Source organism: Nelumbo nucifera, chromosome 4 (genome assembly GCF_055504915.1).
Source record: "Nelumbo nucifera cultivar China Antique chromosome 4, China Antique-T2T, whole genome shotgun sequence".
NCBI lineage: Eukaryota > Viridiplantae > Streptophyta > Magnoliopsida > Proteales > Nelumbonaceae > Nelumbo > Nelumbo nucifera.
Genome location: NC_142652.1, coordinates 94,549,255 through 94,693,433, shown reverse-complemented (window position 1 = coordinate 94,693,433; position 144,179 = coordinate 94,549,255). Strand labels below are relative to the sequence as shown.

The 144,179-nt window shown below is 38.3% G+C and overlaps 5 protein-coding genes across 7 annotated transcripts; 2 read left to right on the top strand and 3 right to left on the bottom strand.

Moving 5' to 3' along the window:
- Nucleotides 1-4,065: 4,065 nt before the first annotated feature.
- LOC104610106 (polyadenylate-binding protein-interacting protein 9-like) lies at nucleotides 4,066-23,929 on the bottom strand. 2 transcript variants are annotated; one of them, XR_737376.2, is made up of 11 exons: nucleotides 23,253-23,928; nucleotides 22,799-22,909; nucleotides 22,600-22,644; nucleotides 13,382-13,454; nucleotides 13,138-13,250; nucleotides 12,937-12,996; nucleotides 12,220-12,267; nucleotides 12,069-12,137; nucleotides 5,145-5,212; nucleotides 4,552-4,613; nucleotides 4,066-4,452 (listed from the first exon to the last, which is right to left on the bottom strand). XR_737376.2 is itself a non-coding variant. In XM_010276580.3 (10 exons), the coding sequence occupies exons 1-10, from the start codon at nucleotides 23,520-23,522 to the stop codon at nucleotides 4,395-4,397; spliced, it is 909 nt and encodes a 302-aa protein (XP_010274882.1). In that variant the 5' UTR covers nucleotides 23,523-23,929; the 3' UTR covers nucleotides 4,066-4,394. The 2 variants fall into 2 exon arrangements, 1 of the variants encoding a protein (XP_010274882.1); XM_010276580.3 differs by lacking the exon at nucleotides 5,145-5,212 and having other exon boundaries at nucleotides 23,253-23,929.
- A 24,649-nt stretch (nucleotides 23,930-48,578) lies between these two features.
- LOC104610128 (D-glycerate 3-kinase, chloroplastic-like) lies at nucleotides 48,579-55,808 on the top strand. Its single transcript, XM_088902731.1, is given in 13 exon segments — nucleotides 48,579-48,807; nucleotides 49,863-50,052; nucleotides 50,054-50,234; nucleotides 50,342-50,421; nucleotides 50,523-50,574; nucleotides 50,655-50,696; nucleotides 50,880-50,893; nucleotides 51,130-51,161; nucleotides 51,254-51,322; nucleotides 51,622-51,695; nucleotides 51,928-52,292; nucleotides 55,392-55,466; nucleotides 55,567-55,808. Coding segments are annotated over 8 exon segments (528 nt in total). The 5' UTR covers nucleotides 48,579-48,807; nucleotides 49,863-49,948; the 3' UTR covers nucleotides 51,277-51,322; nucleotides 51,622-51,695; nucleotides 51,928-52,292; nucleotides 55,392-55,466; nucleotides 55,567-55,808.
- A 14,653-nt stretch (nucleotides 55,809-70,461) lies between these two features.
- LOC104610146 (cullin-4-like) lies at nucleotides 70,462-108,719 on the top strand. Its single transcript, XM_010276637.3, has 17 exons — nucleotides 70,462-71,052; nucleotides 81,088-81,203; nucleotides 81,312-81,658; nucleotides 84,159-84,339; nucleotides 84,528-84,650; nucleotides 84,773-85,060; nucleotides 95,133-95,258; nucleotides 95,460-95,561; nucleotides 95,650-95,703; nucleotides 105,413-105,519; nucleotides 105,646-105,706; nucleotides 105,797-105,928; nucleotides 107,570-107,707; nucleotides 107,790-107,870; nucleotides 107,969-108,049; nucleotides 108,165-108,245; nucleotides 108,337-108,719. The coding sequence occupies exons 1-17, from the start codon at nucleotides 70,671-70,673 to the stop codon at nucleotides 108,448-108,450; spliced, it is 2,514 nt and encodes an 837-aa protein (XP_010274939.1). The 5' UTR covers nucleotides 70,462-70,670; the 3' UTR covers nucleotides 108,451-108,719.
- A 2,884-nt stretch (nucleotides 108,720-111,603) lies between these two features.
- On the bottom strand, nucleotides 111,604-128,119 carry LOC104610150 (uncharacterized). Of its 2 annotated transcripts, XR_016085874.1 has the most exons (4): nucleotides 127,271-128,119; nucleotides 126,454-126,648; nucleotides 119,227-119,625; nucleotides 111,604-112,055 (listed from the first exon to the last, which is right to left on the bottom strand). XR_016085874.1 is itself a non-coding variant. In XM_010276649.3 (3 exons), the coding sequence occupies exons 1-3, from the start codon at nucleotides 127,778-127,780 to the stop codon at nucleotides 119,335-119,337; spliced, it is 996 nt and encodes a 331-aa protein (XP_010274951.1). In that variant the 5' UTR covers nucleotides 127,781-128,118; the 3' UTR covers nucleotides 118,809-119,334. The 2 variants fall into 2 exon arrangements, 1 of the variants encoding a protein (XP_010274951.1); XM_010276649.3 differs by lacking the exon at nucleotides 111,604-112,055 and having other exon boundaries at nucleotides 118,809-119,625; nucleotides 127,271-128,118.
- A 1,540-nt stretch (nucleotides 128,120-129,659) lies between these two features.
- LOC104610159 (potassium channel KAT3-like) lies at nucleotides 129,660-135,791 on the bottom strand. The gene is made up of 11 exons (XM_010276655.3): nucleotides 135,138-135,791; nucleotides 134,816-135,031; nucleotides 134,518-134,673; nucleotides 134,363-134,420; nucleotides 133,949-134,266; nucleotides 133,184-133,423; nucleotides 132,798-132,896; nucleotides 132,639-132,671; nucleotides 132,367-132,552; nucleotides 131,440-132,190; nucleotides 129,660-131,194 (listed from the first exon to the last, which is right to left on the bottom strand). Exons 1-11 carry the CDS (start codon nucleotides 135,311-135,313, stop codon nucleotides 131,058-131,060), a joined length of 2,370 nt encoding a protein of 789 aa, XP_010274957.1. The 5' UTR covers nucleotides 135,314-135,791; the 3' UTR covers nucleotides 129,660-131,057.
- Nucleotides 135,792-144,179: the final 8,388 nt, after the last annotated feature.

Here is a 144,179-nt window from a genome sequence, read left to right as displayed (position 1 = left end):
TGGTCCGACTATTTAGAGGTGTAAATCAGGCCATGTTGGGTCGGCACAGCATGACCCGCATGCCGAGTCGGGCCACTCTTCCCTCCCTTGGGATACTTTGGGGGGTCGGCCCAGCACAACCACAGTTGCAGCCCATGCGGGCTCGTGCCGTGTCGTGGACTAGGCTGGTCCACAAGCCAATCGAGCCTTGGGCTAGGCCATGCCAAACCATGTTTTTTAAAAATTTTGAAAAAAAAAATAATGTAAATTTTAACATACATAAATAAAAAAAGGATCTTAAAATTTTATTTTATATGAATTTTGATGTATACAATTGTTTATATATGCAATAATAAAATGAAATAATATAATAAAATTTATATATAAATATATTATATACATATTATATATTTTATATTATATAATGTATAAATATATAATGGTCGTGCTGACACGTGGGCTGCAGGCAGCATGACCCGCTCAGTCATGGTAGCCCATGGACCTAAAACCCTAGGCCCAACATGGCCCATAGTCCATTGTGTTGGGCCGGCTCAAAATCATGTTGGGTCACTGTCAGGCATGAAACAGCCCGATTTACACCTCTACGATTGTCCAGTCCAACCTTGGGTTGGATGGTTTTTGGACCTAAAACCAGACCTATGCCCATGACCAATTCCTGAGTCAACCACTCCGACCATCTAGTCCTGTCCAATTTGGAAAACCATGCTCTTGGCGGAGTCTAAGGAGCGACACATAATTCCTTCACTGCTATGAAGGGCCATTCGGTCACACTGGAATTGGCTAAATTGAACAACTTATATATGTAGATATTTGATCAGTAACAAGAAAAATTATTAATAATAAGGAACTTTAATTACAAGAGAGGGGGAGTAAACTTTCTTAACTCCCCCATTTTATCCAAAACAAAATTACAAGATTAGAAATGAGCCTAAAAGAGAGATCCCCTATTCACCCCTTGCTTGAACCCATCAGCAAGTGAGTTAGCAGTTCTCTTTACCCAACTGAATTTTACCCCAACTTCCCTAGTCAGCCACTTAATTTTTTTCTTTTCATTGCTATAGATCCAGATGCCAGTGTTATCTTCCTTTAGCCATCTCACCACCACCTCTGAGTCATCTTCAAAAACCACTTTTCTCAAGTCTAACTCTCTTACTCTTTGGGAAATTTTCAGAACTGCAAGGATCTCAGCCCTAAGAAAATCTCTTTCTCCAATAAGGCATGAGAACATGGCTATAATAAGCCCCTCTTCATTCATGAATACTCCCCCTATACCAGAGAACTTTGGGTTCCTTAAACTACTTTCATAAAAATTTAGCTTCATGAATCCGTGTGGAGGAGATGTTCAAGAGAGAGAAGAAACCGTATTAACCTGGGCCGAATTAGTTATCTCTAACCGGTTCCTCATCAAGTCAACCAAGAAAAAAACTGTGAGTAGGTTCAGAGATTTCAGCCAGTGAGAATTAAACGACTTGTATATGACCTTGCTTTTACTCAATAAGTTATCAATGTGCCCATAACCTCCTTAAATGACCGAAGTTCTTAACAACTATACCATATAAATTTAAATATCTTATCCACTAAGAAGCAACATAAATAAGTTGTTCATTGAGTCCGGATATGGTATCTAAGTAATGGGGTGTTGAGAAACATAATTGCTTTTGGTTTTTGGAAACAAAAAAAAAAGACTGTCACATCAGCAAAACAATATAAATTTGCTGATGTTTTCGTTTTCAGAAATAAAAGCAACCATGTTGTTGAACGCTCCCTATTGTCATTCATGGGGAGATGCTTGTTAAGTATAGCTGTAGTGTCTAGTGTGCCCGGGTAAGGTCCTTGTGGAATTAAGATCTCCTCCCAACAAAAGCACCATCCTAACACGTCCCATTATGTTTGTAAAGCATGGCTGTAGTGTTTTGCTGCACCCTGCATCTCCAAGTCCAATTTTGCAGATGTGAACTCCATGCATGATGGGTCCCGGTGTTATGGTGAGAGATTTGTGAACACTGATCATGTTGGAATTTGTTGGGACATTTTTTGTTGGAAGAAGATCCAGGCTCTTAGTGGGTAGCAGATCGCAGCTCCGTTCAGTTCAGCAATTTGAGCCACGTTGCTGCAATGTGGACCCATTGACAACGAACATTCTTGGACCCATATAATATAATTTTTCTGGTTAGCCAAAATACAAGTAGACCCCTTACATAATGAATGCACGAGTGGCAATGCTCCCCTTCATTTGATTTGGTTTGGACCCATATAATCTCAAAAATGGACCCCCCCCCCAAAAAAAAAAAAAAAAGTGCTGTCATTTTCTAGCATAATTGTTAAAGGCCACATGCTGCAATGTGGCCCAAATTGCTAATTGCAGTTCAAATCAAAGCAAGCAGCATTAGCTTTGGCCTAGACGGCTCTATGAAGCAATTGGTCCCAGCTCTCATTCATTGGGTAAAACGGCCTTCTTCTAAACGAGAAATAGACATGCCAAATTAAGATCTCACGTAGCTATCCCCAGTGTTTGTCAGGGTTGTACCTTTCAGACTAAGACTCTTTTTGGGATGGCTTGGCTTTTTATTAGCTCAGCTTTGGTTCAGCTTCCTGCTTTGAAGATGCTAGTTGTACCAATGATCAACGATTCTATTGTTTTTGGGGTTTTTACTGTCCAGTTCATTCCAACAAATGTTTTAGCTCCACCATACAGTTGGGTAGGTGTCAGCTCAAATATGATGCCAAGCGGGTATTGGTGTTATAATGGAATTATTTGAAACTTTGAAATGTTGTAGGTCTTCAGTGGAATTCAGAATTTTGAGGTGGGGTACAGTCTACTTATCCCTTGTTTTTATCAAACGTTGCACTCAGGGATGTCAATGGGTCATCACTTCAACCTGACCCACTGACCCCACTAGTTTGAATTGTGGATGTCAACCAGTCATCACTCAGGGATGTCAACCAGCCTCTCATTTCAATGTCATTATGTCAACAGATCAGAGCAGACATTGGGCTAACCCAATCAAAATCTGGTCCGAAACCCGATTAAAAATTTGAATCAAATCCGAGGTCAAATCCACACAGTTTACCACATAACCCGACCCACTGACATCCCTAATTATCCCTAACTCAGATTATGGCTATATAACTGACTGTGGATCCAATGATGACACCCCATGTCAAGTCATAAAATACATGGGGCCTATAACCATCAATCTCTCACTGGGGGCCCTGTAATTCATGACCGGCATTGGATGCTATTATTGGTTCCACAGACCACCACAGCCAGGTTCAAGGTTCAAAAGGTTCTAAATATCGACACGGGCTGATATGTTAGTAGGGCATATCGGCCTGTGTCGGTGCTTCTTTTATATGTTTTACTTTTTTTTTTCAAAATTGGTTCAAAGGGGTCAGTTTAAGGCCCGATTACCCTCTGAACCAGTGGCTGACCCAATACAACCCATGTAGGGGCAGGAAGCCACCAGCACGATACATATAGGCCGATACAATACTTCAAACCTTACCGTTCAAAGTATCAGATACATATCAGTGTGTGTCAAGTTTTTAAACCCAGCTATAGGCCTAATACTAGGAGTTAAGGCATTTGAACACTTTTGAAAGTAATACCCTTCCTAGAGACGTCTTAGCAATTCTTTAATTTAAGAGTATCGCCCCCTTTAATTTAAGAGCATGAGCCCTTTGAACCTTGATTGAGTTCAGTCCAGCGTTGGTCAAAAAACATCAGCTCACGTTTTTTCTGTATATAGAACTTTAGAATTTACAATTAATAAAATCATTAGTTTTATATCTATATGAATTGATTGTGTATAAGTTCAAAATATGTGGTCAATTTTTTATTTTTTATATTGTTTTAGTTTTTTCTTTATTTTAATAATCGTGAATCAGACTCTAATTCGAAAAACCGAAAAAAAAAAAAAAGCAATAGGATTTAGAATTTAACCCACACCCCGTAGATCCAATTGGTTTTTAGATTGAATTCAGACTGGTAGAGGTTTTAGATGATCGGATCGAAGTTGGGAGTGGTTGGTTCCAATCCAAATCAGACCCAATTACAGACCTATATATGATAGCAAGATTGTTCTCTTGCAAACATTGCCTCTTCTATTAACTGAATCAAGCACTCCAAAAGTCAATTAGAGACGTGAAAAAAAAAAAACAAAAGAAAAAACAATATGAACATTGAAAGCTAGAACAAGCCAACTCTGTTACAACTTGAAAGCTTGAAGGTTTGGATGCAGGAAATGTTGCCACGAAAAGATGGTTATATACTGAAAAAATGAAGTTTCACCACCCCTTCAACACAACATACCATCTCTCTCTCTCTCTCTCTCTCTCTCTCTCCAGGGAACACAACAATTTACGCATAAATCTTGATCCCACCTTGTCATTTGTTAGTGCATTGTTGCCCGAGGAACTCGAGGCCTCACTGGTGTTTTTGAAGGACTAACTCTACATAAACCAACACACTCAAGAAAGTCAGTGGCATAGACAACCCAAGTATCCAACACATATTGAAAGAAATCATAGCTAGCTGCTCAGACACCATACCTAATAGGGAGGGATCCCAAAAGCAACCCACTGCAATTTAGTGCAACAATAGCGCTTTCTGCCTGTATCATGAAGAGGAAAATTTAGTCCAGGTGAACAAGGAAAGAAGTTCCAGTATATAAACAAAACAATTCTTTTACTGGATTCGGATTAGCTGAACGTATTAGCTGTGTAGCCAGCTGTGGAACCAATGACAATGCTCCACACCGGACATAAATTCCAAGAAAGAGTGACTGGCATGGGGTGTTGTCAACTTGTCATTGGTTCCACAGCCTGCTAAACAGCCATTACATTCAGCTAATCCGACCTTGTTTTCACCCTTGTTACTCAGGCCATTTGATAAGCAAAAGATTTCAGAAGAGAAAAAGATCAACAGCATAGAGAAGTGCCCAACATACTAATACAGCATAGCAGACTACAACACAACGAGCAGATTATTTTCCTCCAAAAACAACTAAGTTACAGCTCAGGAACCTTACCTATCTTGATTAACAACCCTAATCATAAAATGTTTTGAATCTTTGAAAACACTATTAAGAAAATGTTTTCACCCAATAGTCAGATAATTTTAGCCACCTTACTAAACGACGTACCTTTAAATAAACTCTGGATAAAAGATATGTCCCACCTTACTGCATGAATTTTGTTTTCCTCCTGCCAACTACAACCAAAGGAAATCTCTTTAAATCTTCTCACTCATTTCTGCAATCTTTAATGAAACATGGAAGAGTGACAATAGGTATGATTCACCCCGTCCTTTGGTTCTTTTCTGCTTCTTTATATCTCTATATTTTTACATAAATCCCCTTATCTATACTCATTCCTTCCTCATCTCTACCAATCAACTATACACGAGTCCCCTCACACCCACCCCAAGGGGATGAGTTCTACATTTCATCTATTCCCCAACCATCAATCTTGTAATTTCCCTTCAACCTTGTAATCTTGGAACCACCAAGATGTTTATGGGCAATACGTCCTTAAATTATTTTTTTAGGAGATTGATTGCAAAAATTGACTTCCCAAAGAAGAGAAGAAATTTGCTGGTGTGGAAAAATCTTCCAAAGAGGGTCACACCACCAAAATCCTAAAAGGAGAAGCCATTAAGGGGTACCTGTTACGGGAACAGGTAATCCATTAGTGGCGAGTGACTACTGCCTAAAAGGAGAACAAGGATGAGGAGGGAACTGCTGATGGGGAAAATAAGTAACGGTAGTAGTTTGGCAACAAGCATAAAGTCCATTATGTGAGATGCGAGGGAAAAAAACTATTTTCCCTAACCCTCATCCCTTCAAGTTGTATAAAAAATATAGCTTTCATCAGTAACAATAATGGTGTAAGACATGAAAAAGTCTCTCTTCTAGTTTCTGGCCATACTCTTGTTAGGGCTGCAACTTGAGCAGCTCAGGTTGAGCATTTGTAAAAATTTGAATGCTTGTATAAACTCCTCTAACCATGTACCCAATTTGTACTCTTAATTCTTATCTTATTGCATTGAAAATAGATCCAACTTCGTCCATCTTTATTTGATTTCCAAAATACATGGCTGATTTTTGGTTTTGAAAAATCAAAGCTGACAGCAGAACATGAATCTAACTAGGAGAATTAAAAGGATAAGCTATTTTCTTTAACCAAAAGTAGCAAGCAGAAAACAATCATACTGTTCAAGGCATCTTTGCACATAGAGAGCTTTGAAAATCAAAATAAGCTTTAGAGATTTGAAATAGAGGATTAAGCCATTTTCTTTAACCAAAAGTAGCAAGAAGAAGATAATCATTCTGGCCAAGAGCATGCTTCAATGCATCTCATAAAGAACTTGGAGAAGCAAAATGCTCTAGAATATGCTAAAGATGTTTCTTGGGAAAAAGTTATTTGTCTTTAGGGGAAAGGATTACATTGATAAGAACCACATTGGCCAATTTGCCCATGTACTTTATGTATATTTTTAAGATGCCGGTGAGTGTCAGCATAAAACTGGAAAACTTGATGAGGGATTTTTTATAGGAACCGGTAAGTGACAGCAGAATTTGGACACTTCCTTCAGGGTCCTTCACTTGTGCTTCCTTCTTTAAAACCCTAACTCAACCGGCTGTTCCTCTTGGATTGTAATTACCTGTTAAAGAAGTTTGGTGTCAACCTATCCCACTAAAGTTTAGGAGCTTTTGTTGGGAAGCTTTCCTAGAAAGAGTCAACAAAGGAGATTTGCTTCAAAGAAAGATACCCAATAGATGTTCATCTCCTCACTGCTGTGTTCTTTGTAAAGCTGATGGAGAGTCTGTTTACTACTTACTAGTATCCTTTTAATTTGAAAAATCTATTTGGGAATGGTTTACTTCTTTGTTTGGGTGCAGTTGGAATCCACCACTGAATGTGCAAAGCTTGTTTACTTCCTCTTCCTTCAATTAGCCAACAAAAAGATGAAAGGTTATGCGGAGATGTGTTTGGTCTGCTATTTGCTGGACTATATGGGAAGAAAGAAGTCAAGGATCTTTTCGGATAAGGAGATAAGTCTAGGAGTTGTAATACAAGTGATTCACATAAGGGTGATACATTGGCTGAAATCATTTGACTTGTTCACAAATTTTTCAGTGGATGATTTACTAAGAAAACGGAAAGAAATTGCTAGTTTAAGTCTCAGCTAAGAAGACCTTAAGCCCTTGGAATTCTCCACCTTAGGGTTATATTAAGCTGAATTTTGATGGTATAGTATGGGAAACCCAGGGCCTTCTGGTACTGGGAGAGTTCTAAGAAATGAAAAAGGGAATATAATAGCAATGTTCTCTGGCCCAATCGGAGTGGGAGATTCTCTGAGGGCCAAGGTACTAGCAGCCTTGGAAGGGGTACAAAGAGTTAAAGACCTGAATATTAATAAGCTGGTTATAGAAGGAGACTCTGAGACTGTAGTGAGATGGTTAAAGGAATACAACTCTAGGCTCCGGAACTACAGCAGCAGAAAGAGACAATTTAAGTGGCTGACCAAGGACATTGAAGTTAAATGCACATGGGTAAAGAGAAGTGCAAATTCTTTCGCAGATGGGTTAGCTAAGCAAGGGGTGAATAGGGTTTTATGTTTTATGGGCTCAGATGTAACTGTTTTTTCTTCTTTTTTGGGTGTTTGTTGACATCTTTGGGGAGTTAAAATAGTTTAGCTCCCCTCCTCTATAAGTTAAGATTTCTCCCTAAATGAAATTTCCTGTTATTGATCAAAAACAAATGAGGAACCAGGGAGGATAAAAAGGGCCATAGGGTGAATTGGGAAATGGTAAGTAGAAGCAAGAAGTTTGGTGGGTTAGGATTAGGCAATTTACAAAAGAGGAATGTAGCTTTACTGGGGAAGTGGCTTTGGAGATTACCTAGGGATAAGCATTGGGCAGCTAAGATAGTGGTCAGCATTCATGGGCTTGCAATTGATGGTTGAGATGTTGGATTATTGACCATGGCTACCAAAGCTTCCCCTTGGAATGCCATCCATGCTATCCTCCCCTCTTTCCTGCCATTTGTCAAGCATGCCTTTGTTCTAGCAATCCTATAAAATTTTGGGAACAGTTTGGGTGAGTAACCTCTCCTTGAAAGATAAATTCCCCTCTATTTTTGTCTTACAAAGATATAAAAATAAATGTGTCTTCTTTCTTGGATTCTCCAAATTCAAGAATTGACTTTGATTGGGATCTGAGATTGAAGGGGTGTCAGACATTTGGAACTGAATGATATATTGGACTTACTTCATATCCTTGACGGGGTCTATTTGGATTCCTCCAAACCTGATAGGACCCTTTCTTCATCTAGTGCCCATTCCTATGCTTCTTTTTTCAAGGCTCTTACTCAACTTTTTGATTCACTAGAGCCAAGGTTTAAAATGTTGATGTCAATGGAAATGTTGGTTACCCAAATATAGGACGTATGTCGGAAATGTCAGAAATGTTGAATAAAAATATTGTAAAAAGTACAGACATTGTGCAAATATTGTGAAATTTGTGGAAATATGCAATGATATTTTGTAAAATGATAAAAGAAGCATTAATACACCTTTCTAGAAGGTTATCCTACCTTTGTTTAAGTTTAATTTTGATTTATTATAAATTTTAATCAATAATAAGAATTAAGTCATATATTCATAATCATATCTATCATTTAATATTTTTATTATTATGCAGAAATAATTTATATTTGCACATCTTTTTATTCTAATAGGTAATTAGTTTGTTCTTTTGCTTTTATTTTTATTTAATTCCTTTTATGAATATTTTATTTCAAATATTAATATTTTTTTTGTGAAGAAATATTTTATGTAAATGCATATCTTTGTATTCTAAAAATTAATTTATTCCTTTTTTTGTTTTTAATTCTTTTCTTGAATATTATATTTCATATATTAATTTTATATTACTAGGAACTTATACAAGTAACTTATATAAATATATTATGCATTAATATTTTTAATACATATTTATTTATTTGTAGTACATTAATATAATATAGTAATATATTATATATTAATGTTTGATTGGCATTTCAGCGAAGGTCTAGAATATTACTATAGACCCTCATGTATTATAACATATTCAATTATTCTATTAAAGATTCATTTTAAGTGTTTTTTGTTGTGATGGTATATGGGTTTTTCATAGATCATAATGTATCATAGCAATACCTTTATTAAGTTACAACATATAACTTAAGTGTTAAGACAAAAAATCACTTTTCGTTTTTGAACGTAAAGGGTTCTATTCAAACACTCGACTCTGGAGTCTGAAACTTGAAGCACAAGAGGAGTGCATCTGATCGATTGAGCAAAGGAGAAAAAGAAATCTCCGTTTTGTTCCTCCTCTTTCATTCTTTTTTTCTTTTTTTTTTTTCTTCCCTTATTTTTCATTATGGAAGTGGGTTGGTGGGCACTACATACCTGAATGGAGATGAATCGAGATGAGAGCTTGAAGCTTCAATTTTTGGAGGCATAGTGTCTTGGTTTTTGCTCCAAAAAAAAAAAAAGTGTTTCAGTGCTCTAATGACAATAGAGCTGCCTGATTCGAACCCTAAATTTGCATTTTCACACCTCAAGCTTCCAGGTATGGAAACAGGAAACCGTTATTCTTTTTTCCCCTCCATAATCTCATCTCTTGATGCATGATTCCTTTCTTTATTTTGAGCTTGTCTTTTTAATTTTTCTTCATTTACTCTGTTTTTATATGAAACAAGAGCAGTGTCATCTGTGTTTAGAAATATTTTGACATGTCATTCAAAATATTAGGAAACAACTTTTTTTTTGTTTAGAAAGACTTAGTTGACGTTTGTCCAAAATATCGGAAATGTCAACTGAACTGACATAAGGTATTTTTCTCATTCATCTTAAAGTTTCTTTCAATGGGTCTCAACCATTTTCGAGATTTTGCGACATTTTAAACCATGATTGGGGCCACCTTTTCTGATAAAGGAGGTTTGGATCAATCCCATCCATCCAAGAGTTAGAGGTTTTTGCTGCAAAATCTTTCTAGAAAGAATTAATACCTATGATTTACTCCAAAGGAAAAGAACTAATTGGTGTTTATCCCCTTACTAGTGTGTTATATGTAAGGACAATGGAGAAACTTGCTTTCGCTTATTAATCTCTTGCCCCTTTGTAACTTTTATTTGTTTGCTTCTACTTTTTTGAGGTGGCCAAAGAAAAGGGGATGAATGTTATGGAGATGTGAAAGGGCTACAGTGAGCTGGACCATTTGGGAAGAGAAGAATGCAAGACTGTCTTCAGGCAAGGAAAGAACTAGAGAGGTTGTCATAGAAACAATCACAATGAGAGTGATACATTGGGTAAAGTCTATGGAGTTGTTTAATGCATTCTCAACAGGTAATATTATGAAAAATGGAAGGAAGTGGCCAGTTCTGACTGTCATAAGTCCAATACAAGCCCCATTTGGTCTCCACCAATGATTGACTACATCCAGCTAAACTTTGATGGGAGTAGTGCAGGTAACCTGGGTCTCTCTGGTATTTGAAGGGTGTTTGGAGATAGTGAAGGCATTGTTAGCCTATTTTTCAGACCCAATTCGACCAAGTGAGTCATTATGGGGTGAGGTTATGGCTGTCATGAAGGGACTCCAAAAAGCAAAGGACATGAATGTAAGGAAGCTGATTATAGAAGGTTTTGAAAGCTGGTAATGGAGTGGTTGCAAAGGGAAGAAAAAGGATTTCGGTTTTTTTTAACAATGAAAGAAGAGATTCCAGTGGCTGACACAAAATATGGATGTGAAATTCAGTTGGGTTAAAAGAACTGCAAATGGATTTGCTGATGCATTAGAAAAACAAGGGGTTGAAAGGAATCAATTGTTTTGGGCTCAATTGTAATAGCAAAATTCTTCTGTGGAGAGTTAAAAAGCAATGGTAAGGAGCAAGTCATTGACTCCAATAGTTGTTAGGGTAATACATTGGCTGAAAGCAACTGATATGCCCACAAATTTCTCAGCTGAGGGTATCCTAAGCGGATGGTCAATAGTGGCAAACTCTTCAGCTGCACAAAGTGTGGTTCAAGCCCTTTGGACACCTACAGCACAACAAAGAGTAAAATTGAACTTCGATGGAAGCCATTGGGCAACCCGGGGCCCTCTGGAGTTGGGGGAGTTTTTAGGGATGGGGAGGGCAGGATGCAAGCACCTTATTCCGGCCCAATAGGTGTGGGAGATTCCTTAAGGGCTGAAGATTGGCCAAGCAATGGGGATATCAAAACCTTGAGGTAGAGGGAGACTCTAAACTTCTAATAGGATGGCTGCAGACAAAAAGCTTGGGTGTATGGACCCTTAGACAACTTTTTTTTTTGGTATTTGGTGCTATGCACCATTAATAACTTCCCCCTGACCCCCTTATTTTCCCAAAGTTCTGGTTGCGGGATTTGATTCCGCGTCAATGCTGGAACAAACCAGCTAACACACCAACGAGCTAGCAAGGGATGTGGGAGTAATCTTCAAATGGTTAAGGAGATCGGCCAATTCTGTGGCTCACAATTTGGCAAAGCAGGGGACCTCAGGGAAAATTTGTTTTGGGCTGTATTGTAAGATTTGAGATTTGTATGGGGTCAACACTCATGCTCTAAGTGGTTGACATTCTTATATTTAACTGTCATGTTAATCAAAGTTGCCATTTCCAATCCAAAAAAGAATGTTTGTCCCTCCTAATCATTTTATAATTCTAACGAAATTCTGTTATTGACCAAAAAATACGCTAATCCTGTTCTGAAATTCTAATCAAAGTTACCATTTCCAATAAAAAAAGAATGTTTATCCCTCCTAATCATTTTCCATGGTTATAGGAACATCAAAGTGCAAAGCAAAAGGAGGATTTATTGACTAATCCTGTACCGAAAAGCATGATTAAGGCATACAAAATCTCCCTTGTTTACTTTTATTTACATTTAATGAACACAACCAACCATATATAGTGACATGGAGTCATTGAGCATCCTAACATAAAATGAAAATAATATCTGCCAACCATGATGAGCAGTGGAAACACAGACTGCAAAAGCTTACCACAGCAAACTCAACAAATGCTATGCGTGTTGAATGAACATTATCCCCCAAAAGCCTCAGGCGAGAAACCTATACATAAAAAATATACCATTTAAGAAAGCTTTCTTTACAGCTAACCAAGAAAATACCAGTTTTAGGGCATTGTGCTGACCTCACCACAAATTGATTCAAAGAAGTTCTTTACATCAGTTTGAGAAACCTGCGACCCATATACAGTTAAGTGATCAATGTATGCAAAAGCACAAGATCATAATGACCAAACAAAGTTGCATATTAAAGATTTTCAACTTGAAATGAAGTAGGGATGGCAATCTGACCCACCACCGTCGGGGCCTGCCCTGCCCTGCCCCAGCCGAGGTGGATTTTCTGAATATTGACCGGGGTCGGGATGGGTTTTAGGCAAACCCAAAATTATTCTGACCGATGATGGGACGGGGATAGTATTTATCCACCTTGCCCCGATCCTTGGCCCAATATACATATATATCAAAAGCTACTTGATAACTGATAAATCAAACCATTGGCATACCCTTTAAAAATTAAAACATAAAGATATTGAACTTTTGGAAGAATTTACCAAAAAAAAATCAAATTGGACAAGAGAAAAGTTCAAGTCCAACCTAAATGTGAATGAAACCATACTGCCCAGCAATGATTGGGGTGGGGTGGGGCAAATTCGGGGATCCCCGTTCCCCATGGAGACGGGGATGCAACTGGGATTTCCAGCCCGACTAGGGTACGGGATGGGTATGGGGTGGGGTATATGTGTTTGGGGCTGGGGACAGGATATGTAAAACCCGGCCCCACCCTGCCCCATTGCCATTCCTAAAAGCAAAAGCCATACTTAAATGTAAAAGTAGGAAAATACCTTCTTGTCAATATTTGTACAATAGACTGTCCGGGCGCACATTTCCCGTTCATCTTCTGACTGTATTCAATCACAATCATGAAAATAATCCATAAAAAAATGAACCTCCAAAGCTATATGTTTAACTATGTCAAATAAAAAAGAACCTGACCATCATGAAAGATAATAACTAAAAACATCAAAAATTTATTGAAGGTGTACCCTGGGAAGGAATGTAGGATTCACAGGCAGGATAGCAGTTTTTGAAGGTAAAACCCTGACAGGATAGTATCCTAGCATTGTCCCAGCAAGGTTCAGAGCTGCCCTTGCACCTTCTGCCAACAGATTCCACATTTAGGATGTGCAAAATCAGAAAGCAGGTTCCCAGCATAGACCAAACAAGAAAGATAAAATATTTATAGACCAAACAAGAAAGATAAAATATTTTCCTAGATAACTAACTTACGCTCATCAGCAAACTCTATAAATGCAAAGCGAAGAACCGAATGGGGATCGCCACAAACACGGCAATCAACTACCTGCAAAATAATCATTTCAAAAGTTGCACTCATTAGATTTATCATCCACCAGTGTAACATAGTGTATGGGTCTCGAAGCAACCATTTCATTTCTTCATTTTCTATTATAACTTAAGTATTCCCCTCTAAATAGAAAAATATATCCAAGAAAAAGGAACAAATAAAAAATAGTCTCAGCAATGATAATACCATATGGAATTTTATAAAAAATTTAATTAAAAGTTCAAGAGAGAGAAGCCAACTGACAGTAAAGGAGAGCATATATGTCATAAAGCCCCAGCTTGTTACAAATATATCCATCCTTAATTGACCTAAGCTTTTGGTGAAGATATCTGCTACTTGGTCTTTTGACTTAATATAAGGTGTTATAATATCCCCACTTGTCACTTCCTTTCTCACTAAGTGGCAATCAACTTCAATATGTTTAATTAATTCATGAAACACTGAGTTGGAGGCAATATGTGTAGCAAATTGGCTGTCACAAAACAGTTTAATAGGCTGACTAACTAGGATGTTTACTTCCTGAAGGAAATGTTTCAGCCAAAACAGCTCACAGGTAGCATGAGCCATTGCCCTGTATTCAGCCTCAGCACTACTCCTAGCAACCACACTTTGCTTTTTGCTCTTCCAAGTAATAAAGTTTCCACACAAAAAGGTATAGTAGCTTGTAGTAGATTTTTTGTCCATTGAGGACCCTGCCCCATCTGCATATAAATACCTTTCTAGGGACAAGTCTCCCCCTTTCTTATACAACAACCCTCGGGCTGGAGCACGCTTTGAATACCTTAACACTCTCATAACACCATCCCAATGAATAGTTGCAAGGTTTTGCACAAACTAGCTTAGCACTCCAACACTAAAGGAGATGTTAGGCCTACTGATAGTTAGGTAGATCCAATGTTTTAAAATGCGGAGGTGTGACGCAAGGAGTGAGGTGTAGATTGGAATGTAAGAGGCGTAAGCCTCCTTAAGAGGTAGGGGGTGAGGAGGAAGGGGAGGAGGAAGAAGAGGGAGGATGAAATGTGCAAAAGGCACACGAGGCATACGCCTCTAGCACGCTTCATGAAAAAGGCATATGAGGCATACGCCTCTTGCACCTGAGGTGTATGACCAGCACCTCTTGCACCTGAGGTGTATGCCTCAAAGGTACCAGCACCTTTGGCATACGTCTCAGGGCGTTTTGGGGGTGCCTTGCCTAGAAGCATGCCTCCAAGCGTACGCCTCGCACACCTTTTAAAACACTGAGTAGATCAGCTTGCCCACTAATTTCTTGTACCTTGTAGAATTTCCCAATAGCGCCCCTAACTGCTAGTCATCTTCACATTGGGATCCAAGTATCCATTGGCTTGGATCCCAACAACCTAGTTTCCTATAGTACATCCAAAACATACTTTCTTTGTGAAAGAGAGATTCCCCACTTCGACCAGGCAACCTCAATACCCAAAAAATACTTCAAGATCCCTAGGTCTTTGGTTTGAAAATGTTGTTGTAGGAATTGCTTCAGATCACTGATCCCATGTGCACCACTACCAATACGAACAATATAATCAACATAAAAAAGGCAACATGATATTCGCAAAAGAAGTATCCCTGTCAAGCACGAAGTAATCAGGACTACACTGTTTCAAACCAAAATCTTGCACCACACTATTGAATCTACCAAACCATGCCCATGGGGACTGCTTATCTAATTCCCCCCTAAGCAACATACCCAGGAGGTTGCTCCATAAACACTTCTTGAAAGTCACTATGGAGACAAGCATTTTTTATATCAAGCTGAAACAAGAACCAATCAAAATGACCAACTAAAGAGATGAGTACCCATATAGTGCCTATTTTAGCCACCAGTTAGGTCTGAATAATCCACCCCATAGGTTTGTGTATATCCCTTAGCAACAAAACAGGTTTTAAATCATTCAATGCTAGCATCTTGGTGGTGTTTAACTATATAGACCCATTGACAACCAACTACCTACTTCCCAAGGGACAAGGACATAAGATCCCAAGTATGGTTGGATTGAAGAGCATGAAATTCTTCATCCATCATCGTCTTCTAATCACGAGAGGAGAGGCTTCCTAGACAGAACATGGAAAAAACACAAAGGACAAAAGGGAAACAAACCATTAATATGAAAGAGATAAGTGAGCAAAGGAAACATGGCAAAAAATAGGATGATTTGTGCAAGCACGCATACCCTTACGGAGAGCAATAAGGAGATCAAGGTCGGATGGAGTGGGATCTATCTACGGTGAAGACATAGGTGGAGGGGTCAGATGTTGGAGTCAAAGTAAGTTAAGCAACTACTAATGATAATTCTAATTGTCAATCATGTCTTAAGTACACCTTGTAAACCGATGGCCGAAGAGACTCCTCAATAGTGGGTAAGGTAATAAATACATCACCAGAATCAAAAGGAAGAGGAATAGAAGGAAATGGTTCACACCCGGGAAATATGGTAAGTGCTCAAAGAAGATAATATCCAGAGCAATAAAGGCCTTAAGAAGAATAGAATAACGACATTTGCATCCTTTCTGAGTACAAGAGTAACCAAGGAAACGCATCTAATAGCTTTAGAGTCAAGTTTGTCATAGCTCGAACCTAGTTTATGAATAAAGCACATATAACCAAATACCCAAGGAGGAAGGGAAGAAGGAGAAATAAAAGTAAACAATAAAGAGAAATGAGACTCACCATTAAGAACTAAGGAAGGCATATGGTTTATGAGGAAGTAGGAGGTGAGAACTACATCACTCCAATAGGCTTTAGGAACAAACATTCGGATCAACAAAGCACAAGAAGTTTCAATCACATGACGAATCTATCGCTCTACCACTTCATTTTTCTAAGGGGTCTATAAATAGAAGGACTATATATTATACTGTGAGAATAAAAAAAAAAGAAAAAAAAAACTGAAATTGACTATGAAAATACTCCTTAGCATTGTCAAAACGGAACACCTTGATGCATACACCAAATTGATTTCTTATCATAGGATAAAAAGATAGAAAGTTAAAGAACAGTTATGAACATTCCTTCATTAAGTAAATCCATGTCATTCTTGAATGATCATCAATAAATGTTACAAAATATTTGAACCCAAACATCAGTATGAACCAAAGCAAAAGGAATTGAAACTTTCTTGTCTTCTCTAGGAAGAAAAGATACTCTATGATGCTTACTAAGTTGACACGACTCATACTCCAACTAAGTTACAAACTCTAAGGTGGGAACCAATGACTTCAAAACACACAATGAAGGATGGCCAAGACAACAATGCCACTAATGTGGGGTAAGAAAGGAATGGAGAGCCTTCTGTGGACCATGGTCATCCAAATAGTACAGTCCCCCTACTTCACAACCACCACCAATCGTCTTCCCATCTTGAGATCCTGAAACACATAGTAAGAAGGATTGAAGGTTATGGAACAATGAAGATATTGAGTAAGTTTACTCACAAAATAAGACCTAAAGGGAAACATAGGTACATAAAAACAGAATGTAAATTAAGGTTAGAACTGAGAGACACATAAGCAATATCAATAATGGAGGAAGAAGAAACATCAACTAAAGTGACAATCCAAGACGTTGAGGGAGGAGACATAGACATAAACATCTCTAAGGATCCAATCATATCGTTTGAGGCTCCATAATTAATTACCCAAGGTGAGGGTTTGGAACTAAAAGCAAGACAAGTTGTACTTGATTTCAGAAGTGGAGTAGTAGTAGTACCAAAAGAGATAGATTGGCTAAGCCTCTCATACTCCTCAAGTGTAATGGAGATTGTCTCTTTATCCTTGCCAACACTTAAAACAAACAAATCCTCAGTGATACCACAGCTAACAAGATCATCTCCCACCATAGCATGGCTAGCCCAAAAGGATGAAGGGCCATACAGGTCATAGTAAAAATTAACTGTGTGACCCTCTTTTCCACAATATTAAGCCACACCCACCACCACCCCTTACACCTCCTACTTCTCTCCCCACACCAATAGCCACCCCTAGGCCCATGGTCGAAACCTCTTGCAACACCTCCACCTCTTCCCCATACTCCTCAACCTCTGAAACCTCCTTTTGTCCAGAATAAAGTTGCTTGGCATGACCCCAATCTCCTTAGTAGTGTCTAGGAACATGAGATTCACACTTATATGGTTCTCCATGCCATTCCATAAGATAAGGAAATCATGATTTGAGTATTCTCTTGTGCCCATTTATTATATCCTTCTAATCCACTCTTCAATGGGCCCTCCTTAATGTACTTCAACTTACCTCTTCCAATGAGAGACACCTCAACCGACTTGGCCCATGGTGTATAGTTGGTACCATTGAGTTTTACTATAATTTATCTGTGAATTCATTAAGTCTGATTATACAACTATAACGGGTTTAGAGCTACCACTTCATGAGGCCATGAGTAAAAGGTAAGTTACTGATTTACTACTTCAATTTATCAAACAAGTATTGTACACCTAGTGTAGCACTAGTTACAGCTCAAGAAAAACACCAAAAAAATGTCACCACACTTCTGCTTAAATACAAAGGGAGCTTCACACACTTACCAATAATCCACCAACACACTACAAACCACAAGACATTCACCATATTGGAGGCTAATCACAACTGCAGTCAAGACATTCACGAAATTGCCCTTCTTCAAACTGCCAAATAGAGGGAGATTAGAAAACCATCACCGCACAAATAGCCACAACCCGAGGCATTAAAACCTCTTTTCCTAAGGGGTGATCAGTTCTTTTATGTCCTTTTTTGCTTTCTACAACGAGAGAATGTTCTCTATGTCTAGGGCACAAAAAAGTAGAGGCATGAAGTACCAGTCAATTTTTATTGCTTTGATGCCATGTGCCGAGGGAAGATGGAGAGAAAGAGAGAAGGGAGAACAGCCAAGAGAAGTCAAGACAAGAGAACTCTCTTAACAGTCAACCCGGGATTAATTTTCATTCATTGACACGGTCAAATTACAACTATGCCTCCAGTTAAATAAGTTATACATAGGAGAGAAAAAATAACAGGAGAAAGACAAATCTGCCCCTTCTGACTAACTTTAACGTTTGCAGCTAAATAAATCCTAAGCCATTTCCTATGGTAAATTATAACTTTTATAAAAGTTAATAATCTTTAGCTGTTCATTTTGGTGATGAATCATGAAACCAGATAGTTTTCTGTGGTAGTTGAGAACTACATAAAAGAATGGTATTGTAATTTGTAATTGCAAGTAACTGACACCAACATGCCACACCCAGTATAGGAATAGAAACATGAGTCAAAATACCATAATGCAAAGGAGCATAACTTGTCAAAGTGTGAAAAAATAACAAAGATTACAGTGACTCGTGGAGAATAAAGAAAAGGTGTTTAGTTATGATCATTAAGTGGTTGGGTATATCATGAATTTTGAATTTTTACTATTCTTTACCTAAAGAAACTTCTACAGATAAATGTAAAAGCTTATAATAGGCTGCCTAGGAAGGTTTGATAAAAAAGATGGAGTTTGTAACATATTTTAGATGTGTGATCATCTCAAATAAGCAAGGAGTGAAACATGCCCAACATACTTCCATCCAGGAAAGCCCATGCAACAATGGGTTGTCACGCTTTGGAATCTCACAACTGCTCCTACTCTCTTATGCCAACATGATACATTGAAACTTCAATATCTTTGTTTTTACTGTTTGTCATAGTAAATAAAAAGAAAAATCACTAAAACAGAAAAAAAGATAGATTCTCAGGAGATAAGGCATCACTAAGACCTGCAAACAAATACCCCCCACTCCACATCCCTATCAAGATACCAACACATGAAGCAAAGACAGCCAACAAGGCCTTCCCAACCATCTACCTAATCCCCCTGGAAAACAAGCAACCAAACCAAATCCAAGAAGCAAAAATCAATTCATGTTTCCTTACCACAACCTAACCAACCTCCAAAACAAAGAAAGACCCTCCCTCCAAGGTCTTTTTTCTAAAAGCATTACTATTAAGATGAATAAAACATACAGATTACTAAACATCGTACTCTCACCACCCTCCTCCAAACAAAAATTCATCCTACCAACCATTAAACACTACTTGCTGGATTCTACAAACGGATTTAAGGCTTTTCATTCCCTCTTCTATTTCCATGAAGACTTTCCTGGTATGGTACTCTCCTTCTATGAAAACAGCTCATTTTTTCCCAGTCTCTACTTCTTTGTCAACCACTTTCCTAGGATGCATTTGCTGGTCTACCTTAATAGTTTGATGAAAAGTTCCAGAAAAAACTCCAACCTCCTCCTTCACAGACTCTGACACCATATTATCCACATCTCCTAGGAAATTCTAAACAAAACATCATAGAAATCATAAGCTAGATAAGTTTTCTATTTCAGCATTTGAGATCCAAACTCTATTGGTGGTGTGGGGATTCACCACCACCTCATTTAAGACAGCAGACAAAATATTTGTGGCAGTTTCATGTTTGTTACAAGTCCTAGCACCACAATGATAATATGATATTATATTAATAGATAAAAAATTCTACATTAAGTTTTCGAGGTTTGGCTGCTTTAGAACCTATGTTCTTATAAAATCCACACCACCTTCTGCTGCAGTATCATGCAATTAGGGATGGATAACCTCTCTTAAGCTCATTATTCCGATTCCTATTCTTTCTCTTCTGCTTTATCCTACAACTCAGCCATCACCCAATTCCGGTCCCAGCTATCTGAGGTCTTGGCAGGGGTAGACTAGATATGGACCTACTTTGGCCCTTTTTTGCACAAAGTAGTCACTCTCTACAAATTCAGTCCAAGAACCAAACTGCAGTTCATTTTCAGAAGTTATAGAAAAGACTAAGCTAAAGAATGAATCAACAAGATGAGTAGAAAGGTGGGTTCAGAGAATGGCTTCAATCGATCCTCTTCCCTTGGAATATCTTCCTAAAATGGAATTAACAAATAGAATTCCCAATGACTGAAATTCATCACAAAGAAAATAGGAAATTATACCGCAAATGATATTAAGCGTAAATTAAATTAAAAACTGGCAAGTAATCGCAGGTATTCCTGTAAATTTTCCATAGGATAGATATTCCCTTTAATAAATTGACAAGTCACCTTAACTTTTCATTTTTAACATTAAAAAATAATAATTGATGGTCCTATGCACTTATTTGGTTTGAATATTACTAAGAATACAGGAGCAACAGCCTCAATGTCCTTGCCAATTTTCTTATACATAACATGAATTAATGGCCCTGCTCCACATTGGATCTCATAATAACAAATTAGTCCTTTCTATTCCAAGTGACCGGGTTATGTAATAAAATTGTAAACCAGAAAGTAGATCCAATATCTGGAAGCCTAGAGCATAAAACTATTACCTTATCCCCTTCACAGCCCAGGTGAATGCTAAACTGTTTAAACCCTCAAATCAATCCTATTCTTTAAAAATAAAATAAAATAACCATCTTAGATGGTCAAATTATCAAGTCATCCAACAGGGCTTTAGGATTTAAGTCTGTGGGTGCATGCAAAAATCTGGTCATTGCTGCTTAAAACCTTTACCAATAAATTCTGAATTCTAGCAATATGAATAACTCTGAAATTGAAAATTGATTTGGCAAGAACAAAATGCAGCATTCATCAACTTTTCAAGGAGTAGTAAGGTGGTTTCTACAGATCCCCCATCAAGATAATATTAAATCAAAGAACATCAGATTAGATCTTATGCCATAAAAAGGAACTGACATTATAATAGGCAATATCAGTGAAATCAAAAGCAAACCCTAAAGGGAACCAAATAACATCATCAACAGATATACAAAACAAAACAAGAATTGGCTATTCAGCTGATCTATTAATTCCCTACCAGACTTTTTTTTGACAAGAAGAATGAAATTTTATTAAATAAAAAAATAAAAGATACAGTCCAGTAGGTGACAAGGTGACACCTATCTTGCAAAACAAAACAGCTCTGACCTAAACAGCATGTACTGATACAAAACTGAGACAAATTACAATGACTGAATTTCAAGTACATTCCGAAATTCTCCCCCAAATTTGATCTACTAACTTGATCAAATTCTGGAAGCACCCAGACCTAATCTGCTACTAGATTCCCCACTAGAGCCACCAGAGTTAGAATTTTTTTGATTTATCTTCAAAAGTCCTTTTATTTCTTTCATTCCACAGAGTCCAGCATACGGCAAAGAGAATGCAGCTCCAAACTATCCTTGCTTTCCTGCTTCCCCCAAGTCTTGGCCAAGAAGAGAAAATTTCTGCTGTTGAAATTGGCTGACACACTCCTTGCCCAAAGAGGGATGAATAGAATTTCCAAATGATGTTTACTGTCTTACAAGAGAAGAATAGATGTCAAGCAGACTCTTCCCCCGAGCAGCACATAACATAGATGTTTGCTCGGCAGAATCCTCTATTTTTTAAGTGATCAACTGTTAGTATACTATCCAAGGCAACCAAGGCCACGACTTCACTACAATGTATAACCGAGGCCAAGAGAAGTATTACAGCAGAAGGTGTTACTAACTGCCTCAACTCAAGGTATTCATAGAAACTCTAAGACCTTAAAGAACAACGGGGTTCTCATCCTTGCTGGAGTCTGATTCCACTAGACCCAAATGTATATATTACTTATACCCCCATGATTCCTAATGAATAAAGATAAGCAAGAAATCCAAATGGACAAGTATTCTGAAATAATCCTTAAACAAGTTAAGCTTCCATTCCAAAGGAGGAAAATGGAAGCCAGAAAATACAGGGAACTGATGTTCACCAAGCCATTACAGAACCCGAAAAGAAATCTGATCAGTTAATCCATTATGATGCAATATTTAATAGGAGAGGACCAAACAAAAGACAAAGCAACACAAGAAATATCAGAAATCCTACAGCAGAATAAGCACATTCTCAAATGGCAAACCCCGCAGCAAAGCAACACAAGTGGAAAATTTTGCACTCACAGTTGGCGTTCTTTTGGGTAATAAAGCAACCCAAACATGTGAAGCAAATACAAACATTCAGCCTAGAACAGAATTTATCATTTTAGGAGAAAAAAAAAATCAGTCAGCAAGTAATAAACCATGCTTTAAGCGATTCATATAATTAGGTCTCCATTCAATAAGCAACAAATTTACCTGTCCACAAGTAGTAAACAATGCCGCAAGTCGTTCTTCGGTGACCTAATGTATCAGATTAAAGAAATCCCATTGATGCAAGCAATATATAAAAAATTAGAAAGGAAACGAAGTAAAAAAAGTAAAGGAAAAGGGGGGGGTGAATTTAAGGCTCAATTAAAAGAAGAGAGATTAAAATTTCTAATAAATATTTACTTACGTGCTGATCAATATCAGAAACATATACAGTTCGCCTAATGCTATCTTCTCTCTGAGCTCTAAGCGTCCTCCCATTCAACCTCCTCTTACCCTGACTGTAGTCGTTCTTTTTCTGGCAAATCCAGACCCAAAAAAAAATCAGAAAAGCAATCCACCTTCTTCAGAAATCGAGTTCAACATCAAATGAATAAAAGAATAGAAAACAAAATAAACGGAATGGACTAGTCGAATACTCTAAAAAGGTTAAAAAATAGAAATGGTTAAAACCCAAAAACTCCATAATTTCAACACTACAACACATTATCATGACTTTTCAAAGTAAAACTAGAAATTAACCAAAAAGAAATCTTCTTTACATAAATCTAATCCCCACCCTACCCCAAAAAAATAAAACTAAACAAAAAATTAACATGAAAAAAAAAGCAGGTTAACTCAAAGACCAAAGCTGAAAGTACCCTCCGGTAATTAGAATTCCCATCATCACTAAAATCCTTAATCACCCCAGATAAATTATTGGGCGGCGATTGAGAATGTGACAGACGATCGGGCGAGTAAGAAGACGGGAAGAATTCTTTGGCCGACGGGTTCAATTTCGAGAGCAAATCAACGAGCTGCCGAACGTCTCGTTGAAACTCAGACGCCGGAGCAGCAGCAGCAGTCGAGGAAGCGCGATGATGGATGAACTGATCATCCGAACCAATCGCATTCTCCGCAACAGCAGCCATGGTAATCAAACCAAAAATAAATGAAAAAAAAATAAACAAACTAAACGAAACCCAAATCTCCCTATATGCTATATCTCTCTACCTAACTTCTCTATCTCTGCACGCAAAATTAGGTTTTTTTGGATTTTCTAGGAGAATTGAAATGGAAAGGAAATGGATATGTGGATATCTTCTTATTTATTCCTTTCTCGTCTGCAATCTATAAATTGACTTTCATCAGGGAGAGTCAAAGAAATGAAAGGAAAAAAAAGGAAAGAAAAATGGAATTTGGGTTTGTCTTCGAGATTTTAATTCTACAAAGACAACTGGTTTACTGTTCTTCTTCTTCGCAACAAATGGCTTTAGCTTTGGTTCTGGTTTTGGCTCTGGCTTTGGCTTTGTCCTCTCTCTCTCTGAAACAAGAGTTGAAAGTCTACGAGCGTGGCGAATTAAATTAGCAAGGAAAGCGAACGGAAGCTAACGTACGCAGTGGTGGTTGTTACTTTCGTAACAAGGGAAATGTCACGTGTAACTACTGGAAAGGATTTGTTGGGATTATGATTTTTGTTGTTACTTCTCTGAGATCTCTCGGGTCTCGACGGACCAGTGGGCCACCCCTAAACCTACTCTGGTCTGGACGACCCATCGTTCTACAGCAAGTGGACCCATCATCGATGAATTGGCCAATCTTGGCCGTCCATCATATACATGGGTATATCATACGATCAAAATCTCGATACACGCATGTCTGATTCTTTGCCGACAAGGGAGAATGGCTGAACTGAATGATTTATTATTTTATCTTAACAGAAATAATATATCTAACAAATAATCCATCAGTTTCACCAACAAGTTGTTTGGGACATCACAGATGCGCATTGAGAATAATTCATGATTCATGGGGAGATGTTCCAATACATGGTAGAGGTGTATTATAGGTAACGATGTGAGGATAATTTGTGTTTAATGGGTCGGACCGGGTTGGGTTAAAATAATAACACTCCACACTAATCATAAAATAAAACACATGGGTATCACAATCATTCAACCTTGACTTTGGCCCCATAGATTTTATTATTGTTGTGGAGCATTGTTATTGGTTCCACACCCTGCTACACATAGAGGTATAAATCGAGTTGGCTCCTATTGAGTCAAGTCGTGCTTCCTACACTTTGGGGGTTGGCTCGATACAGTCACGGCAGCTTGTGTAGGCCCATGTCATGCTGCAGGTTGAATCTTGGGTCAAGTCATGTTTTCTAAAAATTTTGAAAAAAAAAAAGAAAAATTTAACACAAATTTTAAAATAGACAAAAAATTAAAAAAAAAACATCTTAAAACTTTATTTTATATGGATTTTGATGCATACAATTATTTATATGTGTGGTAATAAAATGAAAAATATATAATAAACTTGAAAATAAAATTATATATTAACATATTATATGGGTTGTGTCGACACGCAAGTCGTGGGCAGCACGACCTACTCGGTCATGCCGTGTCGTGCCAGCCCATGGACCTAAAACCCTAAGCCCAACATGGCTCGCAGCCTTATCATATTGGGTTATGCCAAGTCGCAAGCAGCACAACCCATTTTACACCTCTAGCTACAGCTACAACGTTCAATTACTCTGCATTCACCACTAAGGAGCTTACAACCTCTTTGACAACATATTCACTAAGGGCTTATTCTTTTGTCTACTTGAAAAGGATGTGGCTCATCTCAAAACACACCATACTAATGCCCCATTCGCTTTTTGGTAAGTCACTCAGATAATTTATTCGAATAAGTGTTTCCCATGAAGGACTTATCCAAGTAAGTGCATTTATCCATGTTATTTTATTTCCCATGTAAATAAGTCAATGACCATCTTAGCCATAAAAGTTCTATTATTAAAAGGGGCAATTTTGTCCCATCCAAGTATTACCAACTTTCTCCTAGATGGGAAAGTTAATTTACCCACCTAGGAGATGGGTATCACTTACCCGGGTATGTAATACCTAGGAAAATAAACGTTCATTGGTCCCCACATAAATCTGAAAAATGAACATGGGTTTCTTGGTCAATAGGAATCAAAATCCCATTGACCAACTTTCCCCCTCTCAAAATCTAAAAAAATAACACCCCCTGAGATGTTGTGTTCCAAAACCATGGCTCTAGTATACGTAGTGTGTTGTGTTCTAGGTTTAGACACAACAAATGATAAGTTTTACACTATGGTGTGTTTTTAATAGAATGTGTTAATGTGTTATAAATGTAAAATATAAATTGATACCAATGTCATTGATAAATTATCAATACATATATTTTCAAAATATCTGTTATACGTTAGTCACATTTTACAATTAATCAAAAGAAAATTTAAAACTAATTTATACAAATAAAGCATCATAAAAAATAATGCAAGTAAAAGTAATAAAAACAATTATTAAAAATTATTAAAGGTAATAAAAATAATTTATATAAATCAAATAAAAATCAATTGAACATAGTACAATATAATTTAATAATCAATTGAGCATAATAAAAATAATGATTAATTACTAAAAATCAAATATTAGAGCTAAAAGAGTCACAAATCTCTAAAAAAAAGAGAGAGATGATGGAAGCAATGGACCAATGGTCGACTGGTGAAAGCTGGGTTGAGAAGCATGGAATCAAATAGAAAATTGAGCATGGGTAGGGTTCGTTCCAAAACACGAGAAAATAGTAGTGTGGCTAGAAATGACATGATATTTTGTGTTCTTGAACGATCATAGCTCGTTTTGGAACTTGTCACATGCTTAAACAAATGTCATTTTGTGTATTATGTTTTAGAACGGATTGGGATGAGCATTTGCCATAGTACCTCCCAAATGGGTTCTAATAGGTAAGGATGTTAATGGGCTGGATTAAACGGTAAATCTGGCTTGACCCGATTGGGTTAGGGTTAGATATAGATATTCAGCTTTAAGATTGGGTTAGGGTTTTGATTCTTTAACCCAAGTTGGATTCATTTCAAATTCGGGTTTTGGCTAAATAGCCCTGCTCATTCATAATACCCCTAAATGTTATACATAGTATTCTTGTAACTTTTTGACCTCTAACTCAATAACCTTAAAGCTTATAACTTTTTTATACATTGTTTTTGGTTTTCTTCTCTTTTTTTTAAATAGAAAATGTGACACCTTAAGATCTATAAAACAAATTCCTAACTTAAATTAATGGCCTTTTAGGTTTTCAAAACGTGTTAGAAAATATAATTGAAATGTTAGAGGTCGGGTCGAAAAAGGGTCATGCTAGGGTTGAGGCAAACCTGTGCCAAGCCTGACCCATTGACATCTTACTAAGAGGTCTGGAGCACATCGATTTATGGTTTTCTGAGATGGTCTCCACATAGATAGCCTATTAGTTAGTCACTTGAAGAGTTGTCCAGTTCAATCTCTTTAAATAACTTGTTCAAAGTGCTTCAAGGTAATTAACTAACTTTGATAAATCTTCAATTGGGTCCTCCAAAACGACCCCTAAATAAAAGGCCACCTGAATTGGCCATGGGGGTATCAATCAACCGGTTTTGGATTAGATCCAATTTGATCCAAACCTTATCAAATCAGATTTGAACGGTCCATTATAATTATTGGATTGGGCCAATCTAAAATAAATTGGTCGATATTCTTATTAGTTTTGAATTGGACCTAAACTGAATTTCCAATAATCCGATCATGAGGCCAAACTTCTGTCCAATTTGAAATCGATCAAAACTAAATCTGACATAAAACCACTTTTATGAAAGTACTTTTACAAAAGCACTTTCGCGAAAACACTTTTATAAAAGTACTTACATGAAAGCACTTTTATAAAAGAATTTTTACGGAAGTACTTTTATAAAAGCATTTTTACAAAAGAGCTTTTATAAAATCGCTTCTACGAAAGTACTTTTACAAATCAAAAGCACTTACACGAAAGTACTGTTATAAAAGCACTTCTATGGAAGTACTTTTACGAATGCACTTTTAGTAAGTATTTTCATTAAAGTGTTTTTGTAAAAGCACTTTAATGAAAGTACTTTTGTGAAAGCACTTCTACGGAAGTGCTTTTTCAATGCCAAAAGGGTGTTTTTTGTAATTTTCAGATTTTCTTCATTTTAATATTTTTTGCAATTTTTATATGTTCTACTATTTTATAAATTTTTTGATATTTCATTCGGTTTGGATTGGATCTAATCCAGTCCATTTACATTTTAATGGATTGGATTGATTTAATTTGTATTGGATTGGGTCCAATCCATTTGTAAGTGGACTCACATTGGGCTAGATCAGGTTGGACCAAATCCAGTCCAATTGACACCTCTAATTTGGCCAGCCACATTGGAATTCACTTGTTTACTCAATAAGTTAGTGTACCACATGAAAGGCATCCATTTGGCAAAAAATTGTGGCATAAAGCAATGGTAAGATAAGTTGCCACTTGTATGATTCTCTCTATATATTTTCTTTAATTTATAACTTACCTACATTAAAGAAGGGGTTTTATTGATTCCTTATACACACATATAGTATAATAATATTTTGACTTTTAGGCTCAGTTTGAAAAGAGTACAAATATTTATATGTACAGTATAAATACAAGGTTTTGCACTCTACATATTTGTATTTGTATTCCTTCAAAATTGATCCTTTTGTGTACAATGAATTTGACTTGCTAGTTTAGTATACTGTATTAGATATTTAATTGGATAAAGAAGGAAACATTAAGAGTTGTGATTGATTGGAGCAGTTGAAAGTTCTGGTCTTTTTAAGTAGTCTTTTTTTTTGTAGAACCCAAGAAGTCATTTTCTTTTCTTTCCTCCTTGCCTTCCTATATTACACCACCTTAGGCTCAGTTTGGAAGGAGTACAAATGTAAATTTGTAGTGTAAAACCTTATATTTTGTATTATTTTGCATGTATTTATATTGTACATATTTACATTTGTACTCTTTCCAAACTGAGCCTTAGTTGAAAAAAATAAGGTTGCGTTTGATTGCAATGCAATTTTATTTGCACTAATACAAATGCATGAGAGTGCAAATGAAAAAAATGCAAATTCTCATTTAATTTTATCTAGGGTTTTATTTTATTCTGGTTTATGTCTTAATTCACTTCATTTGTACTGCAACCAAACAAAATAAGCTAAAATTTGAAACAAAAATAAGTCCTAATTTACACTCAAATCATTTGCACTGCCATGATTTTACATTAATACAAATTTGTTTGCATTGCAACCAAACACAGCCTAGGGGTTTAATGTGGACAATATGTAAATTTGACCATATTTATCATCAAGAGCTGATTTTAGGGCTGTAATTGGATCGAATTCAACAGCATCCAAAGTCTGATCCAATTGATGAACATTAAAAGCCAAATCCTATCCCAAACTCAATCGAATATGGGGATCTCGGATTGAATTTGAATCCTATTCGACTTGGGATCGAATTCAGATTTAATCCAAGTATGCTTTGTGGTTTTAAAATAAAGAAAGAAATTAAACAAAACTAATTATTTTTTAACTCATATATAATAAGCTCATAAAAACATGAAATACTGAATTTATTATATAAATGAAGATTTATATATAGTATACCATATAAATAACATATTTAAATATTTATATATAACTATATAAATTTTATATACTAAGTATTCTGAATCAATACATATTATAAAATAATTTGGCCTTTATTTTAATCTGATTGGATATTGTTACACCCACATTATATCCAATTATTGATTGGAGTCAGATTTTAAATCTCAAATGCAATTTGATTATATTAAAGGAACATCTGAACCCAAGATTAATAGTTCATATGTCAAATTGGTTTCAAACTTTTGTGGTCCATTATTAGCAGCCCTAATGATTATTGTGTAATTACCTATTTAACTATGTTATTATCCAGTAATGATTATTTTATTATTTATTCAATTATTTAATAACGGCTATTTTAATTATTTAATATTAATTAATTAACAGTTTTTAATTATTAATAATGTTTTTAATTAATAATATTAACTAGTTATTAATAATTATTTGTTATGTTAATTAGTGGTTATTATTAATAATTGTTAATGATTATAAGAATGATAAACAATAATAATTATTAATTATTAATTATTTGTTAGTTAATTAATAACAATGTAATTATTTATTTTAAATACTTATTAACGAATTAATGCTCAATTCTCATATTTAATAATTTATATTTTTTATCAATTGTACTATTTATTAATAATCACGTATCCATTTAATTAATTGTTAGTTATTTTGTTAAATAATTAAAAAAAGATCATATCCAAGGTAAAAATGGTTATTTGTCTAGTCCAAACAAATCAGTCCATGATGTTTTGGAAAAAAATAAAAAGGGAAAATTCCTTATCAGTACCCTGTAGTTTGGTTCGAGTGACAATTTGGTTCCCAAACTTTAAAATGCGACAATTCAATACTCAAACATTCGAAATGTGACAATCCAGTACCCAAACTTTCAAAATGTGACAATCCATTACATGCATTAACCAGTCTGTTAATCAATCGTTAAGCGATATTTGAAAAGTCAAAATGCCATAAGAATGCCATCCAATTCTCTTTATCAACCATCCAAACATTGACAATAAAATGAATAGTCCCAAATTAGAGTTTCTTCTAAGCAGTCACCAACTTTTTAGAATAGAAGATGATAGGATTTGAGACTATTCATTTTTTTTGTCAACGTTTGGATGGTTGATAATGAGATTTAGATGGCATTCGAAGGGCATTTTTTATTTTTCAAATGTCACTTAACGATTGATTAACAAATTGGTTAACGATAAGTATTGGATTGTCACATTTTGAAAGTTTGGGTATTGGATTATCACATTTTAAAAGTGTAGGAACCAAATTGTCACCGAGCCAAAGTACAGGGTACTGATCTGGAATTTTCCCAATTAAAAAAATTAAAATAAAAATGTCCTGAAAACCATTCATTAGGTTGAACAGTTTAGTGGTTCAATCATCCAAGTCAACAGTTTTCCAACCGTCTTTTTTTTTTCGGAAATTTGAGGGTCAAGTATAAAATCAAATTAGACAATTGAACAGTTTCTGGGTCAATGACAATTTTAAAACCATGCAATTAAGTGAATTTACTGATTGATTAAGTAAATTAAGGTAAGTAAATAGAGAAATTAAAGAAATTAAAGTAATTAAACTAAATCTATATAAATATATCAAGCTGAAATGTGTACAAAGGAAAGTGTGAGAATGCAATAAATGGAATATAATAGTAACTTTTGCCTTTTTTTCCTTATAAATTACAAGAATAGCACATAAAGACAAACCCCCTTATATGATTGGCTTGTAATTGCTCCTATGTTATTAAAAAATTACATGACTACTACATATAAGACAAACTTTCAAACTTGCAATTGCCTCTATGGTAAACGACAATTTAATTAAGTGAATTTACTAATTGATTAAGTAATAAATTAATGTAAGTAAACAGAGAAACTAAAGAAATTAAGATAATTAAACTAAATAAGTAAATTAAGTCAACAATGAATTAACTATTTGATTAAGTAAACTAAGCTATGTAATTAAATAATCAAAGTTAATTAAGATAAATAAGTTTACTATTGATTAAGTTAATAAAGTAAGTAAAGTAGTTAAGCTAATTAAATTAGTGTTTAAGCAATAATTTACTCTTAATTATTATTAATTTAATGGCTCTAATTTGATAAAATCTTTGACAAAAATCCATTTTTAACTAATAGATTTTTTAACACTTAAAGTGAGATTTTCAAACTTGAAGGTCTAAAGTTGCTTTTCAAACTTAAGCATTGTCATATAAGCATGCATTATTATTTTATTCATCATCTAAGAGATATGTCAATGACATCTCTAACATAGTCTGTCTTTACCTTAAAGAAGCTTTTGCATGAGGTGAAAATGGCTTTAAATTCTTTAGGGTCTAAAATAGTTTTGGCAAAGTTCAAGGGTTGTTATCAGAGAGAAAAATCCAATAGAAAAATGATATGATACTGAAAATGGAAAACCAAGTATAGGAGATAAAAAAAACTGCCACAAAATAGAATAGAGAAGAAAAATTAAGAAATTATGAGATATATCAGATTAATAATTAGTTCTAAAATTCTGGAAGCATTTATATCCTTTTTGTTCCTTTCCTTTCATATTTCAACCCTTTGCTTGTAAGTTTTTGGTAGATAGAATGAATAATCACAAGGCTGGTGGACCATAATCCCGGTTTGGGTCAAACTAACCTGTTATGTTACAAACTGATCCGGATGGTCCAACCATTGACCCAACTGACCCATTTAGTGGATAACCCATTTCATGTGATTTTTTTTTTATATTAATATGTCACATTGACCTAAATGTAGGAATGGCAATGGGTAGGGTACCCGTGCAAATTGCCCTACCCATTCCCAAACCCACCTATATATCCCTGATTCCAAAGTCGTTTAACTTTTCCTCTCAATTTTCCAAGCCCGTCCCATCCCAAACCCTTTAAAACCCCATGACCAAAAGTTTTATACTAAAAAAAACTCTTAATGCTTATAGTGTGACTTGAACCTAGATCAATTAATGATAACACCAAATCTCTTAACACTACTTTAAGCCACTAAATCATCTCACTTTTTGTATCATTTAATGAAATAAAATAGATTTTATTAACTTTTGTGTTCATCAAAACAATCAATATATGTATATGATTAACAATTCCAACTAAAAAATAAAAGAAATAATACTTAAAATTAGCATTTTATAACTAAATGAAATAAATAATTTATCAAATCCGAATTTACATCAAATGATGATTTTAATCCCAAGAAATTTATACAAATAAAATATTAATAATAGAATAATTATCTTAGTATTTAAAATTTATAAATTTGTGCATGATATGTAATATAATAGGTTCATATTTATGCATCCCAAGCATCAGATATCAGATACCCTATAGGGTTTTGATAAACAGGTCATGTTAGAGTTGGAACGGGTCAAATACCCAAAAATTCCCGCAAAATTGCCTATCTCTACCTAACATGATTGAACGGTTGATCAGGAGAAAAACGGTTAAACCTCCCAACCAGGTTTAAAAAACCCCTCTCTGGTTTAATGTAAAATGAAAAACAAAAAACACAGACACAAATCATAATATTGAAGAATGAGGAAGAACCTAAGCTAATCTTAGTTACAACAAGAAAACAAACTGAAACTCCTGTACTTGACCTAGTTTCTATACCCCCAGGAGATATGACATGATAGAACATTTTAACAGTTAAGGGCTCTGACATTTTCAACTTATATGAGGCAGAATCTTCTCAATCCCTGTTTCTATTCTTTATGCTTTACATATAATATATTAATTTATTCAATTGCCTTTAGTTTCGTAGGCAAGTAAGGCACTTACATTATATTTAATTATTTACACCTTTTTTAAAGCAACTCCTAATAACCCTCCATTTATTTCTTTCCAAACCACTCCTTTTTGGAATCTCTGGCACAAAATTATTGTTCCTAAGCCGCCCTCAGTCAGTCTGTCTAAAGTAAGTCGTGTTTTGTCCATGGCCATTTTCAAACCAGACTGACTTATGCTCACCCATGTGCTATTGGACAGTTTAAACAACTATTAGTTTCCTATAAATGGTTGATGGGCCGGGGGTTCTATATATTGACACAGTTTAGGGGACCATCAAATAAAGTATTGGATTATTGGTGATGACTGATGAGAACTCATTAGTTTCCAAACAAACCCATTTGCTTCAAAATATATATCCGTAGCAGTTGAATGTTTCATGATGTGTATTATTTTATATAATATATTATAATAAAAGGGCGGATGAAGTGGTAGACAGGGGCACAAACAACATTATGTTGTGGCCAATAGTTCTGACTCGATCCTCTTGACTTTGAGCCTTCTTTTAATCCTTCTTTCTGACATTTTCTTTTGTTTTTTGGTACATGTAATGCGGCTTTACCCCCCCCAATAAGAGTGTCATTTGCACCCATTTACAAATAGGTTGAGTTAAAATGATGTGGTTTGCTTTTGTTTTAGATTTGACCTTGTCTTGTCTTGTTTGATTATGAAAAGTAAAAATAATATATAAAATAAAACAATGTGGCCCCACCTTATATGTAAGAAAATGGAGGCTGAACGAAGGTTACTTGTTTGGGAGTAAAATAAGAAACAAGATGATTTGGTCTCCACCTTATACAAGAGATAATTGATGTACGAAGAAGATAGTGCAAATTTAACATCAATTTTTGAGATACGAAATTTATATACTTCTAATGAATGCAAATGAGACAAAAAGTACAAAATTTGTATTATGTAGGAGTGCAAACCATTATTACAAACCAACAAGTACCAAATTTGGAAAAGGACCCAATTATAAGGAAAAACTGTAGATTTCTTTATTACAAAGTAGAAAAGTTTAGAGCGGGATAGAAAAATAAGCAAATCTGATAAATAAGTGTTAAATAAATGGACACCTGTAGATTTTTTTTGGTGTTGTTGATATAACTTTAACCTCACGAGGGCCACGTGTCATAGAGTAGACCTAGTCAGCGGGTTAATGGGTTAATGACAAGGTGGGCAGAAGAAAGGCCCATTAGCAAACAACATGAAGAGCCTACTGCTACTATCCGCATTTTAAACCTGTGTCCTCAGTCCTGAAAGATGACTTACAACCAATTCGACATTGCTATGTTTGGTTTGAAGGAAGATGTAGGGAAATGAAGGAAAAGTCAGGGAAACCTTTGCAAATCTTGTATTGGTTTTCCTGCCTTTCCCTTTCTTTCCTTACCTTTTCCTTCAAACCAAACATGGCTTTAGTGGATTGTCAATGACTTTAGTTGCACAAGATCTTAAACATCCAATGGGCTGGGCTGCATTTAGATGATCCACACATCAAAGGAATTCTTAGTGCAAACCATTCCAGCCAAATTTTACAAGGTAGAGAAGAAAGACCAAACCGCAATAGTATAAGAAAGCCTAGCTATGTGTAAATGATAGTGGTAGTAGCAGTAATGTTGGTCCCAACCATGTGGGGTCTTGGGAGGGGTGGGCTTTATATTAATATGAGATCATGGGTTGAGTCAAGCCCAACCTGAGCAGGTTTTCTAGGGTAGTAAGGCCATGTTTGGGAGTGCTTAAAAATAAGTGCTTATTTGGGCCATTAAGCAATTATTGGTATCTACGAAATAAGTCCAAAATAAGTGCTTATTTTAAAAATAAAGACTTCTTTTTTAAGTCTAAATTTTCAGCTTTTTTTAGATGCTTATACAATAAGCACTTATTCAATTTTTTTCTTCCAAAATTATCCCTAATTGATTTTTAAAATACCACTTATAATATTATCCCTAGTTGAAACTTTTACGAAAGCACTTTTACAAAAATACTTTTAGGAAATCATTTTTATGAAAGTACTTTTACAAAAAACACTTTTATGAAAGCACTTTATAAAAATAAATTAAAAGTGCTTTCCTAAGGGTACTTTTATAAATGTGCTTTCGTAAAAATATTTTTGTAAAAGTACTTTCATAAAAAGTGTTTACCACTTATAATATTATCCCTAGTTGAATTTTATAAAAGCACTTTTATAAAAATACTTTTAGGAAATCATTTTTATGAAAGTACTTTCACAAAAAACACTTTTATGAAAGCACTTTATACAAATAAATTAAAAGTGCTTTCATAAGGGTACTTTCTCAAAAGTGCTTTCGTAAAAATATTTTTATAAAAGTACTTTCATAAAAAGTGTTTTTTTAAAAGTAATTTGATAAAAGTGCTTTCAAAGGTATATTTTGAAAATTTGAAAGAAAATAAGTGCTTATTTTAAAAAATAAGCAATTGAAAAAGTTGGGTGCCAAATGCAAATAAGTGCTGTTTCGAATAAGCACTTATTCAATAAACATTTATTTTTAATTTAAGCACTCCCAAACATGGCCTAAGAGTATTTTGAGCCATCTAAGCCTAGCGTAGTCCGCATCTCAAGCATGATAGTATATGGCCATATTAGATCAGGTATCCAGACTTGCCCACATGAATTAATAAAAACTACTTTTTTTAAAATAAAAAGTATTAAAATTTGAATAAGTTTATAAAATATATATATATATATATGATATTTTATGATATATATTATAAATATTATATATGTATTAAATTTCCATGCCTAAGATTACAAAGTCCCACCAGCACTTTGTGCAGGCTTGGTGCGGGCCTAGACTCCACCAAGCCTGACTTGAAAGAACGCCACCCAGATCTGAACCAGGCAATGCAAGATTGGGCAGCACGCTACCTACACCTACCCACAAGACATTACAACCAAACATCTTATATATTTATCGCACTTGTATGTTGTTATTCATGAGGAGATTTTTCAGATTATGATTTGAGTAGTACATCAAGCAATGGCCCCTTAATATTAGCAATAATAGTAGTATTGTAGTAAAATCCCAAAACCCATCTCCACCCCAAAATCCATTTTTCAAACAAAAAACCCTCCCCATGGGGATGGATATGTGCCGAGTATGATAGAAATTGTCATCCTGAACTATAATGAATGAATATATAACAAGTCTAATTATCAGGATACAAACATGAGAGTTGTTATTACAAATATTGAATAAGAAACTTGTTTATGCATACCTATCAAAACTGTAGGTGGTGTTCAGGCTGGCTCTATGTATATATGGATAAGGAATACTACTAGATTTGTTGTTGTACACAAAGAAAAGATATAACAACCTAGTTATCTACATTCATTGAGAATGACCAAATCTTTGATCACTAGATCAATTTTTAACTTTCTTATAAAAACATTATTATTAACCAAAAAATGAATATTCATTCAGTCATCTCATTAGGAGTATCTAAGGTGAATAACAACACATGGACATTGGAGGAAGCCTTGACAGACATTATGAGAATATACTACTATAGTCACCATATTTATTTCCTTCAAAAGCCCATAAAGTGAGTTTTCTACAAAAAAAAAAACCTCCTTATGCGACGTTTAATTTAAACGTCGTCGAAGTTCTTTCTCCGCGACGTCGCAAATAATAGTTTTTCACAACGGTTCCCAATAACAGTTGCTAAATTTCGCTTTGTCGCAACGTTTAATTTCTGCTTCGACGACGTCCACTGTAAACGTCATTAAAAATCATTTGGCGCCAAATATTTTTATGAAACGTCGTAAAAACCTTACCTTTTAATGACATTTAGTTTATATTTTGGTGACATTTATGCTAAAGGTCACCAAATGTAAATTGAATCCCTTTCTCCACAATTATTTAGTATATATACAATTATTATTATTGTTATTATATTACTATTATTATTTATTATATTTAACTTTAAAGCTTTTATCAATTAGTTATGAAATGACTTAATTATAAAGTTAAGTTATAGCTAATTTGAAAATAATTATAAAAAATACTTATATAAAGGAATATTTTAAATGTTTAAATATTTAAATTGTTTTTATTATTAAGCAAAAATTTAATTATTAGTATTTCGTTTTAATTTTATTAATGGTTTTTCAAATAATCAATTATATTCTTGTTTTTAATTAAAATTTGAATATTCAAATAAACTTATCTATTTTATAATTATAATATTAATTATACTTATAATATATATTATTTTAGAGTATAAAATATATATTTTTATATATAGTATACACTATATAATATAAAAATATATTCTTCTTTTTTGTGCTATTGAGTCAAACTTAAGGCCATAGAATATTTAACAAACGAATCTCGAATTAAAAAATAAATTTTGAATCAAACTCAAGCCCATGAGTATTTATTTCAATTGAACTGAGTCGACGCATGTTGAGGTTGGACTTGACTTATCTTGACTACACTCCTAATTAAATAGTTGATTAATTAATATTAATAAATTATATATTTAATTATTATTTATTGATTATTGATTATTGCATTATTACGTAATTATCTAATTAATTGGTTATTTAACCAATCCCAAACCAATTATTAACTGGGACAGTCGAGACAAAATCACAAGCCTAAAACCAACTTGATTAATAATTTGGACAAAATTATAATCTTTAACTATCTCGATCAATAACCCAAAACTGACCCGATTATTTACACAAATAACAATTTTACTTTTATCAAAAATGAAAAAAAAATGAAAACTATAACTAAAACCAATATTTTTTGAACCATCGTTGACTTAGATGGTCAGACCATTCGATTTGAGATCTATCTAAGCATCTAGTTATGCTTTCCACCCTAACTTGTTTTTTGGCCCAAAACTATTGACTTGGCAATCCATTGCTGACTCGGGCGGTCAAACCGTCGACTCGTTGGACCCAAACAATGTTTTTTGGATGATTTTTATTTTTAATCATTTTTTAATTTTGAATGGGTCATCTATTCGAATGGGATAGTTGAACCATTGACCCAAAAATCGATGGCCAAAACGGTTATGGATAATGGATTGTTTAGGTGTCTGGTTCCCGAGTCAAACAAATATCCCCTCAATTTTGGCATATCCAAACCTATCAAACCACATCATTAAACTCTAGATACATCAAAACATCTATCCATAAAGTTTAACCCTAAATTCCCCCTTTTGTCTTTCCATTAAACCAAGATTCCATTATGTAATGCCCTATTTAGGGGGGCTAATAGATCATATCAAATTCAGGTCAGGGTATATTCGAATACAATAGGAATTGATTTTTTGCAATGTGATAGGAATTGATTTTTTGCGATGTTACTTTTGCGACATTTAAATAAAACGTTGCAAAAGTTTGAATTTTAGTGATGTTAATTATAGTATAATATTTTAGAATATTTGATTGAATATTTAATCAATTATATTCTTTTTTTTTAATTATTTTTTTTGTTATTGAGCCAAACTCAAACTCATCGAATATTTAATCGAATCAAGCTCAAAACAAAAAATAAAGTTCGAATCAAATTCGAACTCAAACTCAAACCCCATGAGTATTTTAATTGAGCCAAGCCAACACATGCTTAAGTTTGGCTTAACTTAGCTTGACTACACTCCTAATTAAATAGTTGATTGATTTATATTAATAAATTAGTTATTTAATTATTATTTATTGAATATTAATTATTGTTTTATTATTTAGTTGTCTAATTATGTAATTGGTTATTTGATTTACTTACATACTTAGTTCACTAGTGATGGAGGAAGATTTGGCCCGGGCCACCCAACACGTGGAAGCAACCGAGGGTGACCTGGCAGGAGCGACAGCTTGGCACGGCAGTGCGCTCAAGGCGTGAGCTCCGAGAGGAGGAACCAGCGGTCCGAGCTCCCCAAAAGGAGCCCGAACTCTCCCTTTGACCCCGAACCTTACGAGGAGCGCAATGAGCAACAACCCGAACTGGCCCACCCCAAGGCAGTTCGGGCCACATTTCTATCCGAACTCAAGACTTCACCTCGCACACCACTCCGACACTTCGTCGCCAAGCCGCCGAACTGAATAACCGCACCTGACACCAAAGGAGTCTGTATCCTGAGGCGGCGCACCTGACTGACTTAGGATCTGACGCATGACAGCCGCACTTCAACGGCCACCTGCCACCGCCACCTCCAGTTACAGAGACGGCTCCGATAAAGAGAGTAGTGGCGGTTGTCTGCCCCAGCAGAGGTGATGACACCCAAACTGGCAGAAGCGCAGAGGTAATGATACCCGACCTGACAGGAGCTTGGGAGTGAGTGCGCGAAGTGGTTATAAAAGGTCATCTTCGCCCCAAGAATGGAGGTACGTGATAACCGGGAACCCGATCCATCAAGTTAGCATCACCTCGGCGCTCTCAGGATGGGCCCCTGCACACCGAAAATCGGTTCAACGCATTAGCCGCAGACTACCTCCAGCAGTCCAGGCCCATCGAGCTCGGGAACACCGAGGCAAGCAGTGCCAACGTCGGGCCTTCCAAGCACCAGAGGCACCGCCGGCGAAGCCGCCGAACTGCAACCCGCGTCCTGCTTGAGCTCCGAGGTGAAGAAGCGAGCTCGAAAGAGGTACAGGCTGCCCCTATCCTCTCAGTCCCTTCCCCCTTATCATCAGAACTCCTTGCAGTTCCTATGCCCAGAGATTTCAAATTCCCCCCACTCGACAAGTATGATGGGTCATTTGACCCCAGCGACCATGTCGATGCCTTTCCAGTCCCAAATGCACCTAGCTAGGGCTAGCGAGTCCTGTATGTGCGTAGCCTTCACTACCACCTTCAGAGGAGTGGCTCGCACCTGGTACAGGAACCTGACCCCCGGGTCAATAAGGAGTTGGGCCCAGTTCATGCAGGTTTTCACCGCGCACTTCGTCACCAGCAAGCGGTGCCCCCGAACCGAGGAGAGCCTCCTCGGCATGGTCCAGAAGGAAGGGGAGCCCATCCGTGGCTACATCAAGCGGTTTAACGACGCATGCCTACAGATCCCACACCTAGACCCCGTAGTTCTACTTGCGGCAGCCAATATGGGGGTGACACACAAGGAGTTCAAGTGGCATATAGTGGCCAACCAGCCAGCGACCATTGCTGAGTTCCTTAAGCTCACGGACAAGTTCATGCGAACGGAGGAGGACATCAACCAAACGATTGGGGGCGGGTTTGAAAAAAGAAAGAGAGAAGAACTCCCCAATTAAGGAGATAGGTGGAAGGATCCAGCTCGAGCACCGAAACCAAGTCAGTCGTTCCGAGCTCCCATGGCAGGTCGGACAGACTACACGCCCTTGAACACGAAGTGAGCTGAGATCTTGATGACGATCAAAGACGCCCCGTACGTAAAGTGGCCACCTCGCCTAAAAGGGAACCCAAACGAGAGGAACAAAAACTTGTACTGCAGTTTCCATAGAGACCACAGTCATGGTACCGAACATTGTAATAATCTCCGCGACGAGATAAAGGGACTCATCCGTTGCAGGTATTTAATAAATTTTGTACAGCATAATAATAATAATAATAATAATAATAAGACAGGTCGGCAAGGGGAGCACGGTAAGGATGCTCCCGAATCCAGCAGCAGGCCGGTCGAACAGTCGCAAAGACAGCCTCCGGAAGAGTTGCCAGTTCGGGGAACCATCCACGTGATAGTGGGAGGTTCGGTAGTAGCGGGTTGTACTTCGGCAGCGGCCCGGGCGTCAGTTCGCGAAGCTGCCCGAGAAGAGTAGAACCTTCCGAAGAGGCCGAAGACGGAGGAACCGATTTTCTTTACGGAAGACGATGTGCGAGGGTTCCACTACCCCCACGATGATGCGCTTGTCATAAAATTGAGGATCAATGACTTCGAAGTCAGGCGCGTGCTTGTTGATTCAGGCAGCTCGGCGTACATTCTTTTCAAGTCAACGTTTGACCAGCTTCAGTTGCGGAGAAGCGAGTTGAAGCCCGCAAACACTCCTCTGGTGGGCTTCAGCGGAGAGGAAGTCAAGCCCCTCGGGAAAGTGACAGTACTTGTGGAAGTCGGCACATGGCCCTGTGCGGTCAGATTCAACCATGATTTCCTGGTGGTCGCGACACCCTCCTCTTACAATGCCATAATAGGAAGGCCAATCACTCATGTCCTATGAGCAGTGGTCTCCACCTACTACTTGGCAATGAAGTTTCCTACAGACTTCGGTATGGCAGTAGCGTGGGGCGACCAGCTCGAGTCTCGCAAGTGCTATGTTGCCGCCCTGAAGGGAAAAACCAAGGTAGTCAACGACCTCGAACTGGAGCGGCCCACGGAGCATGGCGAAGAACGAGCTATGCCCACAGAAGAAACAGTCGCAATCCCAACTTCAGCTGCGGACCCAGCTCGGACGCTACAGATTGGTGCTTCCGTCTAGGAACCTCTACGATCTGAACTGGTAAGTTACTTCAAAATTTAGATATTTTTGCATGGTCCGCGGCCGATATGCCCGGTATTGACCCCAGCCTTATAACTCACAAACTTAATACCGATCCTGAAGTTAGGCCCGTTAGACAAAAGAAACGCAACCTATCCCTAGAGCGATGGAAAGCAGTCGACGAGGAGGTCGCAAAGCTTCTCGCAACCGACTTCGTGAGAGAAGTCCATTACCCAAGCTGGGTAGCCAACCCCGTTCTGGTAAAAAAGGCCAAACAGCAAATGGTGCATGTGCATCAACTACACCGACCTGAATTGGGCCTGCCCAAAAGACTGCTTCTCACTGCCCATAATCGACCGCTTGGTAGACGCGACATCGGGGCACGAGTTGCTGAACTTCTTAGATGCCTATTTGGGCAACAACCAAATCATAATGGATTCGGCCAATGAGGAAAAGACCTCGTTCATCACAGAGTTCGGCCTATACTGTTACAAGGTTATGCCCTTCGGATTAAAAAATTATGGGGCAACCTTTTAAAGGCTTGTGAATAAGCTGTTTCAATCCTTAATTGGCACAAAGATAGAGTGCTATGTAGACGACATGGTCGTCAAGACACAGTTCTCACACGAATTAATACACGATTTGTGTTCTGTATTTCAAATCCTGAGACAATTCAACATGAGACTAAATCCGAACAAATGTATCTTCGGTGTCACCTCGGGCAAGTTCTTAGGGCACATCGTTAACTGGCGCGGCATTGAGGCCAACCCGAACAAGATTAAGGCAATCGTAGACATGAGACCGCCCCGGAAATTGAAGGAGGTCCAAAGGTTAAATGGCCGCATAGCCGCCCTGGGCCGCTTTATGTCCAAGTCGACAGACCGCTGCGTGCCTTTCTTTAAGGCAATTAAAGGCAAAGGGTTCGAATGGACCCGAGACTGCCAGCTCGCGTTCGACGAGCTAAAGAAATACCTCGCTAGTGTATCGGTCTTAACCAGGCCCGAGGAGGGCGATGTCTTAGAACTGTACCTCTCAGCAAGCGACGAGGTGGTCAGTTTGGTACTAATAAAAGAAGTAGATCGGGTCCAACGACCCATCTATTATGTTTGTAAAATTTTGCAAGGAGCAGAGACGAGATACCCGCAGATAGAAAAGTTGGCATATGCACTAATAATTGCAGCTCGGAAACTCCGCCCATATTTCCAGGCTCACACTGTAATCGTCTTGATTGACAAACCTGAGGCAAGTCTTACTCAAGCCCGAGGTTTTCGGTCGGCTGACGAAGTGGGCCATCGAGCTCAATGAGTACGACCTCCAGTATAAGCCACGAACTGCTATTAAAGACCAAGCCTTAACAGATTTCATCGCCGAGTGCACGTTCAGCTCCGAAGTCCCCAGGCCGGTTGAGCCCGAGATCCCCAGTTTGGGTGAGCCCGGAGCTCCCAAGCCAATAGAGTCCGAACCCCATGAGGTAGCAACCAAGGTGACATCTCTCCTAGTTAGGCCGAACGCAAACTGGGATGAGGAGCCCTGGATCCTTCACGTAGATGGCTTCTCGAACCAACAGGGCAGCGGGGCTGGAATAGTCCTACGCGGCCCGGGTGGCACGAAATTGGAATACACGCTACGCTTTAAGTTCGCGGCATCCATCAACAAGGCGGAGTATGAGGCATTGATAGCCGGGCTGGCCCTAGCGCAAGAGGTAAGAGCGAAACACATAGTTATCTGCAGCGATTCCCAACTTGTGGTCAACCAGGTTACGGGCGAATACAAAGCACATGAGCTAACTATGACCGCCTACTTGGCAAAGGTAAAGGAGGCTCTGCTCAACTTTCAGTCACACTTCATCAAGCAAATCCCGAGGTTAGAGAACACTGAGGCCGATGCCCTGTCCCGGTTAGCCAACACCAGTCACAACGCCATGAGAACCGTGTACATAAAGGACTTACCTCAGCCTAGCATTCTCGGGGGGGCAGAGGAGGTCGCTCCCGTCCTTGAAGCAGTACCGAGCTGGATCGACCCACTCGCGAGCTTCTTGCTAGACGGGACCCTCCCTGCAGATCGCAATGCAGCTAGAAGGGTGCAGCGCCAGGCAGCCAAATATGTCATAATAGACGAACAGTTGTACCGACAATCATACACGCTCCCCTACCTGCGTTGCTTGCGACCTGTTGAAGCCGAGCTCGTACTCCGCGATACTCATGAAGGTCTGTGCGGCGGACACTTGGGGGCAGGGCCCTCGCACAGAAGGCATTTCGGCAAGGGTACTACTGGCCAACGATGAAGGCAGAGGCCATCGAGCTCGTTAGAAAATGCGACAAGTGTCAGAAGCATGCCAATATCCACCATCAGCCTACCGCCGACCTCAAGTATCTCACTAGCCCATGGCCCTTTGCGCAATGGGGCATCGACCTCCTGGGGCCATTCCCGCCTGCAACAGGTGGGAGGAAGTTCCTAGTGGTGGCTGTAGATTATTTCACAAAGTGGGTAGAAGCTGAACCTCTCGCAACAGTCACAGCTCGAAATGTATAGAACTTCTTTTGGAAGAACATAGTATGTCGTTTCGGGTTACCTCGGGTATTGATCTTTGACAATGGCAAGCAGTTCAAGGACATCAAATTTCAGGAATGGTGCCAAGATTTGGGGATTCGGCAGAACTTCACATCGGTCGCGCACCCACAGGCAAACGGTCAAACAGAAGTTCTGAACAGAGATATTTTCCGCGGGCTGAAAGCGCGACTAGACCGAGCTAAAGGGTTGTGGGCAAACGAGCTACCAAGTGTTTTATGGGCTCACCGAACTACGAAAAAAACAGCCACGGGAGATACCCCATTTAACCTCACCTACGACACTGAAGCGGTAATCCCGACGGAGATCGAAGTACCTACACTGCGACTAGAAGCATACGACGATCAGACAAACGGAGATGAGCTACGTACCAACCTCGATCTACTCGACGAGGTAAGAGACCTCGCGTACATCCGGACCGCAGCTTACCAGCAAAGAGTAGCTCGGTACTACAATGCCAGAGTAAAAAAGTGAAACTTCCGCGTCGGTGACCTGGTTCTCCGTAAGATCATGGCACCCAAGCCCGGCGTGGGCAAACTTGGACCGAATTGGGAAGGGCCCTACCGAGTAAAGAGAGTGCTCGGGGGAGCATACGAGCTCGAAACCTTAGAGGGCAAACAAGTACCCCGAGCATGGAATGTCGTTAACTTGAGACGATACTACCTATAAATCACCAAGCGAGGTGGACTAAGTCGCTACCAATGACCTTGGCGTGGGCAAGCAAAGGCAAAATGCTAGCACCAAGCTAACGAGGCAAAGCGCTAACAGCGAGCTGATAAGGACCTCGGTATCTCATCATCGGGGGAGTATGGTTCTCGGCAGAACAATATAATCAGTTCGGCAAAGAAGGAGGATGACGACACTTAACCAAAACATTTCATTACAAAATACTCTGTTTACATTCCAAAAAAAAACAAACAACAGAAGCGAGCTCACAAGCCCGGAGGTATAGGTACATCTTCCTCACCTTCGGAAGGCACTTCAACGATACCCGAGGGTCCTGCCTCATCCTTAGAATCCGTTTCACCGTCAGCCGCGTTGGCCATCCCTTGAGTAATGCGCGAAGTTGTTATGGCGCTGATGTCGAGCTCGGGGTACATGTTCCTGATCATCCACCGGCTCAGTTTAAAACCCCTCCTGTACGAGTTCACCATCAGGTCATCAAAGCACGACGAGGCGATATAGTCATCGATGATCTTCTTCTTGGCATCCTCGATGCCCTGAGAAAAGATCTCAGTCCTCTCCCTAATATCCTCCTGAAGGTATTCGACCTGATGTTGCAAGTCCAGCCTCAGGTCTGCCATGTGCTTCACCACCACTTCCATGGCATCAGTGTCTCTCTGAGACCTCGCCAGCCTGGCCTGTGCAGTGCGAGAAGCCGCTTCGGCAACTCGGGAAGCCTCTTCGGCAGCTCGTGCCCGCCACGAGCTCCTTTCCGCTGGGGCCGCTAAAGCATGGATGGAGGAGTTCACCTACCAAAAGGAAAAATAACGACAATGTTAAAAGAGTAATAGCGAGAAAGGTAATGACAAGGAACTCGACAAGAAGTCACTGACTTTCTACCTTGGCATAAGAGGCAACACGACCGGCTACGTGGTTCAAAGGAAGCTCGGCCCACGCCGCAACCTCCTCAGGGTAAACGACCTCCCTACTTTTTTTAAGAGCATGGTTCGGCGACAGCATGCTCCTGAACTCGCCTTGGCCTCCCGAGCCTGAAGGCCCAGCCCGGGTATAACCAGCCTCGGCATAAGGGACCCTGCCGCTTCTTGTACTGGAGGGGCCATCTCGAGCTCCCTGGGCGGATCCATTGGCGGAGAGCTCGGTACTTCGGGCTCCGCATCTCGGGGTGGTTCGGCACAAGTCCATTTGGCAACTCGCTTCCTCATCTTCATGGCATGAAACAGCTTCCCACCGCGTCTTTTCTACGTCCATCACACCTGCAAAAAGAGCTCGACATCAGGAAAACGAAAGAATGGAAAGCAAGACAAAGGCAAGCCTCTGAGCAAGGAACGTACCCGAGCTCAGTCCTGGATGAGCTTGGCCTCCATCAGATAATAGTGGCATTTTAGCCCGAGCCGGGCCTAGTCCCGAAGGCCCTTCGCCGGGGTCAGGGGCAGCCAACCCCCACCCTGTTTGGAACGGCCATCCCGTTGCACTTCGTACCCCGAAGTAGTCCCGTTTCCACGCCGGGACCTTGTTGGGAAGATCGTGTAAAAGCTTGAACCCCGGGTAAGGAGACAGGTAATACGTTCGCCTACGCCCGGGAAGGGGACCCGCTTGCTTCTTAAGCATGAGAATAGAAGAGAAGATCTTTAGGTCTAAAGGCAGAATGTGTTCGCAAAAGAGGGAGATAGTCCCAACCAAATTGCGGATAGAGTTAGGGTGGAGCTGACCGACGATGACACCAAAGTGGTTCGTAACCTCGACAATAAGAGGGTGGAAAGGTAGGCACAGCCCGACGATGAGCTGCTCCCGGAATATCACGATCTCGTCCGGACCGTGTTCCCAAGGGAAGTCGCCCGAGGGTATAAAGTAAGTATACTCCCCGGGCAGGTTGAATTGGGTGATAAGGGAGTAAAGCCCCTCAGGCGTCATGGTTGAGGGCCCAAACTTGTCTAACGTCCGACATCGACGGGAGGAGGACGCCAAACTACCAGAGGCGACTCGGCCTACGGGTTCGAACTCTTCCTCGAGCTCTACCTCGGGCTCACTAAGGCTGTCGGGGGCTGCAGCTTGGTTCGTGGAACCTACATCTGACCCCCTCAAGAAGCTGTCTAAGCTGTCTGAGCTAGACATCGGGAGGAAAGGAAAACCAGGAAGAAAGTACTGACTCACCCGGAAAAAGCCAACGGACTACGGAAGGTTGACGTGAGCTAAAACTTGGACGCGAGCTCAAGAAGCGAACGCAGGAGAATGGCGATGGAAAGCGACTGGGGGTCCCCCACTATTTATACGCACAGTGATTGAAAACCGACGGCTCTGATCAAGGCAAATCCAATGGCTCACGATCAAGCTGACTGCACGCCTCCTAAGACCGATACGTGACTGGCCGCACATCTTTGGAAACCAAAGCGGCGCCGGCGCATGTCTCCCAGCATTGAAGGCAACAGTGGCATGTGTTTTTGAATTTGAAATAACACCCGCTGTCACGTCTCCCAGCATTTAAAGACGGATTAACGCGTTTTCTGACTTTTTGGCGCTCGAGGAATCCGAAAATCTCCTGACGTACGCACATTTCACGCCATTAGTCAATCAGTTTGAAGTACGGGTCAAATCCACCCGTCACCTCGCGAACTCCCCGCACTAGGGCAAGACCCTTAGCGCGAGGAGTGGGGGGCAATTGATGGAGGAAGATTTGGCCCGACCTCTTGGCCACCCAACACATGGAAGCAACCGAGGGTGACCTGGTAGGAGCAACAGTTCGGCACGGCAGTGCGCTCAAGGCGCGAGCTCCGAGAGGAGGGACCAGCGGTCCAAGCTCCCCAAAAGGAGCTCGAACTCTCCCTTTGACCCCGAGCCTTACGAGGAGCGCAAAGGGCAACAATCCGAACTGGCCCACCCCCGGGCAGTTCGGGTCACACTTCTATCCAAACTCAAGACTTCATTTCGCACACCACTCCGGTACTTCGTCTCCAGGGCGCCGAACTGAACAACTGTACCTGACACCAAAGGAGTCCATATCCTGTGGCGGCGCGCTTGACTGACTTAGGATCTGACGCTTGACAGCCGCACTTCAACGACCACCTGCCACTGCCACCTCCAGTTACAGAGACGGCTCCGACAAAGAGAGCAGTGGCGGTTGTCTGCCCCGGCAGAGGTGATGACCCCCGAACTGGCAGAACCACAGAGGTAATGATACCCGACCTGACTGGAGCTTGGGAGTGAGTGCGCGAAGTGGTTATAAAAGGCCCTCTTCGCCCCAAGAATGGAGGTACGTGATAACTTTGCGCCATCTGGTTTTTTATCTTGGTGTTGAGAAAATACTAACTTAAGTTTCAGAGCACTCTCACCGGGTTCCTCCCCGGAGACTACTCGCTTTCTTCCCCGTTTCAGGCACCTTTTGCTTCAGTCAGAGGCAAGATCGTTGACAGATAGGACCGACTGGATTGCGCTCCATCAACTAGTAATTAGTAATTATTATTTGTTAATATTTTTTTATTAATACTTATTAATAGTTGAGTAGCAATTTCCATTGAACTCACCTAGGGTTGTTAATGGATCAAGTCTAGGTCGGGATACATTATCCTTTATCTTAGGGTGATTGTTAGTAGAATTGTTTGGGTTGGGCCTTGTCTTTGTATTAATAGAATATATTTAGGCCCGACATGATCAATTGGCCTAGGTCTTGAGCCTGGTTGAACTATCAACCCGTCAATTCCTTTAATCATTTTGGACGTTTTTTATTTTTAATTGTTTTTTAATTTTTGTTTTTATAATGAGCCGTTCATTCGAATCAGACGCTTGAATCGTCACCTAGAAACTGATGGTTATAATGGTTCCATTTCTAGATCGTTTTTTAAAACAATGGTTGAACACTGACCAAAAACCGGTGGAGAAAACAGTTATGCTTCGGGTCAGTTTTTAAAACATTGATTAAACTTCAATTCATTTATAAAAAAATAAATCTTATTTTTTAATATAAAAAGGAAAAACCTAAAACTCTAAACCCGCCCAAACCCATACACTAAAATTTCATTCTACTTCCCGCGTTGTGCTTTCTGCTTCTCCCTCTCTCGCTCACTCTTCTTCTCTCTTTCCCTCCTACTTCACCCGCGTCGTTCTTTCTTCTCTCTTTCCCAAAATGCTGTAAATCATTTTGGGGCTGCTTCAAACCCACTCCTCCTCCCCTGTAAGTCATTTTGGGGCTGCTTCAACCTCATTTTCTAATTACGATTCGAGTCCAGGTATTTTTTATTTATTTTTTTATATTTCCTCTTTGTTTTGCATGGAAAATATTCTATTGGAAATATTCATCAAACCTAGAAATTTCTACTGATTATCTATTGGAAAATCTTCTAGTGGAAAATCTTTTATTTTTTTATTTTTCCTCTGTTTTTATTTCTGCTGATTCATCAAACCTAGAAATTAGTGGTGTGCATATGTACATTTATGTTTCTGCGTATTTTTTTGGGAGCTTCTCTTTTTTGCTTGTGGGAGAATGTTGCTTTAGGAAGCATTGCTCTTGGTAAGGGAGCTTCTCTTTTTGCTTAATTGATGCTGCAGTCGATCTTGGAGTAGAAGACTGTTTACCTTGCGGGAGTGGAATGCAAAATGAATTTTGTTTCTCCTCGATTCCCAGAGATAAGAAAATAGAAACATTAACTCTATATAGCGGCCTTTCACAAATAGGTCTCCTGCCCAAACCCACAAGTCCATAGCCCCATGAAGGAAACTCGAAGACAGAAAAGTAAAAAAAAAATTATAATAGATTATCAGTTCTGAAGGAAACTAAAAGTTCTATAGATTTTATTGATAGGTCAGTTGCTTTAATCTAAGAGGGTCTTTTAACTGATCATTTTAACTAATTCCTTTGCATCTCTCTAATCCATTCATTCATTTAAATTTTAAATGTTTTCTTCCATCCACTCTGCCTTTTTTTGGTTGTTTTCTATTTTTCTTTATTGGGGTTCATGGAAATGGATTAGTTTGGTAACTTCTCCAAGTATTGTAACTTAATTACTTTGTATTTTTGAACTATGAGAAATAAATTACACTATGCATGAGAGCAGACATATTCCAGGAAGAGTTCGAGTGGTTATAATATATGCATTGCCAAATTTCTTTTTGTAGTACCCAAAAGAAAACTGTACTAAACTACTAATACGTTCTGAAGTTTTTTGCTGGTATCTGTTGTGCCTTTGTTTTATCTTACTTTGTAATACATGGAGTGTTTTGAGCTGAAGATTTTTTTTTTTCTTTAAACTCATTCTCTTTTCTGCTGTTTTTGTTTTTTTTCTAGCCCAAGGATGTTCACCGATGCAGGACAATTCCATATTTTTTGACACCATCATCAACAGCAGCCGGAGGCAGAGCTAATTAAATTCAATGTCTCATGCAACACCAACGGTTGTTTCCTCTGTGCAGGAACTTTATGAGTTTGCATGCTCAGGTCCTCTTGTAGAGAAACTGGGTCTGACCCCAAAAATAATTGCAGTGGTTAAAATGTGGGCTTTACCTCTGCAAATTATTTCAATTCAATGAACTTAACCTATCAATCCCTCAGAAAGCCAGATTTTATCACTTTTATATACTGGTGTTCTTCTGGTGTGAAGATCAAATTTTCCATCACAGGTCAATGTTCAAGGATGCAGAAGATATCCCTCCTTTAGTGGTATAGATATCCTTTTGGGCATATCGTTTTCCTTATTTCCTGATCACTGTCCATAAGTATGTCAATGCATAAGCAGCTCATATAGATAATTTCTGTTTGTGGTACAGATTGGTTTCGCTGCTCCACAAGGAAGTGGGAAGACTACACTTATTTCTACTCTAGATTATCTTTTATGATGCACTGGAAGGTTGGCTGCAAACTAGTGCAATATTTTATATAAAATTTCCTTTTTAGAGTGAAGACTATATGAAAAATATGGAGTTTCTGAGAGCTATAATTAAATCTTAGGAAATCTGCAACAATATCAATAGATGATTTCTATTTGACAGTTGAGGATCAGGTAATGATCATTTGTAGTTCATTTAAGTATTTTCCCCCTCTTCAACTCAAACTTTTGTTTCTGGTTTGATTTTATTGTAGGCTGAACTGCAAGAAGAAAATTCTGGAAATGCACTTTTAGAGGTAGCAACTGAAATTAATGCCTTCCGTTTGATATTTTAATTATTCTTCTCCTTAACTTGTTAAAAGTAGATATAAGGGACTTGTTCTTTCAATTTTTGTCAATTTCTGCCTTCATTACCTCCGGGGGAATGCTGGAAGCCATGACCTTCATCTCTCTGTTGAAACACTGATGGACCTATGCAGATTGACAAAAGAAGGTATGTATGTCTCAACAGTCTGCGTTACTGCCTTTGATGATTTTTAAGGCTCGGTTGGAAAGAGTGCAAATACAAATATATACTGTACAGTGCAAAATTGACACTGTACATATTTGTATTTGCACCCTTCCCAAACTAAGAAAGCACTGATTTATTCATGTTTCAAATAATGGAGTTTTCCTTTCTTCATAAAAACATGGTATCCTGTCTGTAACAATGGGTTGTAAACCATCCAGGTATGAAGATGAAGCTTTCACGTTACAACAAAGTAAGCAGAAAATTATCATTAGCCCTTTTTTTTTTTGAAGATTCTTTATGAGTTTAAGATTGTATATTGATAGGATATACATCTCTGTATAGTCTGCGTTTGGTGGAAGAGGTGACAGATCTGATCCTTCAACATGGCCAGAGGTTGAAGGGCCACTAGCAGTAAGATAGTGATTTTCAGTTTTTTGATTATTAAAGGTTATGTTTGGATAAGCTTCACATTTGAGTTTTGGGCTGTGGGAAACAAAAATGTGACAAAAAGTGTTTTAAGTGTTCGGTAAGTATGCCTTTAAAAAAAATAATCTAAACTAAAGTCCCAAAACACTTTTAAGCCCCAAAACACAAACCTTAGAATTGGGGCTTTAAAAAACACAACTCCTGAAGCTTATCCAATAGCAAGCTTACTGAATTAATAATTTTCCATTCTGTCTCATTATTGTTTTGCCCTTTGGATGGTTCAGCCTATTTTGTTTGAAGGTTGGTGCTTAGTTTTAAACCCCTTGAAATGGAAGTAATCAAGGCCATCGATCCACAGGTTTGGACTGGTCAATTTGTTTGTTTCAATTAAGGCCGAGTTTGGAGGAGTACAAATACAAATATATAGAGCGCAAAACCTTGTATTTTGTATTATTTTGTATGTATTTGCACTGCATATATTTGCATTTGTACTCCTTCCAAACTCAGCCTAATGTTTTATTTCTAAGGCTTTCTCATTTTGTATATAAGTTTGAAGATTTTGGATCTAAGATGGTTTTAGTTGTGTGCAGCTAGTGGTTGTTAACAAAAACCTTGAGGCTTATTATGATGCATGGGACAAGTTTGTTGAGTCATGGATGGTAATCAAGGTCAAGGATCCAAGTTGTGCCTATGAGTGGTGACTGCAAGTATATGTGTTATCCATGAAAATTAATACTGCAAGGTCTGAAAGCACCTCTCAAAGTTCAACTGCCACCACATACACGACACAGTTGGAGCAAGAGAACCAGCAATTTCGGGCAAAGGTGGACAATCTTCAATCAAACTTGCTGAACCTGAATTCACACGTGCTACATTTGCAATCCTTCATGGAGCGGATGGCACAATAATATGGCATGCCTATGCCTGATCCATTCCCACACTCAACACAGTTCAGGTATGGCTATCACAAAAAACTATAGACATTTCCTAGAAATTTATCTTGTTTCTTGTGGACCTAAGAAAACATTGAATTGTACAAACTACCAATTACATGCTAGAGAAGAGATTACTACTACTACTACTACTTAGAGGAGAATGAATGAAGCCTTTTAATGGAGCTCATGGGAAGAATTTTTTTTTCTTTTTATTTCTGTGAATGACTGCTTATAACCATATTATACTGCAAAATAAATAGACTATTATAAGGTAGAAGTTGAATCAAACATAAATCAGAATTTGCACTTAAATCAATTAATGCACTCCCATGCTTTTGTACCAATGCAAATGGAACCAAGCGAACATGATTTATCCAGATGGGGTGAGGAGAAAAACCAATAGAAATCCAGCATGAGATAACTAGGAAATTTTCCTAGGATTATCTATGTAAATAATTACGATGTGTTTTTGTTTTGATAAATAACATCAGTTCCATTAAAATAATGAATAGATACAAGAAGATCCCCTTAGAGGCGCGGGGAGCAGCCTCTCCAAACAGCAAATACACAAACTACAACAGAGAAAACATGAATGTTGAAATTAAAACAATAGTTACAACTGTGCCAGAACAATGTTTCCTTATTTATCCCTTGTTTTGCCAAGACATCAGCAAAAGCATTAGCTGATCTCCCAACCCATTGTACTGTTATAGACATATTTCTTGTCAGCCATTTGAATTTCTTTAACTCATTTTTGTTGCCCCAAGTTACATCCTCCGGATTATTTAACCAGTCCACCACTGTCTTAGAGTCTCCTTCAATCAGAAGCTGCTCCACGTCCACTTCTTTTGCAAGAAGTATTCTTTGTATTGCAGCTAGCAGTTCTGCCCGGATAGAGTTCTCAACTCCTAAAGGGCCAGAGTAGATTAAGACAACCTCTCCAGCCTCATTCCTCAGTACACCTCCCATCCCAGAGGGACCCAGGTTACCCTGGCTACTCCCATCAAAATTCAGCTTCAAAGAACCAAGAGGAGGGGGGACCCAGCTAGTCACTGCCCTTCCCTTGTAGGAGGAACAGCTTGCTACCAACTTCCAATCCTTCCAACAATCAGCAAAAGTAAAATGGTTAAATAATTCTAGAGTCTGTAACCAATGTAAAGACCTGGACAAAATGCAGTCCTTTAAGGTTTGACTGGTTCTTCCTTTTTCGTGGAAGATTCTAGCATTCCTTTCTTCCCATACTGTCCATAACAATGCTGCTCGTGAGCATCTCCACATTTTCCTTTTTTATGGGGCCAAGAGAAGAAAGAAGGGTTAAAGATTGTGCTTACTTCTGCTGGCATATCCCAACTAGACCCAAACAAAGATAGAAGCCAAGCCCAGACCTCTGCAGTGACACTACAACAAGATAAAAATAGATGATTACAATCCTCACCATGAGATCTGCAAAGAATGCACCAGTTTGGTGAAATAGATGATTACGATGTGTTTTTCTATATGCCATTATAATTTCAGAAAAGTACGGACAGGCCCAATGCAGATTTCTGATTTCCACGGCAGAGCTATAAACATTCAAAATGTCAAAAACCTTGGGCTGAACTGTCATTCTCCCTTATAATTTTCTTTGCTACTCTCTCTTTTATTTATTTGGTTTACAAATTGTCTCCTGTATTTCGGTTTTCTTCCTTTCTGTATTCATCATTTTGTGGCTGGATTCAAATAGTTTGGTAGGATTATCATATTTGTTTTTATTTTTCAAAAGTTCTATCACAGCTTTAGATTCAAATCTTATTTGCTATGAAGGTTTCTTTCTATCTAGCAGACCTCAAGTGAGCTAAGTAGTTTTCTAATAGTTATAGGCTTGTATCTAGCTCATTTCATAGTAAGAAGGTTGTTTTTCTTTTATATTTTTTTATTATTTTCCTCTTTTAAGAGAAAACTATTTCCTCGATATTCCCTTTTTTAATTATTTTATTACTGTTGTTTTATAGAGGCTTCAGCTGCATGCTAGATAGTGCCATGCATAAACAGTCAAACAACTCATCATATATTTTCCCTTACTCATGCTAGCTAGCAGGCGTATCCCTGCAGCCAAACACACCCTCACATTGACAATCTTGCTTAACTGTTTATATCTGTATACGGCGTCAAGTCAAGCCTTTCAGGTGGGTGGAGGACCAAGGTAGTCCCGGCCCCACTTATGTCTTAATCTCTGCCCTCTAATGGGGTCCTCCACCCAACAAATATATCTAAGAGAGAGAGAAAGAGAGAAAAGTCCACGCCACATTTCTACAAAAATCCCATAGTGTTTTTCCAGCTGCTTCTCATAATCTCATCTCACCTATCCAACCAAGAAAATACTACAAAAGAGACAAATTTGGGGAGGAATTTGAATATCTTCCGCCATTAACTGTCCCACTCAAGGAATTTGAATTTCCTTTTGTATTAAACAGTTTACATCAAACCAGTCTCACTCACAAAGCACCCTCGTTCAATAAACCAGTCCTAGGAAAACAAATACCCACCCTTCCCTTTCTTTCTCCAACATTCTTGGCCCACTTCTCCTCCCAAAATCTGTTCCAGATTCAGTTGGGGACTTGGGATGGATGGAAATGGGTCGGGTCAGGTCTCATTACCACAGTAATAGTGAACAAGCTTCACAACCCTACAAAGCATCAGTACCACAAGACATGTTTCTGTACGGGAATATTATGGTACCCAATATCATGAATTAAGTTGGATTGAGCTGTAAATTTTGCATTTCATGTTTTAGTGGAAGTGAGAACAACATTGATCCAGCAATTCAGAAAACCACTAGTTTCAGTGTTGGGATGCAACATCACTTCCAGCTTTGTATAGAATCTCACAGTTCTATGGTAGTTCACCAATCTGGGACCTAAAATCACAGTTTTGTCAATTGTGGAAATGCTCGCAGTTCTATGGTAGTTCACCAATCTGCTATTCTTGCTTTTTATCTGTGAATCATTATTTGGAGCAAAAAAACAGCATGATTTAATTGATGATCTCAACTATCTATTCTTACCCTCTTTATTTGAACCCTATGTTCATAATATTTAATTGATAATAATGTTTGAATACACAATGCTTTTTTTGTGTAGAGCCATGGGTCGGAAAACATTCCTTTTCCACTTAGAGATTTTGATTCCCTTCATGCAGGTCCATCATCAAACCTAGTAAGATAAGCCAAATTTAATTTCATATCAACCAAGAAAAATTATGTTTATACTTTCACATCTTTTAGCGAAAATATAATATAATTGTTGTCTTTTGCAGGAGATTGAACTAGCATCTGGTAGAGGGTCCTCTTGTGCATATGTAATAAGTAGGGAGGATAATGCTAATGCAAAGGGGAAGTCCCTTCATTTTGGATGTTATTTTATCTTTTTTGTATATATATATATATATATATATATATATTTTGTTTAAACATAAATGCTTAATTGTAAGTATTAAAGTTTTTTATAATATTTTAATATATGTTTATATTGTCAAATAGGAGGTTATATGGATAAATGTGATTAATCAGGTGTAAAGCAGGTGATTTAAAGTAATTCGAATAACTTCAAAAATGAGGACGTTTACAAATGTCGCTAAACGTCGCCAAAGGTGTGATCTTTCATGACGTTTGCAAACATCACTGAAAATCACTACAAACGTTGTGGAAGCTTTTCCAGATTTGTATAGGTGCGACGATTGCGCAAATGTTTTGAGAAAGATATTGTGACGTTTATAGCAGTTTTGACGACGTTTGTCTAACGTCACCAAAACCCATATTTTTTTTGTAGTGTAGTGTGCCCTTGCGTTGCAGGGGCTATTGATAGAGGTGAGCAAGGAAAAAAAAAACAGAATCAAACTGAAGAAAGCGTATGAAACTAAACAAAAAATCTAGTTAATTGAATTTATCGGTTTGATATTTTTAAAAAATCGAAGGTATCAGTTTGGTTTTGATTAACCAACATAGAAAATCAACGGTTAATTGAACCGATAGGTATACATATTTATTTATATTTTATGTATATTATATATATATAATATATTTTCTATATATTATAAATTTATAATTATGCATTAAATATATTTATAATATATTATTTTATATATATTTATAGTTTTTATTATATTTATATTATTATTTTTATAATATATATTGTAAATATAAAAACTAATAGCCAACAAACCGAACCGGTTAACCAATTAGCCGATTAGTTTATATTATATTAACAATATAATATAATCATACCTATTAGCTATACCAGTACAATAAGATCAGTATATTCAAGGTAAAGCTATAAACAAATAAACAAAATAACAAAATAACAAAAGCAGGTTAGTGGGTTGAGAATATAAAATAAATGAATGAATACATTTGGCATGCATCATTCGATTAGTTTTAAATGGAATAGGAGGGAAGTTCACTAAGCAAAGATAAAATCAAAATAATAAAAAAGAAATAAATGTACTAAATTAAAGATAAAATCAGAATAACATAAATGAAATATATGTTAGCAACAACATAAAAACACTAACAGTAGAAGAGGAAAAGAATAGCAATAGAGAGATTTCACCCCAAGTACATAATGGCATCAACCGCATAGCATCTATCTATCATCTTCACTCTGCAACGCCAATATCTCAAATCTCAACTTTCAAGGCTTTTTGTTTTTTTCCTTTAATGGCCAGGCATCTTGGGTTTCTCTGGTTTTTTATTTTTTTATTTTCTTGTGGAACATGGTTTTGTTCCCAGTTTGACGAGATCTTCTATGGTGGATCTAGCTAGTGGAGTTGGCATCAACATAAATTTGAATGGAGTTGCCCATATCTGGAACGATGGGATTCCTCGATTAACAAACAAGACGAGTCATTTTGTGGGTCACGCCTTCTACCCATCTCCTCTCCGGTTCAAAAACTCCATTGATGGCACAGCTTTCTCTTTATCTACTTCTTTCGCATTTGCCATCGTCCCCAAGTATCTGAAGCTTGGTGGGCATGGCCTCGCTTTCATGATTTCTCTAATGAAAGAGCTCAAAGGAGAACTTCCGAGTCAGCACCTCAGAACCAAATCGAACGAATGAGATCAAAGGATCGGAACTCAAATCCGACGAAAGAGTTCAATGTTAGCATGCCAGGAACTTCTCCAACCATGTTTTCACTATGGAATTTAACACAGTTTGATCAAGACTTCGAGTTCGACATCAACGACAATCATGTCAAGATCAACATCAATGACTTGAAGTCGAATGCGTCTGTTACCGTCGCTTATTATACCGATACCTCATCAAAGGAAGATCTCAATCTCAAAGGTGGCAAGATGATTCGGGTGTAGGTAGATTATGATTCAGTTAGTTTACGTTCCTTTTCTTTTGCTCTGAAAAAGGACTATAACAAGGCCTAAAAGTGTTGTTGCTCGAGTGTGGGCAATTCCAATATTTTAAGATATTTTTAATGACGCGCTGACGATTAGTTAGGGGCAACTTTGTAATTTACAGATTTTCTGTCTACTTCAGTAACGGAAGGGGAGGATTTTGTTGAGTTATTTAAAGGTTTAGGGGAGGTTTTTGTTAAAACGAAACTAAAGGGGAGGTTTTATGATTGTCAGAAACTTCAAGGGAGGTTTTTGTATTTTACCCTAAAAATAATGTAATTATTTTAATTAATTACTGTTAATTACAGTTTAAAAATAATTTGATTGCAGCTTAAAAATAAATAACGTGAATTATAATACTGTTAATTAATACTATCTTAAAAAAATATTATGTTAATTAATTAATACTGTTCTTTTTTAAAAATACTGTAATTATGAAAAATACTATTAATTAATAATACTGTTAATTACAGTTTAAAAATAATTTCATTACATCTTAAAAATAAATACTGTGAATTATAATTACTGTTAATTAGTATCATCTTAAATTATTATGTTAATTAATTAATACTGTTATTTTGTAAAAATACTGTAATTATGAAAAATACTATTAGTTAATAATACTGTTTTTCAATAAATACTGTAATTATTATATTACTTTTTTTATTTAAAATACATTGATTTCTGTAATTTATATTGTTAATTTCTTGGCTGAAACTAATTCAATATAATTTTCTGATAGTTATGTGTAATTTTATGCTATTTATAGCTTAAATTATAATTACTGTTAATTACAGTTTTTTGATAATTATTTAATTAAACATAAATACTGTGAATTATATTATATTACTGTTAATTAACACTATCTTACATTTTTATGTTATTCAACAAATACTGTAATTATTAATTTCTAGTAATAATTACGTGGACATTTCCATTGATGTTTTTTACTTTTCTTCTTAGAAATGCTTTTTTCGTGGAAGAGGAACGATCTCTTTCTTAGTAGTATTAATTAACAGTAATTAATGTATTTTGGAAATCCAGACGACTACCACTTTTGATGTAGGATTAAATGGCACGGAAGACTTTTGGGAAGTCCAAACGACTACCACTTTTGATTGGTGACAGCTGCATATTATCTAGATTTGAAAAAAACGAAAATTCAAAAATTTGAGAAATTAGAAAAGAGGTGGGGGAGAACAGAGAGATGTGCTGACATGGCACATCCAATATATATATAGATAGATAGATAACAAAGTGCCCGTGCATTGCAGGGGCTAACAATCAGATATTAATTCGAGATCATAAAGTCACCGATGTTTGTGTCTTTCAAAAGCCTACTGGTTCAAAGTAATATTAGTAGAAAGTAAATAACCAAAAGCAATTAAAAATGCATTCTCCTTGTTCAGCTCTTCCATTTTTGCAAGTTTGTTCCCCAATTTTGAGTTCTGTTTAATTGATAATTCCAACTGACTTATAAGCAACGCATCCTTCTTTCACTCACTATCAATAGATGACTTAGCCTTCGCATTCAACCTCTGAATTCAATAACTCCAAACTCTTTTGAAGCTTTGAAATTTCAATTGAGTGGGCTTCTTCATTAAATACCTGTCTCCCAAAAAGCTTCGATTAATAGGCTTTTTGTAGAATACATATTAAGGTACCAGCAAATGAGACAAATAACATAGAGAAAAAAGGAAAATGGGAAATTAGTATCCCATTAATTCATTGTTCTATTAGCAGTAGACCTCTTCGTGGGCCGGGCCGGGCTCGGTCTGAGCTTTTATTCTTCATTAATTGAAATACGTTAGGCCCGAGCCCGAGCCTGGCCCGACCAATGGGCCTATAACATGGGCCCGAGCCCGGCCCTGATAAAAAGCCCGAAGCCCGACCTAATAAAAAAAATTAGAAATTTTCCCTGTTCCGGCCATCTATTACTGTTCATGGTGCTATCAAGCGTTTCACTTACATTCTCATTCTGGTTTTCACTGTTATCGTGGAGGTTTGGGGCCACCAGCTCTTCAGTGAAAGAGCTCTTTAGTTCTCTTCCCGTAAACTTCCTCAAGGCTTCCATTAATGCAGCATCTCGAGCTTCAATCCAAGCTCGCTCCTTAGCCCAGAACTTCTGTTCTCTATCCAACCGGGCTGCCTCCTGCCTCCTCCATTCTTCCTCCCTGGACATCCTCTCTTGTTCCTTATGTTCTAAGGTCTTCAGCATTTTCTCCAGCCAGGCCTCTTGCGTCTCCATTAACTTCCTCATTTGCGAGTCCACGAACTCTCTAATCTTCGACTTCTAGCTCCGCCGACCCCTCTTAAATCCTTGGCAGTCTTTCGACATCATCATCATCATCATCATCATCTTCTTCTTCTCCTTCCAGTCGTTTCCCGTGTAGGCAATGACATTGAGATCATTGCCGTTGTCTTCCGACGACGAAGAATCCAATTAAGAGGAATTCGATAGGCTGAGGCTCTCACTGAACTTTTGAGCTTGCAAAGCTTCCTCGGTACTGTTATTTGTGGTTCGAAATCGAGGACTGGTTTCAACAACTTGGGTTTTGACAGTAATCACTGATCAGTTCGCGTTAGAGAGAGAGAGAGAGAGAACTCACTGTCGCCACCTCACTGTGGAGTGTGAAGGATGTGGAGAATCTAGAGATTGGAGAAGAAGGGAAAAAGGCAAAGAGGTAAAAAAAAGAGGGGGGTATTCGACTAGGGTTTTAGGTCAGGCCGGGCTGAGCTATTTTGGCAAATCCCGAGCCCGACTCAAATTTATTACGGGCTGGGCTTTTTGGCCCAAGGTTAAGCCCGCGGGCCCATATACCTGTTCAAGCCTGTCCAGGGGCCGGGCCAGGCCGGGCCACCCGACCCATTTACAGGTCTAATTAGCAGTGGCGATCACTAGTTCGATAGTTGAACAATTGGATTTGTTGTTTTTTTTTTGTAAATTTTTTAGACTACCCTTGTATTTTAGCTAATTGATTAAGTGTAATTTTACTATTTGAAAATTGACTAACACTACTCTTACTATTTCTTACAATTGACCAATACTTTCTTTATCCTTAACTAACTGTTATAACTTTAAAAGCATCCAATTTACCCTTTTTATAACCCTGTTCGAACTCTATTCGAACCCAATTTATCGGAAAACAGTACTTCTCTGGCATTTGGAACCCTATTCGAACCCAATTTACCGGAAAACATCCTGGCATTTGGAACCCAATTCGAACCCAATTTACCGGAAAACAGTAATTGGCATTTGGAGCTGTAGCGGCAATTACAGATATCCTCCCACGCTCGGAAGATCTTCGTCTTATAGAGGTTGTTCCCCGATGACGAGAGCCAGAATCTGGCCCCGAGCTCGTATGTCCACTCGGCACCGAACCGACCAGAATCCCGCCCATCACTAGCACATCTCTTCAACTTTATCCGGCGTGGCGAAGACCGGCAGCGACCTTGACGGCGGGGTCTTCAGGTGCCATCTAAACAGTGTTTTTTTCCTTTTTTTTCTCTCCACCACCATCCTGAAAGGCTCGTTCGTACATGGGGAAAGGAGAGGTAACAGCCATTCTTCCCACGCTTGGCAGATCTCCGTCTTAAAGAGGTTGTTCCCCGATGACGAGGAGTCAGAATTTAGCCCGACCTCGTACGTCCACCCGGCACTGAACCGATCAGAATCTCCAGATGCCATTTCAATAGTGTTTTTTTACCTGTTTTTTCTCTCCACGACCATCCCTGAGAGGCCTGTTCGTACATGGAGAAAGGAGAGGTAGCAGCCATTTCTCCGGCGACGATTAGTCGGGTCTGATTTACTGCAGTCGTTTCTTCCATTCTCCCACATAGCCTGAATCTCCACCCCCCACACAAACACCACCGATGATTTTGAAAGATCAAGGTCGTTCGGTTGTTTCTTCCATTCCTAGAGGCAGACTTAGTTTTCCGGTGGCCAATTTTACATGGAAGCTCCAGTTGTTTCTTCCACGATGCTCATCGGCCAGTTGCCAACATTTATGTTGGTTGTCCACCGGGATGGAGAACAGAGGACAGAGGATCTGATATTACATCGGACCCTGAAACCCCTGCAACAACCAAACACAGGTCCTCTGTCCTCAGTTTTCCATTGCCGGGGGGGGGGGGGTGGCTTGTATTGCACTTGTTAGATTCAGCGTTGCGTCCGATAGAGTGAAACAATGTAGGTTGCATCCAGACCTCCGCATGTCACTGGTGCTGTCTGAGGTGTCTGAAGTGAATAACTTAGCCTTTTCAAGCATGCAGTTCAGCGGCTCCGTGATGGACTGATAGGCCATAACAATCTCCATTATCTGTTGTGTTAGAAGATTGACTGTAACTTCTGGTCCCCTGTTTTCCGGGAATCCTAGAAATTCCCAATCCCCTCGATGTTGACTCCGCACTGATCTGATACTCCCGTGCCCCAGATGCATTCCTTTCCCCCTTCTCCAACGTTTATTGATTCCACCAAGTTTCACCCGCTGGTAGCGATGAAAACCCCTTCGGCCTTGGTTGTTGGTTGTGGGAAACAACATTTCCACGAAAACACATTCTTTCTAGAATTTTGCACTCAACAAACCATAGTACATAATGTTGCACGCCTGCAATATCAAGTGCAACTCAAAGTCAAACACGCACCATTTTGCAAGTGCAACTCAAAATCAGATTTAGAATTTGCAATTGCTTAGTTACGAAGGGAACGATTCAACAAGCAGTGGTAACACATTTTTATAAAGCAACTGAAGGGGTAGTGCGCTTGTACAAGACAGAGAAGAGATATGGCCCCTTGGATGAAACTAGGTAAATCAATTACAGGTAGGTCAAAAACATGTACTTCTAATTTAGATCATACATTGCTATATAGAAGTTGATAGCAATATCCAAGGAGAAAGATCATACTCATATGTTACCAAGGGATATCATCTGTAGATAAGAGAGGTAGTCGAGCTCCTTTATATACGATAGGCTATTCTACCTACCGAGCTAGGAACTAGGAAAGAGTAAGATAACCATTAGACTCATTCTTTATCAAAGATATCCAACGCCGGGAAATCAACCGATTCAATAAATGATAGAGAGATTTGAGGACAATTTCCCTCGTGCGAAAAGTAATGAAACCTGCGATGGCTACTAAATAACCTCATTTGACTTTCTCAATAATAAAGCCTATGACCTTTGTATTCGTTCGCCAAATCTTCTTCAGTTCCATCCAAGCTCGGTTTTGTCTAAATCTTCGTGGAACAAGAAGACTCGGTTTACCAGCCACTACATCTGTGGATACCACCAAATCATTAAACCTTGCGACTGCTCGCTCTTTGATCAGTTCACCGGCCACTAGATCGACGAAGAATCTCTCCAAAGTCTGCTTTTTGATCAGTGATTCACCAGCCTCTACATCCAGGGATCCCACTTTATTCTCAAACCAGGTGGCTCGGTTGATTGGTGAAAAATTTTGTGGAAATTGTTGTGATTTTATTATGCAAGGTACATCCTATATATACAAGTAGGAGATTCAGTTTCAGTAGGAATCGATTTTCCAAATACATCTAGGAATACCAGATACACATGCATGCAAGAAGGTTCCCAACGAAGGTTGCGTTTTGGTATGAAGGTTACATGGAGATTCGGTTTCCCAATACTCCCCTTCAAATTGGCGCATGTAGATTCCAAATGCCCATGCCAAGGAAATATGCGAATTTCTCTTTTCCCAGAGCATTCGTCAAGATATCAGCCAACTGTTATGTGGTTCGAACATGACAAGTAACAATGTTCCCACGTCGTAGCTCATCGCGAACAAAATGATAGTCGATCTCAATATGCTTTGTCCACTCGTGGAACATTGGATTCGCAGCTATGTGCAAAGTTGCCTGATTGTCACAATACAATCGTGCAGGTTCATCATGCGCCACCCCAAAGGACAAAAGAAGTTTCTTCATCCACTTCAGCTCATAGTTTGTCGCAGCCATCGAACGATATTCGGCTTCTGCAGAGGAGTGCGACACAGTATGTTGTTTTTTCGTTTTCCAAGAAACCGGTGACTGCCCTACCATAACAAAATAGCTAGTCAATGGGCAGTTTGCCCAATCAGAGTTGCAATAGGCATATAGACGTAGATCGCTATCAGAACGGAACAATAGACCTTGTCCTGGATATCCTTTCATATAACGCACTATGCGCAGAGCTGCATCCTAATGTTCTTGTCGTAGACTTTGCTTGAATTGAGATAGGATATGAACATAATAACACAGCTCAGGTCGTGTAATGGTCAAGTAGATCAACCGTCCCACTAATTGTCGATACCGATTCGGATTCTCCATAAGAGTGCCCTTTGCCAGCGCAAGATGATGATTCTATTCAATGGGCATAGATGTTGGTTTGGCTCCCAAGAGTCCACATTCCGAGATGATGTTTAGGGCATACTTTCGTTGCAACAAAAATATTCCCTCAGGGCCACGAGCTACTTCAATCCCTAGGAAATATTTGAGTGGGCCCAGGTCTTTCATATGGAAGCACCGATGGAGATACTTTTTGAAATTTACAATGGTCGCAGTATCATTTCCCTCAATAATCAGGTCATCAACATATATCAGCACGTGCAAACGAACATTGTGTTTGCAATAGGTGAACAAAGAGTAGTCAGGATACGATTGAACAAACCCAAACTGTATCAAGGCCGTTGTTAACTTCGAGAACCAACATTTGGGAGCTTGACGCAGTCCATAGAGAGATTTCTTCAGTTTGCACACTTTTGTTCAATCCTTAGATGTAAATCCTGGCGGCAACTGCATGTAGACTTCCTCATTCAAATCCCCATGTAAGAAAGCATTATGTACATCCATTTGATGCAACTCCTAGTTCCTAGCGGCTGCCACGGCTAAGAAGGTTCGGACTGTCGTCAGTTTGGCCACAGGAGCAAAAGTCTCATTGTGATCTAATCCTTCAACCTATCTATTCCCGAGGATAACTAGACGTGCCTTATACCGTTCAATCGTCCCATCTGAATTATATTTGATCTTATAAACCCATTTACTCCCTATGGCCTTTTTCTCGGGAGGTAGAGATTTCAATGTCCATGTACCATTATCCTCCAAAGCCTGGATTTTCTTCCTTATAGCTTCTCTCCATTTCTCACTTTTTACTGCCTTTGAAAAACTGGTAGGCTCGGCTCCCACAGTAATTGCAGCTAAGAAAGCTTGATGTCTAGCAGAGAAGTTAGTACATGTCACATAATTTGCTATGGGATAGGGAGTCGTACCTGAGGACTTTGATTTAGAGTTGGCTTGAGTGTGAATGGGGTCTTTCAGACATCGAGTAGTGTAGGTTACATAGGGCTTTAACAAAACAGACAGCGTGCGATGTCGATGTCCCCTGCCAAGTTGCTCTTCTGGTGCTGTTTGTGGTGCTGGATCCACACTAATTCTATCATCACCGCCATTAGCTTCCACTTCCTGCACATCCCCTCCATTGCCTTGCACCTCCTCTCTTCTATTAGTATTTTGAAAGTCCTCCCTATCATTTGCACAGATATCCTCTTCATCACTCCCCCTGTCTTTATTTCCTCTGTGGCTGTGAACAACATCATCATCAACTACAGCCGCAGTTGTCGGGCCAGGGTTGTCTTCAAGAGGTACTTCTAAATCACCGGCATATGGAAATGTGTTTCCATGGAAGACTATATCGCGGGAGACGAAATATTCACCGCTCTCAACATCATATATGCGCCAACCTTTCTTCCCGTAGGAATAGCCTAGAAAAACACATTTCCTACTCCTCGCTTCAAACTTATCCTTATCTCGAGGGCTCCAACAGGCATAGCAGAGACAGCCAAACACTCTTATTTGCTCGTATCGAGGTGTTGTCCCGAACAGTACCTCATACGGAGTCTTCCTGTCAAGTACGAAAGAAGGTGTCCTATTTATCAAGTATCCGGTGGTCAAGACACACTCTCCCCAAAAACGAATAGGCAAACCTGCTTGAAACCTCAATGCTCTCGCAACATTCAAAATATGCCTATGTTTTCTCTCCACTCGACCATTCTGTTGGGGCGTTCCAACACAGGAAGTTTGATGCAGAATGCCATGAATCTCAAAGTACGACTTCAAGATTTTAAACTCTATTCCATTATCATTTTGAACAGTTCTGACTTGCTTGCCAAATTGGCGTTCTGCCATGGCATAGAAATTCTCAACAATATGTGCTAGTTCACTTTTTTCAAGTAACAGGTAAACCCACACAACACGAGAATAATCATCAACAATGGTTAGAAAGTAAACGGCACCACAAGAAGCAGGTACTTTATAAGCACCCCATGTATCACAATGAATTAGAGAAAAACAATCATCAGTTTTATGTTTACTTTCAGGAAAAACTTCCCTAGTTTGTTTTGTTCTGTAACAAACATCACATGGCTTATCACTTTCAGGTCTACTGTTTAATTTATCTACCTTAGGAAGAGAAGATAATATCTATTTAGATGGATGCCCTAATCTGCGATGCCACAACTCCCATTCACTCATTCCACTTGTTCTATTTGCCCGAACCGGTGCCACTCCTCTAAATTGATAGACCCCATCACACTGCTCACCCGCTCTAATCAGAGTCATTGGGTCACGCACAGCTTGTTAGTAAAAATGACAGTACAATTTTATCTCTTGCAATAATTTAGCTACAGAAATAAGGGTGCAGTTCATTCTTGGTACGAAAAGCACATGATGTAAATAAATATTTCCACCCAAATGCAAAGTCCCTTCCTTCACTGCGGTAGTTTGCTTCCCATTAGGAAGTTCCACCGGACACGGTGTAATATTCCGAACTTCAATCAATAAATTAATTTCTCCAGTCATATGGTGCGATGCCCAGGAATCATTTATCCAATCAGTAGAATTTTCTTACCAAAAAGTTTTTCACTAGATTTATGTGAATTCATAATATTGAGAAGGGTTGTCCATTGATCTCCACTCAGCCTCGGAAACTCGCTGCGGTCATGATCATTTGTGGTTCCAACTTTTTGTCCTCCAGTCTCTCTTCCCGCTGCTTGGGCAGCGTTTGCCCAAACCACTTCGCCCGCGGCCTGCTCCTTTCCCGGTTGAGCATGGTCTATCTCCCCACCATTCTGGATATCTGATCACCTAGAAACAGTCCTTTGCTTCATGTCCGGATTTTCCACAGTGTGTATAGCTCACGCTTTTATCCTTTGTACGTGCAACAACTGCTTTTGCACCAGCATGTACTGCAAAACCCACAACATCACTTCGTTATTCTTTGCTCTTGGCTATACTTTGATGCCTTTCCTCTTGAATGACCATTGCATAAACATGGTTCAAATTCGGCAATGACTCTATGCTCAGAATATTCGAAACGCACGGTGCCATAAGTTGCGTCGTCAAGGCCCATCAAGAACTGATGTACCCTCTCTTCTTCTCGCTTCTTTTCAAGTATGGTCACAATTTTGCAGTTGTAACCGCTACAGCGACACGGAGGTATTGGATCATATTCTGCCAGCGCGTCCCACATGACCTTCAGCTTCCCGTAGTAAGCCATCACTGCTTGTCCCTGTTGTTTACAAGTAGCCAAATCAGCCTTCAATTGATGGATTCACGGTCCATTCCCGATAGAAAATCTCTGTCACAGATCCTCCCACAAGTCTTTCACACTCTCCGTCTATGATATAGTAGTTCGCAAGGTTGGTTCGATTGTATTGAAAATCCATGCAACCAGCATTGAATTCACCATCCACCAATCTTCGATATCGGTCGAATCATCTGTTGGTTTACCCAACTTTCCGTCAATGAACCCGAGCTTTCTCTTTGCTCTGAGGGCGTTCCTCATAGATCTCGCCCATTCCTCATAGTTTTCACCTTTCAATTGGACATGTGAGATGATAATTCCAGGGTTGTCAAACGGGTGCAAGTAGTATGGCGAGAAGATGGCCATGTCCTTCCCTGCACCTTTCTTGTTGTCTTCTTCTCCACCGGTCATGGTGGAAAATCTGTCGACAGAAAGCTCCTGGCTGTGATAGGCGAGTCTAGACTCGTCCAAGTCTTTGATCTCAAGAAACAGATTCCCCTGCGTCAGATGCGCGGCCACTCTCGCTCGGTTCGACTCGTTCGGTACCCAGGACTGGGTAAACTCTTCCTGTTCTCAGGTGCGGCGATGATGCTCTCGTCAAGTTCTGGGATTTCTGCAGTCGGACTCGGGAATAGCGCCAGAGAGGTAGAGGGCTTCTTCAAGATCGACTTCGATGGTTTTTGGCACCAGGGTTCTTTTGCATGCCTTGATAACCAACACCACAGTAGGCGAAGAAAATGGCAATCTTGCGCTGCTTGTACCTCCTGTGATCGCAGAACTTCTTCGCGTTGAATGAAGCCGTCACACACTTGAATCCGAAGCGTCAATATAGAACCAGCCGGGAGGGTCGATATAGAACCGACGAAGACGACCTGGCCGACGACGCCTTTATGGGTGCTGGGATGTCGCTTCAGAGACTGAACCGATTCACTTTCAAAACCACAAGGACTATGTCCGATGTGGGTTTGCTTCGCCCAGGAGGAGTGCAGTGCAAAGTTACGGGTGCAGTGCCACTGCTCTGTTTCCGCTTGCCGACAGAGGAATGACGACAGACCCTCATCTTTTTCTTCTCGAAGCACCCCGGCTTTGATACCATGAAAAACTTTGTGGAAATTGTTGTGATTTTATTATGCAAGTTACATCCTATATATACAAGTAGGAGATTCAGTTTCAGTAGGAATCGATTTTTCAAATACATCTAGGAATACCAATTACACATGCATGCAAGAAGGTTCCCAACGAAGGTTGCGTTTCGGTATGAAGGTTACGTGGAGATTCGGTTTCCCAATAATTGGCACTCCTGTATGCTCATCTTGCATACAAATTATGGGGTCCCTGGTCATGCATCCACCAAGAACATTTCTTCCCTTAAGCGTAAAACTGTAGATTGTGAGGCGTTTCCACTACATAAGAAAAAACTAGAATTAGATGGTGGAAATGATCGACTCAAATAGATGCTCATCATAAGCTTTTTTTGTATTCCTCCTCTTCCTATTGATTAGAAGCATCCAGCAGCACCATGCCAGTAGAAAGAGTTAAGCTACTAAGCAAAGCTGCTATTGGGGAACTTGATAGAAGCGATTTACCGCTTCCGCCTCTCTAGGCTTTACAAGAGCTCCTCCTATATAGAATGCAAAATTCGCCTTCTCCCCCTCCACTATAAGAAATCCGAAAGGTAGCTAAGGTTGTAATCACTGTAGCTCCCCAAAAGCTCATCTGACACGAGGTGGTACGTATCCTATAAAAACTGTCACAATCATTAATAGGAAGCTCCGAGACACCGAATGGATTCCCTAGGATTGCTATAACTTGCATGATATAGACCATGAAAAATATGAAGGTGAACCACAATGACAGAGCACAACCAAATAAGATAAAGGCTTGGTAGCGAATTTTTCCAATAAGCAACTTCCTTATTAGGACAATGATATTGAATCACTCTCAAATAGGGGTGGCGAGTGGGTACAGAAAGACTAATACAATCTTTTAATTTTCCGAGTGATAAAGACGTAGGATAGAAGGTATAGGATGGAACCGAGTTGAGCCTATGGGGGCAAAAGTGAAATATAAATAGTTTAATTTTTGGGTGAAACGTGTTAACCTTTAATATAAATAAATAATAAAAATATAAAAATGAACATAAATTTTGAGAAAGAAAAACATCCAAGCACATGTATTATATCATATATTTATCATATTAAACAAAAATTAAGTTTGACATATCATTGACTATTTTTATACACAAAATACAAAAAAAATATAGAAAAAATTGAACACATCTATAATTCCATATTTACTCTACTATTAAAAATATGAATAAGATTGTGAAACTTTATTTTGATTAAAATATTCATATTTGAATTTATTCTCTATTTAATTGTAAGGTTTAAATTGTAAATTGAACTATTATTTTTCATTTTATTCAATTCGCTCAATTTAAATCTTACATTTTTTTTGATAAATGGACACAAAAAAGATAAAACATTACAAAAAGAAGTGGCTAGCCAAGTAGATAGGCCTGTTAATGATACATGAAATTTCACAACTCTATCAGATTATCACATAATTGGATGATGTGTTTATGTAATCAGATTTAGATTTTGCAATTTGTATAATAAACAAAAAAACATAAAATTTATAGAAAATTTTGGATATATTATTGCGACCATTATCATCACCTACAATTGCCACTTGCAAAGTACATGCACACTTACTAGTGATAACAAAAGGCACAAAAATGTTAAAAATATCCATGCAATAATTATTGAGGCTAGTTTTTACAAAAACACAACAACAACAACAAACAAAGAGAACTTTAAAATCGGAAAAATAAACATTTTGGTGAAAAATAACTGTATGGGTATTTTGGACATTTTCATGTCATTAGAAGGTTTTAACAAAAGGAGTTTATTGCAACTATGTCACAAAGTTAAGGGGTGGTGATTGTAATTATCAAACTTGAGAGGAAGTTTCAACAACGGTCAGAAAATTGAGGGGAGGTTTCAGCCATTTACCCAAAAACTAAAAACCCTTTTAAAGAATTGCTTGTTAGAGTTGCAACTGTTTTACGTTACTCGGCGCTATAGACAAATGGGACCCATGAAGAGTTGCACCACTCAATACACCTTTTCATCGTCCCGTCATGTCTGTAGCTCGTAGAATTGAAAGGGTTGCATATAAACAAACAGTTTCTGACATTCAGAAAATATTAAAGGAAATTTCTGCGTCTCATCACCGTGCTCGCGTCCCTCTCTGGGTTGGGCTTGGGGCTCCCCATCCTTCCCAACCAAAAGAAACTGAGAGAAAGCAAAAAAGGAAAAATAAAAAAAATTCATCTAAATTCAGCTCAGAGATAGATAGATAGAGGGAGGGTCTCCATTTGAATCTCTAGATTGCAGTACTTTGCAGCTCTGGTTCGATCTCTCGGAGTCGCTACTCGCTAATGCGATGCGCTTCTGATTGTTTCATGTCTCACCATAACAAGCGCCCGAACTGCAACGCCAGCAACAGTAGCAGCAGCAGCGGAGGCTCTTTCTCGAGCATGAAGAAGGCTAAGTCTCAAGCTGTGGCTTGCTCTCTGGAGAAGAATGGCCTCCAGCAGCAGCAGCAGCAACAGCAGAACCATGCCCAGCACCATCTTTTTGACGACGACGATTCTTCTATGATTGTCGACGATGATATCAAGGTCGACGCCGTTGATGCAACTCCAATAGCTCTAGGCGTTGGCTCTAGCGGAACCCCTCACGGGGTTGCTGCCAATTTGTCGAGAAAGAAAGCAACGCCCCCTCAACCAGCCAAGAAGCTCGTTATCAAGTTGGTTAAAGGTATGAGTAATTTCACTTTTTTTGCTTCAATTTGGTGGTTTTGTTCGTTAGCCAATAACTTAGGTTTAGCTGTATAATTTTTTCTTCTTTCATCAATTTTCCAATCCAAATTTGCCTGCTGCTCCTCTCTGAGCCTTTTTGTTTTTTGTATTGGCATCTGTAAACCACAATTTTGTGCCAAAGAAAGAAATGATTGTGAAGTGGCATCCTTATTGAATTTTAGAAATTTGCCATTTACATGCCAATTTGGCTTTGGGTTCAGACAGTATTGAATTGTTACTGGGCAGTACACGAGACAAACGATTTTTTATTTGGGTGAAGTTGTTAATGGAACCTAAAAATTGTCAATTTTGGGAACTGAATTGTTTTATTGACGTAAGGGTTCTGATCATTCTTGTATTTCAGCTTTGTTTAGGATTATTGCCACCAAGAACATTATCATTCCATTATCATTCTTGTATTCTTCTTCTTTTAACAGTTAAGTAATTTAAGTGCTTTGTCATGGTGTCACTGGCAACTGTTGGTTCATAGCTAATTGACAAGGTGGGGGCAAATATTCCTTTTGTTCTTTTTATTTTCAATATTAATGCTTTAAGGTTTATCTTTTGTACACCTGAAAGAATTAGAGAGGTCTACTGGCTTGGAGTTTTTTTTCCTGCTCAAGTAGCTTTGTGAAAGATAACCAAAATTAGATGAAATAGTCATTTGTCAAAGCATCACACTTGAGCTGGTCAATGCGGTGGTCCTTGCAGGACCTGCTGCCTGCTTGGCATATTCATGGTTTGAGCTCTAAAGGCAGAAAAGAGCAGGGGTTGGAAGCTGTGATGTGTATAATCTGGTCAGCTTGGAATACAAGAATCTTTAAATCTAAAACAAGGATTGTGGAAAAGCTCATTAATGCATCTATTGGCAGAATTGGGTCTTGGGCCTCAGTTTCTAAGGAGTTCCCCCTGCAACCCCCTTTGGGGCCTCATTATGCTGTTGATTTAGTGATTAATTGAGATGTACTGCCCTGAGTGTGGGGCTACTTAGATGGAACTGCCTTGGAGGGTCTGTTGTATCATTTTCCTTTTTTAATAAAGTTTATCTTTCTCAAAAGGAAAATAAAAACAAATCATTGTTTGTCAAAGTTCCCCCCTGCAACCCCCTTCTAATGTATTATAATGCCTTGCAACTATGCTGTTTTCTATTAATAAAATTCTTTCAGTTATCTAATAAAAAAGGCAAAAGAAATCATGTTTAAGTTATCGACTGAGAGAAGTCCATGATGGTTTTTGATTGGAGGTTCTTTGCTTTGCTTTGGAAAGAAAGGGGTATGGAAACTGATGGAGTAAGTAGATCCAAGGTTTTAATTGGTTGGTGCATTTCTCCATCTTAGTTAATTGATATGCCAAAAATTTCTGCTAAGTTGGGAAGGTTTTAGTTGATTGTATGTGTGTGTATTGAGTTTGAGTCCCTCTCTCTCTCTCTCTCTCTCTCTATATATATATATATATATATCTAGAGTTGCAGTCTTTCTCATCTCTCCCTCTGTTTCAGATTTTCTAATCTCTCATAATTCATATGGACTTTCTTTACTCGCCACCATTCACCCAATTAGGGTTTTCTTCTTCTTATCCTACATCAGTAACAATACACGATCTATTATCATTGATAATCAGGTTTTGTGTTCCATTTTCCCAGGTCCTTCTTTGCTCCCCTATTTCTAACCTAGTGACTTTTGTATTACTGGATTAGAGTATTTGGTTTGCAATTGCTGCACCTAGTTTGATTCTTTTTATGGGAGGTAATACATACTTGTGCTACAAGAATTGTTAACAGGTTAGAAATCCCTATCTCCCCAGATCTGTATAATGTGTATAAGCTATAGGTAAAGATTAAGTTCCTATTTATTTATTACCCCATTGCTTGGTATTTATAGAACTCTTTCTATATATTGGGCTGCAACTGGGTGGTAGTCACCGTAGTTTTTCCATGAGGAGACTATTTGGTTTAATTGGGAACTTGTTATAGGTGGAGGTGTTTGGTTTGGGAGGATTGAGGGATAAAAGTGTTTCTTTATTGGGTAAATAGTTCTGAGATTATAAAGAGATACAGGGAACCTTGGCATTTAGTGATAGAAAGCATCCATGGCATTAGTAATCTTAGTTGTTAAGGTGTTGCTTAGGCACCTGCCTAAGCAATAAGGTGCCCTTAGTGAGGTGCCTAGCTTTAAAACCTTGACTTTATGTAAGAAAGGTACGTGCCTAGGTGATAAAGTCACAAGTCAGGCGCCTTATTATAATATTGTATTGTTACTATGGCTGCATCTTATTAGTTTGTACCAGAGCAGTAGTCTTCTGGTCTGTTTAAGAAGAAAAAATGGGATATGATTCTAAGAAAAGGTCCAAGTTAGAGTCATTATCATAGAAAACATCACAATGAAGGTATCTATTGGGGGGAAAACATCAAAGTCAAGGTACCCACTTGGTTAAAACAGTAGAAGTTGCTGATAACTATTTCTGATGTATACTTTGTGGAGAAAAGTGGAGGTTGCCTACACTTTGGTCTCCACTGTCCAAAAAATTTGGGCTACCATCATTCTTATCCAGAGACTTATTGACTGACCCACGTGGTGTCTCTTCATCTTCGTTCGACGTCTGTACATTTTTTTTGATGAATTCGACGTCTGTACATTATTCGAGACTTTCTGGCTCGAATGCTTTTTTCCACGTGTAACCCAACCTTCAAGGATGTTGACATCTTCTTCCTTAGAACCTTTCATCCAAAGAGTCATTTCACCTTCCAGCAGAACCCAAACCTTAAGCCAACAACCATTAATGAGGATCTCTACGCATCTAGGAATTTTTTCGAGCTTCAGACCATTGACCCTAACTCTTGCTGCATGAAGATCTTGGAGATTAAAGGCTATCAACAAACCACCTAGAACTTGAATAAATTTTACCAGAGTTTCCTCATTCTAGTAATTGAAGGGAAGCCCTACCAACTGGAGCTTGAGAGGACTTTCTGAGATGTTATTCTGGTTACAAGATGGAAACCAGTTCTCTACCCTTACTCTTCGACTGGAGTTTCCACCGACTCAGCATTTGGGGTCACTACTTCTTCACCGGCTCCATAAAACATAGCCCATCAAAAGGTCTAATTATAACATTACCTTTTAAATTAAATCTCTTCGCAACCGCCCCTGCAACATTCTCCCAATCTTGGACTCTCTTGTCTACAGTCAAAATCAAGTTCTTCTCCCATTCTCTATCCGCTACTTCTAAGAGCAGTCTTCGACTCCTAGAGTCACTGCAAACTATGGCTTGAGGTCCTTTGACGCTTTGTTCTTCATCCTTTGAATTATTTTTTGAGTTATCTCTGTAACTCTGCTTATCACTGATTTCTGAGCCACCACAAAGATTTGAGCTTTGTCTTCTATCTACACTTAGTAGATGCTCCTGCAGAGCCTCTGAGGACATTCTCCATCCTACTCTCTCTCTACCCTCTGGCACACACACCATGTGTTTTCTATTATCCCCACCAACTTCCATAATCGCTACAAACCAACTCTTAGTATTTCTTCTCAGCTCAACTTCATAACCCTTCCCAGTTGCCTTTACTTTGCTCTTCCAGCCTATTTTTTTAACAGAGAATCGCCCCATCCAAGAAACCCTTCAGTCATATGATCACTTCCTCGGCCACTAAAATGGTGGCTTTATTTATTTATTTTTGGTCAGTAAATGGTGGCTTTATTTTCTTCTCTGATCTTTAACCTTTCCTTACCCTCATATCCGCCTTTTTCGAAACGGAGCTTTTGGCTTCAACTTTCACTTCCTTTCTCCAGAATACCATCCGATCTGATTATGGAAAGCTTTCCTTTGGTTCCTTTCTTTCCAGATTGTCCAAAGTCCAAACCAAAGCTGCTCTTATTGTCCTCCACATAATCCTTCATCTTCTGTTGTCTCAAGAAGTCGGAATTGAACAAGCTTACTACATCTTGTGGTGGGACTCATCTGCAACCAAGAGATAGGAGAAAGTCATACAAATCGGCTTGATGCAAGATCAACTTCTTTGATGTCAATATGATGCAAGAGGGACTTGTAAGAAAAGAGAGAAAATAAAATAACCCAGGAATTAGCACATAGGCTCCTCTAGGAATTATCACCGATAGGAACCATTGGGAATCAACACTATAAAGAAAATTAAAATTACTCCAACAATCCAGCTAGCAGATTCACCTCTTCACTCCCTAAATTTATTCCTGCTACACAACTCTTGCCCCAATTAATTTTAAGGTTGGAGATCCTCTAAAATTTATGTACTATCCTTTTTAGGTTCATAAGTTCTGCTTTCCCCTCTCAAAACAAGATATTATCATCTGCAAACTCTAAACATATTGTTAGCATCTGCCCTTATGATCAATTCACTCAACACATCGATTACCAAAGTAAATAGGAAGGAGAAAAGGGGATCTCCTTGTCTAAGGCCCCTTTTGGCAGGGGAAAAAATCTCTTGCTACTCCATTTACCAAAATTGAGAAGTGACATGAAGAAATGCAGCCGTTCACCCATCCACACCATCTTGCTTTGAAACCCCTACGCTTGAGAATGTCCATCAAAAACTTCCAGTTCACCATGTCATAAACCTTTTCTAAATCCAACTTACAAACCAGTCCCTTTTGCTTCTCCCTTCTTCTGAACTCTACACATTCATTGGCAATGAGAATTTGATCCATTATTTTTCTCCCAAAAACAAAGGCCCCTTGATTTGGAGAAATCATTGAGGGAAGTACATTTTTTATTCTTAGGGCCAAAACCTTGGAAATGATTTTGTACATGCTTCCTATCAGACTTATGGGCCTAAAGTCCTTCGGCTGGATTATATCCACTTTCTTTGGTATCAAAAGCAATGAAAGTTGCATTTGCACCTGAGTTAAATTTGCCCCTCTCATAGAATTCATCAAAAACCTCCATCAGGTCACCCTATCTCTCGACAATCTTGATAGAATGCCATCGTAAAACCATATGGTCCTAGGGCTTAGATCTCTCCATCGAGAAGACTACATTTTTCACTTCCTGAACCTCAAATTTCTTTTCCAAGGATTCCAACAACTCTCTATTTCCAGCCCTCCATTCCGGGTCCTCTAAATCTTCTCTTGAACTCCTCGAGCCCTCGTATAGCGTTTTGCAATGGTTCACAATCCCTATCTCTTGTCAATACTTGCCCATTCCATTACAATTTCAGCACTAAGTTTTTCCTCTTTCTCCCATTTGCCAACATATGGAAAAACTGGTATTGCCATCCCCTTTCCTGAGCCATTGACATCTAGATTTTTGTCTCCAAGTATTCTTAGAATGTCTTCTAGATCCGTTTTCAACCCCCATCTCTCTTTCCTATCTTCTGAACTCAAACTTCTCTCAGCTTCCTCACCATCTAGCTCCTCTATTCTACTTTCCTGTTTTCTTTCTCCAATCTTTCCAAAATTCTCTTTATTCCAAAATCCAAACCTTAATTCTTGCTTTCAGCATCTATAGTTTCTTATAGAATCTATAACCCTTCCACCTGAGCTCCACTTGATCATCCTCCCACCACTCCTTCACCTTTGGCAAGAAATCATGGTGCAGTAGCCACATAGTCTCAGATCTGAAAGGTCAAGGGCCACCCCCACCCTCTCTTGGGCCAGACTTATTGGGCAATGGTCTGAAACAGGTCTTGGCAGTTCTGTGACTATCGCCATTCCACTTCCCAATTAGTTGTGAAAAGGAATCTGTCTAATTTACAACAAGTGGGGACCTCTTGAAAATTTGACCAAGTAGAATTCTCTCTGTGAATAGGTTAGTCCTGCAACTCAAAGGTCTCTACGAAGAGGTTAAACTTCCTCATATTCAATGTAATCCAGTGGTTTGGTGGGTTTCCACTCAAAAATCTTATGACATTAAAATCTCCCCCCAAACACTAGGGACTCTCCCATAAACCTCTCACTATTGCTAATTCCACCCAAAGTTCCTCCCTTTCCTTATAAGAGGTGGGTCCATACACATTAGTTAAAACCCATTCGCAATCATCCACCCTCCTCTTCAACTCTTTGGGCATTGAATACTTCCCAATTAACTCCTCGTACACTCCAACTCTGCATTTTTCCACGAAGTTATAACTCCCCTTAATGCTCCCCAAGATTGTGTATGCCCATCTTACGTCTCTAGCTGACCATATACTTCTCACCCGCTTCCTGATTCTTGAATCAACACAATGTCTGGTTTTTCTCTCCTCAACAGACCCCTAATCACTCCTCCTTTTTTTGAGTTTCCTAACCCTCTTACATTCCAGCCTATCAATTTCATGGACACCAAAACAAAATGCACCCTGAGCAGACGATTCCACTTACCACTTCTTCCTCTTCTTCCTTCCAACACTCCTTTATCATAACCCACCTCACACTTAACTTTTTCTTTCTTTGCTTTTTTACACCATTTCCTCTAATCCTAGGCTCCTCTAGCTTCTCCTCCCCCCCCCCCCCCCCTTTTTTTTTGTTTTCCCCTTTTCATTTTTTGAACCAGCTTCTGCTTTTATTCTTCCATCACCCTTAACTTCCTTCTCAAAACTAGGACTTGGAGTGTCACCCTCCTCATTCCTTTCATTCTGCTCAGCCATCTCTTCCTCCACCTGAATTCTAAACAGTTCCATAATCAGCTCCCATATTCTATCCCATATCTCCATGTCTACTATTTCCAAAAGCAGATCACCAATCACCTCTATTTCTTGCACGTGATCATCCTGATTGGTAGACTGCAAGGTTGGGCTAGTCTCTCCTGTAGGCACAACACACACAGGACTAGAAGAAACATTAGTAGCAACAAAAACTGGGTTCAAATGAGAATTTTGTACAAAGGGATGATTTGCTGGAGGATTTGGCGAACCCTTAATCCCAATCATTGGGCTTAATCCGGAGGTGTTACCTTCACAACCAACCTCTAGATAGTTATCTGTGGGAATGGGACAGTTTGTAGTTCTACTAAGAAGTTCTGGGTTGACTTCACAACTCCTACTGATACCCTGTACTTGGTCTTGTTTTGAACGCAGTTCTCCTCTGTTCTTTGTCTTAGATTTTACTTCCTCTGAAGTGGAGCCTAATCTTCCTACCTCTTTCCCAGGCTGGACTGAGAGCCTAGGAAGTGTGGTAGAGAGCTCGTTGTCAAACAGTAGTCTCAAACCATCTTCTGCTTCTTCCCCAAGCCGAGATTGGCACTTACTTTTAACACTGCTGAAGCTGGAACCTTCAGAGTTCTCCTCTCCTTCCATATTGTCCTCCAAGCTTATCCACCCCGAATCTATTATTTCAGCCTTGCTCTTCTTTTGATTGTACTTTGGATTTAGCTTCTCTGGACTGGAAGAGTAGGAAACCAGTCTCAGCTCCCAGGCAAGCCCCAAACTAGATGCTGTTGAGCCTGCCACTGGAGTTTTGCATTGAGAGGAAGATTTCGCCGCTGCAGCTTTAGTTTGGGACGATGATACACCCAAACAATGGTCCCCTATTTAGCTTCTCTGGACTGGAAGAGTAGGAAACCAGTCTCAGCTCCCAGGCAAGTCCCAAACTAGATCCTGCTGTTGAGCCTGCCACTGGAGTTTTGCATTGAGAGGAAGATTTCGCCGCTGCAGCTTTAGTTTGGGACGATGATACACCCAAACAATGGTCCCCTAACTCTCGATCTGTTTTAGTAGTCACATGATCACTACATGACTTCCTTTTTGGTTCTAAGTTTTTCAACTTTAATGGGCCAGGCCTATTTGACCCAACAGCACTCCCACTCTCTTCTAATGTCACGTGTCTATTTAAAGCACCTCGTGACTGGGCCAAGCCATTCGAAGGCGCACCAAGAATTAATTCTCCTTGTCTCCCATTTGTCTCCACCCTGAACATTTGTTTAAATTTGAACCTGCCATGCCTCCATCTTTTGAACACATTAATGCCTGAGTAAAGGTTTTAAACATACCCATTGAACTTCTGACTTGTTGCTTCGAATTACCAAACCGAGAGGTAACTTGATTTACACCTTTCCAATTCTCAGCCTTTTCAGTTTCCTTATTCATGAAACTTTCTAATTTTCTCCGTTCTCCTCTATCTCTAAGGCTGCCTCGAGACCAGGTTTTGGCCACGTCAGCTTCATCTTCTCCAGCCCTTCCTTCCTTCCACCATCGAGGTTCCACAGAGGTAGCTATCCAAGCTTTGAACATCTGACCATCTGGGAAAACTTCTACAGACAACTTTGCAATTCTGTTAAAACTCTCATCCGACCATAGATGATAAGGCAGCCCCAGAATTCTCATCTCAATGCAACCTGTTGGGTCTACAGTTTTCTCTTTGCAACTTGGGGACCATCTTCCTACCACTGTCATTCCTTGCTTTGTTATTGCCGACACAGCTTCAAAGTTTGGCCAGGGATTTCTACAAGAAACCACAGCCTTCTGCCCGTCAATAGGAATAATCTGCAGCATTTCTGAAACCTTCAAAACTTGTTGAATCTCTTCACCCATGGTTTTCCAATTTGTAACTTCCCTGTTCATGGAGATTACTAGTTTGTTCTCCCACTCTTTTTTGGATTTATTGATCCAGTCTCATCGACCCTAAACTTGCATCAATCTGAGCATCCTTATCCGTATTGGTTTCCCTTTTTCTGTTTCCTTCTACTCTGTTTCTTCCATCTTCTCTTTGGAGTTCTTCTGACTCTCTTCCTTTCTGAACGGAGACTCCTGCATTGCTTGTATTATTTTATCCAACCTGAGGCTTCTCTCTCTTCAAGGAAGCAAGTGAACTGTTTCAGACCCTCTCCATAGTATTTGTAGATGCCCACAAATCTTTGTTTTTTGTTCTCTTTTCTTTCAGCAGAATATCTTCTTCCCTCTTCCACAAGACTACACTTCCATTCTATTGTTCACAAGGTTCTCTTAACTCCCTACAGGAATCCCTGAAACCAGGAGACTGCTCTCTCTTCAAGAATCAGCGAAGCTTTTCTCAGCTCCACTACCTTCAGGGAAATTCCTCTTCTTGTCCAAACTTCTTCCAAAGCAAATGTTTTGGAATGTGAGAGATAGGGTGATCACGTTGTTGCATTGGACAAGTATAGGTAAATATTTAGGGATGTTATGCAGATGCGACTGTGAGAGATAGGGTGATCATGGGCAAGGCTGGGCTTAGCACAGGGTATAAGAGGTATAGGGAAAGACCAGCAAAAAAAAAAAAAGAAACCTCAGCAAATATGCAGAAGTTAATTTGTATCTGAAATTTTACCAAACAACAAATATCCTCAGAAAAATGTAAAAGCTGTTGTGGCACTTCTTTTTGTTCTTTTGGCCTCATTTGTTTGCACTTTGCAGTGCACTTTCATTAGCCCTGGTGCAAAAGTATGGGAGTGTTGGAGTGGGAATTCTGGTTTGCTTTTTTTTTAAGTTTTACTTTGTTTTGTTTGTTTGCAGTGCAGGTGAAGTAAATTAAATCCTAAAGCAAAAGCTAACCAGAACACACTCCCATTTATCTGTACTAGTGCAAATGAAATTGCAATGCAAACAAATGGAGTGTTTATTTCAGTTTTTGTATTGAAGGTATTTGTTTATAGATGCATTTTCAACTAGACAACCATGTTATGTTTAGTAATGCATTTAGCATATTAGCATAATATAATTTAAGCAGATTATTTATATAAAATCCGTTGGGGTCTAGGATTTTATGGCAGTTGTAAAGTTGTTTAGGGTTGGCTGATCCCTATCCAAGGTGTTCCCTTTGGGGAGGATCTGTTGCATTCTATCTGGTTTAATAAAATTACTTCACCTTTTCTCAATATATATATATATATATAATCCGTTAACTGTTTTATTGAAATATGCTCCACATGCAAGTAATGATGGGTAAGTAGCACACAATTTGGAGAAAAGTTTTTTGGTGAATATGTTTTCGATTTCAACATGCTTTACATTTTGGAATTATAAATGGTATATTGTTATACAATTTCTATAACAGTGTGCCTGATTATTTTTTCATTTTGTCGTTGTTTCATGAAGCTAAACCGAAGCTGCCAACAAATTTTGAGGAGGATACCTGGGCAACATTGAAGTCAGCCATTAGTGCCATATTTCTGAAGCAGCCAGACTCTTGTGACTCTGAGAAGCTTTATCAGGTAAGACTTTTCTGCAGTATTGTTGTTTTGTTTACAATGCATCTTCATTCTTAGGCATGAATATTATTGTGCATTTGGTTAGAAATAAACCACCTACCTTGTCATTAGGCTGTTTGTGATCTTTGCCTCCACAAGATGGGAGGAAATCTTTATCAACGAATTGAGAAGGAATGTGAATCACACATTTCGGCTGCACTACAATCTTTGGTTGGCCAGAGCCCAGATTTGGTGGTTTTCTTGGCTCTTGTAGAGAAATGCTGGCAGGATCTTTGTGACCAAATGTTGATGATTCGTGGTATAGCTTTATATCTTGACAGAACATATGTAAAACAAACCCCAAATGTGCGTTCATTGTGGGATATGGGGTTGCAACTGTTTCGCAAACATCTCTCTTTGTCTTCAGAAGTTGAGCACAAAACAGTCACGGGCCTTCTGAGGTTGATTGAAAAGGAAAGGTATGTTTGGTGCTTTCAAGATTTCAATTTCTAAGAAAAGGGGAAACATAATAATCTTGACTTCTAGGTATCAATACTTATGACTCATGACAGCATTGTACTACTCTTGAAAATTTATCTTTTTGCTCTCTCAGGAACATTGCAACCACTATTAGATTTTTGTGTTTAAGGCTGCGTTTGGAAATGATGCAAATTGAGTGTAAATCCCGGTTCAGGGTAAATTTGCACTCTGGTTCACTTTTGCCTGTGTTTGGCAACATTACATTTATGCATTGACAAATGGCAGAAAACACATTTTCCAATGCATATTTACATTGATAATAAGATGTAAAAGTACATCAATAAAAAAGAAGTAAATTTGCATTCAAGTGGGCTTTTGATAAAAGGCATATGCTTTATTGGAATTCGTGTTTGCATCCATTACAGCTAAAAGTCTGTTTGGTAAGAAGGTAAATTTGTCAGTGCAAAACTAACCCAACTTTGCAATTTATATGGACTGTTTTACGCTCTACATATTTGCATTCACACTTATTTGCATCGTTTCCAAATACAGCCTAACTGAATAGATTAATAAGTCACCTTTTTGTTCTGGTGTTAAATTGTTCATTGCTGAGATCTTGGTCAGTGTTAAACAAATAGAGCAATCTTAGTGCTATGATTGTTACAGTTCTGCATAAAACCTAGTTGTGAGTCCTCTTCTTATTATGTTTTGATATGGTCTAGGTTTGAATTTTTAGCTTGCAATAATGTTTCAGGACATATATTGCCTTTCAAAGATAGATTGCCTAGGAAGGAGTAATCTTATTTGATCAGTTGATAGCAATGTTATGAAAATTGTAATCGTATCATAAATTGTAAGATTTTTTTTTCTGATTTTTCTAAAAGTTGTCAAAAAACCATAAAAATACCTAAACCTCTCAAAGATAGAGAAAATTGCTTTGCACTAGCTTCCAGTACTGACCAGATTTATCATATCCTACTAAGAAAAGGATGAGACCTTATCCAGAAGTTGTTTAAAAAGAACCATAATGTTTTATATTCTCTAATTCCCTGTTCACTTGTTAGACAGACTTAGACATGCATCATGATTCATGAAAAATACTAAGATAAGAGACATGCATTGCATATGCCGTAGAGTCCATACATGCTCAATTTCATCATTCAAGAATCAAGAATAAAATAATTCAAACTTCAAGCTACAAATTGAGACATTGCAAATGATTATTATATACAATATAAGAAATTATAAACTGAGATACACAAATCTTTAAAGGCTGAACCGTATGCAGTATTACAAGGTGTTCAGATTGCAAAAGAGATCAACGAACCTGGTGATTGAAGGGGACTCCAAGGTGGTGGTAGGCTGGGTAAAAGATCCGGAGTCAGTGATTTGGTGTTATAGAGATGAAATGAAGAAGTTCCAGTGCTTAACACAGCAGATGAATTTGATTATACAATGGGTGGGGAGGGAAGCTAATGCATTGGCTGATTCTTTAGCTAAGCAAGGGGCAATTAGGGAGCAGTTGTGTTTGGAGAAATTGTAATTATTGTGCTGTTTTTTATTTAATAGTGAGGCTGCACCTTGCACCTCCCCTTGGGATGTTTGTAACAGTGCTTATCCTTATTGGTTTTAATGATCTTTTACTTGTCAAAAAAAAAAAAAAAACTGAGGTACAAAGTGAAAGGTATTCATTATATGCATGGAGAACAGTAAAGTCAAGGTCAACCAGTACCAAACCCAGGATTAACATTGAATAATAAATAATATAGTTTAATTAGGTCTTTCTCAACTTCCAAATCCATATAATAAAGGAAGAAAAAGGGGTGCCTAGAAAAAGAAGAAGAATGGAGCAGTCCCTCAATTTTGAAATCAAAGACTGAGGGGAAAGAAGAAGAATAAGAATGGGGTGGACCCCTGATTTGGCTTCAAAATCTGAGGGGGAAGAATCCCTTGTTTTTGGCATAAAAACAGCCATCAAAATCTGATTGGCTGGTTAGTGTTGGAAGAAGAAGGTACTTGGATCCTTGGGCACTTGATAAGAGAAATTAGAATTTTGGTGTCTCGTATGAATTGCTAATTCAATTGGATTCCTAGATGTGCTAAAAAGTCCAATAGATACTCTTGCTAGGGAAGGAGTGGCTAGAGGAGAATTAGTTTGGCCATTTGGGGGGTCAATCCAGGGAGGCAAGTGTAAAATTGTGTAGCAGTTTCTTAGTTTTTTTTTGATGAGTTTGCAGTTTCTTAGTATTAAGTGCTTTGAATCAGGTCAACATTCATCTGTTGCGGATTTTTTCTTAATTCCTAAATCACAACTCTTGGGAATGAATGTCTTTTCAGTTTTCACTTGTTAATATAATTCTTTTCTATTGTAGCTGATTAAAAAAATTATTGGACAAGAAGTCACCATCTTGTTCCTGTTCATAGTTAATGGTCTTTGCACTGATAGTTCTTTTTCGTTTAACACCTTCTAATGCACAATGTTTGTTTATGGTCTACCAGATTAGGTGAAGCAATTGATAGGACGCTCCTCAATCATCTTTTGAAGATGTTTACTGCTCTAGGAATTTACTCAGAAAGCTTTGAGAAGCCATTTCTTGAGTGCACATCTGAATTTTATGCTGCTGAGGGTGTGAAGTACATGCAGCAGTCAGATGTTCCAGATTATCTGAAGCACGTGGAGGTACTTTGTTGTTGATTTCTTTTCTTGCTACCTATGTCTTTTCTTTCCATTTCCCCCCTTTTTTCTGTTGCTCTACTGAGTTGTGCATTTTATGTTGCACTTATTATTTATTGAGAAGGGATCTCTACTTGCTTGAATCCAAGTTATATGTTTTTACTTTCAATTAATTGAAGCATGCATGCTTGCAGCTGAGGTTGCATGAGGAGCATGAAAGATGCTTACTCTATTTGGATGCATGTACGAGGAAGCCACTGGAAGCTACTGCAGAAAGACAACTTCTTGAGCGCCATACCTCCACAATTCTTGATAAGGTATGCTTCATGTTTAGACTTTGCAATTCTCTGTTTAATTCTCCAGTGCTTTTTTTTTTTTGTAGTTTGGAACTTCTGACATAACCTCTTTTACTTCTGTTTGTTCATTGTGGCCTTTTCAGGGATTTACATTATTGATGGATGGGAACCGTATTGAGGATCTTCGGAGGATGTATACACTATTTTCAAGGGTTTCTGCTCTTGAATCTCTAAGGCAGGCTCTTAGCTCTTACATCCGGGGTACTGGGCAGGGCATTATTATGGATGAGGAGAAGGACAGAGATTTGGTGCCTTCTCTTTTGGAGTTTAAGGCTTCTCTTGATACAATATGGGAAGAAAGCTTCTTCAGGAATGAATCCTTTTGTAACACCATAAAGGATTCATTTGAACATCTAATTAATCTTCGTCAGGTTTGTATTGTCTTAACAGACTTCTTCTCTGATCAGGAAATGCCTTATCTTGACACTTGAAAGACAGAAATTTACCTAGAGAAAGAGAATGAAGACTTGGACATAGAAAATTGATAGAAAACAGTAAAACAACACCTAGGAGCTTTCTGAGACTCTAAGTAACAGCTGAAGTGGCTAAAGAAAGGTCATTACTCAATGTTTGTCCTGGGCTCCCAGCTTCCTGGGATCTTGGGATATAGGTAGACTCAACACCGACCTAATCTTTGTTTTTTTTTTTTTTTTTTCTTAATTGTTTGCACAAGTGGGTACTCCTGGATCCAGACCTGTGATCTCATGCTTGTCAGGCCAAGGTTTTACCATTATACCAAGCTGAAGGACTAGACTTAATGAATTATTGCATTGTCCTTTTGTGGATAAGTTATTAAGGAGCCCCTTAATGGATGAATGTCATGTTGGGTAGATTACTATACCTCTAAATATTTGTTATATAATCAATTTATCCACTAAAAGACAAAGCAATAAGTTATTCAGTTCAACCACTTCCGCTATTATCCAATGTCCCTCTAGTTATGAGAATGGGTTACAACATTTTAGGCTTCAATACAATGTAAAACCAATATGGAGGGGCAGGGAGATGAATCCAGCCTATGAGGTTTGATGTTTGGCATCATGTACATAGTATTCTTTTGAGAAATTAACAAAATCCTTAGTTCATCATCATCATTGTTAACATCCAAGCCTTATCCCAACTATATGGGGTTGACTACATGGATCCTGTTTTGCCATTCTGTTCTGTTTAATCCCATATCTATTGTTAATTATGAGTGCTTAGATAATTTCTTACTACTTTGATCCATGTCCTTTTTGGTCTACCCCTAGCCCTTCTAACCCTTTCAGGCTTCAACTTGCAATAGATCACTTCTTATGGGTGCTGTCAATGGTCTTCTATGCATGTAACTAAACCATCTTAGTCTACTTTCTCTCATTTTATACCTGTTGGAGCTACTCCTAGGTTCCTTTGAATGACTTCATTTCTGATTCTATCATTTTTAGTTTTCCACTCATCCAGGGCGTACGTTTGTCCCACACTATTTTTTTTACACGTTTCTTGACTGCCCAACAATTTGCTCTATATAGCATAGCTGGCCTTACAACTGTTATATAGAATTTTCCTTTTAATCTAAGTGGTATTCATCTATCACACACCCTCCTTTTTTGTCCATCCTGCTCTAATTCTATGTGTGACTTCCTCTTCAATCTCTCACTTGTTAGGAATTATCAAACCAATGTACCAGAAAAATGCCACATTGAGTTATTTCTTGGTCTCCAATCCTGAGTGTATCCTGATTTGCACTCCTATTATTATTAAATTTGCATAGCATATATTCTGTTTTAGTCCTACTTATTTTAAAACCTCTTGTTTCTAAAGTATTTGTCCATAAACCTAATTTTGCAAACAATCTTTCATTAGTTTATCAATTAAAACAATGCCATCAGCAAACAACATGCATGATACACCATAGGCCTTCTGAATATGTTTAGTCAAATTGTCTATGAATAACACAAATAAATAAAGGATAAATTCTGAACCTTGGTGAAGACACATCAAAACTGCAAAGTCTGATGTCTTGCCCTCAATTTTTCTATAATAAAACCCTTAGTCTCAGTTTGGAAAGAGTACAAATAGAAATATGTATAGTGCAAATACAAGGTTTACAATACAATATACATGGTTTTGCACTGTACATATTTCTATTTGTACTCTTTGCAAACTGAGCCTTAGTTACAGATCCAGAAAAGAGTTACAAACCCCAGCTTTAGCCAGATCATCAGTCTTGTGGCATTAGAAAAGGCACCTTCCAGAGGCTCCACATAGAGGGTTGGTAAAAACCTTGATCTTTTCTTCATTGTTTTGGAATATCTGTCTGTAAGTTTTTTGCTCTTTAGATTTTGGTTGTTAGTTATCTGACAGAAAACAACAACTATATCATAGACAGAGTGAGCAGAAAGATAGGAAAACTACAATTTTTTTTGGTTGTTATTTCTTTGAAGCATAAGCTCTTCTAGTCTTCTGAATAAGCAACAAAAGAACTCAACAATTGAACTATATTATGTTCATTTTACATGGTTCACAGTTTGTGAATTTAGCATTGATAAAAAAAGTTTGTGAATTTATCCTATATCCACATGGATATAGAAGAAAAAAAGGTCATTACCCATATTGGTCCTACCTATCTAGGGTTTTTGGAGTGGACTGGATACAAACCTAACTCATGGCATTTTTGCACAAAATGGGTGCTCTGAGACTTGAACTTGTATTATCATGCTTATCATCCTGAGATTTTATAGCTTATTTTCCACTTGTGTGACTTGAGGTGAGTGATTCCCTAGGTCCTATAGTGATTTTAGGAACCCTAGGGAGTGATTCCTAGGCTTCTCTTCTTTCTGCTATCTTTTCATCTTCTCTCTCAGGGTTTTTGAGCTTTAGCTATCCACAGCCAAAGACCTGGGAAAAGGCAATCAGAAACCATCATTCTACATCAATTAAAGGACTGAGAATGACTGAGTTTGATCTCAGATAAGTCTCCTCAATTCTCAACATCCACAGACCTTCTCTAGAAAGAGAAACTTCTCCCTCTAAATTTTCTCTACAAACCTTGGTGAAAACCAGATCTGGTTCAGCCATCCTCCATATCTAAGGTTCCTTTTCATCCCACTAAAACAGTTAAAATACTCACTAAAAATCCTAGTTATTAAAAGTTTTTAGTTTTGATGGTGCATATCGTTTTCTGATGATATTGATTGATGAAACCAAAAAATGATCAAATGTTAAATTAGATTTATGGACAAATACATCATAAGCAGGTGGTTTTAAAATAAGTAATACCAAAATAGAAAATATGCAATGCAAATATTATAATAATAGGGGTGGAATTTATGGTACATCAAGGATTGGAGACCGAGAGTATATCTCACTGTGACCACTTCTATTACCTTGTTTGCAAATTCATAGCAAGGGAGAGATCAAAGAGAATGTTCCCCATAGAAATGGAGTGGGATGGGAAAACTGGAGGGGTGCATCTGGAGTCTTATATGATGGGAGAATACCACTTGAGCTAAAAGGAAAATTTTATAAAATGGTTATAAGGCCAGCAATGCTGTATAGAGCTGAGTGTTGGGTAATCAAGAAACAACATGTCTAAAAATGAGTATGGTAGAAATTGAATGCTGAGATGGATGAGTGGAAAAACTAGAAAGGGTAGGATCAGAAATGAACATATTCGAAAGAACCTAGGAGTAGCTCCAGTAGGTGATAATATGAGGTAATGTAGATTAGGATGGTTTGGGATGTGCAGAGAAGTCCATTAGCATTAGTAGTAAGTGATCTATTACAAGTTGAAGGGGTTAGAAGAGCTATGGGCATCCCATATAGTTGGGACCAGGCTTAGATGATCATGATGATAATTGGTCATCAAGAAGCTCTTCCCAGGTCAGTTTCTGATTATGAATCCGTTCTTTTGCTTAGAATAGGCTTTCAAAGAAGACTGTCTCCCTTTAAATTTGAACAGATTTGGTCAAGTAATGGGGTTCCAGGAGAAGTTGGATATGTGGTTGGACAACATTCCCTTTGAAGACCCTCCATGCATGCTTTATAGGCTAAACTCTAACTGATGAAAATCAAATTAAGGATCTGAGTTACTCAATTACATGGAATTGGGAAGGTAGAAGTGAGAAAAGGAAAATCTCTTTAGATCATAAGGAGGATTGGTATTCTTGAAGAAGTAATTCATATTAGTAAAGCAGATAAGGAAGCAAGAAAGAAAGTGAAGGAAGAATACTTCATGGCTAGAATGGAAGCAGCTTATTGGAGACAAATTGTGGGTTCAATGGCTGAGGAATGAGATAAGAGCACCAAGTTTTTGCATCAAATGGTAAGTTGGTTGAAGGGGAATGAGAGGTTTAGGGGTTCATAGATTGCCACTTTAAGAAGCTGTTTTCTGGGTCAGTTGGGTTTGGACCAAAGCCAGGTAATATAGTTTTCTCCCAAATATTGTATGCTGATGCAGGTTGTCTGGAAAGCCCTTTTGATGAGAAAGATTTGAAAGATTTATGTAAGGACAAGTTCTGGGCACCAATGGCTATCCCATAAGCCTTTTCATATCCTGTTGGGATTTTCTAGGATCTGATTGTGTTTAGGTGAGGGGAGCTTTTAATCTCCATGGGTCAATACTCAATACTTGAATTTGCTAAGAACATTTGCATCCAGACTTAAGAGAGTCATCTGGACCAAAATTTATGATGTGAAAGGTGCATTTATGGAAGGCTGTTAGTTGGGACTTTGTAAATTAGCTTAGATTAACTCTTACATCCATATGATGGTTATTAAGTGGAGGAAGTTGATCAGCTCATTCCATTCCTTCTTCATTACTTTTCCATCCTGATTAATAGCTCTACCAAAGGTCACTTTAAAAGGAGCTAGGTTTCTAAGGTGGGGAGACCCCATGTCCCTTTTCCTTTTATTATCATTATTATTCTGGAAGCCTTGAGCTGTTTAGTGATGAGAGCAGTGCAGACTAGTTTGGTTAAGGGCTTTGAAGTAACCCCTGAAGGTCCAAAGATCTCCCATTTGCAGTTTGCTAATGATGCAATTTTCTTTTGTGATGCTAATCATGAAATGTGAAGGTGGGCTTTGGCACAACAGTTGGGTTGCTCTATTGTGATCTGGGTGGCCAAGGTTCAAATCTTGGAAACAGCCTCTCTGTATGTACAGGGGTAAGGGCCGTAAGGCTGCATACATGTATCCCCCCCAGACCCCACATTGGCAGGAGCCTCATGCACTGGGCTACCCCATATGCTAATCATGAAATGTTGAGGTACTTGAGATGCATTCTGGTGTGTTTTGAAGTTGAAGCAAAGTTTCTTGGAGTTGAGGACATGGAAAATCTAGTTGATTTGGTAGAGGCCCTTGTCCATGCATCCGACAATCTTCCTTCATCTTGTTTCTGCCCATGGGAGCTAATTATAAATCAAAGTCAATTTGGAATCCAGTCATCAAGGGATTGTCAGGAAATTGGCTGGGTGGAAGTGTGATGTTCTTTCCAGAGGCAGTTGGGATGGTAAAATATGATGACAATAAATTTCACCTTGTGGTCTTGAGTAAAGGCTTGGGTAGAAAACCAAACTGCAAAGTAAATAAGGTGCTCTTAGGGAAGCAACTATGGAGAATTTGTCAGAACTAGACATGCTTTGGAGATGAATCATTAATGCCAAATATGGTAGTGGACATTTTGATGGAATTCATGTCAACTTGGTGATCCGAACAAGAGAGAAACACACAATTTCAGGGGTGCCAATAGAATGAATCGACCTCCACCCCCAAAGAGCCTTTTATATATTAAAATATGTACAATTACAAGAAAGGCCTTATAGGGATGAAAGAGGAAAAAATAAAAGAATAAGACACAATACATCAGGGACTTTTATAATAGGATACATCAAAACTCTCCACACTCCCCCTCAAACTGATGCGAAGTCATAAGCATTGGTTTGCTCACAAGAAAGAGATGTTTTGATCTCGTCATAGCCTTAGTAAAAATATCAACAATCTGCATATCTGAGGCCATATGAGGAAGTGAAATAGAATCTATAAGAAACATGCCTCTAATAAAGTGACAATCCACCTCACTATGTTTAATCTTCTTGTGGAAAACTGGATTTTTAAGGCGATATTGATAGCACTGGTGTTGTCAGCATAAAGAGGAATAAGGGTAGGAAGATGAGCACATCCTTAAAGAGAGATGCAAGATATCAAGATGAGTCATAGACTCGTAGTAAGATAAATGAGAGAGCCCACAAGTTGTTGAAAGAGAGTGGCATCAAGAAGTAGTGAACCTTCTGACTTTGATAACTTGACATTCAACTCTAAAGGAGTATCGACCTGCTTGTCTTCATCATCAATAAGACCAACCAACTTGACAAGATCAGAAGCATACACATAAAATATCCTTGATCACTTCTTTGGGCATCCAGTCCTAGAAAGTAGGTGAGAGCACCCAAGTCCTTCATATGAAACAAACTATGAAGCAGGGATTTAAGTTCTCTAATTCCTTCTTTATCATCCCTAGTCAACAACATATCATCAACGAACAGGAGGATCGCGATACCTTGAGGTCTTCTAGGAATAAGGAGAGAATAATTAGAACTTTGGCTATAGCCGGCAACAACAAAGAAAGAAATTGGGGTAACGAAGGAAATCATTTTTCACATCCAACTGATAAACGGACCAAGAGTGTACAACTAAGAGCCAAAAGATCACGAACCGTAGTAATCTTGGCAATTGGGGCAAATGCCTCTTCATAATTAATACCATATTCTTGCATATACCTCTGGGCAACAAGACAAGCTTTGTATTGTTCTAGGGAGCCATTGGACTTCAATTTGATACTGTAGACCCATCTACTCCTAATAATAATGGCATCTGAGTGTGTAGGCACAAGATCCTAAGTGTCATTTTCATGCAAAGCTTGATGCATGAATCTTCTTTCCAATGAAAGTTGCTACTGGCTTGCTAATAGGTACAAGGAATATTTATGGAAGATAAGACGGTAGACAAGGAGCTATGGCTTGAAGGGAAACCATAGAAGTTAGGAGGTCTAGAAATGCGAGTAGAACGACGAAGAGGAACAAAAGCAAAAGGGGTATATGAAACAAGAGTATCTGAAAATAAAGGAGTATCAATTACAGGAGTGGTTGTGGGATGATCTGAACTGGGACGAAGGGGGTAACAGGCACAAGGACTAGCACACACAACTGCTTGCGAGAGAAGAAGAGAAGATGGGCATATATGAAACAAGAGGAGTATCTGAAAATAAAGGAGTATCAATTACAAGAGCGGTTGTGGAATGATCTGAACTGGGACGAAGGGGGTAATAGGCACAAATACTAGAGCACACAATTGCAGGAGCGGTAGGCAGGTGGATCATAATATAAAAATCCCTTGTGGTTAGGATTATAGCCCACAAAGGCACACATAGCAGATTGAGTAGACAATTTAGAGCGTTCATGAGTAGGGAGATGCACAAAACATTAGCAACCAAACACATGAAGAGTAGATAAGTTTGGCGGACGACCAAACGGTTTCTAAAAAGAAGATGCATTAGCAAAAATGGAAGAAAGAATGTAATTGATCAAGAATACATTCGTACTAGCTGCTTCCACCCAAAAGGAAGATGGTGCATGCGACTCCTATAAAAGGTCCTCACAACATTGAGAACATGTCCGTTCTTATGCTCTGTCACACTATTCTGCCAAGGAGTATCTAGACAACTTCGTTGAACTTGTATCCCATTAGTCTTCAAGTAAGATAAGTTTCCATCCGTGTACTCTCCCCCTGAATCTGAGCCGAGGATACATACACAAGACTTAAACCGAACTTGTACTATGGTGTGAAATAGCTGAAATGTTGGGAAGACTTTTGATTTATGCCGAAGAAAAGAAATTCGTGTGTACCTAGTGCAATCATCAATGAATAGTACGAAATACTTGTATCCCAATAGAGAAGTAATAGATGAAGTCCAAACATTAGTATGCATAGTTTTAATGGAGAAGTAGCATGTTTAGACTTGTGAGGAAAAGGCAAAGTACAACAATTACTCAAACAAGAAACACATGTAGTGTCAAAAGTTTGCAAAGGGGGAATCTTATTTCTTATAAAACTAGAGTCCTACAAAAACTTCAATTTTTCAAAATGAGGATGACCCAAGCATTTATGCCACAAATCCCAAACATTATTTATTTGACCCAAAAAAGAACTAGATGAGGAAAAACTGAAATAAGCTTATGACTCGGCTATGTGAGACTTCTTGAACTCCAAAGCAAACAGGCGGCCTAGCCTACGTCCCTTCCCTTTCACCTTCCTAGTGCACCGGTCTTGGATCAAGAAACCATCAAAAGAAAAAGTAAGAATGTGACCATCAACAAGTTGATCTACTAAAATAAGGTTAGTAGTGAGATTGGGGACAAAGAAGGTCTTGGTAAGGGAAAAGGAAGTGGAGGGTGAAAGCTTAAGGGACAAATCATTACTACCAATGATGCTCATTTTTTCACCATTGGTAGTAACAATGTGTATATTATGGGTTTTAGTACAATTACTTGAGGGTTCTGGGTGGCTTCGGTCATATGATTAGTAACTTTAGAATCAATTATCCAAATAGGAGAAGAGGAAGAACAATAACCGGAAAACTCACCAAGCCAATAGTAGATAAAGCAGAAGAGATAGCAATGGATACTAGTTGTTGAATTTTTCCTTCATCCAAAGGTGTAGATGATTCACCTTTAATAGGTGAATCAGACTTGGTATAAGTGATGTTGGACGTCTGGCCCTCAGTCACCTGATATGATGAGGCTGGTTCTTCTTTGAACACCCTTAGCAGGTCAAATGGGGCAATCCAGAATAATGTGACCATGGTGCTTACAATAAGTACATGCATGTTTCTTCTTACAAAGAGAAGCAATATGGCTGAACCCTTTACAATCATAGCATTGAACCTTTACTTAGGTGCAAATCTCCTAAGGAACTAGTTCACCTTTCTCTTCTCAAAGTGCTTCTGAAGATACTTAATGCACTCTGAGGAGTTTGAGGGATCAATATGAACTAGTTCATATTCTGCCCACAAATCAAGAAAACTAGCATAATATTCTTGCATCTTCTTATCCCCTTGGTAATAACTAATTAGCAAAAATTTCAGACTCGATTTAGTATTGTCTTGACATGTTGGACTGATGGTAAACCTTCTTCAAGTAGGTATACATCTCATAACCTGTTTGCATCCTTCTCGTGGCTACAGCAATGTGAGAAAATCAAACTCAGAACCCAAGAAACGATTTTTCTATTGTCCAGCTTCCATTGCGAAAAGGTCTTGGTACCAGTTTCATCAGGATTAGTAACATTTCCATTCAATTAACCATCCAGGCCTTTTCCTTCAAAAAGTTAAAATGGAACTTCCACATGCTGTAATTAGTTCCATCAAACTTCACAGGAATGATATCAACTTTCTCAGCCATCTTCAAGGAGTAAACAAAATCTGGAGAGGAAAAACAACACTGAAATCAATACTAAACTGAGAAACAAGCAATTCACCACTCAAATCCGATCAAAGTCCAGTCTAAGCCTTTTGTGGAACACCTACCACTGTAGGAGAATAGGATTCTTCAAGAAGAAATCCTTAACAAGAAGTATCTATGGATGACAGTCCAAAAAAGGAAAGTTACAGGACTGTCGATCCAAAGTAGGGATTGAAAACCCTTCATAATAGATCCAAAACTCAAGCCAACGAAGAGAGATTATAAAGAACCCTAGGGTGACACCAGATCTGAAATCCTAGGCTGATTGGATCAGCTGATTGAAAGAAATCAATAAAAAACCAACCTGCTAGGTGTCCTTTCCAGGCAAAACATCAGCTTCTTGAGCCATTCGAAACAGCCTCCAGAAAGCACTCAAAGCAGAAATCGGATATAGATAAAAACTTCTTGAAGTTCCCTTCTAAACCACAGATTCAAACTTGGTGATTCGAACAAGAGAGAAACACAATTTAAGGGGTGTCAATGGATTGAATCGACCTGGACCCCAAAGAGTCTTTTATATATTAAAATATGTACAATTACAAGAAAGCCCTTATAGGGCTGAAAGAGGGAAAAAATGAAAGAATATGATATAATACAACAGGGACTTTGATAATAGGATACATTAAAACTCTCCACAATTCAAACACTATGCTTATCTTGTATGGATCAAGTATTAGGAAATGTATCCACATTGTAAACCATATTAGCACTTTCTCTACTATAAATGTAAAAAGAAATTTTAAACGTATGGGGTGCAATATGTTTGTATTTTATTGACGATTATTATATATTGTACAAACTGATGGATATATTTGCTAGGTGGTAGTTAATCTTGCAGTACTCATTGGCCATCCTTAGAACTATGTTGAAACAATTTTCTTGACACGTAATTATTTGACTGTTCATTTTCCATCTGATTAAATTAATTGATATTTTTTTCCTTGAATAGAACCGACCTGCTGAGCTGATTGCAAAGTTTCTGGATGAAAAACTTCGTGCTGGTAACAAAGGAACATCTGAAGAGGAGTTGGAGGGCACACTTGATAAAGTTTTGGTTTTATTCCGGTTTATACAAGTAAGTTGCTTAAACATGTTTCTTAACTCTGAAAGGGAAATTATGAAGTTTGTTCTTGCATGTGGATTATTATTTTATTCTATATCTACATTTGATGCTTTTTCTTTACGTTGGTTTATTGCATCTATACATAGAGTCAAATTATTATGTACTTTCAGACACTGATAAACATGTCTCATATTTCCTCTCCTTGTAATAAAGGGTAAAGATGTATTTGAAGCATTTTATAAGAAGGATCTTGCGAAAAGGTTACTGCTGGGAAAGAGTGCCTCTATTGATGCAGAGAAGTCAATGATATCCAAGGTAACAGATAGGTTATCTATTGGCAACTAGTTTATGTTTGAGGATTAACATTGTACATCTTTTCAACAAGTTCTTTCAACTATTTCAGCTGAAGACAGAATGTGGTAGCCAGTTCACAAATAAACTTGAAGGGATGTTCAAGGTGTGTATCCATGTTCTGACCAGTTGCCTCTTTTGTGAAATGTTATTTTTTTCCTTGTTTTAGAGCTTCATCAGAAATGCTGTGCTTAGGACCTATAGTTGGTGTTAGTGCAATAATTTGTAATTAAATGATATTGATTTATATTGCTGAAGGTTTTACATATATTAGTTGACCTAGTCTCCTTCCTGTTTGGAGCTTCTTTTCATATATTTCTTGGTTGGATCTTTTGTGCTTTATTTATTGAATTAGATCAAGTAGAAACAGGTTTGTTTTGGTTTAGCAATAGAAAATTTCTAAGAAGGGAGGAAGGAAGCCAAGCAGATGAGAGTAGTTTAGTTTTGTCTCAACATGCTGATAAATTGAGGGGGAAAAGTGGAGCTTAAGAGTTTGGTGGACAGGGAAGTTAGAATTGGCAAGAGTTTAGTGCTTTTCTTTTGGAGAGGTGAAGAGTTTGCTAGAAAAGCTTTCAAAATATTTGAAAAAGGGAAAAGGAAGTGAGAGAGTAGAAGAAGCTTCAACGGAAACCAATGTTTTAAAATGCGGAGGTGTGATGCGAGGCATTCCACTACCTAGAGGCGTGAGGCATAGGGGTGCTCACGGTTCGGTTAACCGAACCATGGGGTGTTTTTTCAAACCGAACCAATCTGATCGGTTTTTTAAATATCCAAACTGAAACCAAACCGATGCAATTGGTTAACCGGTGGACCGGTTAACCGCGGTTCGATTTTTCGGTTTTTTTTATGCACTTAAAATAAAAAAATAACTAAAATTGTCACAGTTGGTGGTTGCTGTCGGTGCCGCGTGCCAGTGGTTGCTGTTGGTGCCGGACTGGTTGGTGTTAGTGGTTGCTTGAAGTGAGAGCTTGAGAGGTGGCGCCTGGCGGAGACGTAGAGAGGAGAGGTGAGAGAGAGAGAATAGAGATACAGATGGCATTGGACCGTTGGTGCTTGCTTGCTGGCGAGGCGATCGGCGTTGCTGCTTGGTGCTTCCGTTTTGGTGGTTGGCGCAGGCCACACGGCTGTCTGGAGTGAGGAATACGAAGAGTCGAATTGAGAGAGTGAGAGAGACAAAAGAGAAAACTGAGAGACTGAGAGAGAAAAAAGAGAAAAGACTAAGAGAGTCTGGCACTCTGGTAGTCTGGCACTGTGACATCGAACTTTCAATTGAAATTTGAACCTTTTAAGGCTGAAAGTCTCTCAGACCGCTGAATAAACCGAACTCTTATATTTGATTTAAATGGTTAACCGAAACCGCCGGTTTTTTTAAATGGTTAATCGAAACCGAACTGGCCGGTTTGGTTAACCAAATTTTCGGTTCGGTTTGCTCACCCCTAGTGAGGCATAGTTTAGAACGTAAGAGGCGTAAGCCTCCCGAACACAAAGAGGCGTAAGCCTACTTAAGAGGAGGAGGGGGGGATGAAGAGGAAGGAGGATCTTATTTTTCTTTATTTTTAATAAAAATCTTTTATATTAAGAAGAACGAAGATGCATATCACTAGTTAAAAGGGGGGGGTCTATAAATTTTTTTCGTTTTACTTTTCAAAAAAGAAAGCAGCGGAAAATTGGAAATTCATCAAGTAAAAAGGAAGATGCCTAAGTGATGCACCAGAGGCAAAGGAACTCATCAAAATAAAAATAAGAGCAATCCTTCATGTTATTGACAATTTAAAATGTCTTACTGTATGAGCTCAAGTAAGGCTCGGTCCTTCTGATCTTCTATTTTTTACAGTGGACAGGTTTTGCACCTACATTTGTTAGTAGGGGAAGGATTAAGATTAGAAATAAATCAGGAAGTGAAAATGATGAGAAACAAGGGACATGTTCTGGGTGATGTATTGACAAAACAAGAAATATGTCTATAACAGTACAGTGGGTTGGGAGACCAGCTAATGCCGATGTATAGGAAAAACAAGGGACAAATAAGGAAACATTGTTCTGGGTGCAACTGTAACTCTTGTTTAACATTAGCATTCATGTAATCTCTGTTGTAGTTTATGTATTTGCTGTTTGGAGAGGTGGCACCTCGCGCCTTTCTAAGGGGATTTTCATGTAACCAATCTTTGAAATAATGGAAGATGATTTTAATTATCAAAAAAAAAGTGAAAATGATGAGAAGAAAGAAAGTAGGATGAAGAAAGAAAGAAAGAATAAAAAAGAGAACCAAATAGGCTAAAGCATCTTCCATATAGTGTACTGTGAATGATGAGAAGAAAGTGAACCAAATAGATGATTTTATTTATCAAAAAAAAGTGAAAATGATGAGAAGAAAGAAAGTAGGATGAAGAAAGAAAGAAAGAAAGAATAATGATCCAATCAACCTATTCACCATAATCTATATAGTGTACTGTGAATGGGTAAAAGTAGTGATGGCAGTAGACAAAAATATTCAGCACTCCTCCACAAGCTGAACATAAATGTTAGTCATGCCCACACTAGCGAAAAATTTCTACCAACTTATGATGCAAGTATGCAACTAATTTCCAGACTTGACAAATGGAAGACAAACTACATTAGATGCAGCCTTCTTTTGAATAAAATTACAAGTGCTCTCATGAGTCTCCATGTACCAATGAATATGCTAACGAGTCAAATTGCTCTGATTCACCATATCATACTCAGGGTGGAGAGCCCAAGTAAGAAATCAAAACACTTAACACCCTATTCCTCTCAACCAACTTCTGAATAGTAGATACATCCTTGGGACTTTCTCCTGCCGCAATGACTTCAATATGGATAAGTAGACTGTAAGAGGCTTGATGCAGGAGCTAAAGAGTCAAAATTGGGATGTTCAAAATTCTTATGTATTTCTGTATTTTTGAAGAATAGGGGTATTTTAGTCATTTTAACTTGTGTATCTTAATTTCAATTTTCTAATCATGTTTAGTCATGTTTAAATTTTGTCATTGTTAAGTAATTTAAGATTTATTTATTTTCTTTGTTGGGTTTATGAGTGGCAAAATTGTAATTTTAAGTTTTCTAATTTAGAAAGCAGTTTGGTTGATATGTTTGAAGTTGCAAAATGTGAATGCGTAGTGTTGGAGTTTATTTTCTGCTCGTGTGACTTGTGTGAGTGATTCCCCACAGCACTAGAGTGATTCTCGGAACCTTAGGAGTGATCCCTAGGCTTCTCTCTCTCTCTCCTCTCCTCTCCTCTCCTCTTCTCTTCTCTTCACTTCTCTTCTCTTCTCTTCTCTTTCAAAGTTTGAACTCAGCTACTCAGCAACCAAATACCTTGGAAAAGGCAATCAGAAACCAACATTTGACATCAATTAAGGGACTGAATTTGATCCCAGGTAAGCATCATCTCTATTCCCTTCAATTCTCAACATCCACACACCATTATGGAGAGAAACTTATCTCTCTATATCTTCCCTACCACACCTTGATGAAAATCAGATCTGCTTCAGCCATCCTCTGTAAGTGGCCTAATTAATATGGAAATGGTCCACTCTTTCTATTCACAACTATTTTATTTATGCATATAGATGGAAATTCATGAAGCTTGGCATCTTTACAGAATTTACTATCATAATTTCTTTGGTCTTGGGTTTGGAATAATGTTGTCAATTTTTGTGCTAAGTCCAACATGTAGAAGCAGCATTGAACAGTGATATAGTTGAACAAAATAATTAAATGGATGGAGTACAAAGAAGAAAGCAGCATTGAACAGTAAATCAATGATTCAGAACTATTTATCCCTTGGTGGAAAAAATTGAGAGGGCTTAACCCTATAAGAAATGCATTTTTCCAAAATAACCTTTTAGGTAATTTCCCTAGACTCTGCCATCAGTTCCATGATGTAATTAATTGATGATGACAAGTGCTCTTTCAAGATTCAAATAATCAATGTATGAGGATTGTGTGTTATTCTCTGTATAATGTTCCATAAAAGTTATTCTCGGGGATTCCAAAGGGGAGGAAAGAGATGGGAAGCTCAGCACTGGTACAGGAGAGAAGGGATGGGGGCATGGACAAGACCAAACTTCTCCTACAGAATGGCGGTGAAGCCAGGAGTTTGGCCGGACTTTGGACGATCTGAACTGAAAAATGTTGAAGGTAAGCAGGTGGTTTTTACGGAGATGAACGGGGTGGAGGCTAGAAGAAATTTTCTATGTGACTGCTTAGTGGGAAGCTTCGGGTGGAAGGTAGGGTTATAGGAGGTGGATATTGGGCAAATAGAACCTAGAAGGATGTGGGGGGAGTGAGGGTGAAGAAGTTGGTGGATGAACTCTTTTTATTCATCCTGCCTTCCAGAGCATATGCGAAATGGATTCTTGATAAAGGTCCATGGATAATGGGGAGGAATCCTCTCCTCCTGGATTGGTGGGGAGCTAGTGCGAGCTGCTTCTATCCGGAGTCGAATGGGGACTTTGACCAGTTGGAGGCTACCTGGATCAGGGTGTTCGGTCTGCCTTTTCTACTTTGGTGCCCGAGCGTCATGAAAGCAATTGGAGATGCTTGTGGTGGTTTTCTTGAAACCGATGATACTCCTACTGAGTTGGCTACATGCGAGTGGATTCGAATGAAGGTGAAGAAGGGAGGTACGGTTCCTGATAAGGTGGAGATCATGGTTGGGGAATCTCTCTTCTCAGTTTCCATCTGGCCTGAAACCTTACCGTCAGTCCGAAGGTGGAAGATGGAGAGTTACACAGAAGAGAGGACTCATAAGGAGAGGGCGGATTCGGCGGTTTCCAAGACAGTAGTCTTAGAGGATGTCAGTGAATGTTCTTTGCAACATGATCTTCCGAGAAATCTCCTGGGTGGTGAAAATGTGTCGATGAGGTTGCCGGAGCTTGGTGGAGAAGATGATCAGACCCACGGTTTTGATAAGAACTGTTCGATTCCTCTGTCAATGGAGGGTCAAGATTTAAACTCTAGAGAGGCTCTTGAGGGAAGTGCCTCTTTGTCGAAGATGGGATTCCTTGGGGGTGGTGCAATGGTGGAAGAAATCAGAAACTTAATAAAAGAATGTTTAAGAGAATTACAAGTGGCACCTATGCAGGAGAGCCCGATGAAGAAAGTTAATGAGGTTAGACAACTCTCAGAGGTTGGGGATTGTGTAGATGTGCTTGTTTTGAAGCGGGTCTAGTCAGGAGCTTAGAAGAAAAATAAACTCTAAGTCTGCCAGTGAACCAAGATGGTCCGGAGGTAGACAAAGACAATACAGTCCGGCTAGGGTTGAACCAGATTGTATTCTGGGTCGTTTGGAGCTGACGTGGATCACTCAAACTCCTTTGCAGTCAGGGTGGAATGAGTTTGGAACTTCGGTGAGTCTGTCGTCTCCTCCCCTCGAAGCTGAGCTCCGGGGTGATAGTCTGGAGCTCACGACTTCCATCTCTAGTCATCCTGGACTGGTGAAGTCGACGAGTGCTGATCATCGAAGACTGCACCGACCTTCTCTCTCCCTAGTTCCTGTGAACGAGAAATTGCTGGAGGTGACGCCGTTAGCAGTGGTGGATGTTGAAGAACAAATTGCAAAAGTGAGTGATAATCTTGATCAACCCAAAGTGATGGTGGAAAATGAGAAATGCCTTGTGGCGATCTCGGGACTGAGGAGGATGGTAAGTCGAGTAACAACACTTCTCAGTCTTCCTCCCAGGTTACTTCTAAGCTTTTAGAATTGGGAAACTTTCTGGGGGTCTCGATGGAGGGAATGGAAGCGGAAATAGTGAAATTCTTGGAAGAGATTGAAAAAAGAAGTCTCTTGGAAAGGGGTAAGATGGTGGCTAAAAGAGGGGGGACAAATTCCAAGAGGAGCAGGGAAATGATGCGTCTTTCCTAGAGTTTGAATGAGAAGGCAAGGAGTAGTGATGGGGCTGTTAGGGGGTCGAAGAAAAACTGAGAGGGTGGGGTATGTGAGTTTTGGAGTGGGGGGGTGTTTGCTCTTTTGATTTGTTTTATCAATGAATCTAAAAATTCTTTCCTGGAATGTTCGAGGGCTGGGGTCGGGGAGAAGAAGAATGGTGGTTTGTGATTCCCTGAAGGCATCAAATTCGAAAATTGTCTTGCTTCAAGAAACCAAACTGGAGAAAATTGATGCTGGTATTATTCGGAGTGTTTGGGGAGATGGTCAGGTAAGATGGAGGGCAAAGGCAGCTAATGGGAGTGCAGGAGGGTTGTTATTGTCTTTGGGACCCCTTGGTTTGTAGTTTGATTTCTTGCAGGAGTGGGAACTTCTCGATTTCTCTAGTCTTGAAGCTGCAGGATGGCAATACTATTCAAGTCACAAATGTGTACGGTCCAACAGTTTCTAATCTTAGGGAGGGCTTTTGGGAGGAGCTGGTGAGGGGCTCTTTGGTTCATCCTTGGGTCATTGGGGGTGACTTTAATGTCACCTTATCAGTGGAAGAGAAGAACATAAGGAGCGGCAGAACTGTGTCGATGAGGCGCTTTGCAGATTTTATTAACACTATGGATCTCGTGGACATCCCCATCCAAGGTAACAGATTCACATGGACAAGTAACCAAGATAATCCTACCCTGGTCAGGTTGGATAGATTCTTTCAAATTGGGAGGATATTTTTCCGGACTTTAGGCAGATCTTTCTGCCCAGACCTGTCTCAGATCACAGTCCTATTCAGCTTATATGCGGGCATCGGGAGAAGATCAAAGCTCCCTTTAAATTTGAAAATACTTGGTATGAGGAAGAGAATCTTATTCCATTGATGAAGACTGTGTGGGGAGATACTCAGGTGGAGGGTTCCAGCTCCTTTACTCTGGCAAAAAAAAATTCTGCTATCAAAAGGAGAATTAAAATCTGTAGTTTGGAGAAAAAACTAAAGTTGGGGACTGAAAAGAAAGCCTTACTGGGCACCATCGAAGAGATTGATAGAGCTGAAGAATTGGGGCCAATTTCTGAAGAATTAAGGCTGAAAAGACTTCAAGCAAAAAACAGCATTGACAAATTGGTTGTGAAAGAGGAAATAAAATGAGACAAAGGGCTAAAATTACTTGGCTGAAGGTGGGTGACAAAAGCACACATTTCTTTCACAAAATGGCAAATGCTCGAGCTAGAGTTTCAGCTATTATTAAGTTGGTATGGGATGAGCAAAGCAGAGAATCAGATTCAGAGATCAAATCAGTTGCAACCTCCTTTTATAAAGAACTCTACAAGGAAAAGTGGAGGCTGAGGCCCTTTCCCTCAAATCTCCCTTTTAGGCAACTGAGTGAAAATCAGAAATGTTGGCTTGAAAGACCTTTTACAGAAGAGATCAGTACAGCAATTAAGAATCTTGAAGGAGATAAATCGCCTGGGCCAGATGGTTTCACAAATCTCTACCATCTGAAGTGTTGGGATTTTGTGAAAGAGGATGTGATGAAGGTGTTCCCGGAGTTTCATGCCAATGCATCCCTGCAGAGGAGTTTCCTTATTCCAAAAATTGAGGGGGTTGTGAATATTAAGGATTTTAGGCCTATTAGCTTGCTGCATAGTTTCTATAAAATCTTAGCGAAAGTCCTGGTAGAAAGACTGAAAGGGGTGATAGGTAATGTTGTTTCAAATAATTAGAGTGCTTTTGTTCCGGGCAAGCAGATGATCAACTCAATTTTAATTGCCAATGTGTTAATTGACTCTAGGAGAAGAGAGGGCATCCCGGGGGTTGTTTGTAAGCTTGATATTGAGAAGGCTTATGAATGCATCAACTGGAATTGTCTGGATAGGGTGCTGGGATGCATGAATTTTGGACAGAAGTGGAGAAACTGGATTAGTGTTTGTACCAAGACCCCTAAATTTTCAATCTTAATTAATGGGCAATCTATGGGGTTTTTTGGTAGCTCTAGGGGACTGAGGCAGGGGGATCCCCTGTCTCCTTTGCCGTTCATCTATGTTATGGAAATTCTCACACTTTTTAGTAAGAAGGCTGCAGATTCGGGCTTATGGAATGGATTTGCTATATCCCCAGGAAAGGAGAAAGTAAATATCCTTCAGTTTGCATATGATACTCTTTGTTTTGTGGATGCCTCTCTGCATCAGTTGGATACAGTGCTTGGAATTCTGAGCTGGTTTGAAGTGGTATTGGGTCTCAAAGTCAACCTGAGTAAAAGTAAGATCATCCCAGTGGGCCAAGTATCAAATTTGGATGATTGTGCACAAGTGATGGCTTGTCATTATTGAGTTTCTCCCGGTAAAGTATTTGGGACTGCCTCTTGGGGCCAAATTTTCTTCCTCAATTTGGTGCCCAATCATTGAGAGAATGGAGAAGAAATTGTCCTCTTGGAAGGCAAAATACTTATCCTTTGGTGGTAGGGTTACATTGATAAAGAGTACTCTATCCAACCTCCCAACATATTTTCGTTCTCTCCTTCCAATTCCAAACAAAATAGCAAAGAGGTTGGAACAGCTCCAAAGGAATTTCTTATGGAGGGGTTGGGAAGATGAGGAGAAAATTCACATTGTCAATTGGGAGCAAGTGTGCCTTCCTAAGGATGTGGGTGGTCTGGGAATCAGGAAATTGAAAGAATTTAATTCTGCTCTTCTTAGTAAATGGATATGGAGATTTGCTTCTGAGAGGAAAGCATGGTGGAGGAGTCTTATTGCGACCAAGTATGGTGTGGTTTTGGGTGATTGGAGAACTCTTGATCCCCTTCCATTTGGGGGTAGTTCTCTTTGGGCCGGCATCTCTAAGTACAACACTCTTTTTATGAATGGGATCAGTTTTAAAGTCGGTAAAGGGGATAGGATCCAGTTTTGGAAGGACCCCTGGTGTGTGGACGGTCCCTTGGCTGAAGTCTTTCCTCGTCTGTTCCAAATTGCAGAGAATCAAGATTCTTCAGTTGCTGATAACATTTGCATTTCTGGGGATTCTTTCACTTGGACTCTTGTCTGCAGGCGGAATTTGTTAGATTGGGAAGTGGATGAGTATGTGGATCTGTTGGGGCTGATTCAAAATCAGAGAATTGACTTGTGTGTGGAAGATGAATGGATTTGGAAGTGGAATGCAGATGGTAGCTTCTCAGTTAAATCCCTTTTTCTTAAGATGTGCAATTCAGGTCAGGAGAACTTCCCAGCTAGGCAGATTTGGAATCCTACCTGCCCCTCCAAGGTTAATTTCCTGGTTTGGACAATGGCTCTGGATAAATGTTTAACTAGGATTAATTTGGAGAGAAGGGCTGTTCAGATTCTTGATCCCTCCTGTGTTTTATGTGGAAATTGTGCTGAATCTACAGAGCATTTGTGTATTCTCTGTCCAGTTTCCTCTTCAATCTGGGGACATTTTTTCAAGAAACTGGAGGTTTATTGGTCTATGCCTAAGTGTGTGAAGGAGCTGCTAATGGGTTGGAGATTGGAGGGTCTTAGCAAGAAAGGCAATCTTGTTTGGAATACCATTCTGCATGCTGTTCTTTGATCCATTTGGACTGAAAGAAACAACAGAATCTTCTGTAATCAATCTAAAGCCCAGAAGAGGTAGTGCAGAAAGCAGTCGGGAAGATTTGTTCCTGGGTGTCGGTGAATGAGGAGTTTAAAAATCAGAATGTATCTCACTTATTTTGCACTAAATCATGGATGTACTTGTAATCTGTTTTGGGCCCAGGTAGACATAGTGGTCTAGGCCTTGTTGTAATCTTCATTCTCTCTGAATTAATTACTTTACCTTTTTCCAAAAAAAAATGATAACAAGTGCTCTTGCTAGATTTTAATGGTATTTTGCAGCTAGTTCTGTATCATCTGTATGGATTCCCATTTAATATAATATGGTCATATTCATTTGCAGGATATTGAATTATCAAAAGAGATAAATGAGTCATTCAAGCAGTCATCCCAAGCTAGGACAAAACTCCCTTCGGGTATTGAAATGAGTGTCCATGTCTTAACAACTGGGTAGGTCTTGCTTTCTCCAATTTAGTATTGTAAACATGTTATAACACATTAAGAGCACAAGTTAACACTGCTATGAAAGTTCATTTTCCTGAAAATTTGTAATTTTGGTTTGGTAACTGTGTACAGGTACTGGCCAACATATCCACCGATGGATGTACGGCTTCCACATGAACTGAATGTATACCAGGTAGGTGAAAAATGGTTTAGGAGTTCTACTTTAGAAAGTAAGCTACTTTGTGTTTAATCACCGGCTCTTTTATCTTTCATGGTGAGACAGGACATTTTCAAGGAGTTCTACTTGAGCAAATACAGTGGAAGGCGCTTGATGTGGCAAAATTCTTTAGGTCATTGTGTATTGAAAGCTGAATTCCCAAAAGGCAAAAAGGAGCTGGCAGTTTCACTATTTCAGGTTGGTCTTTTCTTAGATTATTCACTTTTTTTATTTTAGTCAAGAACTAGATTTTATTAAAGATCAAAAGCTTACAAAGCAAGAATTAGGTTGGTCTTTTCTTGGATCATTTACTTTTTTAAATATTTTACTCAAGAACTAGATTTTATTGAAAGCTGAACATGATACTAGTATGCTCCAAAGCAGAAGCTATCTAAATGTCAATGCTTACAAAGCAAGGGAAAATGCCCAAACAAAGAATACAGGAAAACAGTACTAAGGGCCCGTTTGGTTCACAGGAATAGGGGTCTGGACTCTGGAGCCATTCCGATTCCAACTGTTTGGTTGGGTGGAATCGGAATCCCATTCCCATTCCTGGTGGAATGGCATTCCCCCATTTGAGGGAATGACCATTCCCTCCCCCTCGGGAATGAAATTCCATTCTAGGTGATTTCAATTCCTATTCCGATTTCTGTCTGAACCAAACAGACTATGGGAATAAACCATTCTGATTCTGATTCCAATTCCTATTCCGACTATGAACCGGACCCTAAACTTGTACCTAAGATTTCCAATGGGGTGTCCTAGCAACTTTACATGCAAGGAAATGAGATACAGAGATAGCAGATCTTAGTTCTGATCAGTGTGGTTTGCAATACCAGTGAGATTTGGTGAAATCTCCCCCTTTTACTAGGGGGCAATATGAAATATTTCAACCATATTTTTAAAGTTTCATTAGAATTGTCAAAAAAATGTTTGAAAATATTTTCCTAAAAGAAAAATAGGGATTCTATAATTGGATGATTGTCTATCTTTAATGTAGTTCATTTACTCGGGCCATTTGATAACAGTCGACCTGAATTGAGTGACTTACTGTTTTGTCTTTTAATAGAGAAAATAATTGAATAGTAAAATATTTAGGGGTATATTAATCTACCCAACTTCAGCCTCAGCCATTAAAGAGCCTAGAGCCTCCTTGAAAACTAATTCAATAAAAGACAAAGCAATAAGCTTTTAAATTCAAACACCTCAACTATCATCAAATGGCCCCTAACTCAAAAAGTAACAATAACAAAACTGGGATAGAGGATTAAGATTCTCAATCTAATCAAAACATATAATAAAAAAAAGACAATCAAAACAGCAACTGAATGACATACATACAAAAGAGAGGTAATTAGAAAATTTAGGCAGAGAGAGATACCAATTTAATTTGCTTAATTTCTCTTATTTGATGTACACAGTTGGTTGCTTTTTGTAAACAACACATGAAGTTTTAACAAATTCTTTGTTTTTAGTGAATTTCCTAATTTCTTTAGATTTTTCAACCATCTTAGGAAAGTTGGCAAAATATCCCTAAAATATTCTCATTCTTCATAGTGAAAAGCCCATCCATATTGAAATTGTGAACTATGCCAAGCAGAATAAAGAGTCAGCCCATCCACAATTAGCTTGTCTTTTTGATTTGATGATTAGCCTCCAATGCCTAAGAGCACAAACAAACATGCACCCAATATTGACCCGGGAATGAGTATAACCAAATGTATCTGTCAATTATTACATGGTTTCCCTGCTTCTTTTGTTACCCTGTTTGTTAGATTCTTTTCTCCCTTTTTCTTTCTTATTTGTCTCATATTTTTGTATGCTTCATCCATGGTGCAGACTGTTGTCTTGATGCTATTCAATGATGCCCAAAAGCTTAGCTTTCAAGACATAAAGGATTCAACAGGTATCGAGGATAAAGAGCTAAGGAGGACTCTGCAATCACTTGCATGTGGAAAAGTTCGTGTGCTTCAAAAGGTGAGTGATGATCCCCTTTGAAATATGTTCTATCCCACTTCTTTGAATGGTTAAATATGAGAGATATTGGGTTTGTTCCCAGTTCCCCAAAGGGAGAGACGTGGAGGATGATGATTCATTTTTGTTCAATGAAGAATTTAGTGCTCCTCTGTATCGTATAAAGGTAAATACCTGGTCCTTTTCTTTTAATGGTTAAATGCGATAGTAAGCATTGGAACTTGAAGCTTCAAACATAGGTCTGACATTATCTTGAGGGAGCAGGTAAATGCCATCCAGATGAAAGAGACAGTGGAGGAGAACACAAGCACTACTGAAAGAGTTTTCCAGGACCGTCAATATCAGGTTTACCTATTTTCGTCTTCTGCTAGCAAGTAAAAAGCAAGTACAGTTCCGGTTACCAATTGCAAGTGTTGAATTAGCTGAATGAAAAATCTGCAATATTACTTGGCCACTGCAGGTTGATGCAGCTATTGTTCGAATAATGAAGACAAGGAAAGTGCTAAGCCATACACTTTTGATAACTGAACTCTTCCAGCAGGTAACAAGAGTTTTATTTCCATCTTCCTTTTGTTTAATTAGGTGAGATGGATATAATTGACATAGGGAACAAACTTGTTTTGATTGCACAGCTCAAATTTCCAATAAAGCCAGCAGATTTGAAGAAAAGGATTGAAAGCCTTATTGACAGGGAGTACCTGGAGCGGGACAAGAACAATCCCCAGATATACAATTACCTGGCGTGATTTCATCATGCTGTCAGTCGGGTTTGCTCTTTTCCTTGTAAATGGTGCAGGGGGGGAATTGCTGTCCACACTGGGAGGCAAGATATTCATGGGTTCATCCATCTTCAGATTTATGTACAGGAACAAGTAGTTTTAGTTTCATTTTCTTTAAACACTGTAAAGTATTTCTCTCTGTTCGCCACAATTTTTCTAGTTGTGGATTCAACCACCTTAAAGGTGAAGAAAGGATGATTCCTCGTCTATAGTAGTATATTTATTTTAGTGAAGAACAGTTCGCCTTTTACTGGTTTGCTGCCAGTTTGATGCTTGCTGCAATGGTGAAGTACTAAAATCTAAGGCTGATAAATGTGATAACATGGGCTATGGTCTGAGACAGAGGGGACACTGCATGCTAAAATACTCGAAGGTTAAGTTGTTATCCAATCCACCCCTTTTCAAGACCCGGGATGTCTCGAACCTGGGTGATGACTTTCTATTTCTTTTATGACACATCATCAGTTATCCGTTTTTTCAGTTTTATTTTTGGAAAATCTCTTAGTACTTCTAAGTTTTAGGAAATTGACTTATTTTACTCCCACTGTTTCGAAATTTCTTTAAAGTATCCCAAGTTTTTTGACAATTGAATAAATTCTCCCGTCATTTAGTGTTTGTTAATAGAAAGATGGAAAACACTATTTTATTCATCAGTTATCTAATTATCTTTAAATTTTCAAAATGAAACATTTGAATAAACCTGTTGTTAATAGAAATACCAGAACCAAACCTTCCACCCCACACCTCCGGCTGTAGTTGTACTATTTAGTTTTACCGTCAGCAATGTTGAATGATAAACATCAAGAGGGTGTTTTTATTTTGGATTTTGAGAGGGGGGAAAGTTGGTCAATAGAATTTTGGTTGTCATTGACCAAGAATCTCATGTTCATTTTTTATATTAATGTGGAGACCATTGAAAGTTTATTTTTCTGGGTACCATCCCCTAGGTGGGTAAATAATTTTTCCACTCAGGAAGAAAGTTGCTAATACTTGAATTGGACAAAAATACCCCTTTTAATAATGAATCTTTATGACTAAAATGGTCATTACCTTATTTATCTGAGAAATAAAAGAACCTGGGTAAATGCACTTACCCAGGTAAGTGTTTCCTAGAAATAATTTATCCAAGTAATCACATTTACTTGGGTAAATAACTTACTGAAAAATGAACGGGACCCAAATGACATTTGAAACCAGAAAGGCAGTTCAAACTTGTACTGAAGGCCACAAACTTGTTCAAACTCACTGTTTGTCCAAAAGAGAATAATGATTATTCTTGTGAAACACCCAGAGTAGCTAACAATAGTATCGCAAGAATTTTGAGGAGGATAAAGAAGCGGATGCCATAACTCTCTTATTGCCTTCTTTCCCTCACTCAAGCCTTTTTCTCTTTAGTTTGGCAATTGTACATGGTTCTAGGATAGCCAAATTTATAGGCAAAAAAAAGTATAATTTGAAAGAATATTCCACAAAACTATAGCAGTATGCAAAGTATTGCACATGTCCCATTTTCTTTTGATAATTTTTGGTGAGCAATATATGTGGGTTAGTGTGTGGTAAGGTGGGCCTTCACAAAATTAAAGAATATGGCCAGCCCTTAATAGATTGAAAAGGGTAAGGGTTTTTAATGAGTTAATTGGAATGAGTTGATTTGAAGTGTCAGTGGTAAATTTATAAAAAGATTAAAATTACATTCACTGCATGCATATAATCACTATTCATTTTCCAAATGAGGTGGTGTATGATGCTTTTATTACTTTGAACCTGATTTTAAGAAGAACCAATCTGGGTTCAAAGATCAGTAATCTCCGGTGGATTGACATCTGAAAAAGCTTAAGAAAAGAAAAAAAGTTGATCATGAGGGCATCAACATGCCTTAATATAATGTAGAGAGCACACGATGACAAAGATTAATTAATTGAAGGAAATATCATCCGGTGACCAGGTTCAAATTTTGGAAACAGTACCTCTCTCTCCCCAGACCCTACGTTGGTGGGAGCCTTGTGCGTTGGGCTGCCATTGTGTCACCAAACATGCCTAAAACATCCCTGTTTTTGTTTTTGTTTATTCTGTTCTTTACATGTTCATGTTAGCATGGAGTCATGGACTTATTTCAGTAGCCAAGCTTTAAAGTAAAACCAAAGTAGAAAAAACATTAATTAGCATCAACATACAAGAGGAGTGGCAATTGAAAACAAATTAATGAATACACAATCTTTTCGTAGTGATCTGTGAGGTAAAATCTAGAATAGCACATACAAATTACAAGCAATAGAACAGTAGGTTGAATTTTACCACCCAATACTGAAACCATAAGGCTGTGTGGTTTGAAGGAAAAGGTAAGAAAAGGAAAGGAAAGGTAGGGAAACCTTTACAAGCCTTGTATAGGTTTTCCTACCTTTCCCTTCAAAGTTCAAGCCAAACATTGCCTAAAATAGAACTCTAGATGATAGTTGATGTGTTTTAACTTAACTTTCGTTCTATCTCTACTGGACATAGAACATTGGAACAGATAAGTGGTAAGTTATGTAAAATGGACGCAGGGACGGAGTCGTTTTCCTTCAGGTGGATTGAGTGTTATTTGTTGATTTGAAAAGAAGAGGACGATAGACTTGTTGCTTTTTGCTAAGCAAAGTTGAAAGAAATGATGATAGAGTGTGAAGCTGCTGCCTGAAAGAGTTTATTATTTTGGAGCTCTCCATCTCTCCCTCTAATAACAGTACTTTACAACTTTTTTTCTGGAACTAGAATCTACTTAATAAAATCTCTTGTAATTAATATACACTTTGCTGCATCGGCCTGCCACATAAATAAAAGACAGAAAGCAACAATCTTATTAGGGTTTTTTTGTATCAAAAACCTTGTCGTTATTGTGATTGTATATAGGGTGCTCTATGTGCTGGTGGGTGGTTGACAATGTCCATGAAAGCAAACAAAGTGAGAAATCAGAAAAGGCCATGGGAGAAACGTTACAAGTGGTAAATAAAAGAGCTGTGCTTGGGTCACCCAAGAGAGAATGAATTGTTTCTCTTGTTGAGTTTCAAAAATAAATCAAAATCATCTGGTTGAAATAATTATTGGTTTTCAATACAAAAAACACAAATCAAATAACATGTTCTTAGTTTTATATATGCATGTGTTCCTTTTTTTTTTTGGTAAACCTCAGAAAGATTCCGTTACTTATAGTAACATATTACATTGGGTACTATGGCTGTTCATACTTTCTACTACGATATTATATTTACATGCATTATAAGCAAGTTCATGGGCAACTATATTCATACTTCTATTTACATGGTCTATAACAGTTATATCAAAAAAGGATAGTAGATGTAGAACTTTCTGTTTGATGGCTTGAACTTGCCAGTCCATTTCATTATCCATATAGATGTTGTTTACCAAGCTTTCTGAGTCAGAAAAGATAGCCAGGCTCTTCATCTTCAGCTTTATGGCATATTGAATGCCATGTAAGAAGGCCCACCATTCGGCTTGAAGTGAATTAGCTGCTACAATTCTTCTGCTACCTGAGAAGATTTCATTATCATTTGCTGAGAGAATCCATGCTCCTGTTCCTGCCATACCAGATGATGGATTAAAGGGCCTGTCGATGAACATTTTGTATTGTGCAGCTAATATTATATGAGCATGCAGAAAAGACGGATGGGAGGGCTGTATAACCAGGCTTAGGACTAGATACCAGCACATGTGATGTAGCAAATTTACTAGATTAATGATCTTATTTTTGTGCTCCGCTGCATTCCTCATATCCCATATCAACTTGAATAATATAAGGAACTTTGCAATGAAGGCTTATTTTTCTTCTTTGCTTAGACAGTTTAATTTAGAGTCTATCCACTCTTGTATGAAAAGATAAAGTTCCTTATTTCTTATGAGTTCTGGGTTTATTCCTAAACAAGCCGAGAGCCATATTGCTCGAGCATAGGAGCACTCAAAGAAGAGGTGTTGCCAGGTTTCTGTAGTTACATGGCACAGTGGACATTTTCTCTCTTCTTCAGCAATGAAGTGTCATTTGTCCTTTGTAGCAACACCATTCCACCATGCCTTCCACATGAAGAGTTGGAACCTCATTGGAATTTTGCATTTCAATATGAGGTTCCAGTTCCAGTGCTGTCCTGAAGATGATGCTTGTGTTGACATGAAGAAATTATAACCTGACTTTACATCATATAGTTCCGATTTGGATCTCTTACAAATGATCCTGTCAGATGACAGGTGATGAGAGATTAAAGTTTGATAGATTGGGTAGCAGCTTTCTTGCTTAAAGATTGATTCAATTTTCCTTCTATCCCATTCACCTGACGTGGTGATAAGCTCATTCACTTTTAAACCCCTTAACTGAGCGGCTGCTTCGGGCTTTATATCTGGGATCCCATTAGTTAGCGCTGGTACCCATGGATCAGAAATAAAGACCTCTAAACCATTTTTGATCTGCCACATTGAGTTTGGTTTTAAAGTATCCCATAATTGGATAACCTGCTTCCACCATCCCGAGTCCGCGTGCTTTTTTTTGAGGGAGTAGATAGATTGATTTTTAACATATTTTGCTTTTATTGCCTCCCTCCATAGCCCCTTTTCATTGGACCACAATCTCCATATGGTGTGCATTGATTTGTTGTCTGCTGAGCCATCCCACCAAAAATTTCTGTGTTTGCTCTAACTTCTTTAAAGTGGCACTTGGAAGGATTGAGGATCCCATTATGTAATTTGGTACTGACTAGAGGGTTGATTTAATCATGACTATTCTTCCTGCTTGTGATAATAGTTTAGCCTTCCACCAACCTAGTCTTGTGTTAATTTTCTCTAACAATTCCAACTGATTGACTTTGCTTTTGTCCCAAGAGCAAGTTGGACTCCTAGATACTTCTCTGTTTTATTTAATTTTTTCATATGAAGGAGTGATAAAAGAAATTTTACTTTTTTCCAATGCACCCCCAGACTGAAGAAACCTCCAGATTTTATTCTATAAATTTTTTGGCCCGATATCTTCTCAAATTCCTTTAGTACCTCTAAAATCCACTGCACTTGTCTGGCCTCTGCTTTGCATATAATGAGACAATCATCCGCAAACAGTAAGTGAGAAATTCTTGGGCCATTTCTACTCAATGTGATACCTTGAATTTTCTTTTGTGCTTCCTCCTTGACAAGCAGACTTGAAAGTATTTGCATCCTAATGATGAATAGGTAAGGTGATAGTGGGTCTCCTTGCCTTAGCCCATTTTTAAGTTGGAAGAACTCTTTATTTGTTCCCTTTATTTTGATAGAGAATCTTGGGGTTTCCATACACCGTTCTATCATTTTATACCATTTTTCTGGGAAGCCCATGCTCTGTAACACTTTAATAATCAAATCTCTCATTCTGTCATATGCATTTGACAAATCAATTTTCAGGAGGACCCAACCTTTCCTTTTCTTTTGTTTTCTCATTTTATGTACAATTTCTTTGGTTAAGATCACATTATCTGCACACTGTCTCCCTTTGATGAAAGTAGACTAATTTGGAGCAACAAGTCTATCCAGGTACTACTGCATCCTCAGTACCAAACACTTTGACAATATTCTGTAAATGACATTACATACACTAATAGGTCTGAATTGGCTTATTGTCTCCAGAATTTTTACTTTTGGGATGTATACTAAGTTTGTAGAATTTATTTCCGGAGGAAATTTCTTAGATTCAAAGAATTCTCTCACCAAACTGCACACATCCGTTTTTATTATACCCCAAATTTTTTTGTAAAAATATGGTGAGAAACCATCAGGACCAGGAGCTGAATGAGATTCCATTGATTTAACAATTTGTTCAACTTCCTCATCCATAGGAGGGCTTAATAATTCTTGTGCTTCTTCCTCAGAAATTTTTTCCTGTATTAAATCTTGGATTTCTGGAATTTCAGAGTGGTCATTATTGCTCACCTCCTTTGCTTGAGATTCGAAAGTCTCTGCTACTTCCTCCAAAGTCATTAGATCTCCATCAGAGTTTTTTAAGGAATTCTAAAGCATTTCTTCTTCTGTTGAAATTGGTGATTTGGTGAAAATATCTTGTGTTTTTATCACCTTCCTTAAGCCACAATTCCCGAGATTTTAATTTCTATAATTTTTCTTCTCTCATCAGCCATTTTTCATATTCCTTCAGTAACACTGTTTTCCTTGTTGATCTTCTTGGATCCCCCCTCTTCTAGTTCAAACAGGTTCTTCTCTATCTCTTTGAGTTTTGATTCATTTTTTCCAAATCTCACCTCATTCCACTCTTTGAGAGCTACTTTACACCTGCGCAGCTTATTAGGGATTGATTTTGGTTGAGGTGGAGAAGCCCATTGATTTTCTATAATTTCTCTGCACTCTTCTTCCTCAGCCCATATAGGTAAGAAGTGAAATTGTTTTGGCCCAGAGATCTGTTGAGGATATGTGTCAAGGATTAGAAGAGAATGATCGGAGAGGACATTTTCGATAGATGTGATCCTAGCATATGGAAACATGGAATGCCAATGGATTATGGCCAAACCCCGATCCAACTTTTCTTTTACTTTCTTTTGTCCCCACTTTTTATTGGACCAAGTAAATTTAGTCCCAATCATTCCAATTTCTATCAAGGAGTGAAGTTCAATTAAGGTGGCCAAAGAAGTTGGCATTCTATTGATAGAAGTTCTAGCTCCACTGTATTCCCCATGGTGTAATACCTCATTTAAGTCACCTAAGATTACCCAATGTTGACTGTCTTTCATCTTATTATGTAACTCATGCCAGAATTGGGATCTTTTGCATTTAACAGGATGTCCATAGGTCAGGCAAAGGTTCCAATTTAAAGACATCTGAGGCAGATTTATAGATAAAACAATACATCTGTTGGAAACCTCATTTATGGAAATAGATAAATCTTTTTTCCAACAGCAGAACAGACCCCCCCGACTGTCCTTAGGCTGGGTTGTAACACAGCTGATATAATATTTGAGTTTCTGATTTAAAGATAATGTTTTCATCTCGTTATTTTAGTATCATGTTCCATAACTGATATAATATTTGTGCTTCAGTTTATTTTTTGTTTTAAAGAATTATCATATTTTTCTTTATGGGGTTCTTTTTTAAAACAAAATCAACTTATATTTGCTTTTGAAAATAACACAGTTGAAGAACATGTTTTCTGTTTGAAGCTCATGTTGTAATTTCAAAAACAAATAAAAATGAAAACATTCATGATATTTTGGGTGACTACAAATTAGGACCGATCATGTTGTATAATTGGCCATGATCTTTTTGGTCGGTCATTTGATCTGCCACATGGCATTCACTTGGGATATATCAGTGACTCATCCGTGGGGAACACTCTTATTTTCCTTGAATAAAACACAATTTTCATCTATTAACTATAGTAGACTACTGCACTATTTTCTTTGAAAGTAGGTTATAATTAATTGCATGGAGAAACTTTAATTTGTTAAGATTATTAAGCTCTTGAGCAATCAGATTCCTAATTTAAGACTGTATATCCTGTATCTTTTTTCTTGTATTTTTTATTCAATAAAACTTCTAATATTTCTTAAAATTCTGAAGTAGTTATCAGTAAGAGGATCTTAGAGAAATCTATGTGGTATAAGTATGATTTAATGATGAACCGACATGAAAAGAGGAGAAAAAAGTTGATCGTGGGGCCCTCATCATGTTCCAAACAAAAGGCTGAACTGATTTATATCAAAGCAATAACAATGACAATTCTGTGTATAAAGCACAAAATAACAAAAATAAAATAGGGTTTTTTTGTTCGAACAAGGTACAAATGATCATAACCAAAACATTCCAACTGATTTTGTTTATTGTTTGTGCATTATATGTAATTAATATTGAGCTTATTTCAATAGCCAAACCTAAAAATGAAGTAAAGATGAACATCAAGCATTATAAGTGGAGTGGCAATGACAAATACAATCTGCTCATAGTTGCTATGTTTTAATTGAAAATTTTCTGTTGTCTAGAAAATACAATATCGGAGAGTATGTTATAATTATATTCTATCTATGAGTAGAAGAAGAGACAAAAGAGCAAATCCTTTTGCACTCCACACTACTTTTTCTGAAACCTCCTCAAAGCACACACTATGAAATATCTTTTAACCCTAAAAATTGCTGCATCGGCCAGCCAAAGACAGAAAGCAAATGACAAAAGAGTTTGATAACGTTGAGTGGGTGGCAATGTGAGATAAGAGAAAATATTGTATGACATTGGAGTTGATTATATTTGGCAAAAGGTAGGCTTATATCACTTTGGTTCTATTATTAAAAAAGAGGTGGAAATGCTCCTTCTTCACGGTGGATATCACACCATGTCATCTATATGTTATTATAAGAAGTTTGGAAAAACAAAAAGGAAATTTCTGCTCTAAAAATAATCATACAACTTTCATGATAACACTGAGGATATGGTTTTAATATAGATCTTTACCAAATCAGAATTTATACATAATTTGGAGAATTTATTGATGTCAATGGTCAAAGAATTCAATCAAGCATCGGAAAAGGAAGAGATTTACAGGTCAGAGGTTTAATCAAGGTCAAACCGTGATGATGTATATGCACAATTACATAATATATACAAAATAATAGTAATTATATATTTATATTTAATATATATATATATATTTTTTAATTTCAATTTTTATATTAAAAATTAAGATTTGAGGTCAAAAAGGCTTTTTTTATCCTTATTCATTTGAACCGATTCAAATCTGGTCCCAACAAGCCACTACAACCGCCCATCAGGAACATCTCCCTTGTGAGGTGAACACCACCAATCCATCTTCTCTCTCTTCCCCTCTCTTCTTCTTCTTCTTCCTTCCACCTTGTACTGTGAACTTCCTAAATCTTCCCCACATTTCTTCTCTCTTTCCGTTGTTTCTCCCTCTTCTCCATTGCAACAAGGATCACATGTAGTAGAGAACAAGCTCTATTGGACCCATTATTCTAAACCAACTTCAGACCACTAGCAACCATCTCTGTCAAGAGCTCAAGCGAGGGATCCATCCCTAACGAATCCAAGCTGAAGCACAGGAATCAGTTGAGGTAATCCCACTACGACTTTACAAAAATAAGATTGGGATTATTGGCCTTTCAGCGGCCTGGATTGACTATGATTGTTGCTTGTTTCGGTGTGAAGGTCATGACCAAAATTGGACCTTTTTGTAAGTAGCCTTGTGTATCGAAAAAGACAGAGGTTGAATTAATACATGAATGAAAGCCGGTTTGAACTCATCATTTTTTATTGAAAAAAGCTTTATTCTACATACTGGGTGACAATGAAAAATGGAGATTTCTCTTCTGGTAAAACAAAACAAAAAATTAGTAGAGCCCAGCGAATGATTTCAATTTGTTTCTCGGATTCTTTGTTTAATGGATTTTGGAAACAAAGGAATAACCAGACATTTAGTTTGAATCATTAATCCTTTTGTGGGTTTATTTTGGTAGTAACTGGCATAATTGATTGTGTTTGTTAGAAAGCTTCTTGTAAGTTGATGCATAATTATATAAGTTCAGTTTTTGACAAATTGTTCTTCTCTATAAACTTCTGAAAGATTTGGACATTTGGATGATTAATAATGAAAATTACATGACACCTAAAAGGCGCTTAACGTCAGTTAAACAATTTTATACTAAACTTTCGTGAATTCAGATACTACATTGATACGTTTTAAAATTTGGATACTAAAGTAAAGGATACTAATCTGCAATTTACCCTTATTTCCATGGTGTCCAACTTCAATTGTTCTTCACACAGATTTTCTTGCCGCAACAAATAACTTGTCCGTCCTGTAATCTTTTCTCCACCACTATCTATGTCGCTTCTCTTGCCCTGGGATGCATATTAGTTCTAGTGCATGCGGGATATTGCCAAGAAGTGGCTCTGCTGTTATCACGGTTATTTGATGCTTCCCACCAGCTGAACGACCCAACCGGCTGATTAACCGATAAAACCACGGAGACTTGGTTTCTATCAGCACCAAGACACCAAGCTTTCAACAATGGCCGAAACAGTTGGATGCCAGATACCCTAGAGCCTAGATCTACAACGAAGACGAGATGATGACAAATAACAGTTCGATCCGCGCTGATTGTGTGAGCTTATCCTTTTTCAGGTCACAAGAGCTAGGGATTTTCGTTTCCAATCTACTTCATCACTTTGCCTGGTCCCCCATGGCAATCCAAACCGGTTTGATGGGAACAAGATTTTCATGGGTCAACATTAATAGCAAGTATAAACCGAGCCCAGACATAGAACCAATCCGTTGGCATCGCTAATTTGATCACATACCAACAACGTTGGGAAAGGAACTGATCCATAATGGAAAACAAAATTTGGTTTGATCCGGCCCAATTGGACCATCGGTTCTGTCAGTTTGACACTTTAAAATAGTGGAGCAGATTTTGGAGTACAAATGATGCACTCATGCACCTATAAAGTTTCTTACATGAATGTTATGAGCTTCAAAATTTATAGGAGGCATGTGGAAACATACTCCAATCGCTGTGGATTATACAGAACCAGTGAACCACCATTGCACGGTTCTGTCCAGTTTTCTGCTTACTGTTCATGGTTCTGGTTGACCCATTCCTACTGTCAAGTCTGGTTCAATTTTAAAACCACTGTTCTATGTTTGTGTGCATGTGGGAGAGAGAGAGAGAGAGAGATGAAAGCAATATCCAGATAAATGAAAAGTTCTTTAGTTAAGGGACTTACCACAAGCCTCGTTTCTCATACCCAGAACTGTATCCTTGATATTGCTGCATGAGCCCCTGATTTGCAGTAACCAGTCTTTTTTATATACGAGTGTTTGATTCAACATTTCTATTTCTTGTACTTCACATCCTGACCAGGACAGTCCCTAGCCCAATGCCCAGGCTTACCACACTTGTAACAGGTGCCTGATGAAGCAGACCTTTCTCCCCTATCAACAGAAAAATCAGATGGAGGCTTGGGGCAATCCCTGGCCCAGTGACCTTTTCCACATTTGAAACAGGATGAACCACCTCCATAGCTTTTATTACCCATGCTACTCTGAACCTGAGATGAATTCCCTCGGAGACCACCTGATGAGGTATGCTCATTGCACCATTTAAAGAAACCGCAAGAACTTGCCTACACAGAGATGTATATAAACAGGCTATTATTTTTACCATACAATTAATGAAAGGAGCTAGGATCCCCTACCCACAAACTGTTCCCACATCCATACCTACAGGACACTACAGGTGCACATGGGAATACCTCCCTTGCATTCATGGGGAGATGTTCCCAATACACAGTGCTAGTGTCTTGTGGTTATTGATAGGGGGACAGTTTGTTGGTAGGAGATCCGGAGTGTAATGAAAGGTATATCAAGGACCCCATAGTTTCTAACAGATCAAATTTATGATGCATGGAAAATATTATGATTGGACACTTGCATCATATGACATGATACATGAGAAACTTGGACATAACACTAACTGGAAACCTCTAAAAGTTAAAAGAGAGATTTTGAGCTCCATTGCAGACCTGTTCGAGTTCAAAGTTGGACAGTGGGATAGATACAAAGATTCTTTGGAATCAAGATCTCATCTGGGTTTCGGAGGCTATTCTCCCATTCCTCCAATCTTAAACAACAAATATAGTGATTTCATTGGATGTGTATCTGTGTGAGAGAAAGGCCTATAAACCAGAAAGGTTAAAAAGTAGGGTTCTATTTAATTTTCTTAAGTAGTTCTATGTGCTTTGTGGATTGGGAAGGGGGTCGGAATCAGGTTTTGGTAATATTTTATTCTCACCAACTGACAAACTTTGTCCTTACATGACTTGGAGCATTAGTAAGACTTGCCAAGTTTCTTATTTTCAATCAAACTGAGTCAAAACTCTGACCAAGTCTTGCCACACTTTAGGGCATATAGGTTTGATATGCCCCAGTTAGCCTTGAAATTTGACTCAACTGGGAAACTCAGAAATCCAGATAAACCAAACCCAAGTTTTTTATTTCTTTTTGAAGGGCTACACGGAGGGGGAGCCCATTCCCCAACCCATACCCCCCCCAAAACCAGGTACAGGCAGGATTCGATCCCAAGTCCCCACTACGACTAGCAGGCAACCTTACCAACCAGCTGGTTGGCACCTTGCAAACCAAACCCAAGTTTTCCCCAGTGATATATGCAAAAATGAAATATACACCACCTCTACTGAGATAGCAAATGGACTTTGAGTGTCATGAAATTGGATTAAATTAAGAGAACTACCGACTGCATAGCCATGGTATTTTCAATTATAAAATATACAGCAATAGTCACCATGGATCTCATCCACCTTGCCCTTAAAGGATAAACCATGGGTGATTGAATAGTCAATGTTTCTCCTAAATATTTATTTCAAAAGTAGGTTTTTGAACAAGACTGACATGGTAATATGCTTAAAGGCTTCAAAGCACATGCTTATGGAGCTGAGATTTCTTGTGTACATTTTACTGATGACACTACAATTTTTTATGGAATCCAACCATAGTGAATCTCAATCCTAGAGGTTTGTCTTAGGTTTTAAAAGCAGTTTCAAGTTGAATGATGCCCTCAAAAGATTGTGAGTAACTGAGTATTAATGTTGACAAGCAGGTTTTAACGAGTGATGGCAGTTCCTATAGTGTCCTTTTATCTTTTTATTATTGCTGTTTTACTGTTTTTTACAGCTTATGCCATTTTTTATTATATTTTTTGAAATGCAGTCAGCAGGGGTATCATGGTCATTTTCCTCAGTTACGAATGTAAAAACTAGCACTATATACATACATACATACACACATACATATCAATGAAAAGCTGGGGATTATTTTGTTTGGCGTGATCCCCCAAGCTGGTCAGACCTTTCAGTTTGCATACTTTAAGTTTGTTAGTGCTAGTTTTATTTTCATCTATAAAAAAATATAAATCAATCAAAGGAGGGCTATGCCCATCAGTTTTTTCCCCCAAATCTTTTCTCTTATTCTTCTACTTTTTTTCTCTTATACTATCAAATTCTGCCATTATTTTACTGTTTTTCTTACATAAATCAAATCTGAATTGCTTCTCTCCATTGAAAAGTTGGTATCCAAGCAGGTTCAATGCAAGTTGTGTATTTTATGTATACTTCGGTGCAGGGGTATCTTTGTCCATTCAGATGCTTTTTATAAACACTCTAATATAAATAGGGTTATGTAGCGCTGCCACAAACCTATGAACTTCTATTCACTTTTCTGCTCTCTTTCTTGTCTCTCTTGTACTTAGGTGCAGCCAACTCATTACAAACTGAAAGCATGAAAGAATTCATATGCATACTCCCTAACCCCACGTGTACCTTGCACACGGTGCTGGTATTGTTGGAACAAGTATTGGTCATAATCAGGGGGAAGGAATTGAGCCTGAAGTAACTGCTTCATTCTTGGCCATGTCCTAATAGGTTGCCTTCCAGCTCTAACTCTCTCCATTTGAACTTGATCCCACCAAGCAGCAGCTCCCCCTTTCAGCTTATAAGAGACCAATTTCACCTTCTTATTTTCTGCTGTCTTGGCAAAATCAAAGAATTTCTCCACCTCACGAACCCAATCTAGGAAATCTTCAATATGCAATTGTCCATTGAAAGTTGGCAACTCAATCTTCATCTTGTAATCCCTATCACCATAATTCCTTCTTCTAGGTGACTGTCTAGTAGGGATGATCATTTCAGCCCAGCCCGGAAATTCCGGGCTTGGGCCTGGGTTTTCTGTTCAGGCCCGTCCTGGGCCCGGGCCCACACCAGGCCCGCAAATTTTAGGGCCGGACTTGGGCTTAATACTTCAAGCCCGGCCAGGCCCGCATACATTTAAACTTACACATTTTGTGTATAATGTATACATGTTATTTTACATTATATTATATATTTATATATAAATATTATAACATGACATGTATAATTTATATTATATGTAATATTTTATATTATATAATATATAAAATAAAAGTTTATATGCATGTTATGTCATTTAATATAAAATATTATAGATATGTAATGTTTTATATATGAAAGACATTGGCCCGGAATCAGGCTCGGGCCCGTGTAGACCTTGGCTAGGGCTTATGTTACAGGCCCGGAACCCCGGGCCCGGGCCTAAGCTATAGCCCTTATGATAAGTGCAAAGCCCGGCCCAGCCCAACCCATGATCATCCCTACCGTCTAGCATCAATTGGCCTTCCCATACCTTGATTTTCATCTTCAAAATCATTAAAATCTTCCTCTTCATCATTAAAACCAAAGGATGTTGCTAGGGCTTGGAAACATGGCTGTTCTTGGGGCTGGACCACTACCCATGGCTGAAACTGATTCCCTAGATCAACTCTCTTTGCTGGTACGGCACGCAAACCCCTAGTTTCCTTTTAGGTCAGGGTTGTACTAGGCGGCTGGAGATTAATCCTAGTGCTTGCTTCAGTCAACTACCTAATAGTAGCTTCTAAACCTTGAAAGCATGCAGCTTGTTACTATTGTAACTCTCTGATGGCTAAGAGAATCTCAGATCCATCACTGGAAGCATTGTTGTTGGCCATGTCTGAGAGAAAACCCAAGCTCTAATTCCACCTAATGCAGAACAGATCTAGCAGATCTGTTCTAGTGATTTTCACGGCAAAAATCACCCAAACTGTTAGAGAAATTCAAGAGAAAGAAAGAAAATATAGTGAAGAAAGAGAAAACAGCTTTCTTAAGCTTGAAGTAATTGTATATCCTCCTTTTTTTCCTTTGAACAGCAGCTAATAATGTTCTTATATAGGGATTCTGTTTAGGTCAGCAGCCAATAAAACCTTGAAATTATAAAAATACCCCTATAAGACTTCCTAACAATAATAATGCACTAGAAATCATCAATTGACTGAGAAGCAACCTAGAAAATCATCAAAACAAAATTAAAACAAGAAAATAGCTAAATTCAAGCACAGGAATGCTTCACTTTCTTGTTCCTTCTAGATTTGTCATGTGTTTCTTCATAATTAAGTGCTACATCCTCTACATCAGTGCCCAACCATAAACTTGGGCTTAAGTAGCCCAAGTAATGGCTAAATAAGGGCAAAATCGGGTTTCTGAAAATTTAAACACATCACACGTACGTGGTTTCTGACAGTCAACTGACAAAAGGGTACTTAAAGTCAAATTTCTGAAGGTTTAGGGGTATTTTTTAAAGTTGAGGGGTAGTTTAAATAATTGTAAGATAGTTCAGGGGCAGTTTAAGAAATTATCTTTCTCCCTATAGGTCAGAACTTGAAATTTTAGCTAGCACAAATACAGATTTTACATAAATACATAGAGATTCTTCCTACCCTAAATTAGGTTTATTCCTTGGTCTAAAGTGAAGAACGCAAAAGGTAAGCAATGCAAGAGAACCCAAGTAATGATCACCCAGCATTGATCACTACTAACAATAGTAATCATAAGCAAGAAGTCCCACAAGAAATTACAAAAGACACTAGTAGTGAAGAGTTGAAGTGGACACAATGTAATCAGAAAAACCACAATAAAGACACTTTTTTTGACTTGCATGAATGGTAATTTAGGCAATAGATATCAAAAGAAGAAAGCGAATAATGCATCCAAGGAAAAATCTTTTAGTGATATCCCACCACAAAGCACTTTCATTAATTAATCTTCTTCCTCCACCAAAGAAAATCACTATCTCCAAGCAAGATTTGAAGAGGGTTTGCCTTCTACTGGACAATTTTGTTAAATTGGTTTCATCATCATTAGCCTTGAGTCCTTGCCACATTCAAATACTCAATTTGCTAATCATGCTTCAAATTTCTCCACAAGCAATTCTTGTACTATAGATTCAAGTGTTTCCAATCATATAACAAGTAACTCCAATTTGTTTTCATATTCCCTTTGTTCTAATCAAGATAAAGTCTTGATTTCTGATTGGTCTTTTACTTCCTCTTGTTATAAACAAGACAAAGTCTGCACTACTGATCAATCCTTTCCTTCCATTTCCTGAAAAGGAGCAATAGATGTTTTACCAAGTTTTAACTTGTCTTGTGGGTTACATGTTCCCAAGTTCCTCACTTCCTCTACTAAAAGTTTGACTGAAAGTTGTCTGTCCATTGAAATGTAGCATAACATTTTTCCTTCTCTTTGCATCTTTCGGGACTTAGCTATAAAGAAGGCAATTGAACATGGACCTGAAGTTTGGTCTCTACCTTTAGGATACACTTGATCAACCTCCTATTGCCTCTATAGTATCCTTATGTTTCAATCAAATCAATGATCAATCTAATAGTAATAGGTCTATCAATAAAAAGCATTTGTTGCTATGGATCAAAGAACTTGGTCATTTGTTCCATACATCTGTAGCTAGATAACACTAAAATAACATATGCTTTTCATCTTTGATCTTCCTTCTTAACACAAAATATGTTGTTTGTCAACTTAGTGCTACTTGCCTATGCTTGAAACAAACGTGTCAAGATTAGGGATACATGTCTTGAGTTCTCAAATCAAGCCAAGTTTGTTGAACTACTTCCAACCAAAGCAGAACCACTTAAAACAGTTTTCCCAACAAACCAAACAATCCCAAAATATAACATGGAATTGTAGGACGAAGGAAGTAAGGAGTAGCATGGAACTTTTAATTTCTATGATTCTTTCTATTTTCTCATTATGATTAACAGAGAAGACTCTAAACATTCATGACCACTAGGTTATAAAGGCTCAAAAATTCATGGCTTTGGTCATCCATATTTTACCTTACTCCTAATTAGGTGATTGTAGTTTTGAGTCTCATTGGGCGTGACAGGGACCATTGTTTGGTGCATTGGACAAATACAAAGTAGTTTTTTTGGATAATAAAAGAAAAAGGTTCTATAGAAAAAAAAAAAAGATAAAGAAAAAGAATACAAGGGAATGTGACCAGCAGTCACCTGAGAGAAAAGGAAGCATTTCATGTCCAACAACCAGTCTCAACCCCTTTAAACGAAAAAGAAAAGAAAAGAAAAAAAAAAAAAACAGAAACAACCCCCCTAAACTGAACATTACATGACCAAAACCCTAGAATAACAAAAAATGGAATGAACGAACTGTTCAGACTCCGAAAATTAAAAAAAAAAAAAAAAAACAGGAACCTCTCAAAAAAAAAACTGACCTGAAATCACCTCTTCCTCTCATTTACAACTAGCCCCACCTTCGTTAAGCGAACTTAACTTCTTTTGGTCACAATTTGACCTTGATTTGACAGAAATCTCTTCCGAATCCACACTAGAATCTCCATTGTCTGTCACAGGCATCGAATATCTTTCTTCCAAAATTTTGAACATTTTACTAGAAAAATCCTCCCTTCCATATTATGTAACCCCAGAGCCTTACTTCCACCACCTCCAAATCAACTGTCCCCTCAACTACATGAGTCTCATCCAAGATCACTTCCTCAACATCTGAAGCATCCTTCTCAACATTATCATCTTCAGGCTCAACAATATCCTGTAATGGCTTAGTTCTATATCCTGAACAAACTCTTCACACTTATCATCTTCCAAGTTGTTAAGTGTGAGAGCGTGGGTTTGAGTCTGAGACCATCCACTTTGAGCAAAAGATGTCAAAGTTTAGGTCCATGTCCAGTCAACCCCCCCAAGATCTTAGATAGCTGGGACTAATATTGAGTAATAGCCCTACCTTAAATTTTTTAAATGTCAAGAGAGACACTAATCTGTTTAAATAGTTTAATTCAGGATTAAAAATATCCATTTCTTCTAAATCTCCATATCAACTGCTTCAGCTTGTCAGGAAACCATGGCATATGACAAGTTCCAGGACAAACAACATTAGCTTGGAAAAAGTAACAAATAGAGTTATTCATCCAAAAAAAAGTAACAGATAAAATGAAGGCTTCCCATGATCTTCATATTCAAGTCAGCCTTCTAGTTGCAGGATATATCAAAAACCATCTAAATCAAATAAAAAAACCTGGTTTGCAGGACATCGGTAGAACTGCTGGCCTATATTATTTCCAGTCTTCGCAGTCAGAACCAAGCAAGTTCCTGCGCCACATGGACATGGAAGGTCTGGGCATGAATTTGATGTATAATTTTGGGCTGCAGTTAATATTGAACTTCCTGATGAATTGTCGCACCACTCAAAAAAGCCACAGCCTCCATTTTCCTGCTCCATTCGATATAAAAAAAAAGCCAATTAAAATGAAATTGGAAAACCATTCCTGTCAAAAATGCGTGAAACTGACTGTTGATGCATTGTTGTGGACTGAAATAGCATGCACCCACAGGTATAATATATAATATGTGACAACTGATAATATAACTCAGGCTCTCAGAAACGTAATATTTTTTATGGATCCGAAATGTAATAAAATTTACACTCAATGTATGAACCCCACCAGATAAAACAAAAACTAAGGCAACATAGAGCAACCATTGATTTGATTTCCTTCTAAAAAGGTAATTTCATAACACAAATATTATAAACAAATCGTCATAATGGAAAGCAACCACTTTCGTACAAAAATGTTCATCCCTTTGAACCGCATGCTATAACTAAACTTCAGCTAACCAATTTCCGTTTTCCACTGAACAATAATAATGAAAACAAACATATCGATTATCCAATACTCCCACCAATTCCCAACAAAAGATACAATTACCCAATTACGGAAGAAGCAGCCAAAATCTAAAAACCAGATCTAAAATCTGTTCGCGTCCAACCAAATGGATCAAATTTGAGCTATATAGAAAGAGGGAGCGGTTAAGAGCATTGGAAGTGATCTAACCTCTCTGACGGGACATTTGTAGAACTTGCGACCGCGATTCTTCTCAGTGTTTGCAGTTAGAACCAGACAAGACCCAACTCCACAGGGGCACGGCTTCTCAGGCACAGAAGGGTTATTATTACTACTGTAATTGTTAATTCCATACTCCGGTCCTCCTCCACCTCCTCCGGAAGCACCACAATCGCGAGACCAGTGTCCGAACTGCCCACATTTAAAGCAAGCTCCTGCGTTACTGCCCGTCTCACCGCCTGCACCAACGGAGGGGCCGCCGGTGGCAACGACAACCTTCACTCTCCCTTGGGATCTAGAGGGAGACATCTGTTGCTGCCATAAGAGGCTATTGCTGCCTCTGAGTGCGGCGGTGTAAGCCCCCTCCTCACGCTTCTCGGGAACATCTCCGTCGATCTTCCTCCGCTTGTTGCAGCTCGACAAGGCCTTCGCCTCCGCTGCTTCCACCAGTGACAGGAAATCGTCATCCTCCTCAACAAATCCGCCGATTCCTTCGATCATCTCTTCTCCCTTCCCGTTCTCCTCCTCCTCCTCCTCCTCCTCCTTCTGGCTTTGAAAACTTTAAATCTGAAAGCCTCTTCCCGCCTTCTGGTTTCCAGGCTTGGCTCGCTCTCTCACGAGCTTTTGCTTTGAAGGCCAGAGATCTTTGGTCTGTTACTTATGGATCTAGGGCCTACAAAACTTGCCACGTGTCCCTTGACTAGAGCATATCACGGAGTGTGGGTACTGTCTCTAGTATCTAGTGGGGACCCACCATCGGATTTGGATAGTCACGATAGTTCAGCCGCTGGATCCCGAATTGTTTGATAGATTGAATGGATCCAACGGGCCAACAGATGGGCTCTTTATCGTTTTGTACGATGATGATATGGACCATAAAAACTTCCCGTATTGGGCCAGGATTGGTTGTTATGGGCCTAAACATAAATAATACAAAAAATGAATATGAAACCTTTACATAAAACTGAGAGTGGCCCAGAAGTGATATGAGTATGATAAAAGAAGCCCAAAACTGAGACACGGGACCAGAATTAGTTATCCAGATGCAATAAAGACTAAAGAGAGAGTGGGTTTGTTTACCTGGATCTGGTTCTAATTGAGCCTTATAGACCACATGCAAATGGGTTAATGCTTTTAGACAAGGAAGAGGAATATTGGGCTCCGAGGCCCAAACAAGTATACAACATTCTCCCTTGTCTAACACGATCACCGCAGACCACAATTTTATCGTTTGGGACTTGGGTAATAGGCCAACGATAAGACTTAGTGAGGGTAAGAATTCCTGATTTTCCCATAAAAAACAACTCCCTTTGGTGTTTATTTAGTTGCTTCATTTTTTTTTTCCTTTGAGGTGAAGATGAATTAAGGTAGGTTTCCTACCACTCATTTCAATAATCTTTTCACCTGATGACTATATATTGTTTTCATCCATTTAATTAATTTTGAACTTGTCTATTAATTCTTAATTTGAATATGATATTATTTAATTAAATGTTTTTCATTATATTATTAACCAAGTATAGTACCTAGAGTAGCTTTATCAATATATATTTTTTTTTGTCTCTTATGCACATTACCAAAAATTCTTTGTTGATTTATCCACGAAACAGATGTAGTCAATTTATTATGAGTTGGGTGTGATTGGGTCTGCTACATCCTAATATCCTATCATGAAAAGTGGTTAATTTGGCATAATTTAATTGTAAAACTTGAGCAGCATAGAGGTGCAACTTCAAGGATTTCCTGATGGTGATTGAGGATGATTCTAAGCTCGTCATTGATTGCCTGGGGAAGACAGTAAAGCCCCCGGGGCCGGGGAGATTAGAGAACATCGTCGAAAAATGCCTTAGTGCATGTCGCCTCTTCAACTCCAACAATATCTTTCGTCATGCGTATCGTATCATGATGCAAATCAGGTTGTGGACTGGCTAGCGCACAATGCTCCATCTTTCTGGTGGTTTTGTGATTGTAGAAAATCTATCTTGGAACCTGAGTTTTATTTGTTTTTGTGATTCATGGGCAGAGCTACCCTCCTCCATTCAGAAAGGCACTAGCATTTTCTCATGGTTAAAAGTCCATAAAAAAGGAGAATGACTTGCAAAACAATAGCATGTAGATTTGTGCCAAGATAGTTAAGAAGAAGAAAGCACAACAGAAAATGAGCATCATGTTTGCATCAGAATATGAGCTCACTCAAAAATTTCCTCAACTAAATTTAGTTGAATCTAACCACCATTACCTCTATTAAGAGCAAACAATACTTCCAACTAGGTTGGTATGAAATCTATAGCTAAACTATTTCTACTACAATCATAAACAAATAGAATATCAAATGGAATAAGAAATACTATAAAAGTTCCATTCCTCCTGAGCAAATTCTTTAGTAGAACTATGAAGCAACATATAAAATTATTATCTTTTTACATATAACTCATAAAATCGAGAATTAGGTTATAATCATAAGTATAAAAAATACAATTGATAGTTACTAATTGATCATCTGGTTTAGAAGAACAGAGTGAAATCTGGCTTCGCCAGATTATGGTACTTAGTGGTTAAAAGCAAATTTGGCCTTCGCCAAACTTCTAGCCTTCAGGATCGAGAACCTCTTGTTTGTCCATGTAATTCATTGGTTCTTCCAATTTTTTACTTTTCTAATCACATCTTGTATCACGCTGACTCATGTAATAAAGCTAGATTCTGGGTAGACATATGCATGGGCGAAGTTTCCCTCTGCTGCTATAAATTTTGTGACTTTACCCAGTTTCCCTTTGCAACTTGGTATTTAAAATTTAGAACAATTAGTTTGCTTCATTTAGTATCCAACTTTCTGCTCATAAGGATGTAGAACACTTCACATAAAGGAAGAGAGAGAGGAGGTGGCGGTGGGGGAGTAGAGGGTGGAGGCAGGAGAGAAGAAGAAGAGGGTTAGGGCTCAAAGAGAAAAAAATGAAAATAAAACAAAATTGTGTAGTTCAAAGTTCCTCTTTCTATATCACCAAATTGTATAAATAATCATGTTTCCATCCCCCTCTTTTAATTTCTTAGTGCCTTGAACTGCATTGTGATTGCCATTGGCAGATCTTTGAATAATACACAAGTGTTGATTCTGGGTCTCTGGGGGTTGTAATTTTCTAGATGATGTTACCCTTGAATCCCTCAAAGAAGGGACAAGATGGGAGCTTTCTTCTTGGAAGAGACACTGAAGTATTATACCTGCTAATCGGGGACAGGACAGAATGGTTATTTCTTTTGATAAACTTGTTTTCAATCCTGGATGCAAGCAAACTTGATTCGGTTAATTTAGTCTGATTAAAGTATCTTAACATGTCTTTGCTGTTACACGTGCCAATGAACTAGGGCTGGCAGGGATACTGAGGAATATTTAAAGTGGCTGAGCAGTCACAGCAATCATGCCAAGCATCACAATTTTTCTTTTGTTATTTTCCCCTTTGCAGTGCACCAGGGATTTGATCATCCTTTGTATCACATTCAGAACTCATAGAATGAAAGAGCTCCTTGGATTTTTCTGTGTGCATATAGCTCACCAATTCCTGGGAACTATGATAGATGGATGGGACTTGCACTGGCTATCATGGGTTTAACTGTGGTGAAATTTAATTGCAGGATTAAATTTTCCAGTGTGATTGTTGGTTTTGAGGCCAAGTTTGATTGACATCTGTTATCTGTTTCTTTTATTCTCATCATAAATTGCCTATATGTTACAAAATATCTGTATCTATACATTGTAGGCCTATTCTTCCAATAATGCTTAATGTCACTCTGCAATTTGTGTTTCATGCTCAGGTTGAAGGAGAAAGAGATGATCTCCATCTCGTATAACACTGATGTCTTCTATTTCTGCATTCTCTGTACTGACAACTTTTGTGGGATGGTAACCTGGGAACTTTTGACCTGCAGTTTGACAAGGTACTTGTATGACACATGGATATAGCATAATTGAGAAAGAAGAATCTTGTTTTACATGGATTAGTTTATCTAACTTCAATGCTCGAAGTTTCTGTTCAGAAGGTTTGGGTTATATCCCTACCACTTTTATATTTATCTGAAGCAGATTTAAGTGATATAATACTTACTGTTTTTGCTCCAGATTTTCACATTTGTAACCCAATACTCTTTTGAGATTAAACAAAACTTACCAGCAACATTGAGTAGTTCTTCCAGTGAATCAGGTAGAACTATTAACTTCCCAAACTGTTCTTGCATTGTATTTTCCTTTCGAGAGGGCATGTGAATTGTGACTCTTCTGTTGGTCAACTTTGTAGCTTGGCTATCGCTGGGACAACAATAGCTGCTTGAACTAGAGTTTGGTGCTATCTTTCCGAAGTGTGAGTTTGTGAAATTGGGATTTTCATTTCTCCTATCTTTTCTCCAATTGTTCCCAATGTGGTTGACTGTCTCTGTCTTTGTCTCAATGAAATCTATTCTATGAACTTCTGAATCTCTGTTCCTATTTTTGTAATATAGTAAGAGGTCATAAATGCTTTTTGGTCCTTGTTGCTCAGCAATATCCAGTGGTCTCCACCCTTTAGCATCTGGTTTATTCCCATTTGCTCCTCCTTCTAATAAAATCTTAACCATTTCAACATGCCCCTTGCGGACGGCAATATGAAGGGCTGTTTGGCCATCTGCATCTGTTGCATTAACATCAGTTCCCCATTTGATGAGATCATAGACTGTGTTCTCTTCACCCCTTCCTGTAGCCCTTGATTCCAGAATCTTCATGTCACTTGTTTCCTGATTTGAGTCTGCATGTGGACAATCTTCTTCACTTCCAACATGAAAATAAAAGTGTCCTTTTTGTGGTTCTTGATGAAGCCACTCGTTGAGGTTTAAACCTGGCTCCATATGTCTTTCTCCAAAGCCTAAACTTTCAAGTTCCTTTAGTTTCTGCACAAAGGGGAACATAAAAGAATTAACTTTATCACCTGCCCCAGTCCCCAACAAACACACACCAATTGGGGAAGGTGGGAATATACACACATTTTCCCCCTAAAAGAAAAGTTCTAGCTATTAGAAAGATTTCATTTTTAATCATACAAGGGGCTATCCAATTTATCATGTACCTGGAAAAGGTTGTTCATTATAATGTTTCCATCTTCCCTATTTGCCTGAATAATGTTTATCAGTGAATTCTTGTTCAACCGTAGGATTTGAGAAAGTTCTGTGGTCCTAACTGTGAATGGTTGCCGCCTATGACGTAAAACTCCTATCTCCCCAAACATTTCCCCTGCATTTTCCTTTTGAAGGACCTGTATATGATACACCAGAAGAACTGAAGTTAGATTTGCTCTATGTGCTTTGGTCCATGGACAATGGACATAGAAAGGATGCCTACTTGGTCATGCCCATCAATATGTGCTATAAAATCCTGCAACCAAATACCAATCGTGCACCAGATTAAATTACTCAGCAGGCATTGTGGAGGGTCAACTACTATTATCTCAGAATCAAAGATTCAGCTTCCAATAAAAGAATGGATATTCAGATCACTGACCACTGCTCCTGAAACCAATATATAAAGATCTGTTGGAGTTTCATTCTGCAGAATTACTTCTTCCTTGGGTGGAAAATATTCGGCCTCCATTTCTGAAACCTTATTATGGAAGGAAAGACATCATTAATGTCGTGAAACTTTGAGGAAGATTTCATATGTGTAAATATTACAAAATGAACTCTGCAATTCATGGCTGGGAAGCTGCAACACAACCCATGCTTTTGTAACGCAACTTAAAATATGTCAGCAATTGGCTGTGCTGGGTGTATTGGTTCTTACTTCCCCTTACCTGAGGATGTGTGTGTGTGTGTGTTTTAACTTATTATGAATAAAAACAATAAACAATAGCCAATTGTGAAAGCTTGATGACATATAGTAACTAATACCAGTTGAAAAAGGAGATCACTTGAAACCCCTTGAAAGAGATAGACTTTATGAATGACATGGAAGAAAAGATAGTGTGCTATGCTTGAACGAATGGCCTTTGGTAGACCATTCAAGGTCTCATTCTGTTTCAACCCTTCAGTTTTGAACTTCAGACATATGTGAGACAACATTTGATCCCGTATATGTGGGGGCAATTGATTTCTTACTGCAAATTCAGAAGCGGCACGGACAGTATCCCTCTACAGCATTGAAAGCAAGTCTGATTAGTATTTATTGATGATGAGAGTAGTAGAGACTTTTTTATGCAGTGCAATTTGTAAATAAATCCTCCTATATTTTGGAATTGGTTTCTCATATGTAGTCTTAATAAATTTTGTGAAGGCAAGGAGGGGAGGGGCCATTGCTTAGTATAATGGTAAAACCTTGGGCTGACAAGTGTAATAATGTGGGTTTGATTCTGAGAACACACACACACACACAAAAGTTAGGTATGTATGTAGTCCACCCCTCCCAAGACACCTGATAGCTGGGATAAACATAGGGTGATGGCCTTTAAGTAAGGAGGGTTAGAGAAACTGGAGCTCTTATGGAGGTTCACATTTTATTTTACACCCTGAGCAATGGTCCATGTAGTAGTAGCTGGTAATCAAATTTATTTTGGTCTTCTTACTAGGATCTCTACAACTATTTCTGCTGGCAAGAGGAAGTTCTTGAAAGTGAAGAACATAGAGATTATTCATAAAAGAAAAAGAAGGAAAACATACAAAATTTCTGGTGCGGCTGGTCCAGTGGACAACAAGGTTTGTCATGTTGCCAATGAGGTAAGCTGTCAATCCCAAGTTGAATAGCATGTAAAAAATGTCAAACAACATTTCTCTTGGATTCTCAGCATGTAGGTCACCATAACCAGTTGTAGTTAGTGTTGTAATAGACCAGTACATTGCAGTCACATATCTGTTCCACAGACTCTCTTCTTTAAAATTTGGCATTGCAGCACCTATCCAGGTTCTCTTTGGATTAGGATATCTATCAGCAATCAGATAGTTAAAGCATCCGGCACAGTGTACTGCAAACAAAGTTACCTGCATTTAAACAGAGAGGAAGTGTAACTTTGATAGAGCTAAAGATGTTAGGTTGGAGCAACCAAAAGGAAAAGGCAAAAATCTTAAGAGGCTTACTGAGACAAGCTTTGTGCACCGAGTCCAAAAATAGTCAAAGCGTATGTCCTTTTCAAGTCTGGATGAAAGCAAACCAGCTTAATCCATATTATTGTTCTTCCATTGAAAGCATTTCAAATGTGGATAGTGAAAGAGATCTGAATTTGATGATGCACCTTGCAAACAAGGAGCTGACCCGTCGGAGACGCCACAGACGAAGCATACTGAGTACTTTAAGACTAAGGCTGCTGCTGCTATCTGTGAAAAGGAGACTAAGAGGTTGAATTGGTGCTGTTGAGCAGACATCAAAGATGAACCAGGTTGATATGTACCTACATGTAAGTGCAGTTTATTTTAGAAAGACTAGTTTCATTGTCAAAGACAAAATTATAGTAGGGAAGACAGGAATGACTTGAAGAGAATAAATAATATACTTGGATCATTTGCAGAACTGTGAACCTGCTCAAAACTGACCTGACAGCAATTTTCTTGGGGTTATCAACCAGAAGATAGGATCGGCGTTCAAGATAAGCAACGAAGAAGGTTAGAATGATGTCAATGGCAAAGAATCCATTGACAATATTATCAATGATGAACAGTGTGTCTTGCTTGTATGTTAAAAATGCAAACTGAAATGGGCAGATCCAGGCTGAGTATATGACCAGAACAATCAGAAACATCTCCCAAGCCCTGGAGTAATGGAAAAAAAAAAAAAAGTGATGCTTTCGTTGTCTTACTATATTTGCCTTGGAAGAGAAAATAGCAATATGAAACTAACAGTTGTGTGGTTTGTCACCTATAATGTGGATTGAAAGGAGAAATGATGTATCTTCTAAGCTTGGTTTCTTGGTTAATCCTGGCTCCAAGAGATGGTAAGAGATCACTGGAGAAGAAGCCGTGGTTACTAGTATCCATTTGAAGGTCGTTGCTACAAAACCGTTGCAAGAAAGATTTTGCATAGGAAAATGGCATCTTTGTTGTTCAAGTTTCCTTTGAGGGTACTATTATTATTGAGAAAACTAGTGGAAAACCTTCATCAGGTAAGGCTTGAGGAGTGGTTATAAATAGCTAAACTGGTGACACGGGCTAAGGTCTGTTTCTTTTACTTTGAACATGACCAAACTTATTAGGCTGGAAAAGCGTAGATCAGTGGGTCATAAATAAAAAAGACAAAGGAAAGGAAGAGAATGTTCTTCTCTGTACAGAAAAAAGTAATCAAAAAGTAAAAGTAAAAAGAAGAAAGGAAGTAGAAGAAAGATCAAGACAATAGAGTTGATTTGGAGGGGGAACACCGAAAGTGGAGGATAAGAGGTTCTCTCTGATGCAATTGCAGAGATATTCTGGTCGAGAGGTCGTGCAGAAGATGATGGTGGTAGTGAGTGCTTCGTCAACAAAGGCATGAATCATATATATGAAAGACTTGGATGGGTAAGATAAGAGAAAATAGTGTGGCTTTTTCATTTCAAATCCAAAACTAAAAGCAAGCAGGAGTCTTGGAATTCAGTATGTTTGGAGCATGGAGAAATGGAGGATGAAATTGAATTATTGATGTCATGTGGGTCAATTGGATATTTCCTGCGGAGTTTCATACCATATAATCCAAATAAGTTTCAACTTAATCCCTTCTTTCTTTGGTAAACCTGAGATGAGAATGGTTTATGAAATGCAATCAGGACCATAAGTGTGGGAACGTTTCACACCATAAAATCCAACCGCGTCTTCTGTTGGACATATCATGCATATGAGATTGGTTTATGCTTCCATCCATCTCTATCTGAAATTGACATATGGGCCCCTCTAATCTGCACTCTTGTCCATGCTTTGCTTCAGGTATGTCTCCTCTAAACCAGAGTTGTAGAGTAGTTTGGATTGTTATGCTGTGTTACTATATATTGATTTCTCTGGATCAACATGATTGTTAATAGTTATTCAGTTTTATGCAGTGATGTGTATGGCTTGTGAAGCAGAAAGGGTTATGTCAATCAAATATCAATCCCAGTCACATTAATGTACATCAGAACTGAAGTCACCACGAAGTTTCTCTTTTGGTAAAAGGAGTGACTGAGAAGTTTCAACAAGAAGATTGAGCCAAATCTAATCATCCCAACACCCCCAACCCTCCCAAAAAGGGAAGAAGATAGAGGAAAAAAGCTAGTAAATCTATACATTGAGACCAAAAGGGGAAGAGAATTTCTGTGATTTTTAATTTAATTCTTTTGAAAACCAGGGGGACTCGGTATATGTTCTTCATTTGTTCACATGAAATATAAGGTGTTGAAGAGCCCTAACCCCATCACTTTTAAGATTTTCTAGTCACAGGTTGGCAAATTTGGGTCACTTATCCTAACCTTGTGTGGTTATTTTGAGATAGAGAGTCGGAAAAGTTTAACAAAAAAAGAAAAGAAAAGAACCACACGGCAAGCACCACTCATGTTCGTTTAGGTACAGGAAGTAAAAAGTGAAGCCAGCTTAACTTGCAGGAAAGGGCTCCACACGACCTTAAAATGGTGAGCAGTATGCTGTTCAATCTGTGGTACAGGTTTCATTATTTCCAAGAAATGTGGTGAAGGTGAGGCAGGTTAGCGTGATAAGGGCAAGAGAATCACGTGAGTAGTAGTAGCTTATCCCAAGGAACTTAACTTTAAATTTCGTCTTTTTTATTTGTTTGGTATAAAGTCCAGTCCTCTCTTTTGTTTCACAAACTTCAGGGCCCTTGAAAGGGACACCACCTTTGTCTACAACTCTGTATTTTGTAGAGTTGTTTTTAGTAGTTTTTTGTTGAAATCAAATGAGTGATTGAGAGACCACCCATTTGAGGAGTTTTGAGTTGGTTTGGTGGGTCAACCCATGAGCCTCGTGACTGGATTCCATGTTTTGATACTTGGCCTCTCTCTCTCTCTCTAAATCAATCAAATAAATTAAACTTTAGGAGGGAGAAAACAATCATTCACATGTGACCATTAATGGTAAAGCTCCTCAATCACATCTTTAGAGATAAAGAAATATGTACAATTTGAGAAGAAAAGATAATAGTATGAATGTTAGGACAATTAAAAAATGAAATAACTCATAGAGGCTTCAGTCAAAATGAAAAATACTTAGATGGTCTCACTAACTTAACCATTTCATGGGGTGTCAATTCATGAAAACTGGGGCCACTCTTGATTCCAAAATATGGGTGTTTGAAATTAATATCACATTAAAGAAACAGAGTAGCTGAACTTGATGGTTGCGTTAGGAGTTGATATCTTGGCACAGTACGGAAACAAATAACAAATAACGTTAAGAGAAGTTTCAAAGAAAAGAGCAAAAGTTGAATAAAGAAGAAAAAAATCAACATCCAAAACTATCATAGCTTTGTCTTACTTAGCCTTTATATATATTTACACCCTTATGGCTCTTACAAGAAAGTTTCCTAATCTATAAAAATATTTCATAATAAAATTCTTAAAAAAAAAGTCTTAATTGAAAAAAAAAATTAGAAATCACGATCTAATGCTAATTTGGTAATTTTGAACTAGAAAAGAAGCCCTGCATTGATACTAACTTGGTACATTTGACTAAGATAGAAGTTTTGTGCTGATGCTAACTTGGTAATTTCAAACTAAGATAGGAGTTCTACACTAGCACTAACTTGGTAATTTTGAATTAAGATAGAAGTTTTGTACTGGCGCTAACTCAATAATTGATTATTCGGTTGGATAAGTGACGCCATCCAAGCTTCTTGTGTCTTGGAGTGATCCCAACTTGTATGTTATGGACACACCGCCCGACAGCACACTGCGGCGCAGTCATAAGCAGCGGCACGCACCGCCTGGCAGCGCGCAGCACGCACCGCCCGGCAACGCACAATACGCGCCGCATGGCAACAGCACGCACCGCACGGCAGCAGCACTGTGAGACGCACGCGCCGCCTGACAACAGCAGTAGGGCGGGGCCCACACGACAGCTCATCAGGGTGGGTCCGCACTTATCTTACCACATCAGCTCTACTCGCCAACTCGCCGCCAGCTACTCCATTCCTCATCCCTTATCCTATCTTATCTTATCTTATCTTAAGTAAGAGTTGTATTACCATTAGGAGTAGGTAATTAGGAGTTTGAGTTAAGTTGGATTACCTAGCCTAGCCGAATCCAACAAGGAGTTTCCTTCTGTAATTTCCTATTTAAGGAGCTACGAATTGAAGTAAAGGCATCCAGTTTTCAACCAAAAAAGGTGTTACGAGAGTTCGGGTGATCTCTTAGACAAATCACTCACGCGATTGCCACAATAGGGTCTGTACGCAAGGGCAAGGGAAGATAGGAGTCTCTCCCGGTGGACCGACCCGTGACAAGATCCTACACGCGGGCCCATAACATTGTATAGAACTTATTAGCCTTTTCCTGTACCGCATCAGATTTTCTACCAACAAAATACCTTCCAACCCTCTACCAACTTGATCTAACACCATACATCTCACCATGAGATTGTGACTCACTATAAAAATGGAACTCGCCATGTATGAAATGTGCTGTGTAAGATCATGTTGGTAGAGGGTTGGAGCATGGTTTATTGGTAGGTGATCTGGACTCTTGTGTTAGGGGCTGTGTAACAAATAATAATGCTCCACATCAGCCACCCGAGCTAAGTGAGAGGTTGAGTGATTATGGGGCATATAGACTGTGGATGACGTGGGGCGTTTTTATTGGTTACACAGCCATCAAGTGTGTGGACTCCAATTTGCCCGGTCATTCTTTTTTTTTTCCCCTCTAAACAAGATCCCACATGTTACATGTGCAAAACATCAGCAAAGTTGAGCATTATTAGGAATTATAGGACGCACTTACAAATTTACCATTTGAACTGAAGGTATATTTGGATGATTTCATGACAATTTCAAAACTAAAGAATGCAAGGTTTGACAATTTAGCTTTGTTAATTGTAACAATTTCGACTTGGGCAGACATGCCTAAATTATTTGAATTTTGTAACTTAGCTTTATCATTGGTGGGCAGTGGTTGAAGATACAGCGAACCCCTTAGGTGGTGGTCCTCTAAGATCATCTGAACTCCTCTAACCTATGATCCTTAACTGTTACATGCCTAACTGTATCAATGCAGAAATAATATAATGAGCATTACTATTGTCACATCACATGTGAGATCACTTCAATTGATCATTGACATTTATAATTGAAGTGTCAAAATTGATATTTCAAATAGAAACAATAATTTGATTTGATCAATCCAAAAAGTTTCAAGAAAAAAATCTATCTCACATTTAATAGATTAACCTAAAACATGCAAGGTAGAAATAGGAATGGTACCAAATACAACCTATACTATAATCAACCAAGGGCTGGCTTGTTGGTGTCTTACTGGTTTGTTCCAGTGTTACGTGGAATCAAATTCTCAACCAGCGCTTTAGGGATAAAAAAACAACCTATCATCACTCTATTTCACTACGTTTTTCAAAATATTGATACATCCCGATGGTGTATTGATACTTTGAACCTTTATCTTCTATTTTTAAAATTTTCTTTTTCAAAATTTTGTAGATTGGTATTATTTTATATATTTTATTTGTTAAAAAATGTTTTATAAAAAATCCCTTCAAATGGGTTTATCGAGAGTAAAAAATGATTTCTCAAAACTCCCTTATTTCATATCTATAAGGCATATTGTATTGAAATTTCGAACCTTGGGCTAGGGCTGTCAATGGGTCGGGTCTGATCTGACGGACCTGGACCGATTAGATTGGTTCTAGTTCCAATATTTGTACCAATGGGTTGTTTTCGATTCCTAATTTCTTATCTCGATTATTATTAAGTCGGTACCGGGTCCACCCTGTCCTGAACCGATTAAGGCCTGACCTGAGAAAACATTACCGAACTGCCCATTGCATTCTCGATTCCACTTACTCAATTTAGAAAGAGTACAAATGCAAATACATACAAAATAATACAAAATATAAGACTTTACACTCTACATATTTGTATTTGTACTCTTTCCAAACTGAGTCAAATGGTGCAAATGGCGGTAAAAAGACAAACTGAGCCCATATTTGCATTGGGGCACATCCATTTTGTAAATTGGCACATATTCGGTAAGAAGACAGAGAAGCCATTACTTGTACCAAATGGTGCTAATGGCGGACAGAAAAAAAGAGGTCGGCTTTATGTACTTCTACCTGTGTCCATGCCTCCCACGGAAATGAGATGGTGACATTTTATAAAATAACTAAATCTCCTTATTTGTTTGTGTAGTCAAAATTCAGCCCCACATAAAACTGCCACTACAACCTTTTATATCACATCTCTGCCGTGTATTAGAAATATCTCTTGATGATAAAATCAGGAATGAATCATCGGAAATGTTCTCAATATTGTAGAGGGCTATAATCTCCTTATTTGTCTCGTATGTGTCAAATATGGGATGTCCACAAATCACTTTTTCGTGTAGGAAAGCAATTTTTCTACACGCCTGTATGTTCAGTGTTGGAAGAGCACCCCCATTCATCACACATGATAAAAGAAGTTTTTTTTTTTTATGTTGGTTGTTATTTGTTTTGATTAAGGTCTATTTGCAGTGCAATTTTATTTGCATTGATGCAAAAGTAGAAGAGTGAATGATTTGAGTGTAATTTCTGATTTATTTTTGTTTCAACTTTTACCTTATTTTGCTTATAGCATGGATGAAGTACAATAAGACCTAAGGCTGTGTTTGTTTTAGTATAAAGTTTGTACGATGTAAAAGTGCATTGATCCAAAAGTGAATCGATTGGTTTAAATATAATGAACCATTAAAGTGAAAAAGGTATAGTCAGGTTGTGTAAAAAAATATATCGACAAAATCGATATAGTCTTTACATCCTCCATTGAGTAGAGTCTACATCAATTTTCGATGTAAAATTTACACTGAAAACAAACACCAAAAAATTCAACTAGAATGAAAAATTTATCTGGATTCTCATTTACACTGAAAAGAAACGAAAAAATAAAAATCAACATAAAGGTGGACGAGAATTTGTGTGCTCCCAGCTGTCGAAATCTCTCTCTCTCTCTCTGAGATGAGCTGGAGATTGTTTTAAGTGAATAATTGATTTTTCATATTACAGTAATCTTTGAAATGAGCAATTAGAAATGACTCCCTACCAACTGCTAACTGCTAGAAAATAATTGTTAGAAAACGTTCAATTCATCCAATTTATTATATATGCTTTATTTGTGTCTACCAAGCAAGGCATTTGGGCGATCCAAGTGATATGAGATCACTGGTACAAATGATATGTGGTTGAGAGTCGAGAATTATATTCTAATGGATTTGGGTTAGACGTACTACTTATTTTTTGCAGCAAAGAAAAAAATTTAAGAAACAACTGAGAATCTAATAATGTCACATTTGATCATCAATAATAATCTCACATTATGTATATACTTGTTTTAGTTTCAGCGTAAGTCATAAAAATTATATACAAATGTCATATATTATATTTGGTTAATATTTACTTATACCTCTTGATTTTTATATCTAAACCCTAAACTTTTAAATCCTAAAATTTAAGTGTAAAATGCATTTGGTTGGACACATTTGAGGATCCAACCCGACAAAATCGTGACCCAGTAAGCTTTTGGTTTTTGTCCAGTCCCAAGAGAATTTCTTAACAATAACATGCTTTAAAGTTTAAAGAATGCATTATTCATTGGACTCAGGGATGCAGATGGAAAAAACTTTGGCTGTTGGGAACGTTCTGGGACATTACGACAGGTTACCGTGGGTGTGAGGGTAAAAGAGTAATTTCCTAGAGTTGGCAGTGAAATTATTTTCCCTACTTCACTATCTATTTTACATACTTAAAATGCAGTTGTTCATGTCAAATTATTCTCTCTCCTTTCTACTGCTTAGAATTTCTTTTTTTTTTTTGAATTAAAAGAAATTAAACATGAGACTATTTAAATTCACCTACAACGAAATGACCAATTCAGTTTCTTCTTTATTATAAATTGACACTGCCCTTAAAACTTAAAACATGGGCATCTTTTAGTATTAGAAAGATAATGAAGAAATGTATTTTGTTGATAGATATGGAAATATACCTGATTTTTTTTTTCTTTTAAAGGACTACACAACGGGATAAACGATCCCCCAACCCAAGTGCAGGCGGGATTAGATCCCAAATCTTCGCTGCGATCAACAGGAGACCTTACCAACGGCCAGTGGCATCTGATGCTTTTCTTTCCCAACTCGGAACTGGTAGCTACAGCTGTGGCTATTTTGCTCAGTTGGTGGCCCCAACGTATTCGACTTTGCTGCAGTCAAGATCGAGTTGCTGAAAGAGATGCACCCAACTGCTAGTGCCTAGTAGTTTGCCAGATCAGACCCATATAAATGGGAAAGGATTTTGGAACCTGATTCGTCTCCAAGGGATCACGCAACAGTGACACATGGCGACTGTGGTTCCATGTACCAAGGAGGTAGAGCAAAGGTCAGTTTCTCTAATGTGAGATAAAGGTTTTCATGGTCCACAATCTTTAGTGGTTGGGAATTGCACTCGTCCTCTCACTTTGGAGATCAAGATAAGCAAAATGGGGAATGAGAAGAGAGATGGGTTCTCTGAATTGGTATCAAAGAAGCTCCTTTTTCACTTAAAATCTGAATTCAAGCCTCCCTTGTGCTTCTGTACTGTAGGTATTGCTGTCAACAAGAGTTTGAGTGAATTTGTTCTATACAAGACAAACAATGCATCATCCCCTATCCTATTCCTGTCCTTGCTCTTTGGCTAAGGTTGAAGGTGAGTGGTGGATAGTTATTTCTCTTAAGGCCATGTTTTATGGTTCCCAACTTGATTGTAGTCAATTATATGAAGTAGATATGAATTGAAAAAGGTACAATTATCAGCATATTATTGAGTTAAATATAAAGTATGTAGGCTTAGGTTGTGTTTGGTACCGTTGTCACTTCTATTTGCAATGTTTTATATTGGTCAGTACAAATTTTAAGAGAATATATATATATTTTTTCCTACCACGAATGTGTTTCTTCATTAAACGGTAAATTTGGTGTTTCTACTATAAATGCTATTATCCAATCCAATGTTTATATTTTTTTAGTAGAAGTGGTTATCAGATGTGATGTGATAAGATAATTTCTCAAAAATTTGAATAAACCAACTAGTTCCAATGAGACCACTTGGTGGTAACTTAATTATAAACAATTATATGAAGCAGATGTGAAAAAGGTACAATTATTAGCATATTATTGAGTTAAATATAAAGTATGTAGGCTTAATTAGGATCTATCCAATGAGACTACTTGGTGGTCTCCTCTGAAGCTTTTGTGTGGAGCCCAGCATGGGTTATGGGTTCTTGTGCACTTGTAATGTAATCAAATATGTGGAAGTTAAATTTCAGGGTTTATATTTGAGAATCTGAGAAGACAATTTTCTCACTGCACCATTTGCATTTGGTTTAATGTATGAAAGGTTTAAAGTATTGGTTCTGCAAATAACTTTTGATAAGGCGTTTTTAAGAGACGTATTACAATATGCTTGGAAAACACTAAGATATGATGGAATATATATGAATAAGGTAGGAAAACCGGAACCAATTCTAAAGCTCAACAGAGGATTGATCTGGAGGTTGAATTGTTTTTCCCTTTGGGTTGCGGGTCACCGATTCAACTGTTTGGATTGAACTGTTCAACCCATCATATATATTTTATAAAAAAAACCATCATATATAGTAGTTTTAATTTTTTTATTTTAAAAACTAAGATATGAGGCCAAAAAAGGCGTTTTCGCAAAAATATTGGGACAAGAAACTTTTGACTCCTTGAAGCATATAGATATAAAAAATTATCCA

Coding starts and splice junctions, on each gene's coding strand:
- LOC104610159 (XM_010276655.3), bottom strand. CDS start 135,313: ATGCCATTTTCCTATGCAAAATCTTTCTTGCAACGGTTTTGTAGCAAC. Junction 135,032..135,137: donor CCTTTCAATCCACATTATAG/GTGACAAACCAC, acceptor CCATTACTCCAG/GGCTTGGGAGATGTTTCTGA. Junction 134,267..134,362: donor GGTGCACAAAGCTTGTCTCA/GTAAGCCTCTTA, acceptor GTTTAAATGCAG/GTAACTTTGTTTGCAGTACA.
- LOC104610150 (XM_010276649.3), bottom strand. CDS start 127,780: ATGATCGAAGGAATCGGCGGATTTGTTGAGGAGGATGACGATTTCCTG. Junction 126,649..127,270: donor ACAAATGTCCCGTCAGAGAG/GTTAGATCACTT, acceptor CGAATGGAGCAG/GAAAATGGAGGCTGTGGCTT. Junction 119,626..126,453: donor ACCGATGTCCTGCAAACCAG/GTTTTTTTATTT, acceptor ATCTCTGTGTAG/GCAAGTTCTTGCGGTTTCTT.
- LOC104610146 (XM_010276637.3), top strand. CDS start 70,671: ATGCGATGCGCTTCTGATTGTTTCATGTCTCACCATAACAAGCGCCCG. Junction 81,204..81,311: donor ACTCTGAGAAGCTTTATCAG/GTAAGACTTTTC, acceptor CCTTGTCATTAG/GCTGTTTGTGATCTTTGCCT. Junction 85,061..95,132: donor ATCTAATTAATCTTCGTCAG/GTTTGTATTGTC, acceptor TTCCTTGAATAG/AACCGACCTGCTGAGCTGAT.
- LOC104610106 (XM_010276580.3), bottom strand. CDS start 23,522: ATGGCTGCTGTTGCGGAGAATGCGATTGGTTCGGATGATCAGTTCATC. Junction 12,997..13,137: donor ATCCTACATTCCTTCCCAGG/GTACACCTTCAA, acceptor GATTGAATACAG/TCAGAAGATGAACGGGAAAT. Junction 12,268..12,936: donor GTACAAATATTGACAAGAAG/GTATTTTCCTAC, acceptor TATGGGTCGCAG/GTTTCTCAAACTGATGTAAA.